The sequence below is a fragment of the Schistocerca cancellata genome, chromosome 2, assembly GCF_023864275.1.
Source record: "Schistocerca cancellata isolate TAMUIC-IGC-003103 chromosome 2, iqSchCanc2.1, whole genome shotgun sequence".
Lineage (NCBI taxonomy): Eukaryota > Metazoa > Arthropoda > Insecta > Orthoptera > Acrididae > Schistocerca > Schistocerca cancellata.
The window spans coordinates 290,192,157-290,336,335 of NC_064627.1; the positions used below are offsets into that span (position 1 = coordinate 290,192,157).

General features: G+C 41.0%; 1 protein-coding gene across 6 annotated transcripts; it reads right to left on the minus strand.

Moving 5' to 3' along the window:
• Positions 1 to 14,585: 14,585 nt before the first annotated feature.
• LOC126161644 (cell division cycle protein 20 homolog) lies at positions 14,586 to 107,962 on the minus strand. Of its 6 annotated transcripts, none has more exons than XM_049917619.1 (12): positions 107,710 to 107,833; positions 107,139 to 107,267; positions 84,226 to 84,341; positions 57,930 to 58,021; positions 42,520 to 42,663; positions 42,298 to 42,427; positions 41,894 to 42,087; positions 38,208 to 38,387; positions 33,540 to 33,667; positions 20,677 to 20,824; positions 20,409 to 20,510; positions 14,586 to 15,161 (listed from the first exon to the last, which is right to left on the minus strand). In XM_049917619.1, exons 1-12 carry the CDS (start codon positions 107,712 to 107,714, stop codon positions 14,973 to 14,975), a joined length of 1,557 nt encoding a protein of 518 aa, XP_049773576.1. In that variant the 5' UTR covers positions 107,715 to 107,833; the 3' UTR covers positions 14,586 to 14,972. The 6 variants fall into 6 exon arrangements, with proteins under 6 accessions (XP_049773576.1, XP_049773577.1, XP_049773579.1 ...); XM_049917620.1 differs by lacking the exon at positions 107,710 to 107,833 and adding an exon at positions 107,861 to 107,962 and having other exon boundaries at positions 14,587 to 15,161; XM_049917622.1 differs by having other exon boundaries at positions 14,587 to 15,161; positions 107,816 to 107,834.
• Between the last annotated feature and the right edge of the window lie 36,217 nt (positions 107,963 to 144,179).

Consider the following 144,179-nt stretch of genomic DNA (forward strand, 5'->3'; position numbering starts at 1 on the left):
TGGGCTTTCAGCAGATATGAAGATTTGCTGTCACACAGAGTGCTCATCTTGATCTCTATATTTTGCTGGTTTGCTTGGGATGTACTGCATGAATGAAGAGCGGCCTCTAAATGTTACCAGCTGCTCATCAGCAGTCACATTTTCTCCTGGATTACACTTTAGGAAGGACTTCTAACCACTTCTCCGAGATACTGCGAATTGCGTCAAGTTTCTCAGCCTTTCCTCTATTGTGGATTTCTTAGTAAATCACAAGACGCGCAATATTTTACAAAATGTTTCTAGGGACATGGTTGCTTAAAATATGTTCCGCCCAGTATCCTTACACCACAAACTTTTTGTCGATTCCCCATGTGAGCCATATACACCTGCAAGGAACAGGAGTCATAAGTATGTGTGAAGAAGAGAATCATCGATGTTTGTCCATTGTTTACCATAAACTTGGGAAGTGCTGTAGAAAATAATGCTTCAAATGAACATTTTACATCACTTACTATGCTGCTTGCATACCTGGTAAGTCCCGGGGACTCATGACAACGTTCGAAGCAGGTAGGTGGCCGTGTTGTGTTGGTGGTTGCAACTGCCACGCTATGTTCCCATAGGTCTGTGCACTACTTTGAACAGGCTGTGGACTGTCGTCAATGTCATCACAGCACTCACTTTCAGATGCATTACTGACATGATCTTTGAACTCTGAAAGTGATCCTTCGTCTGTTGAGCTGTTTAATAATTCTTCCAACACGGCATCAGTCACTGATGAAATCATCATGTCACAATTCAGACTGATCATTAATGACAAGGAACACAAATCGAGCAGAAACAATGAATAATTTGAACAGTTGACATGTCATAAGTCCATTGTTGTAAATGCAGTGCCTTTTTTGCTTGTTGAGGATAAGTATGAACAGTTGAAGTCATTACTACTATAAAAGATGTGACAACCAGAAAGTATTTCACTTTAGAGTAATCATATTATTGTCAGGTCACGTTGACTCTAACATTACGTATGTAACTTAAGGTTTATGACCAGATTACTTCCAATATTTTAGTACTTTTTTAGCCACATACTGCCCTTGCATTTTGGGGAAGTCACCAAATTTCGTAAACTTATTTTGATATTTAGATAACCAGAAATGAAATTTATGATGATTTTGGGTTATAGACCCAAACAGAAAAGCAGGGTTAAACAACTCAGATGTGTCTAGCACAACACTAGTAACACTGTGTCTGAACATTACAGGTTTGATCTTCCTACTCATCTGCATTAATTTACATTTTTTCCACATTTACGCATAGTTGCCATTCATCACACCAAATGGAAATTTTGTCGAAGTCATCTTGTATCTTTCTCTAGTCACTCAACTTCGACACCTTACTGTACACCATGGCACCATCAGCAAACAACTGCCGATTGCTGTCCACACTGTCTGCCATATCATTTGTGTATATAGATAACAGAAGTGGTCCTATCCCACTTCCCTGGGGCACTCCCTGATGACACCCTTGTTTCTGATGCTCACCCACCATGGGTTCTATTATTTAAAAAGTCTTTAAGCCACTCGCATATCTGAACTTATTCCATATGCTCGTACCTTTGTTAACAGCCCGCAATGGGGCACTGTGTCAGATGCTTGCCAGAAGTGTGGAATCTGCCTGTTGCCCTTCATACATGATTCACAGCATATCATGCGAGGAAAGGGCATGTTGAGTTTTGCATGAGCGATGCTTTCTAAAACCATGCTGATACGTGGACATAAGCTTCGCAGTCTCAAGAAAGTTCATTGTATTCTGACTGGGAATATGTTCAGGGATTCTACAGCAAACAGAAGTTACTGATATGTCTGTAATTTTGCGGGTCCATTCTTTTACTCTTTTTATATACTGGAGTCACCTGTGCTTTTTTCCAGAAGCTTGGGACTTTGTGCTGGGTGAGAGATTCACAATAAATGCAAGCTAGATAAGAGACTAATGCTTTGTGAAATCAAGCTGTAATTCCATCCAGACCTGGTCATTTATTTGTTTTCAAATCTTTCAGTCGTTTCTGTATGTCAGATATGCATATTACTGTGTCACCCGTATGGGTGTGTTCAGTAACAGTATGTTCATATGATTCTCCTTTGTGAACAATTTCTTGAACTTTAAATTTAAACTAAATTTTATAATCACCAGCTGCCACACCAGATTGGTCATCAAGGGCTGAACGGAAGCCTTAGACCGGCTTAGCGATTTTACATAAGACCAGAATTTTCTCAGGTTCTCTACAGTATCTTTTGCTAAGGTGCAATGGTGGTAGTAGTTGTCTCCTCCAGCATCAGGAGGACGGCGGTTCAATCCCGCGTCCGGCCATCCTGATTTAGGTTTTCTGTGATTTCCCTAAATCGCTCCAGGCAAATGCTGGGAGGGTTCCTTTGAAAGGGCACAGCCGACTTCCTTCCCAAATCTGATGAGACCGATGACCTCACTGTTTGGTCTCTCCCCCAAACAACCCAACCCAACCCCAGCATCGTCTGAATTTCTCATTAAACTGTGGTGGGTCTTTTCCATCCTTTATCCACTTACCAGGCACATAACTCTTAAAACCAAGATTAATAACAATTAATGATGAAAGATTTACAGTGTATAGTCTTCAAAATGCAGAAAGGTTGAGATGAAACTTTAATAGAATTTTTACAAGTTAAATTCATCAGCAGAGAACTGATTTAGATCACAGACTGGATCAACAAGATAGTAAGATAAGTAGCAGATTTGATGAACAGGGTAGTCATATCCAAGATTCATAACAATTGCTAGGTGACTTAAAAAAGTGAGAGCAGATTAACAATAGATTGCTGGATATTATGGTAGATGAATCATATGAAAGAGTAACTCAGGTCAAAGATGAACTTCAGAGTGAAATAGTAGAAAATGTAGATTTTATTTAGAATGAACACAAGAACTCAAAAGACTTTAAACTCATATTGGAGGGTATCAAAGTAAAATGTAATTTGGAGGATAAGGTTAGCAATCCAGGAAATAAATCTGAAATGTAATTTATGTGAGGACCTAAATAATTTTTAACAGAATACAAGGAATCCCTACTGAATGTTTTATTTGAAGTCATTCAGAATGGTTTGAGGAAATGGAAACTCAAACACCAATATGAAAATAAGTGTAAAGTGCTGAGAGATGAACTGTAAGCAATTAAAAGTGACTGTAATGATAATGATTTTTATGATTAACATGTAGAAGATGAGACTGACTTTAAGTAATAGAACCCATCAAAAAAAAGTAATGGGTGAGGGAGCATAGTACAGGGACAGAATTCCAAGTATAATCAAGCAATTGGAGAAATACTTCGACAAGGTTGATAGACTACAGGAGATTGTAGAACAACCCTGTAGGAAATGTATAAAGTTAGAAGATCAATGAACAGGAGATATGAAAGGACTTGCTAATGTTCATTCCACATGAGAATTTTGTACATGTGTTACACATCTGAAAGAAATATTAATATTGAATAATTTTTTGTAATTTTTCAAACCATGAACTTGTTGATAGTGCAATTATTAACGCAATGCCTGAATTAATTTATAGATGAAACATAAAAATCGTGTTTTGTGGCACTTCATATGTATCTGAAACTCTCAGAAGAGTGCAACACTTGTCTGAGGCATTGGTAGCTTCACACAGAATTGGCAGCTACGTGTGCCAGTGCTCAAAAACAATCAACCTTCCAATTATTAGCACAGCATTGGTATGATGCAAATTCGCGACACTCAGCATTAAGGGGTTAATGTATTAGTCAAGATATGCTGTAGTGACAAGTGCAAATTAAGTATCCAAGCCAAGGGCGTAAAGATTCATAAAAGATGCCAGAAATATCAGAGTTACGGAAGCAGGCAGTTAAGAGTTAGACATGATTTAGTAGAGAAATGGAAACACAGACCAGCGAAGTCTAAATTATGGAGTTGGTTGCAACAGTGTCAAGTTTTAATTATTCAGGGTGGTTATTATATGTAAATAATAGCATATCGAAATACATAGAACACCTTTCAAGTAGACACTGTATTGCTACTATGATGGCATTATCGTGATTATAATTTCTATTGAAGGTTAGTGTATGCACATTCCAACACCAATGAAACACACAATACATTGTCCAGTCACAGTAGGAGGAGGAGGAAATTAGTGTTTAACATCCCGTCGACAACGAGTTTATTAGAGACGGAGCGCAAGCTCGGGCAAGGGAAGGAAATCGGCCGTGCCCTTTCACAGGAACCATCCCGGCATTTGCCTGAAGTGATTTAGGGAAATCACGGAAAACCTAAATCAGGATGGCCGGAGACGGGATTGAACTGTCGTCCTCCCGAATGCGAGTCCAGTGTGCTAACCACTGCGCCACCTCGCTCGGTCTCCAGTCACAGTAATATGACCACTTGTCAAAAGCCTGAAGAACCACCTTTTGCAGTGCGAACTGTTGCGAGACTTGCAGGAAGAGTGAGTGAAGTACTGGAAGGTATCAACAGGTATGTGAAGCCATGCTGACTCCAATGCTGTGGCCAGCTGTGTTAGGTTGCGGATTCCATGGCACAAAAAGTCCGATCAAGGTGGTTCCACAGATAGTGTTTAAACCTGGGGAGTTTGGTGGCCAGGGGAGTGCAGAAAATGTATCCTGGTAGTCTCTGATCCAGATGTATTGTACTACTGGCAGATAACATTGTGCTGAGGAAAAGCAAACAGTGTATGGGGTAGACATGGTCCCCTAAGATACACACATGCTTGGATTGATCCACTGTGCCTTACAGAATGACAAGATTACCTACGGAATGCTGTGGAAACAACTACCAGAACATAATGCTCCATTCTTCAGCCTGGATCCTCCAGACTATCGTTGCAGGGTATTCGCTTTCAGACATTTCGAGTCATATTTGCCAATGCACATCTGCCCAATGATGCATAACACGTGAGTCATCTGAAAAGGGCATTGTCACCACTCAGTAGGCTCCCAGTTGCATTTGTTGCCAATGAATAGCAGTCAGCAGGGGTGCATGAACCAGGCACCTGCTGCGGGGACCCATACACAGCAACTTTCACTGAATGGTCATTGAGGAGACACTATTGCTAGCTCCTTGGTTCATTTGGGTGATCAGTTGCTCAGCAGTTGCATGTCTATTCACCCGTATATCTCTCCACAGCCATCTTTCACCCCTTCCTCCTAGGGCCCATGGTTCACGAAAGTTGCCTCAGGACAGGTTTTGGATAGCACCCTTTTGTCATGGATGCAAACAGTTTACATACTTCACCATTTTGGAAATGCTCCCACACTTGGCCCAAAAGCCAGAGATCATCTCATTTTAGACATCACATAAATTGCTCTGTTTCTACATTAAGAAAATAAATGCACCACTTTCTGTGTTCCCCACAATATGCTTTATACCTTTTTCACTGCTAGTGCTGACATCTGTTAATGGTTATTGCAAGTTGACAGCAAACAGAGGTGGTGGCCACATTAATGTGACTGGGACATGTATACAAAGAGAGAATTTTGGGAGCAAACCATAGTGCTATTCTTAAGCAAAAGGGATAACATTATTTAAGGAAGGATATGGTAAGGTTATGGAACTGGGGTCCAGAGGGACATGCTGGCTAATATGAGGTATTTGGTAAGCTCATAGTTACGGAGCTGGGAGCCACTGAGACTTTCTGGCTAAGATGCCGTATTTTGCGAAGAAAAGGGATCCTATCATGTTATTTTTGTGAGAGCAATGTGGAGCAAAAGAGCATGGGGGCACAGTTGCAAAGCATATTGTCCATATTATAGTGGGAAGGCTTCACCTTGTCGAATGCTATTAGACAGTGATAAAACTGATACAGTCTCTGAAAGCACCCGTAGGAATAAAATATAAAACTGCTAATGGTCTTGTTAGAATGTTAATGAAAGATAAATTTGATTATAAATGAATGAACACTGTTAAAAGCAATACTGGAAAGTAACACAAGAGTTTGGGTTTTCTGAAAAAAAAGTGTACAAAATCTAACCAAGTAAGCCACTGGATATGGAAACTAACTCTCACTTTAATCATACTGGTTTCTAATGGAAAACATTTCATTATAGGACTGAATAATTAAAGATATGACAAAGTAGATGTAACAAGAAAAACAGTACATCTACATCCATACTCCACAAGCCACCTGACGGTGTGTGGTGGAGGGTACCTTCAGTACCTCTATCGGTTCTCCCTTCTATTCCAGTCTCGTATTGTTCGTGGAAAGAAGGATTGTCGGTATGGTTCTGTGTGGGCTCTAATCTCTCTGATTTTATCCTCATGGTCTCTTCGCGAGATATACGTAGGAGGGAGCAATATACTGCTTACTCCTCGGTGAAGGTATGTTCTCGAAACTTCAACGAAAGCCCACACCGAGCTACTGAGCGTCTCTCCTGCAGAGTCTTCCACTGGAGTTTATCTATCATCTCCGTAACGCTTTCGCAATTACTAAATGATCCTGTAACTTAGCAAGCAATAAAGATTTAAGCAGAGAGAAAGGACAATTTAAGAAAAATATAGATACCAGAAACTATTATTGCAAAGGATTTTGAAACAATAAGCTTTGGAAAATTAGTTTCATTTGAAATAACTGAACAAGAATATGTTAAAGTAAAAATGTTTCAGTTAAAGTAAATACCTAAATCACTTAAGTTATTATAGTTACATAAGTAAAGAAAGATTAGTTTGAAGTACAGACTTCAGTTAGTTAATGGTTGAAAAATGTCCCGAAACTGGTGGTGACACTTGCTTCGTGTAATTGCTGACTCAATGTGCATTTTCACACAAGCCATTTTATGAGTTGTGTTATATTTTAAGTTGTGTGTCTGTGACTACAGAAATTTTATTTTTCTCCCATCATGTAATGGCTGATCACAGTGAGATTGTATATCATCTTTGAAGATGGACCACACTGTCAAATAACTAATGGATCTAAGGCCACACTATCGCATATCAAAGGTCACATATTATCCCTGTTTCTTCCATGACACAAAGGTAACGTTATGTGAGTTGAGTGCAGTTTTTATTGAATCAATTTGTTTATTCACGATGTACAAAGCTTACAACACCAAATAAATGTTTTGAAGTTGGAAATTAGTTTTACCTGAAAAAATGTATGATAAATTTTTATTATACGCTGGAGACTGGAGGGGTGTTTGAGTCTTACAACAAAAGATTAATGAAGTATTTGGTCATTTGATGGCAATTTTAAGAGACAATTTGATTTATTGTTGAACTGTGCACAGAAATTCTGTTCACTCAGCAGAGATTAAAGGGCTGCTACAGACGACATATCAGTTTACCAGTTATCTGTGCTGTACTTATCCTATTGTCTTCGCACGTTGTAGAAAGCTAAATATAAATTGCCATTTGTCTGTGGATTCAAAGTCAAGGACAACGACACAGTACCACACTAGTTAGGATAAAAAATAACCTATTTATTAATGATGTATTTTGAAACTATCCCAGCAGTGTTAACAGGATATGCTATTACTTGGGAATGCCAGACTCCCACTCATATCACCAGTACAGGCTGCGAAAAGAATGCCACATGAAATAATTCTGTAGCTGGTGGTAGCTTTTGCCGTTGAGAAACTGCACATAATACTCGGAAGAAACTGAAGACTGGACAAACATTGGAAATATTACATTCCATATTTCAACATGTAATTACACACAATACATTCATACCAAAATTTGACAATAGCACCGAGTCAGAAATAAGACATATTTGTATTAACATCCCCTTCTCCCCACGCTGAAAAACAATTAGGACTTCTTAAAGTGAACTATGCATTTCCACCAACTTAATGTCAGTTAATATTTACATTGTATATGTTGTGAAATTTTCCTAAGTCATATTTAACAAGAATCTCTTAGGCTGTGAATAGTCCCATATGACTTAAAATGTTTAAAAAACAGAGTATAAGGTCCGGTGCACAGAATCACAGAACATCATTGTTGATGACCATCTGTTGCAGTATCCTGGAACATATTTTAAGCTCAAACTCGACATTTTTGGATGAAAACCTTCTTTCAAAGAATCAGCACTGATTCCAGAAAACCACTCATGTCAAAAACAACCTGCTTCATTCAATCAATTGGTATAACAGGTAGACTATTTCCAGAAGGCATTCAGTATTGCACCATATTGTTACCTATAAAACAAGATACAATCACACGCAGTATCTTCACAAATATGAGATTGGCTCCATGAATATTTAACCAACAAAATCAGGTATGTCATACTGGAGGAATATTAAACAGAAACTAAAGTCTAAATATACAGAAACAATTTATCAGACAGTGTCAGCAACACTAAGATTGTTCACCAATGGAGCTCTTATCTAAAGGGCAGGAAGAAAGACAACATAAGTCTACCAAAACAGTGCTGGATAAATTTAGAAAACTTATTTGAAAGAGACTGTACAACCATTATAACCCATATCTTATTTAGGAATTGTGAGTAAGAGACCACACACATACCAAATGCAAATTCGCAATATTAGTACAAAGTACTCGCCTCCATGTACTGTGCAGTGGCTTGCAGAGTATGTATGTAGTAAGCTGTACTGAAAGGTGATGCCTCCCAATTTATTATAGTCATATTAGTTGAGTTATTACATGTCACATGTATTACTTGACCAACTTTCCCCACTTTGCTGACAAGTTGGAACCCTCTGCTGCAGGAGAGCTCTGAATTGTAGCAGTAACATGGCGGTGTGTAACTTAACTCTGTCGGTGCATGTGAAACACAGTGCTGTAATTGAGTTTGTAACTGTGGAAAACATGCCTCCAATTGAAATCCATAGAATGAAAGCTGCGTACAGTGATAATTGTATTGACATAACATGCAATGTTGGGTTGTTCGTGCTCATAATGAAGGAAAAGGTGATGCTACACTCAACGTGTGACAGAGCTTCAAGTGGACAATATACAGCAATCGACAAGACTTGTTGGAATCAGGTTGATGGAACTCGCCAGAGAAAATTGCTGGATAACAGGGAGAGTTCTCAGGTAAGTGTGACATGTCAAGAGTTTGTGTGTACGGGCCACCATTGCAGAACTGTGGTACATAAAATTGTTTCAAGATATCCTCAATGTGCAGGTGCTTTGAAACAGCTTACATTCATACCATGTACACTACGACAAAAACCATCAAATATGGAGTTCAACTCCATATGACTCAACACAATATGGCATCTCCTAAGTTCTGCTTGTGACATAAAATCAATGCTGCATCTTGTTGGTCACGTTCCTCTTTGCAAAGAAAATCTATCATGGCAGATTCTTCCTTTCACACTTCGTAATGTAGTGGAACATTGACTTCCACAAATGAAACAAAAAATGTAGAATTAAAAACACATCTCAGTTGTCTGTATGTTGAATGCAATTTATTTATGCTACCAGTTTCAGCATTTCAGAATGCCTTCTTCAGTCCCTTGTGTAAAGAAAATAATGACAACATAAGTTACATAAAGCGGTGGTGTAAAATTTAAAAGATCTACTATATATGTGATACTATGTAACAAAACCAAACTGTACAAGGTGTGACATCAACGTCAATGATGAACTAAGCAATAAAACAAAAGAGCAGTTGCACACTGTACGGCCAAACTCAGGTTGAAAACATACATATGCCATGTAATAGTAAAGTTACCTACAAATTAATTGCCGTTACAGATTGACAAACTATGCTAACATAATGCTACTGTCAATGTCCATGAATCACTTGAAGCACAACAGTTTTATATTGATGAGTGTAATCTGAAGGTAAATTATTTGTAAATTGTTATATATTAGTAAAAAAACAATGTAAAAAAATAAATCAATTTTTGACATTTAATTGGATAGACAAAAAATATACTCACCAGGATTAACAACACTTTCTCTCTACATCTTTTCTAGTACCAATTTCTGTGCTCGTAGATGGGTCAATTTTTATTTATTACACTGCATGGCCTTCTCCCGGTCTTCTTTCGCGGATTCGTTCGCAAACTTAACAGCTATTTTCTTTCCCACCATCCATTTATCTTGTTTATACGTAATTCTTTCATATTTTTTCGCGTTTGTTTTTCAGCAGACCACTCTGATCAACTTTTGTTGCCATATCTTACATCGCTTTAATTGCCAAACTAAGTAGTTCACATTTTCTCCTGCGACTTTTGCTTTCTGTTTACCCAGTTTTTTTTTTCTTTAAATTACGTCTGTTTTCACAACTTTCCCACTCGATTTTTTCCTTTTCCAATCATTTTTTTCATACCATATGGATGATCCACTCATTACCCCTTATTAACAATTTTAGTAGGATTTTTTCTGATTTTTCTGAATTTACTTTTTTTTCAATCTATCCCACCCTCATCTTATTTATTACTTTTTGTGCCACTCCCACGATTTCTAACTCTCCAAACTGTCCTCTCTTGCCATGATGAACCCCATCTCACATTACGTCCGTACATTTCGAAAACATGCTTTTGCACTATCAAAACTAAGGTCCCACATTCTGTTTCTTGAAACCTGCTTGTCCCTTGAAGTTACTCCAAAATGCCTAACACTGAAAGTCTCTGTTTCTGGCTATAATCCTAACCTACACCAGGCTCTTTTACAGTTTCAAATACAGCAATCTCTTGCTCTTACCTGGCTAATCTGTGACCTATATGCCTCCATCAGCAAATTTCCACTCTACCAGACTTCTCTCCTCCTACAAAATCCTGCAGCTATCTGCCTCATGTTTCCTTGATGGTATCATCCACCAAGCCAACTTCAAACTGCAACAATATGCCAGACTCCATGTCAAAAAGCTATCCCACCTTCATCTACACCAGGGGTCTCCAAACTTTTTAGGCCACATTGACTCTTCCACGAAGTCGTAAGGGCCAAGATCTACCAAGTGGGATTAAAGCACCCTAGCACTCCATGATCACCGTAATGTAAGGCTAAAGGAAAGATGAAATCGCAAAAATCTAAGGTTGTGGGAATAGCTAGCACTGAAACGAACCACGATTTTTATTTAATTACATAATTTTGATTGGTGGACATACCTGACCGAAATTCTGGCGTATTATATTTTGGCGAATTTCACCGACAAAAAAGTGTGTCACTGCACCTTCTTCACAGAAGCGCTCTGCAAAGTTAATGAAATCTCAAAATCACTGTTAGCAAGACTTAACAGAGGTAGAGTATGTCAACGCATTGTTATTTCAAGCTGTGCAACAATAAGTTTAGTTATGTAGTCTTGTAGGGAGTAGCAGAGCCAGCTAACGCGGGCCGGTTTTGGCCCGCGGGCCGTAGTTTGGAGTCCCCTGATCTACATTACCTGAACAGTGGTGTTTCCCTTCCTGCCCCTATGCAGCTCCCGAAACAGCCACACCATCAACCACCACGCCTCTCCTACAAACTGAGCTTGGCCAATCTCAACATCCCACAACCTTCATCATAGCCTCTAGACCAAGAATAACTCATAATCCCAATAATCAGTCACAACAGTACAATGTCAACCTCTCATCTAAAGCACTCTCCCCTCCTGAATTATCTAAGGGTCTCACTTTCAGCCCTAAACCTGCATTTGATCATGCCACTTTGGTGAAGGACGTACTTTCCTTCACATGTAATAGCCAGTGTTGCAACCCAATCCCAAAACCTTTCCAACAGCAAACCTGAACTGAACCTTGCCTTGAACAGTTCAGACCCTGATCCCAACTTGATCCACCATCAGTACCTCAGAATCATCCTTTACAAGCCTTCCAAGAAGTCCTCACATCCAGCATTGCCTCACAATCCTTCCTCAGGTCCCTACAACATGACCCTAACCTGCCCTTAGCTGAACTCTAGGCTCTACATTCCCTGAAAGCTGACGACTCCATCATTATCCTCCCAGCAGACAAAGGATCTACCACTATTAATTGAAACCGACATGCAGTCCCTCCTTAAAACCTCAGGTCCCTCACAAGGACTAACACCTCAATCCATAGAACTCACCCCACACAAACCATGCACCCCCCACCTTTTACCTTCTTACGACCCACAAAGCCAGTCACCCTGGCCGTACTATAGTTGCTGGCTTCAAAGCACCCACCGAACTTATGTCTCCCTTAGATTAAAAACATATATTAGTAAAGTATTTTACAAAAATTGGACACGGGACAGTAGTGAGAATGAAACCAAAGCCAACAGATGAGCAGTCTCATATGCCATCTGGTGGGCTACTTTAATTTGCATGTGCAATGAGCTGATTGGCTAACTTAAATGACAATTAAATCAGAAAACTGTCCAACATCTGTTTTTGCTCGGCAATTATTTCTCGCACAACTTACCCTGCAACATCCTTAGAAGCTTTTCAGACTGTCTCTGATGACCCTGTAGAAGCATTTAATAATCGAACTGTGCTCAGTTCCATATTGTATTATAGCCCTTTCATATTTTTTAAAATTAGAACACATTTACATATAGCCATTTAATATAACTGAATTGTAATGTCAAGTAACTGAAAACCAAGCTCCACCACCTGTCTATTACCTTTGTATCCTGTGTAAAAGCAACATTACAACATCTTTGAAGTTACAGTGTAAATATATTGTACAGTGGAGAGGACATAAAACAACAGTATGCCAACTTTATGCCTCTACTGCCCCTGTAATAAATTGTTTTTAACTTTAAGAATGCCTTTTCCATAAAAAAAAGTTATCACAAGAGATGCAACATCTCCTACAGTGCCTTTGGTCTACTGGGGTAGAAAGGTGTCTGTTCTCCTCTAACACCAGCTATGTAACTTAACATTTCTCCACCTGAAGATAACTGTGTGAACCATCAAAATGCATAGTGGCAAAACAAGTAACCGACACAAAGCTGTTTTATTTGTACTTATTAACAATCACAGCCCTCGCGTTGCTACCCTTTATGAACAAATATTCAGTGGAATTCCACACTGTGAAGTTGCCAGCTCCTCGTCCATTAATGTTTTCATCAGAGAACATCTTTATAATTAAACTAATGGTACTCCATGCCAAGATATTTGGGCAATCACCAAAAACGAATGGGATTGAGACAACCACAGCTTAGTGGCACTGTGTGAACTCAGTATTAATACTTACCCATTTTTAACTATTTCAATCCTGGTTGCTGAAGTGGCCCTTTTAAATTTACTACACTGGAGCATCATAAATGGACTGATACCTAAATGGCTGTATGTGCATGTGTGAACCAAATTAAGCTGAAGCATATGTATCTGCTGTGGTGAGTCTGTGTGTGTGTGTGTGTGTGTGTGTGTGTGTGTGTGTGTGTGTGTGTGTGTGTGTGTATACACACACATTTATCACATTGTAATGGAGCACCTCATTAACAAAGTTGTGTGGCAAATTCTGAAAAATAGCAATAGAAACAAACACAATATTGGTACAAGTGTATGGAAAAGATGATAATCGGAGAGTATTTTAAAATAGTTTTAAATGCATATGGAGTAGGAAGGGAACTGACAATGCATTGGGTTGGTATGGTACTGTTTGATCAGTGATCAAAGAGCAAAATTATGGCATCAAAGTTGCAGATTCAATGTCCATTCAGTCATGATTTTTATGTCAGCTTCTTTCACATTAACAAACATCACCGGATGTGGAGGAAGTGATGAGTTGCCCCATGGTTCAGAATCTTTCTTAAACTATAGGCCCTATAACTGGCTGGACAAGTAGAAGAAATCAGTAGCATACCAGCTCCAATAGAACCATGCCTGGCAAACCACTGGTCCCCAAACTAAGCTTTGAGCTGATAATGTGTACCTTCAGTATTTGGTGACAGGGAAATTCTCACACACAATTCAGTTTAAAGTGCTACAGGCTATTATAATAACAGAAAAAGAAAAAAATGTGTGCGCAACTTGATATGTTAACATTACCAATTACCACACTCGTGGGGGGGGGGGCCAACAACAATGATACTATGAACATTGTGACACATTACAACTGCTGCAGCCTTCCTGCCAGATGTACTAGTCACGCGGCAAAGCATGAGGTTCCGCAGAGTGTGGAAGGTAAGGGGACAAAATAAATGACTAGTGGTCAGTGGTCAGAATCTGTTATTGGCAATTACGGCAATATTTTATCTATAGCTCCTTGGCAGAGGATAACAGTAAAATTTGCAGCACCACCAAACACAGCCATAAAAACAATTTACTTACCTGGTGGCAACAAAGCAAAACTATTCCAGCTTTTGTATGTATGTGAATCGTTATAGCGGTGTGCATGTAAGAAAGCAACAGGGCGATACATCCTGCACAGAGACAGAATACCCTGTGGTGACACCAGTGTGTTCACCTCTGCGCCAAGCCTCACATTCTGGCATCGGTGAGCAACCGTTTCTGAAGCAGACTGTCTAGCACTCTGAAAGCTATAGCTGTTGCTTCTTAACGTAATACTTGTCATGTCTGTTTTATGTCACCCATAATGATCATAAAGTAGCCACACTGCAGCTAAAGTACCACATATGAGAGAGAGAGAGAGAGAGAGAGAGAGAGAGAGAGGCAGGCCTTTGTTTTTATAAAAAAAGTACTTTTATATGGAAAATATTTACTTTTACAATAAAAAGTCTAATAATATTCACAGCATAAACATGCAGAAATTTTTACATGTGATAAACGAGTATACAACCCTTAGTGGGATAAATATTGTTATAAAGACATCTGATCACTAATTATATACATTTGTTTTATATTATTGTAAAATCAATATAGTCAGTCATGTTTTTCTGTGGCAGTAAACACAGACAGTTCCAGAGAAAGATCAGCAAAGGGAAGAAATACTTTCCTAGAACGCATTGTTTCATTTCTCACTGTGTACTTAGTATGTAAGAACATTTGCTCCTATTAGGTTTATAGATACAGATCGTACAGAATACCTTCACATTACACAAATCACTACGACATCAGTCTTTTGATTTAGTAATATGCCAATGACACAACAATTAACGAATTCCACGCATCATATTAGGAACACTTTTTGTTTCCACTGGTTCAGTCTTCTTTGCAGGGTCTGGAGTGAAGCACTTCCACAACCTTAATGTTTCATCTGCTCCAGCTGACAGAACAGTACTGCCATCAGGAGACAAAGCAAGATGCAAAACTCTTGCAGTATGTCCAGTGAGCTCTGCAATCTGGAAATAGCAAAAAACAATAAATCAAAAGTTATTTAAATATATCACTGCAGTGGTTTTTAACATTGTAGTCTTAAGTGTTGTACAAATTCCAGAAATTATGATTTGTTTTCTAATGTTTAAAATAACAAACAGTGATGCAGAGATAAAAGCTCTGTAAAGCAGTGATATCCGAGATACTAAATTATCCCAACAAACCATGGTACCACTGCAATACCATGATCAATTCAATCACCACATGTGTCTATTGAAGACATTTATTATGAGGTTCTTACTTTTGTCTTTTAATATCAAAGTTTCTAACCCATTAATATCACAATTTCTAAGCCATAAATAGATCTTTGATGGTAGGACATTGCACCACCCAATAACCAGTCAGATGTCATATTTTCAACTATGCATCAATTTGTTAGTGCATACAGGTCATATCTCTTGTGAGTATTTACAGCTACTTTATCCAAATAAAGAAATTAAGCTCAATCTGCCGAAAAATTATGAAAGGGAAACATACAGTTAATGTTTGGGAATTTATTGTGGTCTTTTTACTCACTGGGTGTGAGAGCAAACTTAAATATGAACACACTGCAATAACAAAGGAACAACTTCTTATAAACGTGAAGGACCACTTCTTTGAAATTTTGAAAATAAAATTTTTGTAAAATAACTGCAAATTTCTACATAATAGTCTCATTTACTAAGCAGAAATCAATTGTTATCACATGGCTCATGTGACTTAACCTAAGGGTAATAGGAATTCTGTAATGCGCAACATGCATATTTATCTACTAATTGCATGATAATGTGTGTCGCATCGAGCAAAACCCAGTGGACCATGCGCGTACCCATCAATATAATGAAACAGAACACAAGTTCTTTAATGCAACCAAAATGTTTTACTTTATATGTAAATTCAAAGGTCCATTTTTTCTGTTCTTTCAGAATTCAATTAATGATTACTGCCTCACAGAATTAAAAAAGTGCCAAAACTGTGGTGGGATGAGACACAGATCATGTGTTTCATTAGAATGAAGATGATACAGGAAAAGAAGATAAATACAATTCTTCGTATGTCTTACTGTCACTAAGTGAGGTATCAATTGTCAAAAACTTCACTCTCACCACTTCAAATTAGTTTAACCTTTCAAATGAGCATTACAGCAGCTAAAACAGTAGTTATGCACTTAAACTATTACTGATTTTTCCAGCATTGTACTTTCGGACATCAACTAAAACTTACCTATTTACAATTTTCAGAGGTATCCTCAAGCATGTTTTAGGCAATTCCTTGCTACAGTAACATTTGAAACTATTCATACATCACTCCATCAGGTTTGGGGTGGTGGCAAGCTGTGTGTGGTGGGAGAGTTAATGGAAATTAAGGACAGGTGGTTTGATGTTCAGAGATTGTGTTATATGCACAGTTCCTATTTACATAGTTCAGTAGTTCAGAAACCCTTGGTTTTTTTGGGGGGAGCTGGGCTCCAAATTAGAGATTGTGAAGCAGCCATTTAATTTTAACACATGTGAATCAATGTTCCACCACTGGGTGGTTGATCTGCTCTTTGCCACTTTGCCTGTGTGCAAAAGGCAGGTCCCACACCCACATTTTATAATGGTACGATAAAGATGCCACAGACGGACAGAAGTCATCAGCTCTGAAGGACGCCAAGACCTTAGAAAAGTTTTCTACTGACCACTCAACACCTCACTATTTGGTGAGATTTTAGTTTTATCCTTTTGATTATTTACATTCAACCATGGAATTACCATGTGTACTACTTTCATTTTTCCTTATCTCGTCATATGTAGTCAACGGCGTCCCTTTTGATGTACCCATGTCTCACTTCATTTCCGAAGAACTGTACTAATCTTATTTCATGAAATTTTAGCAACAATTCTTTAACTACGTTTAGAAGTTTTAATTTTACCACAAATTGTGTGGAATTTTTTAATCTTACATTTATGTCTATTTCATCTTGGTAAGATATTTTACAGCGCAAATAATAGAAATTATTAATGCGCTCTATAATCTTAATCTATATCAATTTTTTTTTATTGAATAGGGACCCTGTCTAGAAAACTTATATTACTTTTGATATTGATTACAAATTTCTTAGCTATACACGGGGGCGGGGGGAGTGTCAACACCAAGGAGGAGTTGTACAACAACCGAAAACTGGTAGACTTGTTTCTACATCTGAAGGATGATGTCTATTCAAATTTTGGGCCAGTCTTATAGGATTGGTGCTAATAGAGCCACTATGAAGTTGCAAATCAGGTTTGCTTTAAATACACTCTGTAACGGTTATGAGCATTGTGACCTTTGGACATTGTGAGTTGATGTTAGTTAAAAATCCCTTTGAGGTGCCAAAGACAATATTATCAACACACTGATTTTGAACAAGGTTGTGAAATAGTGCTACAAGAATCTTGAGGTTCCTTCTGCGACACTGCAAACAGCCTTGGCAGGAATGCAGCCACTGTACATGTACATGGTGCTCACGAGAATGTACAATCACAAGAAGAACAGGGTTCCAGATGGCCCAATGACACTACCAAGAGAGAAGACCATCATGTTGAGCGTATGGCTCTGGTGCAACATTCTACATCTGCAGCAGCAACTTTAAAAGCTGTTGGGTCCACAGTGACCATGAACTCTTACAAATATGTTACTTCAAGGACAGCTTTGAGTCTGACATCCTGCAGCACGCATGACCCCAAACCATTGCCTTTTGCAACTTCAGTGCTTCAGTGGTGTCAAACGAGAGCCCATATGGACAGCACGATGGACCTCTGTTGTGTTTTCTGATGAAAGCTGTTTCTGCCTTGGTGCCAGCATACTAGACACACTGGATGTACACAGAGTTAAGATGTGAGGTGCAATTTTGTTTGAGAGCAGGACAGCACTCATGGTTGCCCAGTGCACCCTGACTGTAAATTTGTACAGCTATTTATTGATTTGACCTAATGTGCTGTAATTAACAATATTCCCGCAGGTGTTTTCTAAAGGATAACACGACACTTGCCTTGGCATGATAGATCACTAGCTCTGCTTCAGAGTGAGCACAGATGGGACACCTGACTGCAACTCCAGCATCATCCACAACCAGCATTATCCGTCCCTGTGTTGACAACCAAGTGCAACAGGTATGGATTTCCATCCCACAAACTGACTCCTGAGACCTGTACAACACAATACATGCACGTCTGCATGCTTGCATTCAACATACAGGCAGTTACACCAGTTATTAATGTACCAGCATTTAGCATTTGCATTGGTTTTGTCTCACTCTTACACTGATCAGTGATCTTGCAATGTTAATCACTTACATACTTAACCTATACAAAGGTATTCCCCAAAATTTCATTACTCTACATTATTTTTTGGTGCTGCAATTTCTTTCTGTAGTGTATTCTGCCGAACTATCAGTTTAATAATTCACAGCTGCAAAATACTCATGCAAATTCTTTACAGACGAATGGAAAAACTGGTAGAAGCTGACCTCGAGGAAGATCAGTTGGGATACCGTAGAAATGTTGGAACACATGAGGCAATACTGACCCTACGACTTATCTTAGAAGAAAGATTAAGGAAAGGCAAACCTACGTTTCTAGCATTTGTAGACTTAGAGAAAGCTGTTGACAATGTTGACTAGAATACTCTCTTTCAAATTCTAAAGGTGGCAGGGGTAAAATACAGGGAGCGAAAGCCAATTTACAATTTGTACAGAAAGCAGATGGCAGTTATAAGAATCGAAGGACATGAAAGGGAAGCAGTGGTTGGGAAGGAAGTGAGACGGGGTTGTAGCCTCTCCCTGATGTTATTCAATCTGTATATTGAGCAAGCAGTAAAGGAAACAAAAGAAAAATTCAGAGTAGGTATTAAAACCCATGGAGAAGAAATAAAAACTTTGAGGTTCACCGATGAGATTGTAATTCTGTCAGAGACTGCAAAGGACTTGGAAGAGCAGTTGAACGGAATGGACAGCGTCTTGAAAGGATGATATAAGATGAACATCAACAAAAGCAAAACGAGGATAATGGAATGTAGTCGAATTAAGTCGGGTGATGCTGAGGGAATTAGATTAGGAAATGAGACACTTAAAGTAGTAAAGGAGTTTTGCTATTTGGGGAGCAAAATAACTGATGATGGTCGAAGTAGAGAGGATATAAAATGTAGACTGGCAATGGCAAGGAAAGCGTTTCCGAAGAAGAGAAATTTGTTAACATTGAGTATAGATTTAAGTGTCAGGAAGTCGTTTCTGAAAGTATTTGTATGGAGTGTAGCCATGTATGGAAGTGAAACATGGACGATAAATAATTTGGACAAGAAGAGAATAGAAGCTTTTGAAATGTGGTGCTACAGAAGTATGCTGAAGATTAGATGGGTAGATCACAAAACTAATGAGGAGGTATTGAATAGAATTGGGGAGAAGAGGAGTTTGTGGCACAACTTGACAAAAAGAAGGGACCGGTTGGTAGGACATGTTCTGAGGCATCAGGGGATCACAAATTTAGCATTTGAGGGCAGCGTAGAGGGAGACCAAGAGATGAATACACTACGCAGATTCAGAAGGATGTAGGTTGCAGTAAGTACTGGGAGATGAAGAGGTTTGCACAGGATAGAATAGCACGGAGAGCTGCATCAAACCAGTCTCAGGATTGAAGAACACAACAACGACAACAACAACAACAACAACGTATTCTGCTGACATATCCATGAGTTTAAATGCAGCGCACTGCAGTACTAACAGCTATTGATACCCAGGCACTATGGCATGATGCAGTTCAACTAAATGTGGAAATGATCTGTTTTCAAATATGCTGAAAAGCTTTTCTCCCTTCAATGCTTTTACATAATTTATGAATAAACATGAGTTCCTCTGTTACATTAAGTGTTGCTCTTATTTGAGTTCTGATAACCTGTGCGTGTAGCTCCTTCCCTTCCTGAAACAACAAAGTTTTTTTTTTTTTTTTTTTTTTTTTTTTTTTTTTTTTTTTTTATGATAGCCTCTGTTTTCTTATTATGCCTTGTGATCATAAAATCATTATCCCATGTTTCCATTTTGATAGAACATATTGTCTTCTCCAGAGCTTATTTGTGAATCATCTGAATCTCTCAGTCACTAAACAGCCTCTTTTGTACACCGGTTCTCCATTTGGGTCTTCCCTGTGTAACTTTTGTTCTTATCTCAAATTATTCGTACACTGAAAATAAAACTAGCATTTTTCTAGTTAGCTACTAACCTTGTTCATCGATGGGTATTTCCATATGACTAATTGGTTGTTAGCATATCCATGACCAGATATAAATTCCCTGTAATTTGTTGACCATAACAATGCACAGACCTGGAAACAGAGCCGAGAAACACATTTTTACTTTGACAAACATGTTATCAACTAGCAACACTAATTTAGTTTGTAATGATTATCACCAAATTGCATATGAAAAACATTTTTATGGTTGCATGCAAACATATAAAATGATAGAATAGCCAATTTGTACTGAACTTACTTGAGATTTTGTGTCTACTGTTTTTAAGCAGTTCCCATTGCTACAGTTCCAGAATCTTATGCACCGATCTGCAGTGCCACCACCACTCGCAAGGATACTTGGCTGCCATGGGCACCATGCAAGTGCCTTGACTGCAGCTTGATGTTGACTAGAAACCATTATGAAAATTTACCATGTAATTTCATAGATACACCTCAACATGATTGTTGGACAAAACCTCATGGAGCATAGTACTATTTTGTTACATATGAATCATTTCAGGAACAGCAATGTTAATAACCAAAGGCATTTTAATAACATTTAGGTTTTTTTAAATTCTACTTTCATGCAGATCAAAAACTGTATGTAAATATTCACATTATTCAGCAATGTTTCATTCTAGAGCTCTAGTCCACCACTAATAATGGAGGGTGGACCTTTGACAATGCTAGCCACTCATGCTGGTGAAATGTACTACTGTCAGCTGAATTTTCTGAGCCGAGTGCCAACAGTTAACATGTCAGAAGTGGCCACAAAAAAAATTCTCAACAATTTTATATTGAAGCGAAAATTAATTATTATTCTATAATCAAAAAATTACCTTTAAAATGTTGATAGTTCTGCAGTAATGTGAACCTTATCATCTCCTTACTTTAGTAGTAATACTCTCAAAATATGTTGAATTACCACAAATGATTCTGTTTAATATAAATTCTAATAAGTGATTAATTTCTGAAAGTTATAATGAGATTCCTATCTCAGAGTTTAGGAATCCATCATATTTATTTACGTACGCAGAAATGCATAATTCATGACCTGTGCTGTCTAACAAACTAAAGCTGAATAGCTGAATGCGAGTCGATTCACCTAAGAAGAGTTGCTAACCTCTTGGGCAGGCTACTCCAACAGTGCCCCAGGGCGGAGTAGCTCTCACTGTGGTGAGTGATCCATGTGGTGGGGGGAAGGCAAACTCACTGTGTCCTGGCTGCATTGAGCTGCAGTAATCCATGTTCAAAGGCAGCCATCGTCAGTCAGGGAAGTCCTGTGCCTCAATTGGAGGCTACATTTCTACTCATTGAGAGGAATGGATGTCCGCAGTTCCTTGTATGTAGTAAAATATTTAATTTTGCTAAGAAGTGTAACACACAGTGTCATTATACACTTTTTCATGGAGCACATTATGAGCAGATAGAAGGCGAAGCACGCAAAGAGCTAGTAGTCAGTTTTAAGAATGACATGCCAGGAGACGTAAGTTTTAAAAAGAATTCTTAGAATTGAAGTTACAGAAATATGCAGCATAGTTCATGTACTGTAACACATTTGTACTTTTCACGGTGAATGACCGTGAAGGAAACTGAACTGAAGCAGCAATTCAAGCAAGCTATAAAGCCACTCACATTATAGCGATAAGTGGCAAGTTGTTTTCTGGGACCTCTCGTAAAATCATGCATGGCGGCAATTGCAGAATGATTCTATGGGAGCTGCAAGCAATTGAAGCAAACAGTGTCTTGTCAAATCCTGGACATTGCAGCGAATTAAGAGAGAAAGCTCAGGGTAAAAGCTGAGAGAGCTTTGTTATATTTTCGCTAGCACTTCATGAAAGCACAGATATGTGTGACTGTGGTCAACTTTCAATATTTGTGCATGGTGTCTACATGTAACTGAGGAACTCTTTGATGTGGTACTACTCGATTACACAGCAAAGGGAATTCATAGTTTTGAAGTGATTTGTGAAACAGTGGACATTTTGAACTGGCATTGGGAAAAGCTCCATTCTGTAGCAAACACGGTGCGCTTCGAACGATTGGGCATCATGAAGGATTCATTTTTTGTTTGACTTTTAAACTCGAGAACAGATCTGGCAAAGACATTTTCACTATTCATTGTTTCATTCACTAAGTGGCACTGTGTGCTAAGAGTGGAACTAGGTGATGTAATTGAAGTTGTGAGCAAGTGGCTGAATTTTGTGCTTCATCATAGTGCAAGTAATTGTCAATTCAAAGGATTACTGGAAGACATGTTAGCAGAGTATGGAGACATACCATACCACAGTACAGTTTGTTGGCTGAGTCAGAGAAATATTCTTGATGTTTTCTTTGCCATTTGTGAGGAAATATCTCCCTCTGGAAATGAAAGGGGAAGAAATAAGTTGTCTGAAAGATTTAAAATAGCCATCAGACCTAGCATTCTTAGTTGACTTAACTATCCATCTGTATAATTTCATTCAATCTGTCATTGCAGGACAAAGAATAGCTGTCATGCTGACCAAATCAGGTATTTCATGGAAAAGTTACATTTGTTTGAAAGGCAAGTGGCTGATGGAATTTTAACTTAGCAATCTGTCTTCTTTAAAACTACCTGAAGGTGCCGGTTTCAGCCATTATCAAGTCAATATAAGGCAACTCATCACTACTTCTGAAATAAGATACCTTCGCCATTTTTGAAATGAAACAGTTCAGCACCCCTTTCTCAGTTTCACCCGACTAACTGCCATCATCACCCCAGTCGGAAGTTACCAACGTGCAAAATTCTACTTTGCTGAAAGACACGACACTGCAACATGCTAGTTTGTCATGGTGGTATCTTGCATTAGAGCAAAAATATATTTCACAAACTCCTCAAAAATGCCACACAGATCATTTGCATGTATGGATCAACTTACTGCTGTCCACAGCTTTTCTTAGCAATGGAAAAAATAAAAACAAGAAGTGGTCTGATCTTCAGGACGTGACACTAAAGGACATCCTCAGTATTAACACTGAACACTTTGAAGTCAGATATTTCCACTCTTCTAAATAAAGTCTAATTTCAGATGCTCAATAAATATATTTCTTTTAAAATAGTTTCTTATTTTACTTATTGTGGATAGTCTTCTTGCAAGAAAAATACACAGAATGCAGGATAGCACATGGCAAAAAGTGATACTGACCAATTACATAAGAAGGTGACCCTAATGATTGAATTACTGTACATTCTACAAATGTATGTACATATGCAGTGGCATAAGAGATGAAACAAAGCAGAATGTGCTGTTAAATTTTAGATTACTGTCAGGTCCCAACCAACACCTCAGAAATCAAGATGCTTTTTCCAAGGAGTGCCAAAAGCGTGTGACAATTATGACCGTATTTAAATTTTTTAGGCTTCGCTATTAGTTCCTGGCCAAACCAGACCCTTCAGAAATCTCTAAGTATTCTGAAAAAAAAAACCATACAACATACATCATTTGATAACCTTGCAAACCAAAGTCAAAGCACATTTTTATGAAATAATATGTAACAATCCCTGTGTCGTTCACATGTTTTTCATAAGAGGCACCACATCTGCAAGGCTCACTGTTAGTTCATATATTATCCAGAAGAGGCAATAGCAAAGCTCTTGTTTTATCATTACCATCTTAACTTCTGTTCGAACTAATACTAAATTTTCAGCCGAACCCAATGCTTCATTGAATAACACAACTATGAACAACGCTACATTCAGTACAGTAACTGTTAGGTTTGCAGTTTTAGGAGACAAAGCAGTATGCATGAATTGTTTCAACTTTTAATGCCCACCAAATCAGGACTAGACCAGAGCTTGAGAAAGTTTATTGCATAATGCTTGTAAACACTACTTGAAAGCCATCATCATCATCATCATCATCATCATGTGTTGTTTCATTAACACTAGAAGGACCTTATGAGCATTGTTCAACATAAAAAAAAAAAGCTTGCATTTTACTTTATAGGCCTTATTTTTCATGACTTAATTTACCTCAGTGGTTTATAATTTCAGTAAAAGACCGAAAACTGAATGAATTATGAACATTTTTATCTTCAAGGACCACAGCCAGTCATTCTGACTGGTGAGATGGATTTACGTATCATGCCTGTAAAGGCACAATGGATCTTTTCATCCACTTAGCTTATTTTATTCTATTGTTGTGATCTGTCCTCCTCCCCCTCTTCCCCCCCCCCCCCACCACCACACCCCATTTTACTTTCTTTAGTGGAAGAGCGGACATACTTCAGTTGCCGTTCTCTGCAATACACCGTTGTGCTTTGCGCTGTGCAGAAGTTTCAGTGCTGCTCCTCATTATTATGGTGTACCAGTGGAAGATATATTTTTGAATGTGATGAGCTGGGTAAGATTATAGAGATGACACAGAAATCAGCCCCATGAAATACAACAAAGCGAATCATCTGAGTTGAAAGATGAATATTCAGAACCTGTACAACAACATACAAGTAACCCAGTGCTCACAAGTTCGATTCCAGTGGCACCACAAATTCCTACTTGCAGGCAAGGAAAAATCCATCTCACCATCTATAAGTTGGAAGTGAAGCAACTGCAGCCGATGAAACAGTGTGGTCTAATTGCACCAGGGCAGGCACCTGGAAGATTAGAGCGCCACAGTGTGTGGGTGGTAACTCCTGTGCCATCGTGTAATACTAAGAAACTTATAGTTGCAGGCAATTACTTGAATGCATGGCGAGTATTGATAGACAACAATATTCTACAGAACATGAACATTACAGAAATTAGAGCCCGAGAACTTCCGCAAGATGACACATGGGTACTTGATATTGCCCAATTAGATGCTGCCATAGCTATAATGTATGGTAAAGTGCATGGAGGAAAGAATTTCCCCCTGAAACATCTGTGGTCTCAAATGTGGGGTCCGGCATTTTCTTCTCGCACTATGGGAAGAAATAAGTTCATAGAAGCATTTGATTTGTAAGATCTAATGACAATCACCCTCTTGCCAAAAGACTCAAGACTGATGGCTTTGCAGCAGCTACCCCAGTCTGGAATTCATTTGTAGTGAACTGTATCAAGAACTATAAACCAGATGCATTCAAAATCGTAAATGAGAGTCTTTTTATGCAAAGCTTGGTGCCACTTTATACAATACATGAGTAATAAACCAGACGATTTTGTTCTCAAGTTCTGGCTTGCAGCAGAACCAGTGGTAAATATCTGGTGAATGGATTTCCTTACTTGGGTCAGCAAAGCTGACACTAACATACCTGTGGCACAGCATGTTGTTACATGTCTCATGCAACCTTCACTTCAAAAGGAAAAAATTTAACATGTAACAATTTCTTCACAGCCAAACCTCTTGCAGAGCAGCCGAAGCAGGAGAACACAGACATTGTGCGTACACTGAAGAAAACCCAAAGATAACTTCCTCCATCAGTGAAGTCTACTGCCGGATCTTTGTAGGATACTATTTTATACAAATCTGGTGACAACAGTAACTTCATATCAGGGAAGAGCAAGAAAAATGTTCTATTGAGCACAATCCACCGGTCAGTTCCAGTGGATGAACAAATGCAGAAGAAACTTCCTGAAATTGAGTTTCTACAATACCACTAAATTTGAAGTTGATATTCTGGACCAGATGTCTCGTCTGTACACTCAAGTTTGGCTGCCGCAGATGGCCTATGTACATATTTTTCAACATCCTAAACTTTGCTAAAATCAATACCTAGATCCTTCACAGAGAGACAACACAAAAAAGTTACTTGTTGAATGTTTCTTTTCAAATTAGCAGAACTCTCCTCTGTGTATGTACAATCAAGCAGAGGACCTGTTCATACATTCACTGCAACCACTGCAATAAGTAAGATACGGATACAAAAGTTCGAACAAAACCAAAAATCTGTGTGTCCAGTGCAAGAAATTCTAATGTGGTACATGTGCTGGAACTGTTCAGTATGTTAAGTGCAAAGTATTTTGACAATGATGGCCTTAGAGAGAAAAAATGTTATTTTCTCATTACTGCTACAGCGATTGTGTCCATTGTTCTTTATTTTTTGTACTAAATATATGTTTATGACCTGATTGGGGCTCTGACAACATGACAACACAATTCATACGGATAAAAAATGTTTTACATTATATGTTTATTTGCATTTGCAGGTTTAGTTGAAATTGATTTTTTATTTACAATGTCTTGTTTCAACCTTTATTTAATTAAATATACTTTAAATTTAATTAAATAAAGGTTGAAACAAAAGACATCGTAAATAAAAAAGTCAATTTCAATATACTTTAAATCCTCCCCCCATGAACCATGGACCTTGCCGTTTGTGAGGAGGCTTGCGTGCCTCAACGATACAGATAGCCGTACCGTAGGTGCAACCACAACGGAGGGGTCTCTGTTGAGAGGCCAGACAAATGTGTGGTTCCTGAAGAGGGGCGGCAGCCTTTTCAGTAGTTGCAAGGGCAACAGTCTGGATTATTGGCTGATCTGGCCCTGTAACACTAACCAAAAGGGCCTTGCTGTTTTGGTACGGCGAACAACTGAAATCAAGGGGAAACTATAGCCGTAATTTTTCCCCGAGGGCACACAGCTCTACTGTATGATTAAATGATGATGGCGTCTTCTTGGTTAAAATATTCCGGAGGTAAAATAGTCCCCCATTCGGATCTCCGGGTGGGGACTGCTCAAGAGGACATCATCATCAGGAGAAAGAAAACTGGCGTTCTATGGATCGGAGCGTGGAATATCAGATCCCTTAATCGGGCACATAGGTTAGAAAATTTAAGAAGGGAAATGGATTGGTTAAAGTTAGATATAGTAGGAATTAGTGAAGTTTGGTGGCAGGAGGAACAAGACTTTTGGTCAGGCGAATACAGGGTTATAAATACAAAATCAAATAGGGGTAAAGCAGGAGTAGGTTTAATAATGAATAAAACAATAGGAGTGCGGGTAAGCTACTACAAACAGCATAGTGAATGCATTATTGTGGCCAAGATAGACACGAAGCCCACGCCTACTACAGTAGTACAAGTTTATATGCCAAATAGCTCTGCAGATGATGATGATGAAGTTGATGAAACGTATGATGACATAAAAGAAATTATTCAGGTAGTGAAGGGAGACGAAAATTTAATAGTCATGAGTGATGAATTCGACAGTAGGAAAAGGAAGAGAAGGTAACGTAGTAGGTGAATATGGATTGGGGCTAAGAAATGAAAGAGTAAGCCACCTGGTAGAATTTTGCACAGAGCATAACTTAATCATAGCTAACACTTGGTTCAATAATCATGAAAGAAGGTTGTATACATGGAAGAACCCTGGAGATACTAAAAGGTTTCAGATAGATTATATAATGGTAAGACAGAGATTTAGGAACCAGATTTTAAATTGAAAGACATTTCCAGGGGCAGATGTGGACTCTGACCACAATCTATTGGTTATGAACTCTAGGTTAAAACTGAAGAAACTGCAAAAAGGTGGCAATTTAAGGAGATGGGTCCTGGATAAACTGAAAGAACCAGAGGTTGTACAGAGTTTCAGGGAGAGCATAACGGAACAATTGACAGGAATGGGGGAAAGAAATACAGTAGAAGAAGAATGGGTAGCTTTGGGGAATGAAATAGTGAAGGCAGCAGAGGACCACGTAGGTAAAAAGAAGAGGGCTAGTAGAAATCCTTGGGTAACAGAAGAGATACTGAATTTAATTAATGAAAGGAGAAAATACAAAAATGCAGCAAGTGAAGCAGGCAAAAAGGAACACAAACGTCTCAAAAATGAGATCGACAGGAAGAGCAAAATGGCTAAGCAGGCATGGCTAGAGGACAAGGATGTAGAAGCTTATCTCGTGAGGGGCAAGATAGATACTGCCTACAGGAAAATTAAAGAGACCTTTGGAGAAAAGCCAACCACTTGCATGAATATCAAGAGCTCAGATGGAAACCCAGCTCTAAGCAAAGAAGGGAAAGCAGAAAGGTGGAAGGAGTATATAGAGGGTCTATACAGAGGCAATGTTCTTGAGGACAATATTATGGAAATGGAAGAGGAGGTAGATGAAGATGAAATGGGAGATATGATACTGCGTGAAGAGTTCGCTAGAGCACTGAAAGACCTGAGTCGAAACAAAGCCCCGGGAGTAGACAACATTCCAGTAGGACTATTGACAGCCTTGGGAGAGCCAGTCCTGACAAAACTCTACCATCTGGTGAGCAAGATGTACGAGACAGGCGAAATTCCCTCAGACTTCAAGAAGAATATAATAATTCCAATCCCAAAGAAAGCAAGTGTTGACATATGTGAAAATTACTATCAGTTTAATAAGGCACGGCTGCAAAATACTAACGTGAATTCTTTACAGATGAATGGCAAAACTGGTAGAATCTGACCATGGGGAAGATCAGTTTGGATTCCGTAGAAATGTTGGAACACGTGAGGCAATACTGACCCTACGACGTATCTTAGAAGAAAGATTAAGGAAAGGCAAACCCACGTTTCTAGCATTTGTAGACTTAGAGAAAGCTGTTGACAATGTTGACTGGAATACTCTCTTTCAAATTCTAAAACGTGGCAGGGGTAAAATACAGGGAGTGAAGGGCTATTTACAATTTGTACAGAAACCAGATGGCAGTTATGAGAGTCGAGGGACATGAGTGGGAAGCAGTGGTTGGTAAGGGAGTGAGAAAGTGTTGTAGCCTCTCCCTGATGTTATTCAATCTGTATATTGAGCAAGCAGTAAAGGAAATGAAAGAAAAGTTCGGGGTAGGTATTAAAATCCATGGAGAAGAAATAAAAACTTTGAGGTTCGCTGAAGACATTGTAATTCTGCCAGAGACAGCAAAGGACTTGGAAGAGCAGTTGAACGGAATGGACAATGTCTTGAAAGGAGGGTATGAGATGAACATCAACAAAAGCAAAATGAAGATAATGGAATGTAGTCGAATTAAGTCGGGTGATGCTGCGGGAATTAGATTAGGAAATGAGACACTTAAAGTAGTAAAGGAGTTTTGCTATTTGGGGAGCAAAATAACTGATGATGGTCGAAGTAGAGAGGATATAAAATGTAGACTGGCAATGGCAAGGAAAGCGTTTCTGAAGAAGAGAAATTTGTTAACATCGAGCATAGATTTAATTGTCAGGAAGTCGTTTCTGAAAGTATTTGTATGCAGTGTAGCTATGTATGGAAGTGAAACATGAACGATAAATAATTTGGACGAGAAGAGAATAGCAGCTTTTGAAATGTGGTGCTACAGAACAATGCTGAAGATTAGATGGGTAGATCACATAACTAATGAGGAGATATTGAATAGAATTGGGGAGAAGAGGAGTTTGTGGCACAACTTGACAAGAAGAAGGGATCGGTTGGTAGGAAATGTTCTGAGGCATCAAGGGATAACCAATTTAGTACTGGAGGGCAGCGTGGAGGGTAAAAATCGTAGAGGGTGACCAAGAGATGAATACACTAAGCAGATTCAGAAGGATGTAGGCTGCAGTATGTACTGGGAGATGATGAGGCTTGCACAGGATAGAGTAGCATGGAGAGCTGCATCAAACCAGTCTCAGGACTGTAGACCACACCAATAACAATACTTTAAACAGAAATTTTTCAGCATAAAGAATTTGTGTGATAAGCATAATGTGCCTCTAACGACACCGCACAGAAGCAACTTAAGTAAAACTGAAAACAAAGAAGAAAAACTTCACCAGTCAAAATGCCTGTTAGCAGTCCTTCTAGGTAGTTCCCTAATGTTGGTCCTCCAAGTGTTAAAATAAAACTTATTTATCTTAAACTGTAGAATTTCATTATAGCCTATCAGACAGGAACCAAGTTTAAATGGCTTCAATCTTCAGTAATTATGCAGAGAAGCGTTTTCCACATTACGCAAGCACAGGAAGCAACTTAAAACCAGGCTTTCAACTGAGGAACATAAAACCAAAAAGCAATTTTGGTAACATTCAAAATCACAAAAAGACAAAATGAAAAACTAGAGGGTATCAGTGGGTATACCTTTTAGCTGTATTTTAGTATGTAATAATGTAAAAGCCAATATATACTTTACACTGTTCCACTGAAAGCTGCAATTACATCATGAGTATGAAAGAATTCAAGTTCATTCTGATAACAGACAGGTGTGTTCAAGTCAGACGATATTCTCGTTGATGTTGAGACTCTTGCGGGGTCACTCAACTGCCATACAAAAACTTGTGAGGAAAGAAAAATGTGTCATATCTACAAATACAAGCCCAGCTATTATCAAGTGACGTAAAGATATGTGAACAGCAGTGTTACAGGTGACAAAATCTATTTTTGTCACTTTAATGTTCTAACAATGTCACAAATTACACTGTGGTTGTTGGAAGATGAGAGCATACTTATCACAGCTGGCAATATCTAACGTCATGAAGTGAATTATTGTACGAGGGCATTTCGAAAAGTAAAGATACAACGGTTTGCAGTCCGGAAATAGAACATTTATTTAGAAAATGTCAGTTACATCTTATTAACTGGATTATTTGTTATTTTTTGACATGATCACCCTCGTTATCCAAACATTTGTTAAGTCGGTGCACAAGCTTTTGTACCCCACAGTCATAGAAGGTTGCCGCCTGTTGTCGGAACCACATTTCAACTTCATCTTTGATCTATTCATCATCGTGGAATGATTTTCCAACAAGATGTGACTTCAGGTAACAGAGGACATAGAAGTCTGTGGGCGCAAGGTTCGGGCTGTATGGCAGATGGTTCAATACGTCCCATTTGAATTGTTTGAGTAGTGCTTTGGTTACAAGCACTGTGTGAGGCCGAGCATTGTCATGAAGCAAGCGGACTCCACTTGTCAGCATTCCCCTGCATTTGTTTTGAATTGCCCTTCGAAGACGTTTCGAAGTCCGGCAATATGCAGCAGCATTAATTGTCGTTCCAGGAGGCATTAATTCCAACAGAAGAACGCCTTTTCTGTCCCAAAAAACGGAAGCCATGATTTTCTTTGCTGAAATCGACATTTTGCATTTCTTGGCTTTTGGTGAATTCAAATGGTGCCATTGCATTGATTGTTGCTTGGATTCAGGTGGCTGGTGATAAACCCACATCTCGTCACCTGTCACAATGTAATCAAGGAACTCATCACCTGCTTCAGCATAGCTTGTGAGGAAGTCGAGTGCAAAGCCCATCCTTTTCTTTGTGTGTTCTTCAATTAACAATTTTCGACCCAGTGCGCACACAATTTCCTGTATCCTAACTTGACAGTCACAACAACAAAGAGTTGTCATTGACACGTCCAGTATGATCTGATGCAATTCTTTCAGTGTGAGATGTCTGTTCGCACGAATTGCTTCCTCTGTTCTCCAAAGAAGGGCATCAAAGATCACAGATGACCGACCTTTTCTTTGTTTGTCATGAACATCGGTCCTACCTTCAGAGAAATGACGACACCATTTCATTACATTTTGTCGATTCATAATGTTCCCATAATCAGAAACAATTTCTTTGTAAATATCCGCAGGTCGCTGACCTTTTGCATGAAGAAAACTTATGACAGAGCGCACTTTGCATTTGGCGGGATTCTGAATCGGCGCAGCCATTTTAAACAAGACCTACTCCAACTAGAAGCAACATTCAACTGCCAAATGACCGCAAGGAGAAAGCCAACGGTTCAAGGTTAACACCAGTGTTGCCAACTTGCTCGCCAAAACTCTTCTGTTCATCTGGCGTACGGTGTAGTTTTACTTTCCGAAATACCCTCGTATTCTCAGTTCACAGCTGCTGTTATGTAGAACGTAATGCTTGTCCTTAAGTCTAAACCTTTTTTAGTTATAAGTACATTTAGACAAACGGTTGAATCTTGCAATACTGCACTCTTACACTTTCTGGTCATAATAATTATAGTTTTTAACAACCAAATGCACCTTAGTGATGGAGGGAGAATAATGTGATTGGAAGGAAACGTTTCTAAGAATGAAGAGTGCCTAGAAGTAGGTGGAAAGTATTTTGAAAATCAAGTAAATAACTTAAATTCAAAATTTTTATGAAACTCCATCTTATTTGATTTCAGAATGACTTCAGATAAATCACAACAGTGGTTGCAGCATTATTTTTACCCACAGTTTTAAATATCAGATGCTTCAAATGGATACATAAAAAAGCTACTTACCACAAGTGGTGGCAAAACACACACATAAAAGACAGTTGTAATTGGCAAGCTTTTGGAGCCAGTGGCTACTCCTTCAGGCAGATGCATTGAAGGGGAAAGAAGAGGGGTGAAGGAAAAGGACTGCAGAGGTCTAGGCAAAACGGGTAGATTTTGGGGAAAGTCACCCAGAGTCTTGGATCAGGGGGGACTTTCCCAAAATCTACCTGTTTTCCTAGACCTCTCCAGTCCTTTTCCCTCACCCACCTTTCTTCCCCTTTAACCCATGCTTGCTAATTACATCAGTTTATTACATCAGTCTTTTGTCTTTTTGTGTGTGTGCTGCCACCACTTGGTGAATAGCTTTTTATCTATCCGATTAAATAATTTGAATATAATAGAGGGAAACATTCCACGTGGGAAAAATATATCTAAAAAGAAAGATGATGAGACTTACCAAACAAAAGCGCTGGCAGGTCGATAGACACACAAACAAACACAAACATACACACAAAATCCTAGCTTTCGCAACCAACGGTTGCCTCGTCAGGAAAGAGGGAAGGAGAGGGAAAGACAAAAGGATATGGGTTTTAAGGGAGAGGGTAAGGAGTCATTCCAATCCCGGGAGCGGAAAGGCTTACCTTAGGGGGAAAAAAGGACAGGTATACACTCGCACTGTGTGTGTGTGTGTGTGCACGCGCGCGAGTGTATACCTGTCCTTTTTTCCCCCTAAGGTAAGTCTTTCCGCTCCCGGGATTGGAATGACTCCTTACCCTCTCCCTTAAAACCCATATCCTTTTGTCTTTCCCTCTCCTTCCCTCTTTCCTGACGAGGCAACCTTTGGTTGCGAAAGCTAGAATTTTGTGTGTATGTTTGTGTTTGTTTGTGTGTCTATCGATTAAATAATTTTGTCAATAATAGATTGTTTTTGTTATTGCAGATACTTTAAATGGTTTTTCAATAATACAAGCATAATGTGTTTTCAAAACACAATAACTACTACAGGATTTTACCTCAACGTGTAAAGTGGTGTAGTCTGAGTATGTGCTCCACCTGGTGTAGCAGGCCATATATTCAGTAGATTATCATTACCACCACTAGCAAGATACCTTCCATCTGGCGACCATTTCAAACCACAAACCTAAACATAGAAATTATGCTTAGAACAGTAGGTTTTATGAGCTGATTAAATCAACAAATACATAACACACAAAACTTTGAACTGGTAGCACACTACCTGCAGTCAACAGGGATCTACATTCAAATCCCAGTCCAGCACATGTTTATTTACATATAATCAAAAATTAAATTTAAGAGACAATAGTACTGCTTTTATATAAATCGATATGGCAACAAATGTTACTCTGATGAGAATTATGTTGTTACCAACGGCACTATTAAGTGCGTTACTTGTACATTTAACACAAACTTTCAATGTAGACAGCTGTTATTTAACTGTAATGACGCAGCTATCAGAAATATGTATTCAGTCCCAGTCTGAAGAACGACCAAATGCACATATGCAGGCAGGCGCGCGCCCGCGCCCGCACACACACACACACACACACACACACACACACACACACACACACACACACACACACACACACGGGGGGGGGGGGGGGGGGTAGAGGAAGATAATGAGAGAATTCCATGTGTGGGAAGGAAGAAAAGGGATGTCTTAAGTGATGGTGGCAGTTTCGGCATCTCACAATAACGACTTTTCTTTCCTCGGCTGTAGTTTAAGCACAGTGTTTAAATATCGATAATTTAAAGGGACTAACCTCAAAATAATTAACACACTCTGAAATATTAAGAATTTTACAATTTGTGGTTTATACAACACAATAAAATTAAATTCCAATGTTAGGTTAATAAAAAAAATAAAAAAATAAACAACAGAATTCCCAGAGACTCTACAAAATTCTTTAAATACCACAGGAAATTTTAGATTTTTTTATAGGTGAAATGTAGTTCCCTGAGAATTCCAGGTTTTCCCAGAAGAACTGCCATCCTGCCGATCTTGCAATGGCAGTTGACTGGTAGCAAGTGCACCCACAGCCCATTGTCTGGATCACTAAACTCTTTCGCCATTCAGCGGTATTCTCATTCCAAATTAATATTAGATGACTAGGTTCTAAAAGCTATTGGTGTTGGGTTTTCAATTTGCGATACTTTTTCCTTGAGTTACCAACAAATGGCAAACTACTAAAACTGAATATGGAAAGTACTGTGATGTTAAACTTTTTGCTGCTATAAAGGTGTTCTCTGTATTCCATGCTGAGAGTAGCTTTTGTTATGGCTGTACTGCTCGCCAAATGCCAGTGTCGGTACCGAGAGACAGAATTCCAGTCAAAATGAAATACTTATCTTCCAATTTTTCAAAAGCTGTTAGGTGATAAAATTTGGTTTTTTCACATTTTACAGTCCAATATCTTCACTCAATAAAGACAATTTATTTTCATTACCCGTCAGACTTCTGTGCTGCATTAAATAAAGTAAAACAATGCGCAAAATATTAAAGAGTTTGCAGTTTATTGAAGAGTCTAAGTTACCAATTTTACTTTTGTAGAGCTATGGCATGCAAACAGACAGATTACAGTTCAGCAAAAGCTGACTATCATTCGCAACATCTACTACAATCTTAACACAAAACTGACATCCAAAAAATATAATTCAGCAGCCCTGTCTACATTGTTGGCATACTCAAAAGTAATGACAAAGCTGCATCCAAAATAAGAACATATATCTACATTCACTGCTGTGGAAAACATTATTTTAAATGTAGTTTCATGGAATGAAGTGGCAGTATTGAAGTAAGTAGGAACATACTGCAAGAGAGAGCTCGTGACATCTGCATTTAAAATTTCAGTGCACTGAATGGCTGGTTGGAGCTTTTTTTTTTTGGTGGGGGTGGGGGTAGGGGGGGGGGGGCGTGTCCATAATCTATCATTACAAAGTGTAAATGGAGGAAGTAAGGCAGCGGACGTAAAACATTTGAACTGTTGGAAGAACATTACATTGCAATGATTGAGCCCGGAGACATATTTAACACTGATGAAACCAGGTATTTTAAAGTACTTCCTCAAAAATGTATTCTTTCAATGGAGAAAAATGTTCTGGGGGTAAAGAAACTCAAGAAAGAAAGGACGATTATGCAATTGTGTGTAAATAATGATTGCCTCTAATAATAGGAAATTCCCAGGAGTTTAATACCTTAAAAAAAAATCCCTTCATTGGGTAAACATCATTTTTAAGAAATGGAAATGTTGTGCTCCTCCCTCCAAGTCCGCAAGTCTCTGGACCTTGGCATAACACACACTGTTAAAGGGAAATACAGATTAGCAATTGTGCAGAAGTCTACTTCATTCCTTGAGAAGAACAACATGTTGAGACTTAGCATTCTACAGGCTATCATATGTTTGTTACTAGTTGAAATTCTGTAACACAAGAGAATGTGTTAAATTGTTTCACAAAGGCTGGCTTTAGTACACCAGTTGCTGTTGATGACAACATTGTTCCAGAAGAAGAATGAAGTAGGCTCACCGATTTTGACAATGTGATGTCACAGGATTGTTTGTTGTGATTATGTCTTAACTTCCACATCTGAGATGGATTCAAGTGAGATGTGCGACATGCTTGTGAAGGAACTCTACGAGGTAGGAGCTGATGGTGGTGAAGAAGAAGAAGAAGAAGAAGAAGAAGAAGACACCATTAGAAATTATTTTTCATTGTACAAAAGGATATTGATAATTAAGACACCAAAATATGCTTTAATTATGATTCTCGTCACTTCTGAGTTCTCTGTCAAATCACCACTTAAGGAAAAAATATTTAGATCCCCAGAGTTTCATTAAAAAGTGGTTTTACTTTATTTACTTCTCCAAAGCAGCCTTCTTCAATTGATAAGTGATCCACATTAACTTGGCAGTTAACACTCAATACACTTCATAAGAATTTTACTTCACACAGAAACTCAGTCTGTATGATACTATAGCAGAGGAAGCTGAATTATTTTTTATACTAAATATTCAATGAATATTGGGTAACAGAAACTCCTCACTACTGTACTGAGCGACATCTGGACACACTGTTTCTACTATCTTCCTATACAGATGTTTGTTATTTGGTAACTTTATGATTTTTACAACAAATGACTGATTTAATTGTTATGTAATTTGCATTGCTAGAGATGTGGATGGAGAGTAAAAAGTAAAATAAGTGAAAACAATTATTTACACACAGCCTTCTGCTATTAAAATAAGAATGATACAAAGAATGTCATCATGAGACCCATTTCTTCACAAGACAAAGGAGCTAAAATTAATTTGTCACTCTAAAGAAGAGTTTGCACATTTTTAATGCTTCCTGACATTATACACATGCCAGATCAGGATTCCAACCCAAACCCTTGTCTTACAATGTGATCGTATAGACGTACAAGGTGTAGCAATAAAGAAACCAGACTCCTGTTCTAACTCTCAATTGGAAAAAAAAATTCCACGACTGAAATGTAGCCCCTCTCAGATCCCTGCACCGCTCCATGTGAATTTTTCACTGTTGGAAACAGTGCTGCAAGTATTGTTCTGTTATGCTGTTGAGGAGGCTCATTATTTTTTCCTTCACTGCATCCACGGACTCAAATCTGGTTCCTTTGACTGCAGACTTCAGCAGTTGTGAGGATTCTTGGCACCACTTTAGCACAAACTTTTGTCAGGCCCAGATCATCATGCAATACCTGTCTAACGGTTTCCTTATTGAAGCATGCAAATTCTGAAGTTGCTCAAATGCGCAGGCAGTGGTCTTCTCAAACAATTCTACCGACCTTCTCCACATTCCCTTCAGGTTTTGAAGTGGAAGGACCACCCAATATCAGAGTGTCTTCGACATCTTCCCTACTGTCCTTTAACCTCTTAACCCACTCGAAAACTTGTGCAAAGGTAAGACACTGATCACCGTAAACTTGTTTCTATAAATCAAACTTCTGTGGCAGATTTTCTGTTTTGTGAGGCATTTGAGGTTAACACGTTCCACTTTAGAGTGTAGCATAATTCTGACAGTTCAGACACTGCCCATTTCGAAGGCAGCTCACAGCCAGACTAACCACCACAACGGCGTGAAATTTTGTATGCATGTCAGTCCCAAGATTATTCCTCCACTCTTCTCTTTGCCATTGGCAAAGCCGGAAATGCGATCAACAACCAGTCTGATTACCTTATTGCCACACTTCGTATACTCAAATATGTCACAAAAGAACTGCATGTGAAAGACTAGGATCCAGATCAGGGTGCTGATCTAGTACACATCTTTTCCCTGGCTGGAAAGAATATTTGTAATATAACACAGGATATGCTACAAAGTCTGTTTGCCAGGAACTGCACAATATCACCTTTCCTTCCCTTTGGAGTCCAATTCCATGATTCACACCAGGTATTAGGTCAAATGTACAACTACATCATGCACAGTAATTAAGCATAGCTAAACAATATAATAATATTTAGTTCCCTCTGAGTAAGTCAACATACCATTCACTTGTTAATAACTCTTATTTCTTATTTTGATGAATAGTAGTTGTGAGACTTAGAATTTGTGACAATAACCTGAAGAATTGTTACTAACTTTAAAGTAAAATGAATGATAATGCCACAGTAACTATGCTGTGCATGCATTAATATACAAACCTCTTGGGTATGTCCTGCCAATGTGGCCACAATATGTTCTTTCACACGGACATCATGATGAATTATGTGGCCACTGCGGGATCCTGAAGAAAGGATGTATGAGTTCCACGATAAAGCTCCAACTCTAGCAGAATGGCCATCAAGTAGACGAAGACGTCTCATAGCTGAACAGTCCCAAAGCTGTAAAACATTTTTTTTTTGTTTTTTGTTTTTAAGATTAACCAAGCATAAGTTCATTTTATCACAGCATCCTGACAATAGCATTAACCTTCACTCATTTTATCTTTCCACAGTGTGTTCAAAAGACATTAAAAAAAACTAAATACAATTCTAATTCAAACACTAATAACTTCTCACTAAAAATGTATTTGAAATGCAGAGACAGACAAAAATATAAGCAAGTAATTGCCATGAGAGTAAAGAAAAGAATAATATTTGAGAGAATCCAGACAATTCTTGAATAAAGAGCTTGTGTTTCCAGCCACATCAGGTGATTAAAATTTCACAATCTTTCAGCCAAGCACTACTTGGCAATTGTCAAGTGGTATGACTGCCAATGGGCTGCTGGTATGCCCCTTATATAGACTAACTGCTGGCTGGGACGTCACTGGTGCTTGCGGCATCCCCATGTATGGACATACGTTTACTGAGTATTCAATGTGCCCACTTCAACCATTTGACTGCTGGATCCCATGCCATGCTGAGCTGTAAGCCACCATGTATATTTAAGGTATTATCAGTGATTTTTATTACGATGACTTCTTTAAACACAGTCCTAGCCGTTAGTGCGAGCCACTACAGATGTTTCATCAAATTTCATCCAGTGACTTTTCTTAAGCATGCTTAGCTAAAGCAGATCTCTCAGCATAATGGAGGCCTCTCATGCTCCTTCCTGCATTTTTTCACACCGCATACTGTTTGTTTGATGTAAGATTTACCACACTCACAAGGTACCTTGTAGATCCCAGGTGTTGAGACATGCTGCTGCTTCGACTGGTCTCAGTAATTGACGAATTTTTGTCGGAGCCCTGAAAATACATTTTATCTCTCTTCCGCACGTGAGTTATCTTGCCTGACACAAGGCTACAGAAATCAACTTCCTTTTCCTGCTCCTCATCGGGTTTTATTGTGATTATTGCTTGAAATCACTTCATTTATTTGATGAACATTGTAGCCTTTTAAATTTAAGGCCTTGTGTAGATGGCTCAGCTCAAGGGGGCAGGTTATCCATATGATATTCTTGCACAACACACCAGTGTTCGAACACAATGCCAGATGATGACTGATGGCATGCAAATACAGATCAGTATGGGTGGGTTGTCTATGCTGTGGCCCAGGCATCCATTTCATTGAGGCAGATGGTTTAGCTCCATGGTAAACTGGATGTTACTGTTATTGCCACTCAGGTGTTCCATAAACTCTTCAAGTTTCTCATGTCTGTGAGCCAAAAGACGAACATGTCGTCACCATTTCGAAAGAAACAACTAGCCTTTTTAATTTCTGTTCCTTTGTCAGATCGTTTTAATCAATGTGTTCACTGTTTCAATTATTCTTATTTCTTCTTTCCTATCATTGTTTTTCCACTTGTAATCCTTGTGCATGTGACAGTGGCATACCGAACATACTCTTAACTGGCGCCTGGGGCACAACACTTCATTCATGAACCCCCCTCCCCTCAACGTGTGCCTTCTGTCATAATTGCTGAGACCTGAATCATCAGTTCAGGTCAGTAGAACTGTTAAATTGCACTTGTAAGAGCCCGTGTTAAAAACCTCAGGTAAAAATAAAGAGTGTGCCTGGTGAGGGAAAGAAACAAGTGCAAATATCATTTATTACAAACAAAAAGGGGAAGTTTTGACTAGCTATGAGAAAGGCAAATGTGACATTCAGCATGCTTTGGGATTTTTAGAATCCACTGTGAGAATTGTTCGTGACGATGCAGTATCACCACAAAAAACTGCTCAAGGTTCAACAAGAGCCAAATCTCGCTCTCAGTTGGTGGAAAGAATATAAAAAATGAGAAGCTATTGAATTGAACTGCACAATCAATAGCACATGCCTCTCTCTGGAGCTGCTATTCAAGCAAAAGCCGAGAGCTTGTATGCAGATTTACTGAAAGAAGATTATTCAGCACCTTTCTTGGACAGCTCAGGTTAATTTGATTACTTCAAGCACTGTTTTCGCTTTCACTACACTAAAAATGACAGGAAAGACAGTAGTGGGACGTAAAGTTGGAGTGCAGAAAATTAGAAAGAGGTTTAAATAAATAGTGAGAGAAAAAGGTTGTACTGTGAAACAATTATCAACCTTGATGAAACAAAGTTATTTTGGAAATTAACATCTAGATGCATATCCACTTCTACTGTAGAAAAACAAGGCCACCAAGTCCTGCTGCACCCGCCTTGTAGAGGTTTCGTAATTAAAATGCCTTATGATCTACTTTCAAGATCTTAGGGTGCTAAGGGGTTGTTATAATCGCTGGCTGGGAGTTCATTCAAGAAGGAATAATGATTTTAGTTGCTAAAAACATTCAACAGTCTATATCACACTGAAATTTCTTTATTTAAGACAATTAGTTTGTCAAACCCAAAATATTTAAAAAACACAGCAAGTTGTGCAAATGGCCATATATCTCTCTCAGCTGCTTGTTACATCATGAAAAGGTACATTACACACCATCTGAAGTGTATTTTCACTGGTTAGAATATGTTCAGCTTATGTAAACAGATGTGCTATTATGTACTCTGTTTCTAATTGAACAAGCATCTATGAGCAATATATAAAAATTTAACACTAAAACCCACAACAATACACTAAAATAATTGAATTTTCTCATTTTGAGAAAGCCGAAGAAATGATCCATTTTAGAAATGCTGCACAATGTAGGTGTTCACGTACTTCACTGTAACCTGCGTGAAATGACTGATTACACATTGTTTATTATAATTTAATGTTTTAACACTGACTTTGTTGGAGATTTAATGTGTGTAAAAACAGATGGAACCTGTTACAGACAGGAAAGTAAACACCCCACAATCATTCTGGTTAATAGGAAAGGTCTTAAGAGAAACCAGACTGGAGCATCATATTGGAATGTTGGCAACAACCTGTTGTTTTACTAACCTACTGGATTATAATGAGACTTCATTGTCTGTTATTCTCCATATGTTATTCTCTTAACCTACCTGTTTAACATGCTTTCGTTCAGTAGACTGCAATTAAACACAACATACCCTTGGTACGTGTGCTCAAAGGATGTAAAAATGTTGTTACAGAATAACAAAGGCAGTTCTCCTTTAACTTAATTGTACCCAGTGTATCACAAACACTGCAGTGTAACATTGATCTGGTAATATCTGGTGGCTAATTTTAACAAGCCTGTCAAATAAGATGTGGTATCTTATGAGGCTAATTATTGTTTAACACATATTCAACTGCCCAACTATAATATTATATTAATTTTTTGTCTGTAATGGCCTGCACCAATGCCTTATTTTTCTGTCAAGAGTATGACTGGCATTTCAGCAACTGGGTAACAGCAATAATACTGTCTGTGCTCTACCTGTTCTAAGGAAGGGACCAACTATATGTTTTTTTAGGGAAATATATTGAAAATCTAATACATCACAATGTCAACTAATTGTATCATTAATGCCTATCAGAAAGAACTATTCAATATGTCTTACTCCTGTTATTCCTTTGCTTGTTGCTACTGCCAAAACCTCCCCTTCCTGAATCCATGAAAGTGAACATACATAATCACTTCCTTCCAGAACAAGAAGCTGCTCTATTTCTCCAGTGTGAGCATTCCACAGGTACACACCACTGCCCAAGGCAACAGCCAAAATGTTATGTGCACCCCAGTCAATCAGATTAAGATCTGTAAAACAAATTATGTATGAACAACACTGTAAAATGACTATCTTAAGTTTTTGAACAATGGAAACTCCAGCTAGGAATATCAACATTTGTCACACCTATTAAACACGTCACTAGTTTTGGACAAAAATATTGTTACATATAAACACAATTTAAGCCCCAAGGTGGATAAGTATCTTACTTTGTTCCACTAATAATCCTTGTTACTCACAGTAATCATCCATAATGTCAGGTGCATCAAGTATACGATCTGGTGTCATCGGAATGTAGCGTGTTGTGCTCTTTACAGAGCCTGGAGTTTTTGAATGACTGTAGACAACCTTTAAGGAGTTTTGATGACCCTAAAATGAAATATAAGAGCTTCATAACTTCTAGAATACCATCACTGGGTAACAATTTTGATCTACAAATAATATTTTAAAATTTTTGTTACCTCTGGAGCATTTGGTGCTTTATTCTGATAGCAAAGCACTCTTGTCTTGTTAATATCTGCTCCATGAAGGTTTTCTGACATGATGCGTTGTTTATCTCTTTTGGACGGACTCAGCAGTTCTTCATTTTCTTGCTCCTGATTTATCTAAGAAGAAATTACAAAATAAATTATTTTCATATTTAAAAGCACAATAATTATGAAATTCCTACTGTAGTAAAAGCAAATTTTTATCATTTTATGCACTCTGCATAAAAAAAACCAGACAATTGTAATTATAAACAGAAACGAGAGTTAAGTGCAGCCAGTAATGGTTGGTTGATCACTTAGCACGATATGCTACAACGTTGTGGAATGAGTAAGTTTATGGAATGTTAACTTAACTGGGATGTCAATACGGTTGTATTGCAACCATTTATGGATGAGTCCACAAAAAATAAAATTTAATTTAATGACAACATAAGCTTCAAGTCTCTAAATAAAATCCCTGTGGAATAGAAGATGTTCCCCAGAATTAACTTTTTCAGCTCACTTTCTAATTTAACTATGTCACTTGATTTGTTATTCAATATCACTAGACCGAAGAATTTGGTTCCAGCATTAATCATCATTTTCGGAAATAAAGTAAATTTAAAAGAAAAGTAATTTAAGTTTTTCTTTTTTTTTTCGTAGTACTGAAACTGTGGATGTCATTAATCCTTCTGATATGTAATGGGTTATCTATAACAAATTTCATGAGAGAAAATATGTACTCTGAAGTTATGATAAACAACTCTGTGTAGATTTGTCTACGATATGGTGAGAGAGCACCATATATTATTCTTATGGTAATGCTACACTCTAGTGCTGTGAAGACTATTATTTGTTGTGACCATGTTGGCAAAGTTTAGGAACCATGGTTATGTGGAATAATAACTTGCATTTTCTGCTCCCAGTGACATTTATTTACTTCATGTTTAACTTAACACATTGCAACATGTTTCAAGCACAGTTTGCTCATCATGCATTTACACATACAGATGTTATTTAATGATAAAATGTCTTAGTCTAAATTAACCTATAACAGGTTTTGTTCACCATTCTGCTTTTGAAGTGGTTACTGGGGCATTTGTGGCTGGGGATGAGAGGGAGGGGAGGGGGGGGGGGGGTAGTGGATAGCCAGAAATCCAAACCCAGTGTTGTCTTCTGCTGGCATAGATCTGTGCCTCTTAGAAGCAATTGATACTACAGCCTGTGTGGGATGCAGATAGTTTTTCGTCAGTTGTTATGGTGTGATAATCTTGTGATACACTTTTTTGTGTGTCAGTCATTCACACACTATTCTGATGTCCCAGAGCTTCATCTGCTTCACTGTTACACTGGCAGTCAGCTGCTGTTCAACATTACACTACTGCACTGCTTAATCCAACACTGTTTTTACATACTTTCACTGCATAAACATTTCTCAATATAAGTAAACAATACATCTTAAATATAATACAGCAGTCTTGCAGCCTGTGGATAAATACTGACTATCATTTCTTTCCAGCAATATTAACTATACTGTCAGTCTAATAGTCATTTGTTTGACACTAGCAGATATTAACTCCACTGTATTAGTACTGGTTTAAGACTAAGAAATTTGTGGCCTTTGAGTTATCATGAATAATATCAATTTTTTGTATTACGAATGAAAATGTCCATATCTTCCGCAATATCCATCATCTAGCTTTTTTCAGTTTTGTGCAAAATTTCAATGTTACCTTCGATTTTCAAAGGATTGCATGTGTCAATGCGTGTTGCTACTGTTCATTTGTTACAGCAGTATAGTCTGTAGCAGTCTATACGTTTCTTAAATCAAGTTCTGAAATTTCTGGCTGTTTTGACTGTATGTTATTTGTTACATTCATTGCAGTTAATTTTGTTAATGCCAGATGCTATGTCAGTGGCTTTATATATGAGTAAGCCTCCTAAAGCTAATTTTTTTACATGTGTGTTTTTTAATAACATAGCTAATTTGTTGGACATTATATGAAGATATGGCATTTTAACATATTTAATAACCGAGGTTCTGCGACTAGTTTGTTGGTGGTGTTCAGCTTCTTTTTTCTTAATTCGCTGTGACATTGTATAATGGCTGAAGAATCATATCCTTTGTTTAATGCATTGGCATAATCCGTGTATCACTTCAGGCAGGGGGGTTACCTTCATAGTCTCTGCAGTTATTGAATTTAGCACATGTTAAAACTAAAGAGTAAGTAAGAAATACGTATTTTTTGTTTTCTCCAAAAAAATTCCTGCACTGAGATTCAGGCCTCCAAAGATGGCACTGCGAACACCATTCTGAAGATGCTAATTTTGGAATTTTTTTAAAAATGTATCTCTGTAATAGTTCTAGATATTTTGTTAGAGTTTTTTTATTTGAAAGATAATTACTTTATGATTACAGTGGTATCTTCTGTTTGGACATATCTGTCAAAGTTATTTTGCTGTCACCTTTTGAATTTTTTATAATTCACAAATTTTTTCTCTTCAAAGATGCCAATCTAGAAAAGTTGATTTTTTTCTGTAAATAGTACCATGTAGTACTACATTCTCTGTAAAGGAGAGCTTCCACTTTTAAGTTGGACAGGTTTTATTTAAAAAAATAATTTTTGTTAACTTTCAAGGGTAATGTATGCCTTCACTGAAATTGTTTCTTACTATGTTCTTTGTTACAATGTTTATTTCTATTGCCTTTGTTGCAATTATTTCTTATCACTTTCTTTGTTGCAGCTATTTCTCACATTTTGTTGTAGTTTGTCAGTTCCTTTGTCGTGGTTGTTCACTGCAGGTTTATGTATTTTCATTGTTCAGTGCTAATTTGTTTACTGAAGAGGCTTCTGAGAAATCCGAGACCATCCAGTGAGTTCCGTGTTTTTGTGAGGAATTTGCCAGTTGGCACAGTTGCAGTGTGTTTTGTGAAAACGACTGTTTGAAACATCTTCTGACAGGGGCCACAGGAGAGTGAAGAGTGGTGTATAAGACATTTAAAAAAACTTTGTTCAGGTCAGGAATAAGTGTTCATTTGAAGCCTCTGTTTCAAAGATAATATGTTTCCAGTGACGACTTTGTGTGTTCTAAATGTTTTGACCTAACAACAACAACAACAACAACGTGAAGCCTTCCATGCTGCAGATGATTCAGATTTTGCATCAATAGAGGAAGAATTAAATACCCTGAATCAGTCAACTACAGAGCTGTGTTATAGTCCCATTAAGAAACCGTGGTCAGTGAAGCCGAGTCAAACTCTACGCATCAAGAAAGTGCAGAGAAATTACTGAAGCTGTGGATGAATACACTACAGCAAAACTGACCACACTCTTCGAAGTAAGAATTCCATCTTCAGAGGAAAATGAACCAAAGCACTCTTGCACCCCTTGCCACGAATTTTTCACAAATATCAATTCAGCTGTTGAATATTGTGCATCCTACAGTGAAAAGGTGCAAGTTGTAACTATTATTCCACAGACATTTTCAAAGAAAACAACTTTGAACCACGTTCCATCAGTATCAAAGTACATGGTAGACAAATCAAGAAATGTGAGATCTGTAAAATGAGTCTTTGGAAGACCAGATCCCTATTATCGTCATCCTGTAGAAGCAGCTCAAGTTCAAATAGTGCAGTCATTTTACCTGCAATATAAATGGGACTGTTCTCAACAGAGTGCCAACGAAAAAGACACTATAACTGCAACAGTTGAAGGTCAAAAAGTTGTGAAAGTAAAGAGGTACATAACTCTCAGTATTAAAGAAACTTTTGCAATTTATAAGAGCAACTATACAACTTCACATATTGGAAGATCAAAATATTATGCGTTACAACCTAAGTGGGTAGTTCCACACCCACCTAGAAATGTCTGTTTATGTGTGTACTACGCGAATTTTGAACTTTGTGTGGTAACTTTGAAGAATTTATTGGAGCACGTGACATATGACACCTTGGTTGGGTGTGTGAAGTCATTAGTAGTCTGTGACAAAGTGAGAGACTTGTTTGTTTCAAGAAGGTGGTGATTGCCCTGGAAATGGAGGACTGTCTTTACAGATGCTTGGCCTGAAAGATGTAGCAGATAAGTCTGCAGAAATTACATATGCAATATGGGAGGAAAATAAACTAATTAAGAAAATTGTTGTCTTTGACAATTTCATTGATGAACTTGGTAAATGGTCAGTGAAAGCAGTAACACAGCAGCATCTGAAGAATTGCAACAACAACACATTGCAGAAATGAAAGGGTGTGTACAGGCTGAAGAACTGTGTTTAGTGCTTTACTATGATTTTGATGAGAACTGGTCTGTAATTCTCCCACAAGAAGTACAAGGGTATCATTGGAGTAATGAACAGGTTTCAATTTTTACAGGAGTGACATATTTTCAAAACAAGACCATAAGTGTTGCAGTTAAAAGTTATGACACAGGGCATGACTCGGCACAAGCTTTGCTAGCGATGTGCAAAATTCTTCAACTGCAAACAGGGGCCGAGAAGACCATTATTTCTGATGGTGCTCCTAGTCATTTTAAAAATCATTACCAGCTGTTTGAATTAAGTTGCTTGTGCCAGCTGACTGGGTATACAGCGCTATTTGTCATGGGAAGGGGTCTTGTGATGGTATAGGCGGCCTGCTGAAGCACTATGCTATAAAACAATCTTTCCAGTCCAAATACAGCTGCAATTCAGAATGCTAAGGATTTTACAAAAGTTGTGAAACCTTACACATCCACACCCCTCATTCTTTTGTCCAAAGAGGAAATCGAAGAATTCAAAGAACAGAATACAGAAGAATGGGCCATACAAACTACTCCTGTGAAAGGAATTTAGAAGACAAATTTTTGGACCCAAAGTGATGGGCAAACTCGCACTGCACACACTTTAAAGAGCAAGAAAGAAGAAATTTTGTTTGTTCGGCCAACACCTCAGAAACAGTAAGATAATATTCAGATTCACAACCTGAGACGGGGGATGTTTGTGGTTGCGTGTGTATGGCTGTGACTGGTGGATTGCAGAGATTATGGACACTAGTTACGAGTTAAACGAAATTGTAGTGGACTTTATGCTACCACATGGACCAGCTGCTGGATATAGATTTCCAGTTGAAGGACAGCAGCAATGCCATCATCAGTGCTCACTCCCTGTTCACAATATTTTGAGGATTGTACGTGCTCCAGTTCCTATTGGTTCAACAGGAAGGCATCACTCTATATCAAAGGAAGATACTGAAGCAGTGGAACACATTTTTAGTTCATTGACTGGCTAATTTCAGAGCACATCGAAGTTGTATAAATTGAAACCTTGAAGTTTTTGGACCTTTCACATAAATTTTGGAACCATTTAAAATGCTTGAAAGCCAAGTTTCTTCCTTATCATTCAAAACTAAAATTATGTTAAATAAGGCTAGGTTTTGATTTTTATGAGCCTGTTATGTGACAATGTGGTAATAAATCAGGTTTTACGTATGGCAAAAATTTCAGTTGTTTGTAAAACCTGTTCAACCTAAAAGTGGAAGCTCCCCTTTTCAGGTAATGTAGACGTATATGGTACTGATCAACAGGGAAAGAAAAAAAATATGGGTTGGCATATTAGAAAATTTTTTTCCCATAAATTACAAAAATGTTCAGAACACTATAGTAAAAGAACTTTGACAGGTAAGTCCAAATGGAGGATTTTTTGTAATCATAAAACAATTATAATTATAAAAAAACCACCAATATATCTAGAACTGTTCCAGAGATATAACTTTTTTTTTTCCAAAATTCACATCTTCAAAATTTTCATATCCAGAAAAGGTATGGTGGTGGTCTCTTCATATTCAGGAGTGAATTGGATATCTCTATGCAGACTACTGAATTTTTTAAAACGGGTTGTTACTTCATAATCTGTTCCATGGAATAGAATGAGGTTCTCATCCAAAACTTCTTATAGAATTGAACTTTGCTTGTGGTACTAATTTTCAGTTTCAATATTTTGTCCTCTATATGGATGATGAATATTTCAGATAGTAGGCCACTACAAGAGCTTCCCATAGCATGCCCTAAGGTGTTGCTTATAAATTTTATTGTTGAAATAAATAATTCTATTAGAGTACTAAATTAAATATATCTATAAACTTTATTATTTCCAGTTTGCTCACAGACTTCTCTCATTGGGTTCTTTCTTATTACCACAACTGTTTCACTTACAAGTATATTGCTATGTAAGTTTACATTTGGTATGATAGTCACTCACTAATACAATGATACAGATAAAAAAAAAAACTGAACAAACAGCAACAAACTACTTTCAACTCACAGCAACCCCACAGTGAAACATTTAAAAATGCTGTATCTTCATATAATATCTAACAAATTAACTCTGTTATTCGAAAACACGGATGAAAAAAAAAAAAAAAGCTTTAGCACCATCAACAACCTAAGGAGGCGGCTTATTCACAAGATGAAACCACCAGATACAGAATTTTGTGTATCCAGCATTTACAAAATCAGTTTCAGCCAATACAACAAATAATATATGGGTCAGAACTATTTACAAATACACAGACTGCTACAGACTAGAGAAATATAATTAGCAAGTAACAACACAAAATTACACAGACCATGATTTGAAAATCTAAGACTACCTTGAAATTTTGCAAAACCAAAAAAAGTAAAATAATGGACATAATGGAGAACATGGAAATTTTCCATTCAAAAGTGATATTCTTAATAAGATAACTGAATTCCAACAAAATTCTTAAACAGCCTTAAACCAATAGTGGTTAATAGATTTTAGATGTGTTCTGTGTAACAAACGACCACCATATTGTATCACAAACATATCGGTAAAGAAACAATTTTATGACAAGGATAGTTGCTACTCACCATGTAACAGAGATTTTCTCAGTGGGGGCGCAGGAGAGGTCTTTAACAAGTCCTGCGTGATTGAATTTGGAAGTGGGGGCAAAAGGCTAGTATTTCTGCAGGGCTAAGGCTTTTTGAGGAAAGGTTCACGACTGTTTCGGGCTTGTCTAGGCTCTGGATTCTGTGTGGTGGTAGGAGGAAGTTTTGGAGGATAGGCTAAATGTAGTATGTCTGCAAGACAGGGTTTGTCAGATATGAGGGGACATGGGGGAGGTTTAGAGGTTGTTTTAGAGCTGGTGGATAATGATCGTCCAAGGTGGGAGTAGGATGTGAGTAGAGTGGAGAGCTTTTTTGAGGTGGCGTGCATGTTGCTCTAGTTCCTGTAGGGTAAGAGTTTCAATGTGTGTTATAGGATTACATAGCGGGATAATTTTATGAATGGAGAGAAAGTATTGAAAGGAGGTTTGGGCTTGATTGATACGGTTATGCAGGACTGTGTTGGTGAGGGCTAAGGATTGGCAGAAGCTGAACAGATGGAGGTCAGTGTGGAAGGAAGGATGGCAGCCAGAAGATGGGTAATTTGATGGTAAGGCCATCTGGGCGGATTCCAGGAGCCAAGCAACAACACAGGAACAGTATGTAGGATTGGGTTCTGATTATGGATAAGAAACTTTTCTGTACTGATGCAAATAGAAGGAGCAAGGATCCATGGTGGTGGCAAAAACCAGAAAAAATATGCAAACAACAGAATTAGGACTGAAAAATTTGCAAAAAACACCCAAATATATAAGAAAAATCACAAAGTTGAAACAGATGAAAAAGGGGAAGCAATATGAAATCTGAGGGAGTACATAAATACTGAAAGACAAAAATCAAATTAAATTGGCATGAAGCCACAAAGAGATCTTTTTACTATGGGTAGCAGGTCTGTGGGTGAATAAGTGTGAAGAAAGGGGATGGCAGATGTGACCTGATTAAGTGAAATTAATAGGTGTAAACTGGAACAGAGAGAAGGATTGGGGGTTAGAGAGGGGTTGGTAGGATGAGATACAAGATCGTGTGGCACTGGAAAGGCGCGCGAAAATACAGGAGAGTGACGTGGGTAGAGTAATCAATTTGAAGGTGTTGGATTAATGATACCGGTGTGAATAATGTGGGACATAAGATGCAGCATCAACAATCAGTGTGGTCATGTAGCCATGTTTTGTGCGCAGCCGAGACAGCTGATACAGTGTGGCTCATAAGTAGAGTGTACAGTGTGGTTGGTAAGATGACAAGAGAAATACAGGAAAGAAGGATGGTCATCAAGCATAGTAAGACATTAAAAAATACTAACAAAGGGAAACAGCGCTGGGTGAGGACGGAAGAAAAGCATCAGGCAAAATGAAACAATGGAAGATCGAGGATGGACTGACAATATTATGAAAAGAATAGTTGCTACTCACCATGTGCCTGTCTGTGACTCAGCATCTACACTACAACAGAAAGACTGTTACACAAGGCCTTCTCACACACACACACACACACACACACACACACACACACACACACACACACACACACAGAGTCTCTGGTAGCTGAAGCCAGACTACGAACAGCAGCCATGATGAAAGAGGCAACCAGGTAGGGGTAAGGAAGAGGCAGGGGCAGGTTGGGGGAGGGATAGCAGGGTAAGGGTGGAGGACAGTAAAGTGGTGCTGTGGGAGCGTGCAGGGACGAGGTGGAGAGAGGGCAGGGCAGGGCGGCTAGGTGCAGTCGGGAGGTTAAACGGAGGGCAGGGGATAGCGGAAAAGGAAAGAAGTAAAAAGACTGGGTGTGTTAGTGGCATAGAGGGCTGTGTAGTGCTGGAATGGGAATAGGGAAGGGGCTGAACGGATAGGACAACGACTAACAAAGGTTGAGGTCAGGAGGGTGATAGGAAGCAGGGATAGTTCCCATCTGCACAATTCAAGAAAGCTGTTGTTGGTGGTAAGGATCCAGATGGCACAGGCAGTGAAGCAGTCATTTGAAACTTAACAACCCCTTAAGACCCACTTAACACTTACAGTGCGGTGCCTGTACACCATACGGGCGAGACCACCCTGACGTTGGCGACGGCGCCCAAATACCGTACGGGCGAGCCTTTTTATAGCGCGTTTGGCGGGTCTCCGAAGCAGTTTCGTCAACTAATGTGGAGGTAGTTCATTCTTCTACCGCAAGAGGCCAGCATTTATCGGCTATCTCATCGTGGGAGCGGTTGTGAGCACTGCTAAGACGAAGTTATCTGCAGTTCATTCATTCACAGTTGTTTACAATCGTGAAAATGGCGCGCATCGAGCTGACAGAGGCCGAGATCTTAGATATTCTTTATGGAGATGCAGGACCTGAAATTGACAATTCTGACAAAGAGGATTCGTACGCTCCAGGTGAAAGTACAAGTGATGATTCAGGTATGAATGTGTCTCAATTGTTTATAAAGTGAAGAGTTCATTACCGCATTTTGTATTGTGAGTAGTGTGTTACTTCACTTGAATTTAGTACCTCTTAGTACCAATCTTAGCATTATTTTTTTTCTATGCAGACAGTGGTACAGACCATTAGTCACAATCTGTGGTACCTGGTAGTGTGTGCCTCACTGAGCTCAAAGAGCAATATTGGTCGAAACTAGACGAACAGCCAGCACTGCCGGATTTCCAGGAAGTAGTCAGCGTAGCATCGCATTTTTCAGATGCCACTGAGGAGCTTCAATATTTTAGTTATTTCTTTGATGACGACATTATTTGGCTCATCAAAAGTGAAACGAATCGGTACGCTGGTAATGTTATTACGGCAATGAAACGCAAAGGTAGCCTGAAAATAAACTATTTGGCATAAGTGGTCTGCAGTAAAATTGCAAGAGATTTACTGGTTTTTCAGTGTTATTTTGCATGTGTGTGTCGTCAAATTGCCGAAAATCAGTGATTATTGGTCAACAGACCCGTTTTTGCAGACAGGATTTGCGAGTAAATTGTTGAGCCGCGATCGATTTTGCGCTATATTGTCGATGTTACACTTGAATGACAATGCTACATTCATTAGCAGAGGCAAAGAAATTCATGACCCACTTCACAAAGTGAGGCCCGTTTTCGATTTCTTTGTGAATAAAAGCAAAAGTTTTCATATATTCATCACTCTGACAATAAATAAGGCAATGTGTCCCTTTCGTGGTAGAACAGGCTTCAGAGTATACATGAAAAACAAACCCAATAAATATGGGATAAAATTGTATGTTCTCTGCGATTCATCAACTGGTTATATGCTAAACTATGATGTATATACAGGTTCTGCAGTGAATGTTGACAATAGTATCCAGGGCCTTGTAAAAAGGTTGTGTTCACAGTACTTTGGCAAAGGACATTGCATTTGTATGGATAGGTACTACCACCAGTCCATCTCTTTTGAACATGTGGGAAAATAAAACTCTTGGAGTGGAAACTGTAATGAAAAACAGGAAAGGATGTCGGGTAGTTTTTCAAAGGAAACGCCATCTCTTGGCAGTGAAGTGGAAGTCAAAACGAGATGTTTTTTGTCTTTCCACAAAGAATAAGTCTACCAACACTAGTATTCAAGTGAGGGCCAAAGGTGGAATAGCAGAAATTGTAAAGCCAGACATTATTGATTACAATAAGAATAAAGCTGGGGTTGATAGAGCAGCAGTTCTCCAGCTATTATCCGTTTGCCCGAAAAACTTTGAAGTGGTGGAAAAAGCTGTTTTTCCATTTGTTTATCATGTCAACTGTCAACAGTTTTATTTTATATAAAGAGAAGACTACAAAGAATGTATCCCTAGTAGACTTTATTCACAAAGTGGGGAAAAATTGGCTGAGAAGGGCGGAAATATTTTTCAGCAACAAGCCGCTTCATCCTCACAAACTGAGAGGACATTTGCAAGGCAATTTCGAGAGAAGGTCCCACCCACTGCAAACAAGGTGAATACTACTAGGTATTGCAAAGTATGTTCAGACAGGGGGAAGAAAGAGACTGGTAAGCACATCCGGAAGTAAAGTAGATGGTGGTGCAAGGACTGCGGCATTGGCCTTTGCCTCCCACAGTGTTTCCAGGATTTTCACACAAACACTAACTACATCTGAACTATTAAAATACTCTAGTTTACAGGTACCTGCAGTTATACATTCCGGTGATATTTTTTTTAAAATTTAGATGCGGTATAATGGCATTACTCAAGAGAGAGATCATGTAAAACTTAATTGTCCACGACATTTGTGTGTTTTCTTTTTTTAATTATAACAATCATTTGTATTTTATATTGTAAAATAAACTCTCATTCATGTGAAGCTCTTACTTTTTCCTTTTAAATAATGCAAGAACCATATTCCTATCATTTTTCTGTTCTTTGCAATCCAATTTCAAACATCCATTAAATAAGAAACTTCCTGGCAGATTAAAACTGTGTGCCCGACCGAGACTCGAACTCGGGACCTTTGCCTTTCGCGGGCAAGTGCTCTACCAACTGAGCTACCGAAGCACGACTCACGCCCGGTACTCACAGCTTTACTTCTGCCAGCACCTCGTCTCCTACCTTCCAAACTTTACAGAGCTTCTGTAAAGTTTGGAAGGTAGGAGACGAGGTGCTGGCAGAAGTAAAGCTGTGAGTACCGGGCGTGAGTCGTGCTTCGGTAGCTCAGTTGGTAGAGCACTTGCCCGCGAAAGGCAAAGGTCCCGAGTTCGAGTCTCGGTCGGGCACACAGTTTTAATCTGCCAGGAAGTTTCATATCAGCGCACACTCCGCTGCAGAGTGAAAATCTCATTCTGGATCCATTAAATAAGCCAGTTCACAGCCAAGTGTCTGGTGTAAAGAGAGCAGTGTTGAAAGTGTTAACACATACATTCTCCAAATTAATTCGGGATCACTCATGTAAATAAAAAAGGTCGTAATATGTAAAATATGCCTGAATAAATTTATACCAACAAAAATAATTACTACATTATATTTACCTTAAAGTGTAGAAGCTCTGTAAATGAAAGGAACATTTTCCTCAAAAGGAGCCTCTAGTAATTAATAAAAAAAGAAGCATTATTGTAATTACGTATTCGAGAAGTTATTCTCAAACAAAATAACAGACATGTACTACTATCGTAGTGTACTTCCTGTTCGGGAGCAGACATACGTTTATATATGCAATTTTAGTTTTTATATGTCAATTTTAATAGTTAAATTAGCAAAAAAATTATTCTAAACAATGCCAAGGATTGTTTGGGATTGTTTAGATTATATATATAGGGGTAGCCATATTGGCATAAGGAAGTCAGTCTGGTTTTGGTTTTTGAGCAGTCAGCATGTAGCTGCTGCTTTTGTATTGTAAGTATTGTTTGCCTTTGTAATGAAGCTTTGATTTTGTTTTGAAAGTATAATAAATATTGTAAAACATAATACAAGATTAATTTTAAAATTAATCTTTCCAAAGTTAAATGTTACAGTTACTGAAAACAGGACTTCAGCAGCGACAGATCGTCAGAAAGGATGAGTACACAAACCCCAATATAAATGTTTAACCTAAGAATAGTTATGTTTTACATTGAAACGAAGAACAACATGTTGTACAGCATGCTCAGCAACAGTGTGATCCAGTTGTTTTTTGGCAGCAGTTTGTTGGTCACAATTCATGTGGACAGACAGCTTGTTGGTTGTAATGCCCATGTAGAATGCAGCACGGTGGTTGCAGTTTAATTTGCCTATGTCTATATGAAACCTACCAATGACCAGCAATACCTCCACTTCAACAGCTGCAACCCATTCTATACAGCCTAGCCACCCATGGGTGTTGCATCTACAGTGACGAGCAGTCCCTCTCAAAATACACTGAGGGTCTCACCAAGGCCTTTACAGACTGTAATTACCTCCCTAACGTTGTTCAAAACAGATCTCCCATGCCTTATCTATCCAGTCACCCACCAACTCACAAAGTCTGACCATCCAGCCCCAGAGGAGCATTCCCCTAGTAAACCAGTAACACCCAGAACTGGAGCAATTGAATTACATTCTCTGCCAGGATTTCAACTACCTCTCGTTGTGCCCTGAAATGAGAAATGCCCCCCCCCCTTCTTTTCACAGTGATACTCCGCCACCCACTGAACCTACAGAATACCCACGTCCATCCCTACACAATTCTTGTTCCCAACCCCTTGCCTCATGGCTCGTATCCCTGTAATAGATCTAGATGCAAGACCTAACCCATACCTCCTCCCACTATCACCTACTCCAGTCTGGTCACAAACATGACCTATCGCACCAAAGGCAGGACTACCTGTGAAACCATTCATCTGATCTATATGTTAAGCTGCTACCAGTATGCTGCATTCTACATGGGCATGACAACCAACAAGCTGTCTGTCCACATGAATGGCCACAAACAAACTGGATCCCCTCTCCGTCTAACCTGCACTTAACTGCCCTACCCTCTCTCCACCTCATCCCTGCACGCTCCCACAGCAGCACTTCACTCTCCCCCCACCCTTATCCGGATGTCTCTCACATCATGTGCTGCTGCTCATAGTCTGGCTCCAGCTGCCAGACTGGTCTCTCACACTCACGTGCCTGTGCGCACCCACGCCCACACACACACACACACACACACACACACACACACACACACACACACCCGTGTGTGTGTGTGTGTGTGTGTGTGTGTGTGTGTGTGTGTGTGTGTGTGTGTGTGTGTGTGTTGTCAAAGGCTTTATAGGCCAAAAGCTTATTGTGTGACAGTGTTTTCGTAGTACCTACCTGCAACTCAGCATCTCCGCTATATGATGAGTAGCAACTAACCTTTTCATAATACAGGGTGATTCAAAAAGAATACCACAATTTTAGGAATTTAAAACTCTGCAACGACAAAAGGCAGAGCTAAGCACTATCTGTCGGCGAATTAAGGGAGCTATAAAGTTTCATTTAGTTGTACATTTGTTCGCTTGAGGCGCTGTTGACTAGGCGTCAGCGTCAGTTGATGCTAAGATGGGGACCGCTCAACAGAAAGCTTTTTGTGTTATTGAGTACGGCAGAAGTGAATCGACGACAGTTGTTCAGCGTGCATTTCGAACGAAGTATGGTGTTAAACCTCCTGATAGGTGGTGTATTAAATGTTGGTATACACAGTTTACAGAGAATGGGTGTTTGTGCAAAGGGAAAAGTTCTGGACGGCCGAGAACAAGTGATGAAAATGTAGTACGCATCCAGCAAGCATTTGTTTGCAGCCCAGGAAAATCGACTCGCAGAGCTAGCAGAGAGCTGCAAATTCCACAATCAACTGTATGGAGAGTCCTACGAAAAAGGTTAGTTATGAAACCTGAACGTCAACTACCCGAGGCGATGGATCGGCCGCCAGGCAGCCCGTGACAGAGCACTTCATCACTGGCCTCCGAGAAGCCCTGATCTTACCCCCTGCGATTTTTTCTTATGGGGGTATGTTAAGGATATGGTGTTTCGGCCACCTCGCCCAGCCACCATTGATGATTTGAAACGAGAAATAACAGCAGCTATCCAAACTGTTACGCCTGATATGCTACAGAGAGTGTGGAACGAGTTGGAGTATCGGGTTGATATTGCTCGAGTGTCTGGAGGGGGCCATATTGAACATCTCTGAACTTGTTTTTGAGTGAAAAAAAACCTTTTTAAATACTCTTTGTAATGATGTATAACAGAAGGTTATATTATGTTTCTTTCATTAAACACACATTTTTAAAGTTGTGGTATTCTTTTTGAATCACCCTGTATTGTTAAGTCCATCTTGGATTTTCCATTGTTTGATTTTTGTTTGCAAAGGAACAATAGTTTATAATCATCCACAGGATGCAATGCTTACATATTATACTTAAGTTGTATAATATACTTAAGTTGTGTGGACAGTATGTCTGCACAGAAGTAACCAGTATTGGTTAGTTCTGTGCATACATACTGTTCACACTAGATTAGTTTGTTACAATTTCAAGCCTCCAATTTTCCAGTAATTACATAGACATATCACATTTACATCAGATACATTTCTGATTTACAAACGCACAGATGTATAATGCTGCATCGACGATGTGTATATTTCCTATACAGACAGCTCAAGCATTTTGTTTTTAATGAATGAAGTGAGCACATACAAAGACTTCGAATATGAAATAGTTCCCACAGTGGCTATTACTGCATTCAGTACACATTCTGTTTTAAATTTGACAACCATATGTACTCGCTTTCAGAACTGCAATGTCTACTGTTAAACAATCTAATGATTACAAGGTCATGGCACTTAAGTACAAATTTAAGGCTGTTCTCTGCAAAAATAATTTTTATTGGTCGGTGAGCCAAACAAACTTGTTACTTTTTATTCGCAGCACTTTAAAATTGACTGTAATGCTGAAATTGGCCAATTGCGCGAATTTCAATTAAGTAGATATGTGTAAGTGACAGCTGAGATGGAAACTTCTCAATGGCCTCCACTAAATGTAACTACTTAGACAAAAATACATGTGCACCTCTATCTTATGGTAATTAGCATCTCACGCAGTAAATACTGTAGATAGTGTTTTGTATCTACTTCATACCTTAAAATGACCCATTTCAAATGAGGACTGGCTTCGAACTGGTATAAACCTGTCACCCCCACTCGGAGTTTTTGCGCCTGGTGTTTTGGACCCTATAAAGACCAAATTAAAAATGAAGATAACAATTGACCTATTATCAAACCAGACATTATTCATTCAACAGTATTATGAAAAGGATATAATGTTGCTCACTGTAAAGATGGCAGGAGTTGCAGACCACGTGAAACAGATGGGAGAGAAGGTGATACCTCCATGACCTGAACTCAGGGCCAAGACACCCTATCCTCATTTCTTCACATCGCCACCTTATCTCTCCCATTCACCTCACCTGGTCCTCTTCAGCCCAGCATGCCACCTTCCTGGATGTTTATCGCCTCACCTCTGGTGGCTGAATCCACATTAAACATACCAACCATCAACACTACCTGTATTTTGGTAGCTGCCATCCCTTTTCCACCCAAAAAATTCCCTCCCATACTGCCTGGCCATCTGGGAATTGCATACCACCAGTGACAACTCCCTTGCCCAGTAGATGAAGGTCTTGAAAAAGCCTTCAAAGATAGGCACTGTCCTGCAGACTTACTTCATGAACAGGTTTCCTATGTCATATTCCCACACCCCCAATCCTTCAACCCCCCCCACCCCCACCCCCCCACCCCAAGAATCGCTACAAAGGAGGTCCCCTTCCCATCAAGCAATTATCACTCTGGACTGGACAAATTGAATCACATCCTTCATCACAGCTCCGATTATCTATCATCGTGCTCTGAAGTGAGAGATATCTTACATTAGATCCTTCCCACCCCTCCTAACATGGTGTTCTGTCACCAACCCAACCTCTACATCTTTATAGCTTCCTATGCCACTCCCAGCCCCCAACCAGATACAAGACCCAACCAGCCCTTCCACAGTCCTTTCACAAGTTTGTCCTACCTCATCAAACACAGCACCACCACTGCACACAGTCATGTCAATCATTGGGCAGTTCTTTTATAATGGTGTGACTACCAACCAGTTATCGAGCAGGATGAAAGGTCATCACCAAACTGTGGCCCAGACCACAGTGGACCACCCTGTGGCACATCATGCAGCTGAAAGTAGCATGCTTTATTTTAATGGCTGCTTCACAACTCAGCTCATGTGGATTCTTCCCCCAACCATCAGCTTTTCTGAACTGTGCAGATAGAATTTATTTTTCAACCACATTTTCCAGCCTCAACCTACAGTAATCTACTGTGCTCACACCCTCCATCCAACAGTTTCCGTCCCTTCTGTCCCATCAACTACTCCCAATTCGCATCCCCTCACCCTCATTGTGCACCACTCTCTAGCAACACACCCACCAGTCTTTTCCTCTTCTCTGCACCTCTCCTTTTCCACTAACCATTCCCTCCCCTCCATCCTCCCACAGCCTCCCGAAGCTGCACCTGGTAACCTTGTCCTCCCACCATATAGACTCAGCAGTGCTGACTTCTCTCCCCACACTCTTGCAGTGCTATTCCCCCCCCCCTCCCCCTTTCCCCACTGCATTCCGGACTGTTGCTCGCATTTGACATGACACGGATCCATTCTGGCCAAAGTGGCCAGAGATGGCAGTCATGTGCACGAAGTGTGCTTGCTTTTCTGAATCTGTGCATTGTTTGAAAGTTCAACATGTAGGCCTAAATCTTTTTTTCGTGCCTGCCTGCAACTCAACACATCATCTTGACAGTAAGTAGCAATTTACCTGTTTCATAATACTGTTCATATACCAACCTGGACTTTATACCATTCATTCACAATTGCATTAACAATTTGGACTGTAACATCTACATGGAAAATGTCAATCACAGTTTAATGTTTTAGGAAAATTCTGGTGCAATGTTAATACTTTTAGGTTAATGAATACCACTCAGCAGAAAGCACTGAGCTGTCTATAATTAGATACAGACAGCTGGAGTAATCCTCTCTCTCTCTCACACACACACACACACACACACACACACACACACACCGCCCCTACATGGTGACGGCTGGATGAACAGTGCCAGTGCTGTATTTCAGCAGGTCACCTCATTGTAGTGGGATTGGTAGTGGTAGGTGGCGTGGATAGAAGGAGAGGGAGACAGATTAGAGGGACTGGGAGTGGGTTGCTAGCAGATAGGAGAGAAGCAGAGGATTTGTCACCTAGGAATGCAGGGGAAGAAGGGTGACAGGTATATGGGTTAGGCATGTGAAGGATTGTTGTAGGAGCAGCGTATACGGAAGGTGAGTTGGGAGGGGCTGACAGGACAGGAGAAGGGAAACTGTTCGGTGGAGAGTGCGGGGATGTGTTTTATGAGATTGAGGCCCTCAGCTGTTGCCTGTTCACATCTCCACAATGGCAAGTTACATATTCAGCTTTTCCTGGGTTTTCCTACCAGCATATTTCTTAAATTTCATATACGTTTTCCAATTTAAGAAGTTTCATGTCGCATTTTTAACTGTAAGAGTTAATTCAGGCAGTCTGTAGAACAATGTTCATTTCTCCCGAACAGCGTGCTATGCTGCTCATCAAGGCATCAGTATCCACAGGTGACCTCAGGAGGGTAGCAAGTTTCATATCTATGTTTCTATCTACTTTATATCTAAAAACAAAGATGATGAGACTTACCAAACAAAAGCGCTGGCAGGTCGATAGACACACAAACAAACACAAACATACACACAAAATTCAAGCTTTCGCAACAAACGGTTGCTTCGTCAGGAACATCCTTACGTCTTTCCCTCTCCTTCCCTCTTTCCTGACGAAGCAACCGTTTGTTGCGAAAGCTTGAATTTTGTGTGTATGTTTGTGTGTCTATCGACCTGCCAGTGCTTTTGTTTGGTAAGTCTCATCTTTGTTTTTAGATATATTTTTCCCACGTGGAATGTTTCCCTCTATTATATTTCTATCTACTTTTCTATTTTGCTTCTTCAGCTGCTATTACGGGCAGGATGTGTGCATGCTGCACGCAGACAAAGGAACTAACCGTAGTCACCAAACATATGAATGCATTTTTGGCTATGATCAAGAACATTCAGGCTACTGCCTCGTGGTGCAGAACTGGTGAAGAATCTGTCATGTGCATGGGACACATCAGGTGCCACTTTTTTGGCCAATGGGCTCTGCTACCAAGGCACTTTTTACTGTATCCTAACTGTAGGATGAATATCAGGTAGTACAGCGTTTGCATGGCTCGAGGCGAAGGGGCAAAGTGGAAGCTGATCAGCTGACCTCACCTATTCACCCTATGGGTGAGCAGATATGGCTGTTCCTTCAGAAGAGTCTGAGCAGGTTAATGTGGTCACAATTTGCTACTTATCAGGAGCTCCAATGTTACGCACATTATGGAGCCCCTTGGGAAGACAACATTCAAGATATGGAGAAAAAGCCAATGTGCACTCTGTATATCTGCCACAGTGCTTCTTCCGAGATGTTGTGGCAGCCTTGCCTGTGGCTATCGAACATGCAAGTGCAGTTGTCTGCAAGTTGTGGCTCACACTGGCACCGACACCTGTCGCATCGTTTCTGAGAGCATCCTTAGTTCATACAGCCATCAGACAGAGGTGGCGATAGTGGTGGTGGTTTCATGCACATGGTGCAACCAGAGTTCACAATTTGTAGCTTTGTTCAAACAACTGATGGGGGTCCTTTGGTTTGGCCAAGGGGAACGTCTCAAATGGAGGCTTCATCAGTAGTCACGGTCTTGGCTGCAGATTCCTGGATCTGCATTATTGAGTGGAGATTTGAAGGACGTCCCCTGATAGACCAGAGGTGCACTACACAAAGGAAGCAACTACCCAGGTAGCAGAGTACTGGCGGTTTCTTAGGCTAGGCAGTAATTTGAAGTATTCTGATGAACAGTTCCCAGTCTATACACATGAAGGGAAGTCAGGTTACGTCCAGAGTAAAGACATTTTAACTGTCAAAATTTTACCAGTAAACACAACAAACATCCCGAATTTACTGCCCTCCAGGAAAGTTCTCACTCTCATTATACTTGGGACAGAGCTGTCTGGAAGACAAGGTAGATAGCTCTGAAATGTGGCAACCCTGACAAGTTTCCCCAAGTGAAATTCCCTGATATTTCCCCAATTTCCAGACAAGCTTTAGCATTTTTCCCCTGACAAATTTTGAGATCTCATGGGTAAGTAAAGACGTAAGTTTACAAAAGAATGTAATGACTTCTATTTCTTCCCCCTGTGTATAGTGTGTGTGTGTGTTTCATTAATACTATTTATTTCAATAAAATAAAACACATCTGGTGACAAAAATACAAAGCCCTTGGAGTTGCAAGACAGATTTAAAATACAAAATTGTTAAGGCTTTCGTGGCCACTTGTTGACAAACTGCCTATTGGCTTCTGTCTCGGGTTCTTCGGCCGACATTCATCTAATGATTTTTCTGACGTTTCGCCAGCACGAGTGGCTGGCATTGTCAAAGCTTCACCCTCCATTGCCGGTGGTGAACTGGCAATGGAGGGTGAAGCTTTGACAATGCCAGCCACTCGTGCTGGCGAAACGTCAGAAAAATCATTAGATGAACGTCGGCCGAAGAACCCGAGACAGAAGCCAATAGGCAGTTTGTCAGATTTAAAATACCTTCACTGATTTCAGAAATAACCTCAGGAAAAAGTAGGCCTCTTGAAAGAAGTGTATAAAACACGGAAAAGTTGTGTAAACCAACACTAAGTGACCACCAGTAAAATGTTGGTTCTACTATGGTCATTATTGTCTGTTATTACCCACTTTGTTATGTCTATTATTTTAGAAGTATTGTGTGATTTTTCTTTCAAGAAATATATGAGTACACAGCGTACAAACTGCCAGTTACTGCCACAGTTTTCTTTTCCTTATCATTCATACTTTCTAATATACAAACTAGTTTCAAAGTGCCAAAATGTACTAGAATAAATAAAATGTCAATAAAATGCCACACTGTACAATGTACTTGCAGTGAGACAGTCACAATTCCTGAACTCCATTGCCCATGGCCTGTCGCCTGCCAAGGGGCAGGTCTGTCCTGAGTCTGTGGATAAACCACTCAAATCCACTACATTATGCCACACACAAAGAGATCCAGCCCGCAGACACAATGGTGACTAGATTTGACGGGTATGATCTGCAAAAAATGGTTCAAATGGCTCTGAGCACTATGGGACTTACCATCAGAGGTTATCAGTCCCCTATACTGAGAACTACTTAAACCTAACTAACCTAAGGACATCACACACACCCATGCCTGAGGCAGGATTCGAACCTGCGACTGTAGCAGCAGGGCCTGCACATTAGTGGGAAACAATGAGCTTCAGATTGGCAGACCCAATCCCTTGGAGATACCCGCACAAATGGCCTTTGGTTTTGACCCATTGTGGAAATCTGCTAGTGTGGCCAGCTATTCAAGTGTCAGACACCATGCTGATGAAATGAAACCATGGTGATCAGTCCATGCAACAGAACTTGCGCAAATACTCGGAATCAATACTAAGAAGAATAGGTAGCATCCCATTGTAAAGATGATCGCTGAGCTACAGACAGACATGTAGAAAAGACAATCACCCAAACATAAATAAATTTTCAGCCACAGCCTTTGTCAGAAAACAAGAACACACACATGTTCACACAATCACTCAGACAACTCATGCACACATTACCGCTGTCTCCGGCCAGTGCCTCAACAATATCTGAGAATCAGATCCAAACCAAACCACTGCTCACACCTCCCTGCCTCTCATTGGTAGCTGACAGGCTAGTGGCAAGAAGTGGTGACAGCACTGACAGCAAGGTGAGGGGAGTGGCAGGAAGGGGAAAAGCAGTACAAATGAGGGATTAGGGAAGCAGAGCATGTTCTCAGCTGTGACCAGCCAGCAACGATGCACGACATATCAGTAAACAAACCATTTCATCTACTGAGACAAAACGAGATTTTTCCTGCAGTTTTTTGTTTCCTCAAATTTCCCCGATTTCCTCGACATGTCTGAAATTCCCTGATTTCCACAACTTGAGGCAACCCTGAATATATAGCAGAATGACATATTAGATACCATAGGATGGGGGTGTTGTCCCTACTGATGTCTAAATTGAGCACGATAGTGAAGCTAGGTGGCCGTGTATAACAGGTCTAAGTAAAACCAAGTTAACTGTTGAGACATTTACCAGCCGTTCGATTCTGCTGTGACAGTTCTATCATCATTCAAAGAAAGTCTATGGTCAATAATGCAAGAATATCCAGAGCATGCAAAACTAGTTGGAAGTGCAAAGGTCCCGAGTTCGAGTTTCGGTCCGGCACACAGTTTTAATGTGTCAGGAAGTTTCATAACAGTGCACACTCTGCTTCAGAGTGGAAATCTCATTCTGGCAGTCATTTATTGACTATTCTGGCATGGCAATAGAAGACAGCAAAGTGAAAGCCAAAGTTTATAAAGCCATTCACACAGGAGAATCATACAAACACATTGTTGTCTAACCATCACAGAGCCTGGATAGGTAACATAGTGACGAGCATTCCTGGCACAGAGAAATAACTGAAAGTGTTGAAATCAAATAAGTCACCAGGTCCGTATGGAATCCCAATTCAGTTTTAGAAGGAGTACTCTAAAGACACTGGCCCCTCACTTAGCTTGCATTTATCACGGAGGTCTCACTCAACAGAAAGCCCCAAACAGCTCTAAAAATGCACAGGTGACTCCTTTATATAAGAAGGGTAAAAGAATGAATCCACAAAGTTACATACTAATATCCTTAACATCAGTTTGCTGCTGGATTCTTGAACATATTGTCAGTCTGAATACAATAAATTTCCAAAAGACCAAAAAACATGTTCACAAATTAGCACAGTTTTAGAAAGCACTGCTCATGCAAAACTCTGCTTTTCCCCTTTCCTCAGCTTTCTATTCTAAACAAGGGATGAAGAGCAACAGGCTGATTCCATATTTCTATAGGGTGTATCACAATGTTTTGACAATTTCAAACTCTAACAACACACACAAACTAACAGGAAACACAGCCAAATATTTTACACACGGTAAAACATTTGTTCAATTTTACTTATGAAATACTATCAGACAAATGACAATACTCTATGCATTTCACCCAGTTTTTGAACACGTTTCCTAACTGCCAGAGGAATTCTGGAAATTTCATCATGAATTTGATCTTTTTATCTTTGCAAAGTTCTCAGCCAATCAGAGTACACTCTTGTCTTAAAATAACCATGTAGGTAAAAATCTGACTTGGTTAAATCAGGTGAGTGAGGCAGCCATTCAACACAAATGCACTTTGAAATTGTGCCGTTACCAAACTGCTTCATGGAGAACTTGTCAGGGCTTTGAAGTGTGCCATGTCGTGCTGTCTTTTTGGAACTAAGACAGTGAAGCATAGGGATTAGGAACACCTGCAACATCTCCGTACACCATGCAGTGCTTATAGTTCTTTTGAAGGTGATACCCCACAATGCCACACCTGCCCTTACTTTTTCTCACTCATCGTGTAACAGCTTCTCTTCAGTGGCCTCCTGATACTCAGAAGTTCAGTAGCAATAATTTTTTTTATTCACTCCACTGGTTAAATGGAAGTGTGCCTCATCTGTCATCAAAATTTGATAAGGATCAATTTCTTTCTCCTTCATTTTCTCAAGTCTCTGCTCGGTGAATCTTTCTTTTTTGGATAATCTCTAGGGTCTAACTCTTGTGTCACAACTAATTTGTACAAATGATAATGCAATCACACCAGATTATGTGATGAGGACGCAGGCGAAATGTTCATCAGTTGGGCATTTTTTTTAAACAAACGAGGGATTGCCTGTAAACTGCTATGCTCACTTTCATTGTTCTCGGGAGATTGGACGGTTTTCCTTAGGGCCGGCTGAGTTTCCATTCAACGTAATGGCAGTTGCACGGAAGTTTCTTATTCAATTCCATACTGTTCCATAAGCAGGAATTTATTTTTACAACTGAACCTTGAAACGCATACAGAATACATGTTACACATGCACGAAAGATTCACCGTACCAAAAATAGCACTCCACCATAAACACACAATGAGATTTTAACTCGGCAGCGGAATGTGCGCTGATATTAAACTTCCTGGCAGATTAAAACTGTGTGCCGGACCGAGACTCGAACTCAGGACCTTTGCCTTTCGAGGGCCAGTGCTCTACCAATGAGTTCGAGTCTCTGTCCGGTACACAGTTTTAATCTGCCAGGAAGTTTCATGAACACACTATTTTTATTCAACCTGTATGACCTGATTACTGACCAGTATAGCGAATAAAACTTTACATTCCGCACTACTAACAGATGGTGCCGTCACTATCTTGTATTTAGCATGTGTTATTCAAATCTAAAAGAGTCAAAACATTGTACAACATCCTGCAGATTTCCAAAAAGCATTTGACATGGGGGACACTACACTTAACAGAGATACAAGCATTTGGAATAGGTTCCCAGATCTAGAATGGGGTGTATGAGGATAAATCATCACAGCACCCCCAAGAATAAGCTACAAAAATGTGTCCCCTAAGTCACCCAGTAGCATCCTGGACTGGAACCACTGAACATCTCACCACACCCCGAAATGAGACATATTCGACTCAAGATCTTTCCCATGCCTCCTAAAGTGGTGTTCTGTCACCCACTCACAAAACATTCTAGTGAATCCCTATGCTACTCCCATTTCCAACCACTTGCCACAGGGTTCATACCCTGCCCAATCCACCCACCCAGTACCTCCTACCCCAGTCCTGTCGCAGGACTACCCTCCTGTCAGAGGCCAGGCCACCTGTGAAAGCATCCAAGTGAAAGCATGCAGCTCTGCTGCAAACTGCATAGCTTTTTTATGCCACTATGTAAACCATCCAGCTGTCCATCAGGATGAATGACCATCGCCAAACTGAGCAGAGTTGACCACCCTCTGTCACCACATGTAGCTGAGCATAATGTGTTCAATTTCAAGGGCTGCTTCACAACCGAAGCCATTTGGATCCTTCTCTCCACCACCAGTTTCTCTGAACTAGACAGAGGGATTATCCTTACAACACATCCTCCATTCCCATAATTGTCCTGACCTCACTCTCACATAATCCACTGCCCCTGTAACCTCACCCAAAAGCTTCCCCTTCCTCTGTCCTGTCACCTCCACCCACTTCACTTCTTCGCATTACCTACAGTGTGTGCCACTTCCCACAGACTCTTACAATAGTGCATCACATGAGGCCTGTATACCTGCCACCCTTCTGTCCTGCATTCCTAGCCACCAAAATCTGCTGCCTCCCTCCAAGCTGCCACCCACCCACCCACCCAGCTACCCCCACAATCCCTCTCCCTGCCTCCCTCTCCTTCCAGCCACCCGACAACTCCCCACAAAAGCCAGCCCACCTGCCAAAATGCAGCAGTGGCACTGCTAGTCCAGCTGGCACCATTTAGGGGCAAAGGGGTACACTCACTCACACTCTTGAGAGTTAGTGAGTGCTCATCAAAGAATTACTCCAAAAACCAACGAATTCTCTCTCTTTGTAAGTGTCTATTGACAAGTCAATGCTTCTGCTTTTCGGTGAGTGGCCTCCATTAAGACAAAAGTATTTACAATACAGTTTAATTTTAGCTCAAAAACGTGAAGTAAAATGTCATTAATAAGGAAGTAGTAATAATTAACATAACCAATGACTAATCACAAAAAGTTAATACATTTATTGTTTAAAGCCAATGAAATATATTTATCCAGTGATTCTGGAGTGGATAAAGTACGATCTTATGCTACAGGAAAAACAGTTCTGTGTCATGAAGGCATGAAGCATAAGCACTGTGAGAGTGGCAGATTCACATATTTCCTTAACATTCGTGTGTTAATAACAATATGTTTACTAGTTACTTCATTTTAATTCAAATTTGCACAATGCAACTGGCTTTAACCCGGCAACTGTAGTTTAACTCAGTTCGATCTGCAAAATAATTCTGACAATCAAAATGCTCTTATTTTGTGGCAATTTAATCAGATTTTCCAAGTTCAGCTTGATCTGCTTTTCAGTGAGTGGCCTCCATTAATACAAAAGTATTTACAATCACAGTCATTTCCCATATATATATATATATATATATATATATATATATATATATATATATATATATATATATATATATATACCTAAAAACAAAGATGATGTGACTTACCAAATGAAAGTGCTGGCAGGTCGACAGACACACAAACGAACACAAACAAACACACAAAATTCAAGCTTTCGCAACAAACTGTTGCCTCATCAGGAAAGAGGGAAGGAGAGGGAAAGACGAAAGGATGTGGGTTTTAAGGGAGAGGGTAAGGAGTCATTCCAGTCCCGGGAGCGGAAAGACTTACCTTAGGGGGGAAAAAAGGACGGGTATACACTCGCACACACACACATATCCATCCACACATATACAGACACAAGCAGACATATTTAAAGACAAAGAGTTTGGGCAGAGATGTCAGTCGAGGCAGAAGTGCAGAGGCAAAGATGTTGATGAATGACAGGTGAGGTATGAGTGGCGGAAATTTGAAATTAGCGGAGATTGAGGCCTGGTGGATAACAATATGTCCACATCATCTTTGTTTTTAGGTATATTTTTCCTTCGTGGAACGTTTCCTTCTATTATAACTATATATATATATATATATATAAAAAGAAAGATGATGAGACTTACCAAACAAAAGCGCTGGCAGGTCGATAGACACACAAACAAACATACACACAAAATCCTAGCTTTCGCAACCAACGGTTGCCTCGTCAGGAAAGAGGGAAGGAGAAGGAAAGACAAAAGGATATGGGTTTTAAGGGAGAGGGTAAGGAGTCATTCCAATCCCGGGAGCGGAAAGACTTACCTTAGGGGGAAAAAAGGACAGGTATACACTCGCACACACACACATATCCATCCACACATACACAGACACAAGCAGACATTTGTAAAGGCATATATATATATATATATATATATATATATATATATATATATACAAAGATTATGTGACCTACCAAATGAAAGTGCTGGCAGGTCGATAGACACACAAACAAACACAAACATACACCTGGTCCTACTCCAAATCCCATGCCACTTTCCTTGATGTTGACCTTCACCTGTCCAATGGCCAGCTTCACACGTCCGTCCACAACAAAACCCACCAACAAGCAACAGTACCTCCATTACAACAGCTGCCACCCATTCCACATCAAACGGTCCCTTCCCTACAGCCTAGGTCTTCGTGGCAAACAAATCTGCTCCAGTCCGGAATCCCTGAAGCATTACACCAACAACCTGACAACAGCTTTCGCATCCCGCAACTACCCTCCCGACCTGGTACAGAAGCAAATAACCAGAGCCACTTCCTCATCCTCTCAAACCCAGAACCTCCCACAGAAGAACCACAAAAGTGCCCCACTTTTGACAGGATACTTTCCGGGACTGGATCAGATTCTGAATGTGACTCTCCAGCAGGGATACGACTTCCTCAAATCCTGCCCTGAAATGAGATCCATCCTTCATGAAATCCTCCCCACTCCACCAAGAGTGTCTTTCCGCCGTCCACCTAACCTCCGTAACCTCTTAGTACATCCCTATGAAATCCCCAAACCACCTTCCCTACCCCTGGCTCCTACCCTTTTAACCACCCCTGGTGTAAAACCTGTCCCATGCACCCTCCCACCACCACCTACTCCAGTCCTGTAACCCGGAAGGTGTACACAATCAAAGGCAGACCCACATGTGAAAGCACCCACGTGATCTACCAACTGACCTGCCTACACTGTGATGCGTTCTATGTGGGAATGACCAGCAACAAACTGTCCATTCGCATGAATGGACACAGGCAGACAGTGTTTGTTGGTAATGAGGATCACCCTGTGGCTAAACATGCCTTGGTGCACGACCAGCACATCTTGGCGCAGTGTTACACCGTCCGGGTTATCTGGATACTTCCTACTAACACCAACCTATCCGAACTCCGGAGATGGGAACTTGCTCTTCAATATATCCTCTCTTCCCGTTATCCACCAGGCCTCAATCTCCGCTAATTTCAAGTTGCCGCCACTCATACCTCACCTGTCATTCAACAACATCTTTGCCTCTGCACTTCTGCCTCGACTGACATCTCTGCCCATACTCTTTGTCTTTAAATATGTCTGCTTGTGTCTGTATATGTGTGGATGGATATGTGTGTGTGTGCGCGCGCGCGCGCGCGCGAGCGCGAGCGCGAGTGTATACCCGTCCTTTTTTCCCCCTAAGGTAAGTCTTTCCGCTCCCGGGACTGGAATGACTCCTTACCCTCTCCCTTAAAACCCACATCCTTTCGTCTTTCCCTCTCCTTCCCTCTTTCCTGATGAGGCAACAGTTTGTTGCGAAAGCCTGAATTTTGTGTGTATGTTTGTGTGTCTGTCGACCTGCCAGCACTTTCATTTGGTAAGTCACATCATCTTTGTTTATATATATATATATATATATATATATATATATATATATATATATATATATATATATATAATATCCATCCGCATATACACAGACACAAGCAGACATTTGTAAAGGCAAAGAGTTTGGGCAGCGATGTCAGTCGGGACGGAAGTACAGAGGCAAAGATGATGTTGAAAGACAGGTGAGGTATGAGCGGCTGCAGATTGAAATTAGAAATTAGTGGAGATTGAGGCCTGGCGGATAGCGAGAAGAGAGGATATGCTGAAGGGCAAGTTCCCATCTCCGGAGTTCAGACAGGTTGGTGTTAGTGGGAAGTATCCAGATAACCCGGACGGTGTAACACTGTGCCAAGATGTGCTGGCCGTGCACCAAGGCATGTTTAGCCACAGGGTGATCCTCATTGCCAACAAACACTGTCTGCCTGTGTCCATTCATGCGAATGGACAGTTTGTTGCTGGTCATTCCCACATAGAACGCTTCACAGTGTAGGCAGGTCAGTTGGTAAATCACATGGGTGCTTTCACACGTGGCTCTGCCTTTGATCGTGTACACCTTCCGGGTTACAGGACTGGAATAGGTGGTGGTGGGAGGGTGCATGGGACAGGTTTTACACCGGGGGCGGTTACAGGGGTAGGAGCCAGAGGGTAGGGAAGGTGGTTTGGGGATTTCATAGGGATGAACTAAGAGGTTACGAAGGTTAGGTGGACGGCGGAAAGACACTCTTGGTGGAGTGGGGAGGATTTCATGAAGGATGGATCTCATTTCAGGGCAGGATTTGAGGAAGTCGTATCCCTGCTGGAGAGTCACATTCAGAATCTGATCCAGTCCCGGAAAGTATCCTGTCACAAGTGGGGCACTTTTGGGGTTCTTCTGTGGAAGGTTCCGGGTTTGAGGAGATGAGGAAGTGGCTCTGGTTATTTGCTTCTGTGCCAGGTCGGGAGGGTAGTTACGGGATGCAAAAGCTGTTTTCAGGTTGTTGGTGTAATGATTCAAGGATTCCGGACTGGAGCAGATTCGTTTGCCACGAAGACCTAGGCTGTAGGGAAGGGACCGTTTGATGTGGAATGGGTGGCAGCTGTCATAATGGAGGTACTGTTGCTTGTTGGTGGGTTTGATGTGGACGGACGTGTGAAGCTGGCCATTGGACAGGTGGAGGTCAACGTCAAGGAAAGTGGCATGGGATTTAGAGTAGGACCAGGTGAATCTGATGGAACCAAAGGAGTTGAGGTTGGAGAGGAAATTCTGGAGTTCTTCTTCACTGTGAGTCCAGATCATGAAAATGTCATCAATAAATCTGTACCAAACTTTGGGTTGGCAGGCCTGGGTAACCAAGAAGGCTTCCTCTAAGCGACCCATGAATAGGTTGGCGTACGAGGGGGCCATCCTGGTACCCATGGCTGTTCCCTTTAATTGTTGGTATGTCTGGCCTTCAAAAGTGAAGAAGTTGTGGGTCAGGATGAAGCTGGCTAAGGTAATGAGGAAAGAGGTTTTAGGTAGGGCGGCAGGTGATCGGCGTGAAAGGAAGTGCTCCATCGCAGCGAGGCCCTGAACATGCGGAATATTTGTGTATAAGGAAGTGGCATCAATGGTTACAAGGGTGGTTTCCGGGGGTAACAGACTGGGTAGGGATTCCAGGCGTTCGAGAAAGTGGTTGGTGTCTTTGATGAAGGATGGGAGACTGCATGTAATGGGTTGAAGGTGTTGATCTACGTAGGCAGAGATGCGTTCCGTGGGGGCTTGGTAACCAGCTACAATGGGACGGCCGGGATGATTGGGTTTGTGAATTTTGGGAAGAAGGTAGAAGGTAGAAGGTAGGGGTGCGGGGTGTTGGTGGGGTCAGGAGGTTGATGGAGTCAGGTGAAAGGTTTTGTAGGGGGCCTAAGGTTCTGAGGATTCCTTGAAGCTCCGCCTGGACATCAGGAATGGGATTACCATGGCAAACTTTGTAAGTAGTGTTGTCTGAAAGCTGACGCAGTCCCTCAGCCACGTACTCCCGACGATCAAGTACCACAGTCGTGGAACCCTTGTCCGCCGGAAGAATGACGATGGATTGGTCAGCCTTCAGATCACGGATAGCCTGGGCTTCAGCAGTGGTGATGTTGGGAGTAGGATTAAGGTTTTTTAAGAAGGATTGAGAGGCAAGGCTGGAAGTCAGAAATTCCTGGAAGGTTAGGAGAGGGTGATTTTGAGGAAGAGGAGGTGGGTCCCACTGTGACGGAGGACGGAACTGTTCCAGGCATGGTTCAATTTGGATAGTATCTTGGGGAGTTGGATCATTAGGAGTAGGATTAGGATCCTTTTTCTTCGTGGCAAAGTGATATTTCCAGCAGAGAGTACGGGTGTAGGACAGTAAATCTTTGACAAGGGCTGTTTGGTTAAATCTGGGAGTGGGGCTGAAGGTGAGGCCTTTGGATAGGACAGAGGTTTCGGATTGGGAGAGAGGTTTGGAGGAGAGGTTAACTACTGAATTGGGGTGTTGTGGTTCCAGATTGTGTTGATTGGAATTTTGAGGTTTTGGAGGGAGTGGAGCTGGAAGTGGGAGATTGAGTAGATGGGAGAGACTGGGTTTGTGTGCAATGAGAGGAGGTTGAGGTTTGCTGGAATGGTTGTGAAGGGTGAGTGAGTTGCCTTTCCGGAGGTGGGAAACCAGGAGATTGGATAGTTTTTTAAGGTGGAGGGTGGCATGCTGTTCTAATTTGCGGTTGGCCTGTAGGAGGATGCTCTGAACAACCGGTGTGGATGTGGGAGAGGAAAGATTGAGGACTTTTATTAGGGACAGGAGTTGATGAGTGTGTTGATTGGCTGAGTGGATGTGTAGGTGAAGGATTAGGTGGGTGAGGGCAATGGATTGTTCGGTTTGGAACTGGTATAGGGACTGATGGAAAGAAGGGTTGCAGCCAGAGATGGGAACTTTAAGTGTGAGGCCTTTGGGGGTGATGCCAAATGTCAGACAAGCCTGAGAAAATAAAATATGGGAGTGTAATCTGGCTAGGGCGAAGGCATGTTTGCGGAGGGAATGTAAATAAAACTTAATGGGGTCGTTGTGGAGGTGTTGTGAGGGTGACATGGTACTAGAAGGTGGAAAGTGGAACACGAGGCTGAAATGAAAATGAAAATAAATATAAAAATATATGGGGAGAGATAAAGGTAAAACTAGAAATCAAATGGAGATCTGGTGTGAAAAAAGGCGAAAAAGGGTTGGTTAGAGCTGGGCTATGTTGATCCTATGGTGAACTTGTGTAGGTAGATAATGATGTGCATAAAGGTTAGGTGGTTGTGTTGCCGCCAAAACACGTTAAAGGGTGGAGAAATGCGGGAAAATTTCGAAAAAACTACGTGAGGATGTATTAAAAGGGTGGTTTGGTGGTGGCAGATTATGGAAATGAAGCTAACAATTGTCTGATGAAGAAATAATGACGTTAAAACCTGTGGGAAGCGGCTAAAAATGATCGATGATGTGAGAAAAACAGAAATGGAAATAAAGCAAAAGATATTAAAACTGGCCGAAAAGGTTGTTTAATAGCTGAAAGGAACTGTTTGTGAACTGGAAACGGCGGATTTTATAGCAGCGGTAGTGTTGAAAGCGGAAAAAAAAAAATTATGGTTATGGTTTGGAAGTGGGTTACGTATTATTACGTATAATTGAGTATATACCGGCGGGATAAAATTGTATACTGGATTACGGTAAAAAAGGAGAAGGTGAATAGAAAGTAAAACTGCTGGCAAAAACAGAAGGAGGAAATAAGATGACAGAAAAGACTACGAAATGTAACAGTGACAATAACAATAACAAACATGATTGTTGGGTTCAAATTAATGATATTAATATAATAGAGGGAAACATTCCACGGGGGAAAAATATATTTAAAAAGAAAGATGATGAGACTTACCAAACAAAAGCGCTGGCAGGTCGATAGACACACAAACAAACACAAACATACACACAAAAATCTAGCTTTCGCAACCAACGGTTGCCTCGTCAGGAAAGAGGGAAGGAGAAGGGAAGACAAAAGGATATGGGTTTTAAGGGAGAGGGTAAGGAGTCATTCCAATCCCGGGAGCGGAAAGACTTACCTTAGGGGGAAAAAAGGACAGGTATACACTCGCGCGCACACACACACACATATCCATCCGCATATACACAGACACAAGCAGACATTTGTAAAGGCAAAGAGTTTGGGCAGCGATGTCAGTCGGGACGGAAGTACAGAGGCAAAGATGATGTTGAAAGACAGGTGAGGTATGAGCGGCGGCAGATTGAAATTAGAAATTAGCGGAGATTGAGGCCTGGCGGATAGCGAGAAGAGAGGATATGCTGAAGGGCAAGTTCCCACATCCGGAGTTCAGACAGGTTGGTGTTAGTGGGAAGTATCCAGATAACCCGGACGGTGTAACACTGTGCCAAGATGTGCTGGCCGTGCACCAAGGCATGTTTAGCCACAGGGTGATCCTCATTGCCAACAAACACTGTCTGCCTGTGTCCATTCATGCGAATGGACAGTTTGTTGCTGGTCATTCCCACATAGAACGCTTCACAGTGTAGGCAGGTCAGTTGGTAAATCACGTGGGTGCTTTCACACACACACACACACATATATATATATATATATATATATATATATATATATATATATATATATATATATATATATATATATATATATATAATAGAGGAAAACATTCCACGTGGGAAAAATATAATTAAAAAGAAAGATGATGAGACTTACCAAACAAAAGCGCTGGCAGGTCGATAGACACACAAACAAACACAAACATACACACAAAAATCTAGCTTTCGCAACCAACGGTTGCCTCGTCAGGAAAGAGGGAAGGAGAAGGGAAGACAAAAGGATATGGGTTTTAAGGGAGGGTAAGGAGTCATTCCAATCCCGGGAGCGGAAAGACTTACCTTAGGGGGAAAAAAGGACAGGTATACACTCGCGCACACACACACAACAACATCCTTTTGTCTTCCCTTCTCCTTCCCTCTTTCCTGACGAGGCAACCGTTGGTTGCGAAAGCTAGATTTTTGTGTGTATGTTTGTGTGTCTATCGACCTGCCAGCGCTTTTGTTTGGTAAGTCTCATCATCTTTCTTTTTAATTATATATATATATATATATATATATATATATATATATATATATATATATATATATATATAATAGAGGGAAACATTCCACGTGGGAAAAATATATTTAAAAAGAAAGATGATGAGACTTACCAAACAAAAGCGCTGGCAGGTCGATAGACACACAAACAAACACAAACATACATACAAAATCTAGCTTTCGCAACCAACGGTTGCCTCGTCAGGAAAGAGGGAAGGAGAAGGAAAGACAAAAGGATATGGGTTTTAAGGGAGAGGGTAAGGAGTCATTCCAATCCCGGGAGCGGAAAGACTTACCTTAAGGGGAAAAAAGGACAGGTATACACTCGCACACACACACATATCCATCCATACATACAAGACACAAGCAGACATTTGTAAAGGCAAAGAGTTTGAGCAGAGATGTCAGTCGGGACGGAAGTACAGAGGCAAAGATGATGTTGAAAGACAGGTGAGGTATGAGCGGCGGCAGATTGAAATTAGGAATTAGCGGAGATTGAGGCCTGGCGGATAGCGAGAAGAGAGGATATGCTGAAGGGCAAGTTCCCATCTCCGGAGTTCTGACAGGTTGGTGTTAGTGGGAAGTATCCAGATAACCCGGACGGTGTAACACTGTGCCAAGATGTGCTGGCCGTGCACCAAGGCATGTTTAGCCACAGGGTGATCCTCATTACCAACAAACACTGTCTGCCTGTGACCATTCATGCGAATGGACAGTTTGTTGCTGGTCATTCCCACATAGAACGCTTCACAGTGTAGGCAGGTCAGTTGGTAAATCACGTGGGTGCTTTCACACGTGGCTCTGCCTTTGATCGTGTACACCTTCCGGGTTACAGGACTGGAATAGGTGGTGGTGGGAGGGTGCATGGGACAGGTTTTACACCGGGGACGGTTACAGGGGTAGGAGCCAGAGGGTAGGGAAGGTGGTTTGGGGATTTCATAGGGATGAACTAAGAGGTTACGAAGGTTGGGTGGACGGCGGAAAGACACTCTTGGTGGAGTGGGGAGGATTTCATGAAGGATGGATCTCATTTCAGGGCAGGATTTGAGGAAGTCGTATCCCTGCTGAAGAGCCACATTCAGAATCTGATCCAGTCCCGGAAAGTATCCTGTCACAAGTGGGGCACTTTTGGGGTTCTTCTGTGGAGGGTTCCGGGTTTGAGGAGATGAGGAAGTGGCTCTGGTTATTTGCTTCTGTACAAGGTCGGGAGGGTAGTTACGGGATGCAAAAGCTGTTTTCAGGTTGTTGGTGTAATGGTTCAAGGATTCCGGACTGGAGCAGATTCGTTTGCCACGAAGACCTAGGCTGTAGGGAAGGGACCGTTTGATGTGGAATGGGTGGCAGCTGTCATAATGGAGGTACTGTTGCTTGTTGGTGGGTTTGATGTGGACGGACGTGTGAAGCTGGCCATTGGACAGGTGGAGGTCAACGTCAAGGAAAGTGGCATGGGATTTAGAGTAGGACCAGGTGAATCCGATGGAACCAAAGGAGTTGAGGTTGGAGAGGAAATTCTGGAGTTCTTCTTCACTGTGAGACCAGATCATGAAAATGTCATCAATAAATCTGTACCAAACTTTGGGTTGGCAGGCCTGGGTAACCAAGAAGGCTTCCTCTAAGCGACCCATGAATAGGTTGGCGTACGAGGGGGCCATCCTGGTACCCATGGCTGTTCCCTTTAATTGTTGGTATGTCTGGCCTTCAAAAGTGAAGAAGTTGTGGGTTAGGATGAAGCTGGCTAAGGTAATGAGGAAAGAGGTTTTAGGTAGGGCGGCAGGTGATCGGCGTGAAAGGAAGTGCTCCATCGCAGCGAGGCCCTGGACATGCGGAATATTTGTGTATAAGGAAGTGGCATCAATGGTTACAAGGATGGTTTCCGGGGGTAACAGACTGGGTAGGGATTCCAGGCGTTCGAGAAAGTGGTTGGTGTCTTTGATGAAGGATGGGAGACTGCATGTAATGGGTTGAAGGTGTTGATCTACGTAGGCAGAGATGCGTTCTGTGGGGGCTTGGTAACCAGCTACAATGGGACGGCCGGGATGATTGGGTTTGTGAATTTTGGGAAGAAGGTAGAAGGTAGGGGTGCGGGGTGTTGGTGGGGTCATTATTTCTTCATCAGACAATTGTTAGCTTCATTTCCATTATCTGCCACCACCAAACCACCCTTTTAATACATCCTCACGTAGTTTTTTCGAAATTTTCCCGTATTTCTCCACCCTTTAACGTGTTTTGGCGGCACTAACCTTTATGCACATCATTATCTACCTACACAAGTTCACCACAGGATCAACATAGCCCAGCTCTAACCAACCCTTTTTCGCCTTTTTTCACACCAGATCTCCATTTGCTTTCTAGTTTTACCTTTATCTCTCCCCATTTATTTTTATTTTCATTTTCATTTCAGCCTCGTGTTCCACTTTCCACCTTCTAGTACCATGTCACCCTCACAACACCTCCACAACGACCCCATTAAGTTTTATTTACATTCCCTCCGCAAACATGCCTTCGCCCTAGCCAGATTACACTCCCATATTTTATTTTCTCAGGCTTGTCTGACATTTGGCATCACCCCCAAAGGCCTCACACTTAAAGTTCCCATCTCTGGCTGCAACCCTTCTTTCCATCAGTCCCTATACCAGTTCCAAACCGAACAATCCATTGCCCTCACCCACCTAATCCTTCACCTACACATCCACTCAGCCAATCAACACACCCATCAACTCCTGTCCCTAATAAAAGTCCTCAATCTTTCCTCTCCCACATCCACACCGGTTGTTCAGAGCATCCTCCTACAGGCCAACCGCAAATTAGAAAAGCATGCCACCCTCCACCTTAAAAAACTATCCAATCTCCTGGTTTCCCACCTCCGGAAAGGCAACTCACTCACCCTTCACAACCTTTCCAGCAAACCTCAACCTCCTCTCATTGCACACAAACCCAGTCTCTCCCATCTACTCAATCTCCCACTTCCAGCTCCACTCCCTCCAAAACCTCAAAATTCCAATCAACACAATCTGGAACCACAACACCCCAATTCAGTAGTTAACCTCTCCTCCAAACCTCTCTCCCAATCCGAAACCTCTGTCCTATCCAAAGGCCTCACCTTCAGCCCCACACCCAGATTTAACCAAACAGCCCTTGTCAAAGATTTACTGTCCTACACCCGTACTCTCTGCTGGAAATATCACTTTGCCACGAAGAAAAATGATCCAAATCCTACTCCTAATGATCCAACTCCCCAAGATACTATCCAAATTGAACCATGCCTGGAACAGTTCCGTCCTCCGTCACAGCGGGACCCACCTCCTCTTCCTCAAAATCACCCTCTCCTAACCTTCCAGGAATTTCTGACTTCCAGCCTTGCCTCTCAATCCTTCTTAAAAAACCTTAATCCTACTCCCAACATCACCACTGCTGAAGCCCAAGCTATGCGTGATCTGAAGGCTGACCAATCCATCGTCATTCTTCCGGCGGACAAGGGTTCCACGACTGTGGTACTTGATCGTCGGGAGTATGTGGCTGAGGGACTGCGTCAGCTTTCAGACAACACCACTTACAAAGTTTGCCATGGTAATCCCATTCCTGATGTCCAGGCGGAGCTTCAAGGAATCCTCAGAACCTTAGGCCCCCTACAAAACCTTTCACCTGACTCCATCAACCTCCTGACCCCACCAACACCCCGCACCCCTACCTTCTACCTTCTTCCCAAAATTCACAAACCCAATCATCCCGGCCGTCCCATTGTAGCTGGTTACCAAGCCCCCACAGAACGCATCTCTGCCTACGTAGATCAACACCTTCAACCCATTACATGCAGTCTCCCATCCTTCATCAAAGACACCAACCACTTTCTCGAACGCCTGGAATCCCTACCCAGTCTGTTACCCCCGGAAACCATCCTTGTAACCATTGATGCCACTTCCTTATACACAAATATTCCGCATGTCCAGGGCCTCGCTGCGATGGAGCACTTCCTTTCACGCCGATCACCTGCCGCCCTACCTAAAACCTCTTTCCTCATTACCTTAGCCAGCTTCATCCTAACCCACAACTTCTTCACTTTTGAAGGCCAGACATACCAACAATTAAAGGGAACAGCCATGGGTACCAGGATGGCCCCCTCGTACGCCAACCTATTCATGGGTCGCTTAGAGGAAGCCTTCTTGGTTACCCAGGCCTGCCAACCCAAAGTTTGGTACAGATTTATTGATGACATTTTCATGATCTGGTCTCACAGTGAAGAAGAACTCCAGAATTTCCTCTCCAACCTCAACTCCTTTGGTTCCATCGGATTCACCTGGTCCTACTCTAAATCCCATGCCACTTTCCTTGACGTTGACCTCCACCTGTCCAATGGCCAGCTTCACACGTCCGTCCACATCAAACCCACCAACAAGCAACAGTACCTCCATTATGACAGCTGCCACCCATTCCACATCAAACGGTCCCTTCCCTACAGCCTAGGTCTTCGTGGCAAACGAATCTGCTCCAGTCCGGAATCCTTGAACCATTACACCAACAACCTGAAAACAGCTTTTGCATCCCGTAACTACCCTCCCGACCTTGTACAGAAGCAAATAACCAGAGCCACTTCCTCATCTCCTCAAACCCGGAACCCTCCACAGAAGAACCCCAAAAGTGCCCCACTTGTGACAGGATACTTTCCGGGACTGGATCAGATTCTGAATGTGGCTCTTCAGCAGGGATACGACTTCCTCAAATCCTGCCCTGAAATGAGATCCATCCTTCATGAAATCCTCCCCACTCCACCAAGAGTGTCTTTCCGCCGTCCACCCAACCTTCGTAACCTCTTAGTTCATCCCTATGAAATCCCCAAACCACCTTCCCTACCCTCTGGCTCCTACCCCTGTAACCGTCCCCGGTGTAAAACCTGTCCCATGCACCCTCCCACCACCACCTATTCCAGTCCTGTAACCCGGAAGGTGTACACGATCAAAGGCAGAGCCACGTGTGAAAGCACCCACGTGATTTACCAACTGACCTGCCTACACTGTGAAGCGTTCTATGTGGGAATGACCAGCAACAAACTGTCCATTCGCATGAATGGTCACAGGCAGACAGTGTTTGTTGGTAATGAGGATCACCCTGTGGCTAAACATGCCTTGGTGCACGGCCAGCACATCTTGGCACAGTGTTACACCGTCCGGGTTATCTGGATACTTCCCACTAACACCAACCTGTCAGAACTCCGGAGATGGGAACTTGCCCTTCAGCATATCCTCTCTTCTCGCTATCCGCCAGGCCTCAATCTCCGCTAATTCCTAATTTCAATCTGCCGCCGCTCATACCTCACCTGTCTTTCAACATCATCTTTGCCTCTGTACTTCCGTCCCGACTGACATCTCTGCTCAAACTCTTTGCCTTTACAAATGTCTGCTTGTGTCTTGTATGTATGGATGGATATGTGTGTGTGTGCGAGTGTATACCTGTCCTTTTTTCCCCTTAAGGTAAGTCTTTCCGCTCCCGGGATTGGAATGACTCCTTACCCTCTCCCTTAAAACCCATATCCTTTTGTCTTTCCTTCTCCTTCCCTCTTTCCTGACGAGGCAACCGTTGGTTGCGAAAGCTAGATTTTGTATGTATGTTTGTGTTTGTTTGTGTGTCTATCGACCTGCCAGCGCTTTTGTTTGGTAAGTCTCATCATCTTTCTTTTTAAATATATATATATATATATATATATATATATATATATATATATATATATATATATATTTTTTTCAGAATATACAAAGGAAAACCATCGAGGCAACTGAAAAACCTAAGGCTTTTTGGCACAGGATTTGCAGTACACAGGTCCATCACGGACAGCATAATCGACTTTTCGTCACCAAACGAAAGAATCAGCACCATCACAGTGAAATCAGCCAATAAATCCTACACAATAATCAACGCACATGCACCAACTAATGACTACAACAGGAAAAACCCGGACGAAATTGATGACTTCTGGACGACAATGGAAGAAACTATCAGAAAAATTCCTGCACATAGAGTCAAAATAATACTGGGAGACTTCAACGCCAAACTCGGAAAAGAAAAGATATACAGACATATCACAGGAAAACATACTCCACACAAGGACACCAACAAAAACGGAAAACATCTGATAGACTTTTGCAAAAGCCACGACCTCGCCATTATGTCAACAAAATTCAAGAAACCAACACGAAAACTTACCACATGGAAATTCCCCAGCGGAAAGCAAGAACTACAAATCGACCACGTAATAGTGCAGAAAGACTCACAAAAAGAAATTTTGAACATAGACACCCGTAAAGGCTACTTCGACTCAGACCACCACCTACTACAGATCAGGATTCGTCTTTTGCCCAAGAAAAAGCTCCAGAAGAACAAAATTGTTAGACCAGATCCAGAATACGTTACTTTAAACCAGACACAAATATTACACAAAATTAAAATGGAGAAAACGACAGACTGGACACAACTTTCACGAAGAATCCGAGAGGCCATGAAACTAGCACAAGCACCACGAACACGGAAACACCGTTGGTGGAACCACACATGTGACCAAGCTATTGACCAACGAATCAGTGCATGGAAAAAATTTAGTTGCCATAAATCCCAAGAGAATTGGATGAACTTCTTGAAAACACAGAAGCAATCAAGCAAAATCATTCGCAGTGAAAAACGACAGTATGACAAACGGCGACTGACAGAGATCGAATCGGACTTCATGAAGAACAATACAAGAAACTTCTACAGAACGTTCAGAGAAAATATGACTGGATATCAACCACCCAACTTGTGCTTCAGAAGACCAGATGGAACCCTAGAAACCAATACCAAAAACAATTGTGACATTATGGCAAAGTATTTTGAAAAACTGCTCAACACTGACCCCCCCATGGAAGAAATGATGACAGAAACGAGCACATACAATCCAGATAGTGAACCTCCAACTCTAGAAGAAGTTAAAGAAATAATAAAGTCACTCAAGAATCGTAGAGCACCAGGAGAAGATGGCATCATCGCGGAAATCTGGAAGTTACAAGACCCAGAACTCGCCAAAGACATCCACAGGATCTTGGAAGACATCTGGAAAACCATGAAAATTCCTGACGACTGGAAAACTGCCCTGATACACCCACTACACAAAAAAGGTGACAAGACTAACCCGAACAACTACAGAGGAATATCCCTACTACCGGTCACATACAAGATCCTCTCTAAAGCTTTACTGAACAGACTAGAATGCCAAACCGACCACTTGATTGGGGAATACCAAGCAGGCTTCCGTAAAGGGCGGTCTTGTGCGGAACAAATTTGGAACCTGAAAATGATTTTACAACACAAACAGAACCTGATCATTACCTTTGTTGACTTCAAAAAGGCGTACGACTCTATCGACCGGAAAACTCTCTTCAAAATTCTAGCAGAATACAAAGTAGACAACAAAACACGAGCTATCTTAGAGCAAACTTTAACCAACACGACCTCCAAAGTAAAGTTCTGTGGGGAACTATCAGAGCCCTTCGAAATTCGCACAGGTGTCCGACAAGGCGATGGCCTCTCACCTCTCCTTTTCAATCTGGTGTTAGATAAGGTCATAAAAGAATGGGAAACATCACAACAGGGGATAACCTTAGGAAACCTACAGATTAAATGCCTGGCTTTTGCAGATGATTTGGCGATTGTCACGAAAGGTATAAAGGAAACAAAAGACGCTATTGAAAAACTGCACGAAATCGCTTCCAAAACTGGACTACAGATCTCTTACGAAAAGACACAGTTTATGAGCACAAAGAAACTCTCATCTCTGAACACAAAGTATGGCACGATTTACAAAACAGCAAACTTCAAATACCTCGGTGAAACACTACAAATGAGTGGACATAACAGAGACTCAAATGAAGAAAGAAAGACTAAACTAGACAAGGCATACAAAGTAGTGTGGAATCATTACAACAAGAAGTCTATCTCACAAAAAGCCAAATTACGCCATTACGACACGGTGGTGCTCCCCGAGGCACTATATGCAGCAGAGACCACACTAATCCGAGGGCATACACGTATCAGACAATTAGAAAAAGTAGAAAGGAAAATACTTAGGAAAATATTTGGCGCAACTAACAACAATGGAATATGGATCAAGAAACCTACAGAGGAACTATACAAACATACGGAGACAATCACAGAAAAGATTAGAAAACGCAGACTACAATTCTATGGACACCTATACAGAATGCCATCACACAGGCTGACCAAACAGATCTTTGACTGGGTAACCACTAGAAACAACAAATGGGTGGCAGAGGTAGAAAACGACCTGAACCAGCTCAACATAACAGCAGACACAATAAACGACAGAATAAAGTTCAGAAACATCATTAAGAAAAGTAAACTACATGAGATACAATGCGACAAACGAACAGGCATAAAATGGACCGAAGAACGAAAGCAAGATCACAGCCAGAAGATGAAAGAAATATGGGCAACCAAAAAGGCAATCAAGATGAAGCCGAAGACACGAAGCCGACAAGAAACATGGACAGAGGACCGTAAACAGAAACACAGCGAGCGAATGAGGGAAGTTTGGGCAGCAAGGAAGGCAGCAAAAGGAACTGGCCATGTAGTTTAGTCCAAATGCGCTCTTTAAGGGCAAAACACCAATAATAATAATAATATATATATATATATAAAAACATCAGGCTAAATATGTCTATTTGATTACAATATTTGCTACAGATAAGATCATCATAATAGTATTTACCTGGTGACTTTTTTGGTGTTTTTGAGGGAGTCTTCTTTGATTTGTTTCCATTTTCTGTTGTAAGCCTTGTTGGTGTCTTATTGGAGGTTGAACTGCTAGATGTGTTAGGCTTGCCCCTGGAAATATTTGTATTTCAACAGACCATAAGTAAAACCATGTTAGTAATTAAAGACTAAATAAAATCTCGAAAAGAGAAAGTTCATATAGTTATGTACAAAGTGGAATGCAACTGCAGCACTAACAGCAGAAGAAGAGAGGAGTATTTTGTTTAACAACTTTCAGAAGTTCTGTGTGTACATACTGATTATGAACTGGAAATTGCACATCACAGGCATTGTTGACAACATCAACAAATTTTGCACAGTGTAATTTCTGATAACGTCAGGAAAACTACACTGAATACTTCCACTCTTTTTGCGATGTTCTGAGTCAGTTCTACACTTAAAAAGTATTTATTTCACAAAAATGTGCAATAAATAATGTGCTTGTAGTAAATTTATAAATTACTTGGCTGCAATAGACTAAGCAACTAGTTTACAAACAATTGCTTCATAATACATTAACTAGATGAAATCTGTTGTTAAGAGTCATTCAGAATTTGGAAAAAAAAAATTGTCTTGGGGCATAACTGACCCAAGTCTCTGACAGGTCGTTCAGCCGACTGGCTCAACTCTTGCTATTTCACAGCACTTAGGCAACTTGCATATCAGACTATAGCACACAATCACTTTGATTAAAAGTAACTGTATTTATGACAACCCGATCATAACATGAAGGTGGCAATTTTACTTAAAAACAAATAGCAAACATATTAAACCATTCTCATGTACAGCAGGAATAACTTCCACAAAAAATAAAAAAGGCCTAATATTTACACCCTAACATTGTATCGGTTTATATGGAATTTCCATTTTTAATCACACTAAAGTTAAATATCTGTAAAATAGATTTAAGTGTTAACTAAGCTATGTTGGCATTTATACACATTGTCAGAAACAACGAGTGCAATATCCAGAAAGTGCAAAATAAATCTAGTTGTGAAAATAAAACAACATGGATTAAATAGTACTGTGATTCCTCTTCATTCAAGGTCTAAACTGAATTTATATTCTAGTTTTTGTTGCCTTCACCATACCTCTGGTATATAAGTTAATTTGCCGAACAGTCAAATTTTCATGAACTATTCATCTTATCAAGGAAGAAAAAAATCTGGTTCCCAAACAAATATTCTTGTCATCTTTTGTTTGCCTGTTGGTGCAAGTGTCTACATCTGATCAAAAGAAAAGACCAACTTATGAGAATAACTAACATTAACATATTTCTCATTTATCTACTGTCTACCATGTACTGCAGTCCAATTTGAACTTCAATTTTTTCCTCCTACAAAGCTCCCTACACATTAAAGTTAACTCAAAAAGTATCAACCATGTCATTAAATACTGGAACCATTTTCATTATAATTCCACTGTTTAGTCAAAGTTTCCCATGATCAAAACATTGAAAATATCCTTAGACCACTGAACCAGTTCCATTCAATGTCACTGTCTCCAAAATGTCCACAAGAAAATTTAACTCACCAGGTGCACAGACTGTCTAAAATGATCATCTGGGTGCCATAACTCTTCCATTTCTAACACTAAACAACCTATTTCAATTCTGGCAAGATCCAATGGTAACACTATTGACACTGCTATGCAATGGCTTCTAGACAGCAGTATAAGCAATGAAAACTCAACCTTTTCATTTCTCTACAAGTGATTTAGTAACAGAGCTGTGCCTGAGCAGCAACAGAGATCCTCTGCAACATCTATGAAACACACCTACATCAACATCTATTCTATGCAAGCTATAGTAGTGTGTGAAAGTGGGTACATCCTATTGTTGTTGTTGTTGTTGTTGTTGTTGTTAGAGTTTCTCCAAGATCCATTCACATATGGAGTGCGAGACAAATGACTGTTTAAATGCCTCTGCGCAAGTTGTAATTAATCTAACCTTTTGCTCACAATCCCTATCTGAGCAATACATAGGGGATTTTAGTATAGTCACAGTCATCATTTAAAGCTGGTTCCTGAACTAGTGGGCTTTCTCGGCATCGTTTACATTTACCTTCAAGAGCCTGCCAGTTCAATTTCTTCAGCATCTGACACTACTCCATGGGTCAAATGAACCTGTGACCATTCGTCTCCGGATCCCTCCCAGGCATCTTTCATGAGACACCCTCGACAAGCTAATAGGTAGTGTGTGCATACTCAGTATATAAACACCCTGCGGTTGCTGTCACCTGCCGCAACCACATTGTGTGCACCCTCAGCTGTCGCCACTTCAATATTTCAATAGTGGTCCAAGTTATTTTCTTCATCCATTCTAAAAAATTCGTTATTCTTAACATTCTTGGAGTCTATTGTAAAAGATGTGGTCATTGTTACTTGCTTAATGCACAAGTATTATCAGAAGTGAGAGTAGTATCCAGTGTATCTCGTCGAAGTGTTAAGACCACTACTGTTTCTTTTACACAGACATTGCCTGGGATTTAATGTCTGCAGCCCCAGGCAGCAGTTCACAAACACAGATATTACATCTCTAAGCTCTAGTTACTAAATGGAGAAATACTCACAGCTAATAAAACAAACAAAACTTGTGCATGTAAATATATAATAAGAACCTTCACTTTTTTACTGTTCACTCTGGTATGATGATTTAATGTGGCAGAATAGTATAGTATAAAACACAGAAAGATACAATATCTCTCAGATTACGATACTGTGATGCAATCTTTATGCAATCTCATATACATGTGGAAGTTTCAATCATATCATTACTTGCTTGCACTGTATATGACTTACGATGAGTTTAAGTGCGTAACAAATAGTTGGAATAAACAGAGAAAGATTGAAATAAAAACCCAAAATATGTTAAACCAAATGGAAACGCACACTGAGAACATTCTTTGTACAAATATTATACAAAAAAGTAACTCAATGAAATGACACAGAAACCATGTAAGGATCAGAAGTCACGATGTAATTGTGAAGGAATTAATAAAAACAGTGTGTTATCAATGTACAATAAAATTTCAATGCAACAGCCAAATTATTTCAACATACTAGTTGAACCAGTTTTATTAAAGCACATAAATCTCAATCGTAAGTTTAATTATGTACAGTTTAAAAAAAGAATATATTGATAGATATTAATAGTTTTATGTTATATAAGGACCAATGGTAGTAGCAATACTGCACTTGTTTTAGTGCAGTATTATGCCAGTATTGTGTTGGTCCTGGATAATATTTGGTATGTGTGTGTGAAAATGAATTAGCAAAATTGTAACTCCGAGTCAATCACAATATTTTAGTACTTACTGTACCACAAGAACTGTATTTTTGGCAATAATCGTAGGTGCAGTACTGAGTTGAAATGCTTTTCAGATTATTCCTGTAAGCAGTGAAACATTATAACGGATAGCAACCTTTGATACTTTAAATCCAACCAAAGTGGATGGCTGCATTCACTACCAACAATTGTTAATAGCCACAGATTTTAACTACATCTAGCATGGATAAAACAACATCAATGCACATAAATCCTGAATATTGGTCAGCATAAGGTGACACACAATTCCTCAGAGAAATTTTTCCAATAGAACTGAATAATTATTTGTTCCTTCATCTCCATTATCATTCAAACCAAAATGTCATGGAATGGAATATACTGTCCTTGTTTCAAACTATGTTTGACAGTTAATTAAAACTTACACCGAAAATGGTTTCCTAGACATTATTAGTTACTTGTCCTAAGGTTCAACTGTAAGAATCACATAAATCTAATGTACAGCAACACAAACTACTGCAGAACAGCAAATTTATTTCATGTTTGAAATTAAGCAACCTAGGTTGTATGCTAGCAGTTTTTTTAATCCGTAAGTTAACAGAGCATTTGGTAGGGAATAATAAAGGTTAGACCACGAAATGTGTTAACATTACGTAGCAAATTTTGTGTTCCTTGTGCCACAGACATGTAGATGTAGACAGACAGACATCTGTGGATTAACATGGTTTTCCAGACAAGTAGCAACAGAAACGCTGAAGGGTGTGTTTTGTTTAAAGTTTCACATTGGCACGGATTCTCTAGTCCAGTGAGCAATGTGAGCCATCTGTATAGTCCAAAGAGTTACACAAATTGCCCCCAAAATGTTTTGTTTGTATGTTTCAGTTGTGAGTGTATGTCTTATGTTCGGCCATGTAATTTATTTCCGTGGTCAGTGACAGTGTTGCTTTCTGGCCTCGTCTAGATCTAGTAGAGGTGCCAGTACATTGAGAGGATAGATCTTCTGTATTGTGTTGTACCGGAGATCTATTTACTTTTTATGAGGATGTGACGACAGGCTAAAAGGCTAAACTAACGTAGCCTGGTTTCTAAGTTAGGCTGGAAAGCAACAGCCGGGTTGAAAGTTGGCCCAGCCAACAAATGGGTCACACCTATCTTTTATAAACACGTCATGCATTCCACAGTTATATTTATGTCCTTTATTAAAAACCCCTATTTTATCACTGCCGTCCGATACTCCCATATTTTTAAAATGTCTGAAGGTGTTAATAAGAACAAAATGGTCTCAGGTTTCCAGCCACATTAAAATGCCACAAGCTTTCAACCTAGCATACTCTGGCTGCTCTCAATTTAATGATTGACAGCTGAAAACCTGAAAACATTTTATTCAGTGTTATCGCTGCGAGACTCTGAATTCTTATATTAATAACAAGAACATTCACAACCCAAATCACTTATCCCCATGGAGGCTCTGTAACTTTGTTGGAATTTTTTTTTTTTTTTTTTTTTTGCCTATGTTCCCATGTTGTTACTCACATGAACCATTGGTTGTTTAAGGTTGATACCTCTCCCATGTTAACATCACTGGTCAATTGAAGCAGTGTCATGCTGTTCCTTAATCCAGCACTCTGAAAACACATTAAGCTTAACAGCCACTTCTGTCTGACTTATTAGGGATGGTTCTATCGGTATATTCTTGCTGATGTTATACATGAGTACCAACTGTAAGTCATAGGGGATTCTAGAGATGGAATACAAAATTTTTCACACACGTACCAAGTCCCTCTCAGGCACATTTTCTCTGGTGTTTTGGCAGATATTTGCAACTTTGTTACTGCAATGTGTAGCTGGAGTCAGGCCAACTCAGTAGCTGCTGAAGTACTGTTTATGCTTTGTATCTTACTCTCCCTGTTAACACAGACATTTCATCTAACCAGACAGCACACTAGACTACTGAGACCGATCTATCAAATGGGCACATAAAATTTGACTTTCAAAATAATTTTGTTTGCAACAGGTAAAATAACCGTCTCTTTCCACAGAGGTCACATGGAAGACATGCTGAGCCATATTTTTTTGAGCTGAATCCAATTACATATTGCAAAAACAGAATTGCAAATACTTTTCTAAACACCAGAAAAAGTGTGCCGACAACTCTAAGACATAAAGCCTATTTATCACTATTAACTGTAAAAGACTTGTCAATTAGGACTTACAAATTCTGAAATGAACAGTTTATCTATAGTATTACATGGTTTCAAGCAATGGAAAATCTGGGTAGGTAAAACTAATTTTTGTGTGTGTGTGTGTGTGTGTGTGTGTGTGTGTGTGTGTGTGTGGTAGGCATAACACCCTAATTGCGACAGCAAACATACCTTGTTCCTCTCCCACTTTCTGCAGTGAAACACCTTACCTCTTAGCTTACCTTCTATGCTCAGCTGTGAATCTACCTGGTTGGGGCTTACATGATCATAATTATCAGAATAACTTCTTCCTTACACAGAAAGCTTAATGTCTACTCAAAGATCACTTTCTTGCATATAACAACTGGGTAAAGAGGAACATGTGAGAAAAAAAATGTGACTAATATCAAACAACATGGTGACTATAACATGATATCACTGGCAATTTTTTCGAATGCACCAAGCAACAGATGAACTTTTCAACAAGTTTTTTACTTTCACACTCACTGGCTTCGCCAAGTAACAACCAAACTGAAAATATGCATTGAAAATAGTTGTTATGGCAACCATTAACATTAGGTCACTGGTCAAGGCTGCAAACTTGTATTAAATATTCCTCTAGATCCTAACACCTTGAGGCCCTATGCCTGGATCAGAACAAAAAGTGACATATCTAACTGTTTACAAGGCTGCTACCTTACCAACAACCAGTCAGAAACATGCTTGGTTGCACCTCCTGTTCCATTTACTGTTGTCAAATTGCTGTGCTACAGCAGTTATTGGAAGTTGCAGATGACACTTGGGAACAGTATTCTAATAGTTGTGATCCGTTTCTGTTGTGTGCTTTCTTTCACTGTGCAGTGAGCTAATTTTGCACTACAAAATGCCTGAAACTTGCAGATGAAATGTGCAGGTAAGTGGGGTTGCTAAACTGAATGTTCAGCAATCTGCTCACCTCACATTTTGCGAGGTCAGACATGCGAAGTTTGTGCAGTACAGGAATATTTCAAAAAATATATAGACTATGACGCGAATCTACTGCTTCTGACAAAGAACAGCAGATGCTTTGAAAGCTCAAAGACACTGACATGAAAATTTTTGAAGAAAAAATACTTTGCTGAACAGAAAGCAGCTGGTTCATCTAAAGCTATGGACACCTCGTAAAGAACACAGAACAACTAAACTTTGACTCATCCTAGCAAGATTCTTTTCCTCACCATATATACAGATATTACAAGGCAAAAGAACATCCAACCATAAACAAATTGTGTCATTCTTAGTGGCACAATTATTCAGAAGCAGCAAGACTTCTCTGGTAACAGATGTCAGAAATCTCTGTTTCAGGTTTAAAAATATATAATAATAATCATAACAATAATAATAATAATAATAAATAAATAAAAGCAGACACAAAATTATACTGGTGAGAAGTGAAATTGTTGTGCGGTATTCTTTATTTTCAAGAGACATTGTTTGAAGACATTGTGTGGCTTGAACTTCCGTAAGAAATCCAATTTTGTTTTTATGGAATACACACCTGTCCAAGCATGGCACATTACATGCACACCACAGTTTGTATTATTTTAATGTTAGTTATTGTATTCACATGAAGGATTCAGATAAAACTGTGCACCCATTTCATATGGAATATGCTAACTGTACATAAATGGTACTGAGTTGCATTTTCAGTGGATTATTTGGCACAACATATCATAACAATGTTGAACGAGTCATTTTATATCCACATCACAAATTAAGGCATAAGTGATCCAAAATGTTTTGTTGCGGCATTATGCACACATTTTTGTGTTAAAGACAACCTTACTGTGGAGTAATGAATCTCGTTTTTTCTTCAGGTATTTTAATTATGTACATCATTGTTCCTTTTGAATTGTAGTGGATTATTTAAAACAAACTTCATGAGGGAATATGTAATGTGAAGCAGTATCAGAACACCCAATTTCTCAAACATATGTCTACAAGATTATTGTGGGTGAGCACCACATACTATACTTAAAGCACATTTTTGCACAATGAAGACTTTCTCGCTTAACCCTTGAGCAGGCGTGCCATTTTTCATGGGGCACTTTGTACATATGTGAGGATCGCTGTATTTATGGTACCAAGGTAAACATGTATGAGCAAAATCACAGTTTAATCTTACTTTAATTAAACAATGATAAAACAAAATGTGGCTGAACTTAGTTGTTTGATTAAACAATAACAAAATAACCTTTCCATTTTATCACCCCACAGTAATGACCCACTATGCATTAAAGAGTGCAGTTGCATCAGACCCCAGTCAACCACTTATTTGATTGTTAATTATCTCATAAATAATTGCCTCATTAGCGGATTGTGTTGCTAGCTCGAAGCCGAGGTCATTTTCGTGCACGGGCCGTAAATTTTTTCTCACTTAGCTCGCTGTTTATTTCATACTGCTACTGCTCACTTGTACATTATGACAACACAATTTATTACTGTACTAAATGAAGTAATAATTGAGAAATAGGTATGGGCTCACAACTGTAAAACAACTACAGAACGGTACAAGAGAATTATTCCTTATTGATCCACTTTATATGTATTCTCATCAATACAAACACCTAAGAATTTTTAAATTTCTACACTATTATTTCCTAAGCATGTGTTATACTTAACACTGGTGTAGTATCTGATCAATCCAAGTGAAATCAACCAGTGGTCTGGGTCTTTAAATCTCGGATTTTATAATATTTGTATATCAGTAGAAGTAGCTTTCTTACATGAAGAATCTCAAAATGTTTTGGACTATTCATTTTTGAATTATTAATTTTAGAAGTTTCCAAAGTTCTGCAATTTTTTATTACCTTTTGGAACCTTAAAATGGCTATATCTCAAAAGCTAGTTGACTTACTCGCTGTTAATACCACCTCCCTATACACCAACATCCCTCATACACATGGTTTGGTTGGACGATTGGTCTAAAAAAAGGGGGGAGGGGGGGGACCAACTGCTAGGTCATCAGTCCCTCATTAGGATTAAAATAATTCCACAAGGGTGGGAGTAAAATAATCGAGACATACAAAACACATCTGGAAGATAGGAGAAAACCACAAGAATGACAGAAAGGCAACAAACATTAAAATGGAGATAATTGGACAAGAAGAACCACAGAGAGATGCAAGAAACATGTAGAAGAGATCAAAACAAGAGAGCAGATTACCATGGCTGGCTGACCATGAGAATAAAAAGGAGAAGCCAGCCACTCTTCAACACTTTAAAACCTCTACCCCAGGGGCGAGCAAACGTTGCACGCGGCTCATGTGCACACAGCGCTGCACGTGTGCTGCTCGCGTGCAATCGTCGAATGGGACTGTGGTGACAGCTGGCAGGGTGCGTCAGTTTAGTACCAGGATAAGCTGTGGACTTTGAAGCGAAGCGACCACTACGTAGTGAACGTTGTATTTCAAGAACCGGAAAATGCAGAGTGAATCAAGGAAACGAAGAAGTGGAGATTTGCTATCTTTTAAAAAGGAATGGGAGAATCATTTTTTCTTTGTGCAAAAACGTGAAAATTCGAAATGACAGTATTCTCGCTGATCAGCAGTAGTTTAATATTGAACGCCTATATAATAAATTTCAATATGTTCCCGTACTTAGTGCAATAAAAGAGGAAATTCTAAGTGATTTGGGGATATATCATACTTATCCCAAGGTTTTGAATAGTTCGAGACAATTTGCTGTTTCTGTAGATGATATTCATCCCAGTTTGCAAATGGAATTAACAGATCTACACTGTAGATTCTACAGCGTAATTCTCATTTGAGAGACAAGATCCTTTTGGCAAGACGTGTAATAGATTTTTATCACAACTTTCCACAGCAAGAGTTTCCTCGTCTCCATCGTGAAGCCGCGAAGATAATATGTTTGGCTCGACATACGTTTGCGAGAGATTTTTTTCTGTTATGAAAATTAATAAGTCTCGGTTAAGAGTAAACATCAGTAATGAAAATGTCGGTAACTGTTTGCGTTTGTCTGTATGTAGAAATTTTGTTCCAGGCATTAAACGTATTGTAAACCCCACCTGTGATAATTAAATACAACGTATCGTAGGTAATAGGTACTCTTTCAAACCATGATTTCTTTCAAGCACTCGTACTAACCTTATTCCTTCATTCAATAAAGCAGGCCAGGAAACAAAATGCATTACAGAGGAAGAAGCGGAGAGACGGTATGGTGGGGAGGGGAGAGAAGCGGGTGGCCAGCTTGCCCCTGTGTGCACGCAGAACACCTGTTAACTGCAGGCTTGCAAGTGCACCGCACACGTGCAGGATTCCTGCCCGCCCCTGCTCTACCCTAAAAGCACTAGTGTGGACAACACCCAACACTTTTTGTTTTAGGGCGCAAAACTTCTATGGTCATTAGCGCCCAGCCCGTGACTTAAGACAGTAAAAAACCGAAATTGAAAACCAGCAGCAATGGGAACAAAGTCATAAAATTGGAGAAACTAAAAATAGAAGGAATGCTTAAAAATCCACTACAGAAAGGGGGTGGTTGTCCCCAAAAAAAGCTTCAAATGACTGACGTCATTTCACTGTCACTAATAAACTGGAGAACGCGGTTGGCTGAGCGCGTGTCATCTGCTAAAATCGACGATAGATCAGGCGATAGCTGTAGACGGGAGCGTAACGGATTAAAATAGGGGCATTCAATTAAAAGGTGTCGTACCGTCCACAGCTGAGAGCAGTGGGGACAGAGTGGGGGAGGATCGCCGCTTAAAAGATGTCGATGGCTAAAAAGACAGTGCCCTATCCGGAGTCTAGCTAAAATTACCTCCTCCCGACGACGCGTTCGGGAGGAAGAGGTCCAAGCGCAAGGAAGGGCTTTCACTTCCCGCAATTTATTACGGGGAAGTGCCGACCAATGCGCATGCCATAAATGAGCAGCTTTGCGACATAAACCGCTCCGTAGATCGGTGAAGGGAAGCGACTGAATAGCTGGCCGAGGAAGAGAGACTGCAGCCTTGGCCGCTATATCGGCCGCCTCATTCCCACAGATACCAGCGTGTCCCGGGAGCCAGAGGAACGCCACCGAGACGCCCCCAAGGTGGAGCAAGCGCAGACAGTCCTGAATCCGGTGGACCAGAGGGTGCACAGGGTAAAGAGCTTGGAGACTGAGGAGAGAGCTGAGAGAATCGGAGCAGATAACATACTGTATCCGCTGATGTCACCCAACACTGACGGGAGGCTGCTGCGAAAGTTAAAAGTCTGCCGCAGAGCGGTTAAAAGTGGGCAGTCCAGCAAGAGGTGAACAACCATCATTTGTGAGCCACAGCGACACTGAGGTGGGTCCTTGTGACAGAGGAAGTAACAATGCGTTAGCCACGTATGGCCAATGTGGAGACAGCAGAGGACAACTGATTCCCTGCGAGATGACCGCATGGAAGACTTCCACACATTCTTAGCCTCCTTAATGACACGCAGTTTGTTGTGCGTACTGTAATGTCATTCTGTCTCCCAAAGCTGAAAAACTCTGCAGCGTAAGGCAGAACACTGGTCAGTTTCGGAGATGCCCATCTCAAGAAGCAGTTTCTGTGTAGCCTGTTTGGCCAGCCAGTCAGCAAGTTCATTGCCTGGGATCCACACAAATACCACTGAACAACAGGACCGTTCCAGAGCATAGATGGACTCCTGGATAGACCCTACCAAAGGATGGTGAGGGTAGCACTGGTTGATAGTTTGTAGGCTGCTCAAGGAGTCAGTACACAGAAGAAATAACTCTAGGGCATGAGCGGATGTGCTCAAGAGCAAGAGATATAGCTGGCAGCTCAGCAGTGAAAACACTGTAGCTACCTGGCAAGGATTGCTGTTCAATATGTCCTCCATGAACATAAGCAAAGCCAACGTGACCATCAGCTATCGGTGTAAACCACTTCATGGCCCCGGTACGTGTCGAGAATCGAGAGGAAGTGATCGCGAAGAGCCGCAGTGTTAACGGAGTCCTTAGGGCCATGCGAAAAGTACAGGCGAAGGCGAGACCTAGCTGTACACCATGGAGGTGTACATGAATTGACATTGAGGAGTAACGGGAGGGACTCCAGTTCAGACAGAAGGGACCGGATGCAAACTGCAATCTTGAGCCCTGACCTGGGCCACCGATGCGGGAGATGAACCACCACGGTAATTAGGATGAGCAGGAGAACTAAAACTGTGTGCAACATAACTGGTGAGCAGTTGTGCACACCTAACCTTCAATAGAGGGACTCTGGCCTCCACCAGGACACTGGTCACCAGACTCGTTCTAAATTTCCCGTCGCTAGGTAAACGCCACAGTGGTGCGCTGGGTCGAGTAAATACAACACCGAGAGCAGCATCGAACCATAAACCACACTCCCACAGTCAATGCGGGATTGAACAAGGACTCTGTAGAGCTGCAGCAGCATAGAGCAATCTGCACCCCATCTGGTGTTGCTCAGGCAGTGGAGGGCATTGAGGTGCTGCCAGCATTTCCGCTTAAGCTAATGAAGGTGAGGTAGCTAAGACAATCGGGCATTGAGAACCAGTCCTAAGAATCTATAGTTCTCCTAGACAGTGAGTGGATCGTCATTAAGGGAAGTTCTGGTTCTGGATGAATGGTGCGACGCTGACAGAAATACATGACACACTGCTTCCTGGCTGAAAACTGGAAGCCATGGGCTAGAGCCCATGACTTCGCCTTGTGAATGGCTCCTTGCCACTCAGCAACACTAGTACTGGAGGATAAAATGTAGAAGCCATCCGTATACAGAGAAGGTGAGACTGACAGCCCTACAGCTGGTGCTAGACCGTTAATACCCACTAAAAATAGAGAGAGACTCAATAGGGAGTCCTGCGGATGCCATCCTCCTGAATACAGGGGGGAACTATCGGAGGCACCGACTTGGACATGGAAAGTACGGAGCGCCATGAAGTTTTGGATTAAAAAAAAAAATCTGATGCGGTCCCCAGAGACCCCACTCACACAATGTAGCAAGGATATGATGTCGCCAGGTCATGTCGTATGCTTTACCTAAGTCAAAAAAGACGGCAACCAGATGTTGGTGTCTGGAAAAGGCTGTTTAGATGGCAGACTGGAGGGACGCAAGATTATCAGTGGTAGAGCGACCCTGGCGGAAGCTGCCCTGACATGGAGCGCCAGTAGGTCACATGACTCCAGGACCCGACCCGACCCAACCCAACCGCTAACACACTATACGTTCCAGAAGCTTACAAAGAAAGATGTTGAGGCTCGATGGGCCGATAGTTATCCATATCAAGTGGGTTTTGACCAGGTTTGCGCACCCAAATGATGGTGCTCTCCCACCATTGCGATTGAAAGACGCCATCGCACCAGATCTGGTTGAAGATGACGAGAATGTCACTTGAAGTCAGATGAAAGATGTTTAATCATCTGACTGTGGATCCGATCTGGCCCAGGAGCTGTGTCTGGGCAATGTGTAAGGGCACTGAGGAGCTGCTCTGTAAATGGAGTATTACAGGGTACACTGTGGCGAGTAGTGAACGAGAGGGCTTTCCTTGCCATCTGCTATTTGAGGGTGTGATAGGCTGGAGGTGGTTAGTTCTCCGATGCAGAGGCTCGAGCATGGTGCTCAGCAAAGTACTCCGCAATCGCGTTTGCTCCGGCAGATAACATGCCATTGATGTTAATGCCAGTGACACCTGTTGGGGTCTGGTACCCAAAAAGACGTCCGATCTTCATCCACACTTGTGAAGATGACATGGCACCCAATGGTCGACACATACCTCTCCCAACACTCCTGTTTCCGTCGTTTTATAAGATGGCAAACACGGGCACGAAGATGCTTGAAGGCTATTTGGCGCTCTAGGGAAGGGTGCCGTTCATGTCGCTGTAGAGCTCGCCGACACTCTTTAACTTTCTCGATGACTTCCAGTGACCACCAAGGCACTGTCTTTCACCGGGGTCACTCCAAAGAACGAGGGATCACCTTTTCTGCCGCAGAAATGATCGTTGTAGTGACCTGATCAACGATAACATCAATTGCACCATGCGGGGGATATTCAGCGGTGACAGCAGAGGAGAAGGCTTCCCAGTCTGCCTTGTTTAAAGCCCATCTGGGTAGGCGTCCGTGGGCATGACGCCGGGGGAGTGACAGCAAGATGAGGAAGTGGTCACTACCACACAGGTCATGTGCTCTCCATTGGGTAGATGTGAGAACACCAGGGCTGCAGACCGAGAGATCAACGGTCAAATATGTGCCATGTGCCACACTGAAATGTGTGGGGGATTCTGTACTTAAGAGGCAGAGGTCAAGTTGGGTCAAAAAACTTTCCACCTACCTACCTTGGCCAGTAAGCATCGTGCACCCTACATGAGGTTACGTGCATTAAAATCTTCCAAAAGTAGGAATGGTTTAGGGAGTTTATCAATCAGTGCAGCCAATGTGTTCAGGGGCATTGCATCATCTGGAGGAAGATATACATTGCAGACATTTATTTCCTGTGTCGTCCTTATTCTGACAGCCACAGCTTCAAGAGGGGTTTGAAGGGGCACAGGTTCACTACATACTGAGTTCAAGACATAGCTGCAAACTCCACAAGACACTATTATAGTCACTATGGTTCCTGTAATATCCCTTATAGCTGCGGAGGGCAGGGGTTCGCATTGTCGGGAACCAGGTTTCCTGGAGGGCAATGCAGAAAGCAGGTGTAAAAGCTTAACAGTTGCCGTAGCTCAGCCAGGTTGCGGAAAAAAAACACCTTAATTCCACTGGAGGATTACATGATCGTGAGACTGGGAAAGCATGAAACACTCAATGAGGCAGTCTACGCCTCAGGGTCACCTGTTGCCACCAGATGAGTACCCGTGCGACTGACGTCCACTGTGTCTGAGGGCCCAGCAACATCTAGGTCCTCAGCAGACGCCAGAATCTCAACCTCATCCTCAGACACAGAACTTGTAGGTAGCAGTGGTGTGGGAGCCACCGCAGTGCCTTGGTTCTTGGGGTGTCTCTTTTTACATTTCTCTCGCTGCTCCTTAGGTTTGTCCAGCTGGGAGAGCTTCACCGATTCAGTCTCAGGGACGGAGGAGGACCAGCTACCTGTGGTTGCTTCAGCCACTGGCGGGTGTCTGCTTGGCCACTGGGAGGAGCCTGGGAAGGGAGTGACCCAAAGGATCCCTTCCTGGTGAGAAGAGCCGAAGAGGTGAGAAGAGCCGAAGAAGACTTACACTTCTCTGGCTGAGAAGTAGGGACTAACACCCCCAATGGTTGGGAAAGTGTTGCTCCTGAAGTAGGTTGAGCAGGAGCAACAGGGAGTGAAGTGCCCACCACCATCAAGGGGGCAGGTGGAGTCTGACGGCTCTCAGCACCAACTGTACATGGCGGAACGGAAGATAGTAAAATCGTTGTCATAGCTGCGGCATAGTTTGACATCATATGCACAGGATGTAGCTTCTCATATTTTCTCTTAGCCTCATTGCAGGTCAGTCGTTCCAGGGCTTGTATTCCATTATTTTTGTTTCTTTCTTTCTTTCTTGAGAATGCTACAGTCTGGCGAGCAAGGCGAATGGTGCTCTCCGCAGTTGACATCGATGGAAGGCGGGGCACAGGGAGTATTGGGATGTGAAGGACGTCCACAATCCCAACAGGTGATGCTGGAAGTATGCAAAAAGACATATGGCCGAACTTCCAGCACTTAAAGCATCACATCGGGGGAGGGATATAAGGCTTTACCTCACAGCGGTAGACCACCACCTTGACGACCTCGGGTAATGTGTCACCCTCGATGGCCAAGATGAAGGCACCAGTGGCATGCTGATTATCCCTCGGATCCCGGTGGATGTGCCGAACAAAATGGACACCTTGCAGCTTTAAACTGGCACGCAGCTCATTGACAGACTGCAAAAGAAGGTCCCTGTGAAGTATGATACCCTGGACCACATTTAAGCTCTTATGGGGCGTGATGAAAAGAGAAACATCCCCGAGCTTTTAACAGGCGAGTAGTGCCCATGACTGGAAAGAGGATGCTGTTTTGATCAAGACTGACCCCAACTACATTTTGGACATTAACTCCACCTCCCCAAACTTGTCATCCACAAAAAACTGAGGTTTCATTGACAAGAAACATTCCTCATCAACTCTTGTATGTACGAAGTACTGGGGTGAATAAGCTTCGCTGCCATCCTTAGCCTGGCATTACTCCCATGGTGTGGCCAGGGAGGGGAACAATCTGGGGTTGTATTTCTTAGGACTGTAGTTAGACCTTGACCGCTTAGAGACTGCTGGTCTTTGACCACACGCTAGAGATGACATACCATGCTTCATGGTGTGTCATCCGTCCTGCTGCCACCCACTCTGACTAGGGAACCTCCCTACGGGTGCCACCCAGCCACAGCAAAGGACATATGGCAGAATGTCCACTGCTGGGAGTCCCGATGCCCCAGGGTGACTGGCATCTACTCCTTGGCATATGTGGGGAGTTAAAAGTACAGGCATGGCACAGTGATCCCTGTGTGGTCAGGGGGCTACAACCAAGAGGGTACATGGCGGCCCCACCACAACGGGCTGGCTACCATGCTGGATATCAGGCGCAAACGAGCTAAGAAGCCCATTATCATGGACAGCACAGAAAGCAATACTGCAAATAGAATGGAGGAAAACGTATCCAGAAGGATGACCTGGCTCAACAGCTGAAGAATGAGTGAAGTGCAGATCCATGTCGATGAAGGATGAGAGGGGGTCTCAGTGCAAGATGGACACTATGCACCATGTAAGGTGCATTCCTGCCTTTGGGAAAATTTTGAAAAATGGAGGTCAAACTCCACAGGGGATCATCACATAAAGGACAAAACATGAGACACTCCTTTTAGTCGCCTCTTATGACAAGCAGGAATACCTCTGGTCTACTCTAACCCCTGGACACACAGGGCGACACCCATGGTTTTGCTGCTATTTAACACTACCTTTCCCAATGTCCTTTAGACTCCAGGCCCACTACCTCATTCCTCAAACACCTTACTAATTTCAGCCTAATCCCACAGCAATTTCTCCTTAGAAGGCATGTTATATAGACAAATCCACAGCACAGATATGGGCACCCACATGGCACCCTCCTGTCCTAACCTTTCCATGGGCCATCCACAGCAGACCTTCCTAGAATCCCAAAACACCAAACCCCTAGTCTGATTCAGGTTCACTGATGATATGTTCATTATCTGGACACAGGGCCAAGACACCTTATCTCCGTTCCTTCCTTCACAACCTCAACACCTTCTCTCCAATCTGCTTCACCTGGCCCTCCTCAACCCAGGGTGCCACCTTCCTAGATGTTGACTTCCTCCTTACTGTCGGCTACGTCCACACCTCTATCCACATTAAAACCATCAACAGTACCTGCATTTTGACAGCTGTCATCCTTGTCACCCCAAAAAATCCCTCCACTACAGCCTGGCCACCTGGGGTCGGAGTACCTGCAGTGACAAAAACACCCTTGCTCTCTATGCTGAGGTCTCACCAAGGCATTCACATGACAATAACTATCCCTAGACCTAGCCCACAATCAGATCTCCATAGCCATCCCCCCCCCCCCCCCCACTCACAATCCTTCCATCACCCCCTAGGACCAGCCACAAAGGAGTGTCCTCTTCATCATCCAGCATCATCCCAGACAAACAACTGAACCACATCCTTCGCCAGGGCTTTGATTACCTATTACCGTGTCCTGAAATGAAATACATGCTACCTGAGATACTCCCCATCCCTCCTAAAGTGGTGTTCTGTCACCCACCCAACCTTAACAACACCATAGTCCATCACTATGGCACTTCCAATCCCAACCTCTTGCCACATCCCTCTTGCCATCACATCCCTGTGGAAGACCCTGGTGCAAAACCTGCCCAATCCACCCACCCAGCACTTCCTATCCCAGTCACGTCACAGGTTCGTTCTAACCAATCAGGGGCCAGGCCACCTGTTTAGCAGCCATGTCATTCAGCAGCTCTTCTGCAATCACTGCACAGCTTTTTATATTGGTATGACTACCAACCAGCTGTCCACTAGGATGAACAGCCACTGCCAAACTGTGGCCCAGAGCAAAGTACACCACCCTGTGTCAATATGCAGCTGACTAACTCCTTATTTTAGTGGCTGCTTCACTATCCAAGCCATCTGGATCCTTCTCTCTACCACCAGCTTTTTTGAAATGCTCAAATGGGAGTTGTAATTATGACACTCCTGTAATTATCCCAGCCTCAACCTATGGTAACATACTGTCCCCAAACACTAACAGTTTCCGCCCCCTCTGACCAATCATCTCCTACACATTCTCATCTCTCAACCCATTTATTTGTGCCCTCTGACAGTGCAGCCACCTGTCTTTCTCTGCACCTGACAGTATTCATCTCTCTCCCCACCTGTACCCTACTATCCCTTCCCCTTTCCCACCCTCTCCACATTGGTGCTTGCATGCCAGTCGATAGTTGCATTCCAGCCCGAGGGGCTGAAATTGGCGGCCATGTGTGCATGAGGTGTGCTTGCCTGAATGTATGTGTCTCTCTTGCTGTGGCCAAAAGCTTTATGTAAGTGTGTTAATTGTGCCTGTGAAATTTAACACACCATCTTCACATTAAGTAGCAATCTGTCTTTTCCCACATTGTTTTTATTCCTACCTAGAGTTTCCATTGTTTGACTTACAGACCTGAAATTTGTACCAATTTATTCAACTTCTTATAAGGTTTAAAAATATATGCTACTTTACTATATTTATAAGAGATCAATTTTCCAAAACCAGATTTTTTTTTTAAATTCTCATAACCTCAAATTTGGATTTCTTCTTTCTTTTGAAAAATACATATGTTACTTATATACTGTTTGTAGGTACATGCGGCGAATTTCAAGATTCGTGTTCCCATGGGAATATATTAAAATTTTATTTTACAACATCCAGCACATAGTTGGTATGACTGCACACTTGTTAAGAAATTGTAATGACAACCTTAAATGGCAAAAATCATATAATGCTGGCAAATCAATGTTATTTTTCATTAGGTAACAATATATTGCATTATTAGAATTTAAAGTCTGTATATGCCTGTCAGGTTGATAACGAAAATATACGAACATACAATTAGACACTACACGCTCGAGAAAGATGACAATTTACTGAACTGTACCTGCATTTTACAAATACATTCATATTAATTAAACACTGGTGTAGCTGTTACTATTTAATAGTGAGATTTTTAAATGCATTTCATCTCCAACAGGAAAAACATTATAATGATCCAGTTACAATCTTGGTAGACTACAATTACATACTGCAGTCTTCCTTTATAAGACACTACCTAGTCCTCCAAAACAACAGCAACTGATTATTGGTATAAGAACACGTTCTTTTGCAACAATCTGAGGCTTTTCGCATCTCTTCATCTGATAGTCTGTATGTTCTTCCGGTGGCAGTTGTACAATGTAATTTACAAAGTATGAATGTCCTTGGAAAGATCAATTCATCTGGTCTTCTTGAGTATGAAAAAGTAGTTGGCCCACACAGACACATAAATACTTCTTTTTCATTTCTTGACATCACAAAACCCATCCATCATACGGTATGTTGCCATTAGTCCAAGCAACAAATCCTGTAATCTGTTCACAAGGCATGTCATTTACATAAGGAGCCACCTGAATTTTATGAACATCAAAGTCTTTAAAATCAGAAACAACTTTTGCATTAACCTTGTCTTTGTTCAAAGGAACAATTGAATGATATTTGAGTCCCTTGACTGCTACGGTGTCACAAAACCTTTTTGCCAATATCCTTTCTGCTGCTGCATGCTCGTCATTCAACACAGAATGAAGGGGGGGGGGGGGGGGGGGGAGGTAGTGATGGGATGCTTGCATCATCCCATTCAAACAACTGGAAGACAGTCAATATATCATTACTGACAGGATTTTGCAGACTAGATTTGGCTGCAAGCTTTTTCATTGTGCCGCCAATACCATCGCACATCCCCTTTCCATATGAAGCAGTGTAAATATGTTATTTGCCTCAATTCCTTCAAAATCTTCTGCACGATGTCATGTTAGTAAAGTTTTTTTATTCTTATATGCTGCTGAACCACCAATGAAGTTTTTTTTCCAATTTAAGAAGGAAAATCAAGTTTTATAAACACAAAGGTTTTTTTTAATATGTGGAAGAACTTTGTGCCTTAAACCGTGGTATAAAAACAAAGCATTTGAGTATTTTTTTCATGATTTTCATTTTATTTTATAATAAATACATTTATGTACTATGGCCATGGAACTGTTCCATTGGAATCCTTAAGCTTCGTCTTCACACACAAAAGAATAATTTTCAACAAAATCACATACAGTAATAGTTCATCCTGCATTAGTGAAGTTTTCTGTCCAGAACGGGGAGAGGGGGGGGGGGGGGGGAGAAGGATTCCTGTTTTGCAACAGAGTTGTCATTTTACTTGTATTAGCTGTGTACGAAAACCTTTGTGAATTTCTCTGTTGATTTGTTTACACTCTAAAACAAGCAGTGATCAACAGTGACCTCCTCCTTGTAAGATATGTTTTCTATCATTTCCTCCTGATGTGCACAAATTGAGGCATCTTCAAGTGCTTGCATCAGGGCAGTACTCGCAACTCATTTGTGAAGCATAGAGTATTTGAAGGGTTGCAATAATTTTGAACATCCAGTGTTTGTATGTGGGAACTGAGCTTTCATATTCTGATGTAGTGACTTTGCTCAAGTTTGTGCCTACTATCATTAGTTTCGCATTTTGATGAGCTGTACAAATACAGTGTGTTCCACTTGCTCCAGCTATAAAACAAGTTTTTGGCCTTAATTCAGCAAATTCTGAGATTCCAATTTGGACCTGTGGGTAATTTGATTTGAAAAGTTCATACACTTCTCTTACATTTCATAAAACTAATCATTTTTTGAGCATGCATCGGCTTGCCATCACTGTCTTTTCCCATAAAAATGTAATCCTTTTTGCCAGGATTCTGCCTGCTAATATCATTACAATAAAATTCCTTCACTAACAGAAGTTTTGGCAGACAAATATTATCCAGCTTTAGGAACAGGAGTAGAGAATATGCCCTTCACTTCCATCAATTTTATCTTCCCATGTAGTTGCTTACCCCACACTTTTTCTGTACAAGTTGGGTAGTGAATTTTTATCCATAGTTTGCGTTCTTCTTAAGTAGTAAACACAAGCATCAAAAGGATGAAAGGATAAAAAGAGATGTTAATGTAAAAGTGATTAGTTTAAATTATAATAAAACCTTAATTATGAGAAGTAAAAAAGTACAACCCTTCTTTCAAAAAATAACATTTTACAAACTAGTAATGCAGTAGGCCTGCAATGATAAGTGTTGGAGTCCTAAGACTGTAGCAAAACTTATTGCATTCTGTGTAGAATAGTATTACCACTATTTGAGAATGGGTCCTATATGTGTGCCTCAGTCCTGCATCATATGTACTGCACTCCAGCAGCCTCATCCCCTTTTCCCCTACAGTACATTTTTGCTAAATTTGTTTCCACAACTGAACATTACTGAAGTGCATTATCCAGTGCAAAAGTTGTGATGTAGCTTGCAAAGCAAATTCCAGTAAAATAATATTTTAATGTGTCACATATTAACAACTGGTGTAAAGTTAACATTTTTTCAAAAGGGGGAAAAAAAAAATCCGAACCTAAAATTTTAAGGATTTAAAAAATATGGTTTTGGAAAATTAATTTTTTATGAATATAACAAAGTGGCATACATTTTTAAACCTTATAAGAAACTAAATATATTGGTACAAATTTCAGGTCTAAGTCAAATACTTCCCGAGCTACAGCCATTTTAACATTTCAAAATGTGGCAAAAATTAACACAATTTCGGGAACTTTAAAAATTAATAACTCAAAAACAAAATGCCAGAAAAATCTTTGATTTTGGATTTAATAAAAAAAAATTTCAAAATTCTAAACCATTAAGTTTGTGTTTTTTCTTTTTGTTGATTTCACATAGAATGGCCCTGTCCCTAAGTGTGCAGAACTGCATATTTTGCATCTTTTTTCAAATCAAGGACAAGATTGTTCCCAGAGAACCAGTCAATGAAACTTAAGAACCTTGTTTAGCATTTCTTCTGGTTCTGTATGTACGATTGGTTTGATTAGAATGCTATTGTCATCTGCAAAAAGGACTACTTGTTGTACATTGGATGGAAGAGCGTTTACATATGTGAGAAACAATAGTGGACCTAAGACAGCCTTAGGGTAACCCATGCCTGACTCCTGTCAGAATTATGCCTTTGACTACATTGGTCGGATTACTAAGTCCGACTTTCTGCGTTCTTTTGGCTTTATATGACATCATCCATTGGTTGGCTATACCATCAAACCCATAAAAAACTAATTTATCTAGGAGAATAAGTACTGTGATTCACACAGTCAAAAGCCTTATTTCATGCTTGTAAAATATGGTGAATGAACATGTAAATGGCATTCTTGGTAGAGCAACCCTTCTGAAACCCTAACCCAAAGTGTAAAAGAGTTGTTTTTGTTGAGATTTACAAATAATAGGAAAAAGACAGGAATCCAGTCATTAAGCAATAATGATATAATGATTGCGTGAAGCAAACTCAGAACTGCATGTTAACAAGATCATGTGAAGACAGTCAACACAGATCCACACAGATGTTTCTGCTAGAGCCATACTGCACCCAGATGCATCGGTGAACATTGGAGAACCGCCAACTTCAGCCCTTTCCCACATCTGCTTTGTTATTCTGATCCATGTACCTGTTGCAAATTAGACTCTTCTGAGTCTATTTTCACTTCTGGATTCTGAAAGCATGTCCAAATGCAAGAATTTGTGGTGGGATAGACGAGATTGACGGTGGAATGCTATTATGTTCATTTTATGTCCTACCAACAACCAAAATAAATGCAATACTTTGCATTTACTTCTATATTCACGCAACACATAAGCAATTCCATTCTATTTGGGGGGGGGGGGGGGTGTCTAATACTTGTTTGATTCCCTGCCCTCCCCCCCTCCCTCTGATTTTTCAATATGGCATGGGTGTAAACATTATGCTTCGCTACCAGTCAATGTTACCACAACCAGATTTCCTGCTTCCATACTCACTGGCTGAACCATCTCACAACCAAACTGTCTCCTTGCAACCTAACCTAGATATGCACTACAGATCAGTCACCACAACCAAGAGTTCAGGGCGAGATTCAATATCTTACTTTAGTTCACTATGTGTAATCACATGTCTGATGTAAATTATTATTTTTTTTTTTTTTTTTTTTTTTTTTTTTTTTTGTAATACCATTACACACTCAACAGTGTCGACATATCAAAACGTCAACTCGTCATTCTATACTTGTGTTATCAAATATCAAACATTTTTGGAATCAGCGTACCTGTTGCTAGTGTCCAAGTTTTTCTTTTGCCACCTAGGTACAGGACCCTTTGTGATAGGGTCATCCATTCTCACACAACTGTTAATTTCATTGAAGAAAGAGAACTGCGACATGACGCCGATTTCCAAGCTGTAAAATGTCAAAACGTACAACAATAAAACTGGATTCCGGTTGAACCACGGAAAGGTTTAATTTTTTGATTAAAAAGCAGATGTAGTAAAACTATGTGGAAACATGTTTGTAAAGTGGTAAATTAAATGAATATTTGCTGGTAACGAAACAGCGTTTCCCTTTTAAGCACGACTGTTTACAATTAAATCATGATTGCTTTCCGATCTCCTTATCCTGAAACCCGCGCGCGCTGTTTCCCAGATTTCACAGGAGCCTTTCTTTTAATATAAGGGGTTGCAAAACAGGTGCTCGCCTCAGAGCATTATTTCAGTTAATGCGTTGTCTACAAAAAAACATTTGTCATGACTCTTCTACTTTTACATTTTATCTTAATTGACGAACGTTAACTTTAACTATGAAAAAATAATTCAAAATTACACTTTTTTTAAAAATTTATTACTTCATTCGACGTAACGCGACTAAGGTAGGGTTTACGACAATATTAAAAATGTCACGAAACACATAAACACAATTTGTTTCGCACACAGAAGAGCCAAATATGGTACCATATACTCCTCACACATTCAACTCTCTACTATTTTTTCACTTACGATATGCGTTCAACGAGTACTTGACAGGGAATTAAATACCCACTGCGTCTTCACCATTCAAATTTGAGCGACGACACAACGGCGTCGCGTAGCCAACATAACAAAATCACAGAACTTTCTCGTTTCAGATCGCATAGAATTTTCCCGCATCAAATGTACCTTTACCAAATCACAAAAGGAGGAAATCTTCATCTTTAAAACTAATCTGCTTCATTTTTTCAGCTGATTTTGCATTACGTCAATCTATTGGCTATAAACAGCTTTTGGTTTGAAGGAAATGTACCATACGGCAATTAATCCATTATATTTGATAGTGTATAAAAATAAATTATTTTCTATGATAACAACTGAGTTTATGCATGTACTGTGACAAGCGGCTGCTACGTACTGTACGTGATCTTCAGTTTATAATGAATACTTATTCCTACGTCATTTCCTTCAGTTAAGGGCATTAATCACTAAACTATTTTAATAAGTCACTTTCGGTTATGTGGTTTGAGGTGACTGCAATTTAATTATAAAGAATTACTTCAGGCGCGTTTCATTTTTACTTATAAAGCCTCTTCCGTGGTTATTCTGCTAATTGGATACTTACATGTTTGTAAATTTTTGGTTACTTTAGGTTAAAAACACCGTTTTGTTTATAAAGTTGACGTGCAAGTTACTTACAGTGTTTCTTTACAAATTCTGCTCCTTCTCTTCTTGTTAGCAGCGACTGACGTCGAAAGACTTAGATTCACCTTCACACTTAGCAGTTTTTGCCAGGAGCAGAATATGTAAAGAAACACCGTAAGTAACTTGCACAGCAACTTTATAAACAAACCGTTGTTTTTAACCCAAAACAACCGAAAACGTACAAACGTATGATCCAGTTTGCTTAATAGCCACGAAAGATGCTTTATAAATAAAAGCAAATGCATCTAGTGTATTTTTTTATTAAATTGCAATCACCTCAAGATGGATAGTCAATAGTAATAGATTTTAACAGCTGCTGTGAAAGATGGACACGCAAACAAACGCATTTTAATAAGGTACATTCCCCAACAAGACGCCTTTTTGTGTCGCTATTGAAATGGCATTTGACTTGGTCAGCTGTGGGCTGTATTATACTGTCAAAATTCTTTGACAATGTTGCTTTATCCAATATATTTGACTGGTAATAGGGAGCTTTTTAGATGCTGTTTTTCTTCCAATTTATTTGGTCAAATCTAGCGCTTCGCATTGATCAAAGAAAGCGTTAGTCTTCTGTATAGCACAATGACAAATATAGCCGCCTGGAGCGCTAGCACCGCTGCAGATGTTTGACGTCCGTAATGTTTGTAAACATTTCTGCTAAGTTCATTTGTTATGTTCCTTCACCTGCTAAATTTGACATTAATGTACAAAATAGATAAGGCATTCTATAATTTGCAACATCCGGAGTAAAAAAAATAAGCTGAGAAGAATCGGGAGCTTTAAAGAAATTGTGGAGGCCGTTAGCCTTGAAGCACAGCCTGGACGTACCAAAGATGACATCTAAAAGAAAATCAATAGCCTACCCATACTACCACTACTACAACTACTACTACTCGGCTCTACAGCCCTTGGAGGGCCATGGCCTGCATCACAATATCCTGCCAGTCTATCCGGTCCATGGCTTTCCGTCTCCATCTTCTGACACCCAGCGTTTTCATGTCGTCTTCAATTCCCGCCACTCATCTCTTTCTGGGACGTCCCTTCCTCGTCTACCTCCAGCCTTGCCATCAAAAATCTTCTAAAGTGTTCTGTCTTCCTCCGTTCTGACCACGTGTCCTGCCCATCGTAGTATTCTTATTTTAATTATAGTGACAACGTCAGGCTCTTCAAAAAGTTGTTCTAATTATGCGTTTGTACGGATGTGCCAGCCTTCTTGATTGTATATTGGGCCATATATTTTACACAGAACCAACCGTTCTCTCCCAAATGCTAAGGATCCTTTCCTCATTTGCAGTCATGGTCCATGTCTCGGCACCATACATAACAACTGGTTTTATAACTGTTTTGTAAATAAGGATTTTAGATTTTCATGGTAGAAGTGAGCTTCTAAGCATGGGTTGTGTGGCAGAGTAGCATCTGTTGCCTGCTGCCATTCTAGCTTTCACCTCGCTGCTGATGTCATTTGTCTCTGTGATGGTCGATCCAAGGTACTTCTTGTTGGCTATCCTGAAATTTGGTAGGTTTTGCTGGTTGATCATTGCTATATATTTGGTCTTTTCGACATTGACTACCAGGCCAAGTTCCCTTGCACCTCTCTCCAGTTGTTGATAGGCATCAGCCAGCACAGTGGTGTTTCTTGTGAGTAATTCCACGTCATCTGCATAAGCCAGTTACTGCAGTGACTGATTAAAAGTGGTTCCTCCTCTATTTATCTCTATCTGACTTTTTCTAGCCAGAGGTTGAATAGCAGTGAGGAGATATTGTCACCCTGTCTCAGTCCCTGTTTCACTTCCACTTCTCTGGAGATACTTTACAGTTGGTTTCACTGAGAGTCATCATGGTAAGTTTAATGAACTTCTTAAATTTTCCTGCCTCTTCCATCACATTCTGCAATGTCACTCTAGATATGCTATCTTAGGCTTGTTTAAAATTGATATAAAGCTGATGTGTGTTTAGCTATCTGATGTTCATAACATTTTTCAAGTAGTATGCATAATGTGAATATGTGGTCAGTTGTTGACCTATTTCTTCTAAAGCCACTCTGATAGTCTCCAATTCTCTCTTCCACATAAGAAGTAAGCCTCCTAGTTAGGATCTCGGAGAACACTTTATATGTAGTATTTAGCAGGGATGTTCCTCGGTATTTCTGGCAGTTTAAATTATCTCCTTTTTTATGTATGGGGCACATAATAGCCATTTTCCACGCCATTGGTATGCTCTCCTCCTTGCAGATGTTCAGTATTACTTTATGTATTACTTTCCACAAAGCTTCCCCACCATATTTGAGTAGTTCAGCCTGAATCTGATCTTTTGCAGGTGCCCTATTATTTTTTATGGTCTTAATGGCTTGAAACTTCCTGGCAGATTAAAACGGTGTGCCCGACCGAGACTCGAACTCGGGAAAGGCAAAGGTCCCGAGTTCGAGTCTCGGTCGGGTACACAGTTTTAATCTGCCAGGAAGTTTCATATCAGTGAACACTCCGCTGCAGAATGAAAATCTCATTCTTAATGGCTTGCGTCACTTCCCCCAGTGTGAATTCTCTGTTAAGACCTCTGGTCCATAATAAGTTATTTCCACCAGTTCTTCTTGTTCTAATCCTTCTACTTCTGGGTTCAGTAACTCTTGGAAGTATTCTGCCCATCTGTCGAGTATTTTATTACTCTCCCCTATCAAATCCCCTTCTTTATTTCTACATATATTTGTTCTGGCTTGAAACCCAGCCTTTTCTTATTTAATCTTTTGGTACATTTCATGTACTTGCTTCTCTTCTCGTAGCTGTTCAATTTATTACATTTTTTTCTTTTCTGGTGCCTTTTTCTCCTTTCTGCAAACCCTCTTAGCTACACGGTGCTTCTCATTTTATTCATTCAGATTTGCTGTAGTTCTTCTGTGAAATAATTTCATTCGTGCTATGTTATGCTCTTCAATTCTTCTCATACATTCTTCATCAAACCAATCTGCCTTCCTTTGAGCCCATACATGTCCCAAAACCTCCCCATTTGCCTTGAGGATTGCAGTCTTACATTGTTTCCTCATTATTGCTATATGTTCATTTGATGTGTCGGTATCGTTCTTAATCCCCTCTTCTATTTTTGCCTGATATGCTCTCTTTATTTCTTCTGTCTTTAGTTTCTTAATGTCATAACTTTTCTGTTTGTGGCCTTTTTGTTTACTCAATAGTGAGATCCTTTGCCTGTACTTCATTCTCACTAGATGATGATCTGAATTGCAGTCAGCTCCACGTTGACTCCTAACATCCATTATGTCTGATCCATGCCTCCTGTCAATCAATGTATGGTCTATCTGATTTCTAGTTTGTCCATCTGGTGACACCCATGTTTCTTTGAATATATTTTTGTTAGGAAACCATGTACTGCTGACAATAATGTTTTTACTTATAGCAAAATCTACAACCCTAATTCCATTGTCATTTGATATTTCATGGAGGCTGTGTCTTCCTATAGTTGGCTGACAAGTCTCTTCTTTCCCTATTTTCGCATTTAAGTCTCCTATTAAGATCTTAACATCATGTTTAGGAGCCTGATCATACAACTGCTCTACTTTGTTATAAAACTCATCCTTCTGTTGTTCATCTGCGACTTCTGTGGCTGCATATACATTTATAATAGTTATGTTGAAAAACTTTTCCCTTAATCTTAATATGGACATCGGTTCATTGACTGGTTCGAAGCACATTACAGCATGTTTCACTTCTTTAGCGACCACAAAACCTGTACCAAAGGTATTCCTCCTCCCACCACTATAGTGAAATTTAATTTCCTGGAGAGCCAATAGTTTTGTACCATAGTTGTTCACTTGCATTAGCAGCTGCCATAGGGCTCCAGCTTGATATAGGCTCTGCACATTCCATGTTCCTATGTACATATCTCTTATCCTTTTCTTGTTTACTGGGGTCGTCATCAAAATATCTGTCTGGCTTATTCCTTTGTTTGGATTCGCAACAAGTGATTTTTATAGGGAAAGATAGTTAATCTTCCGCACAACCATTTGAGGGGTTGCCTCTTACAGCTCATCAGGTAGCTGGTTCCATTTTCAGGGGAATATCCTTAGCCTTTATAGATCCCTCTACTAACTTCAAGGCAGCTGTTGATGGTTGGGGGCTCTTCTGCCTTTCTTCCAAGCCATTGGACCTCATACCTGCTGGTTTTGGTCTGCCCCAGGTATTTTATTTCCTGGTACCCTCCATATCTGGAGGTTGTTCCTCTGTACACCACTTTTTGAGGTGCCTGATGGGGGACCAGCAACCCCACACAGGAATAGCCTCTGCATAAGTCATGCTAATGAGAAGGCAAAATTGTCTAAAAGTCAAATGTGGAGCCAGAATAAAAGTTGTGGGATTACAGAAGTGTCTGATTACACCTGTCTGCTTTGACCCATGACATCATCAATATGGCAGAAATGACTATTCTAAGCGTCTCCAATATGGCAGGTTTCTACGACTGTGGACACACTTCACTGGCAAGTGAACCGATGTTTTTCTCCTGATGGTTAGCATGTTATGCAATGTGCAAGCAGCTAGTGTTTCTACAGCAAACTTTTTTTTTGGAGGTAGATTTATGGATGTAAGGAAACCCCTGAAGTGACTGACAAGAATACCAAAGCTGCTTTCCGCTACTATTCTTCCTCATGACAATGTGTAATTAAAGCCTTTTCTTTCTTACCAATTCCCTTCAAGGAAAACAGCTTCATAATGTTATGCTCAGGGGAAAATCATCGTCTGCCACCCCCCCCCCCCCCCCAGCACTGGAGTCGCTATATTTCTGTTCTCAAGTTTTTCCTAGTTTTCTGCCTTTAGGATCATTCAGAATATATCTGCTGATAAGGCATTCCTGGAGCTTGAAATAGAGGCACAAGAGGAGGGTGTCATTACCCACAGAGAGCCACAGCCCCAGCTTGACAGCTTAAAGAGTAGCCGCAAAGAAAGCAGAGGGTAAAATCATCTGATGTGCCAATGGAAGCTACTGGAATGCTGGGGCTGTTGGGTAAACTAAGTAGGCCCATGCTCAGCCTGCCTGAGATGACAGATTTAAGTGCCTTCACAAACCATGTTACAGCAGACCTGGTAGAGATGAGTGCATATATGTGTGGGGGGGGGGGGGGGCGGAAGAAAGGACGGTGAGGCATTTACAAGAATCAGAATGCATGAAATAAATTGTGCGCTAATGGGTAGGTGGGGATATGCTGCACGTCTCATCACAGACACAGCCGTCCACCTCTGCCCCTGGATTCATCCAAGCTGTCCTTCAACAGGTGGATGTAGAGGTGGAGATCACAACATAGAATAAAGCTTTTTATAGCTCTCAATTTTTATTAGTCTATTTTTGTACTCAGGATGGTGCAGGTTATAAAGTGCTTCATCCATGTCATACATTTCTATCAGTTTTGAACTTGATGGAATGCAATGTATAACTTTTCAATTAATAAAAAATTAGAATAGTTCTTAATAACAATATAGTGTACCAAACATTTATTTACTTTCAGATTTTCCTCCTTCAGTACTTTATAAATAACTTCACATATCTCTGGTATTATTTTCATAAATGTACACTCTGGTACTTTAGTGATTTCCTGTAAACTAGAGTATCTTGTTACTGTTGCAAGAATTCATAGCATTATGGTAAGCCTGTCATTTGAGGATACAGCACTTCTGAGATGAGTGTTCTGCTTTATAATACAAAGTTCCATTTCCCTGTGCACATATTGAAGTGTGCACTCATCCAGTTGCAAGTAATTTGTCTTTATGTCCTCTATTTACAACTTGTGTAACAAATTTTGTTGGATGCTTTTATTATCTCACTTTGTAACCCATGGCTTCACCCAAGCATGTTTCCTTCCTTTCCACTCCTCTTCCAAATGCACACACAATGTAATTGTATACACAACTGCAGATTATAGTAACAAGTCATCGTCCATCATTCCGAAGAAACTTTGATGAAATATTGGGTGATTATCTAATACCACTTTTTGTGTCACATTCAAACATTTTTGTCAAAGGAACATGACCAATATTTGATCAAATTTCTTTGTAAAAGAAATTTGATAGTGTAATACTGGTCATGCAGCAGTCATACAAGTCACTTGTACGATTGCAAGGTAAATGCAGGAATAGCTATTCGGAGAATATGCTAACTGCAGTGTAATTGGATAGATGTCTAGCTGACCACAGGTAGACCATAAATCCGAGTGCTGCACATTTAATCTACAGCTTTTACAAATATCAGAGAATGTGCCAAAGGTTTTCCCATATAAAGTTTTAAAGCATGTGATGTCATCTCACTTAACATGTTCTCAGTTAATCTAGGGAAAAACAGCTATGAAAACAAACAGGAAGATAGGAGATTAAAATTAAATTATCTTTTTTTCAAATGTCAGCTGCTGCATAATCTTTTCCAATCTAAAATTAGATCCAATAAATGGAGCAGATATTTCAGTTGTTAACAGTTGGTTCACTCCTTATCAGACGCTGTTTGTGTATTTTCCAGTAATTCCCAATTCCCCAATCCACATCACAAGAGATGTGTGATGGGGCTGCCACTTGTTGGTATTGTTACCTGACTGATTGTCTGTTGGGACTGTGACCCTTTTAGGGAAGCCTGACTTCACTAGCCTAGAGCCCTCCCTGTCCTACATTGTAGGACACACCTCTGTAGGAACCACTCTGGTATTAGCAGGTCCATAAAGTACCTGCATGAAATTCTGTGAGGTGATACTAACTCCTGTAAAAAAAAAAATCAGACAGCAGAGATGAAGTTCACGAACAGAACAAAAGGTTGCACAGGAAGAGAAACGATTAGAAATGAAGGTATTAGAACAGAAATTAAATTTTTTAATAAATATGAAGAATTTCAAAAGTATCATGAAAATAACTGATGATAGAATTCCCAAGAAGATGCTGAACTACAAGCTGAATGGGGAAAGCAGTATAGGAATACTCTGGGAAGGGGGGAAAGGTGGGAATGGTTATGTTTGTGAGTTCAAAATTGGCAATAACCTAATCCTAGAAAGAAAGATGACAGCAACAATATATAGCCCAGAGGAAAAAAGTTTGCATTTTGGCCAGATTATGCATATGAAGAGTGATGAAGGCCTGATATCTTCCATTGTATCAAAGTAGGATGGCAAGTGTTTTGGAAATAATCAGTACTTTTGAGAGCATAGATCTAAGTGTGTCTAAATCAAGTATTTTACAACCAGTGCATTCCACCAAAGCTTACCTAGGGTTCTGAAACCCAGGCATGATCAATCATCTTACCAACAAAGCTAGAATGCTCAGGTCAAGATCTGAATAGGGACATTCCCTTTATATGTATTCGGAAATGACAGGTAACAGGTCAAATACCCTATAAATATCTGTTCAGTTTATCAGGTTATTCATCCATCCATCCATCCATCCATCTATCCACACACCCACCCACCCACCCACCCACCCATCCATCCACAGACTATTCATTACAACAGCATCAAACATATCAGGTACATTACAGAAATAATATATACATCTATAAAAAAAACTAACAAATTAGGACAGAATCAGGACCATGGCCTAATCAAAGGAACCATCCCATCAATCACTTCAGCAAATTGGGCAAATCGTGGAAAATCCAAGTTAGTATGGCTGAACAGGGAATAAACCCCACTCCTCCTGAATGCAAGCCCAGTGCTTTAAGACTGGCATAGCAACCTCACTTGGTACTTGAATTGAAGGGGAATCACAGATACATAGACTACATTTTGAATGCAGCTTACACACAAAGTAAATCAATGATATCAGTACACTAAACTCTCACTAATCTGAGCCTCAGTAGTTCAGTCTTTCAGTAATCTGGCCCACATCCAGCGTCTAGTCACTCAAGCATAAATGACGCATACCAATAATGCATTCTCATATGATAGTTAATTACAGTGTTAAACAATGCCACACATGTTTGAAATTGTGGCATTCTTTATGGATCAGTGTCATGGCTCCTAAAAGGAAACACATTATGCTAGACCTCAAATGGAAACTCAAAATTAGAGATAAGTACAACTGCTGTTCTTTGCAGAAAGCCATTGCTGCTGAGTATGAAAGATGGCAGTGCCTTCTGGGCAGGCTGCTGCCATAATACCCATCAGGCACTTCACCTTTAATTTTGTTTCAGTGATTATCATACAGTTTCATTTGTCTTTAGCGTATCTAAATTTTCCCTGATTGATATTAATCTGATGGACTATTAGGGTTAGGGTAAACCACTGATTGATCTCACAGTACTGGCATGAATTGAGTGGCAGTAGTAGAATTAAGCTCTGCTATAGAGACAGATTTTGGATGCTGAAGGTGACCATTGCATTAGTGGCAGCTTTATAACTTTCCCCGAGCAGCAAAAGAGTTCGCGGATTCCATTCTAGTCACTGAAACTGGCTGTGGGGCCTGCAGGGCAGTGGTTTATGGGCTGCATTTCTGGTGGATGGCGTTGTTCTGTTAGCAGCCAAGAAAGAGGATGGGAACACCATGGCTGAATGCGAAATGACACTTCTTTAGAAATTTTCAGTGTTGGGCATCCTGGCGCCAGCCTAACCACTCTATTAGTGAAAGGACATGGTGTGGTATCCTAGTCTCCTTATCCCGTGTGTGGATCCAGGTTAAGCAGCATTGGGCTGGCACCCACCTAATGTGTTTAGCACAAGAACAACATACCCTGTGAGATGGGATGATGAATTTCTCCAGATGTCATGTTTCTTAGATGCTGCTGCACCTCACCAAAATGACACCCACTAAATTGTTTTATGGATGAGACAGAGCTTGTTTTCACTAGGAAGCTTCCGTCATCTTGTGAAATGCACTGGGGGTTTGGTTGCAGGACCTTCAGGTATTGTGTGCTGTTTTTTCAGAGAACATAATGTGTATTGAGCTGCAGTGATTGGTTGAGGAAAATCGGGTCTCCCTGCTAGAAAACATGATTGGCACAGTAACCACTGCTCGGCCATGATAGGTTTATTCAAGAACATCGGGTGGGGGGGGGGGGCAGCTGGTTTTTTGGAAGATTTTGAGCAACAGGAGAGAAAGGACTTGCTTCTCGACCATTGGGGAGTACAGTCACTAGAGCTCTTCCATTTCTACGTAGAGAGGAGTTAGTTGTAAAGACGTCCGAACACCCAGGCGAAACTTTATATCTTCCCAGACGTGAGACAATCACTGGCGGACATGGGGTCTTCTCCCACTGTACAACGCTTCGGCAGTGCCTGCACACCGACAGCGGCATCTCATCTTTCACTGGCTATATTGGTAACTTTGTGCAACTTTGGCAAATGCAGAAGCCTATCAATCGTTTTCATGATCGTCTTTTTTCATAGCAGACTTGTACTTGCATCAGTCACTCCCGGTGTCCACTGCATGCTTAATTTTATTTTGATGCCCGGGACCAATCAGTGGAACGGTACAACAGAGTGTGCTTGTCTAGATTGGTATCCTTCCACTCACAGTAGCCAGTCTCATTTACACGTATCCAGTTAGGTTCCCCAAGTCTATTGCCAAACAACATGAGTTCACGTTAATGAACTGTTATACAGTTCAAGTTTCTGTTTATATGTTTGTTTTCTCTTATCTTGATATCAGTTAATAAATTTCTTTTCATACCTTGTTATTAATTTTTCAGTACATCTTTCCAGACTGAATATAATTTATTTTCTTCACATTAAGGGTCAGCCTGTTGACTGAACCATGAATCCAATGACTTGATCAGCAGCTGTAGACATAATATCCTTTATATTACTCACTATTGCAGTAATGTCATCCGCAAACAGCATGCTATAGGCTGCAGTTTCTGAGGTGTGTATGTCATTTATACAAATAAGGAACAGGAGGAGGCCTAACACACTACCCTCGGATACACCTATTTTGACTTTCCTTGCATCGGATACTTTGATTTACAATTAGAATGAGCTGATATGAGCTCCACAACCTATGATCTATTTTCACTGAAACCACTTGTTTTCTATTCCTTTTATACCCGTTGCTTCCACTTTACACAAAAATCTTCATTACTAATAGTATCAAAATCTTTACAGAGATCTAAATAAACTCCTACAACACTGTTGTTTTATCTGCTTTTCTAACTGTTTCATCTGTGTAATTTTCATCTGTGTAATCCATTATTGCTGTATCTGTATTTCCTTACCTGTTTGAAAGCCATGCTGATTATTACCCAGTAAACTGGGGTCGTTAAAGTACTTGGTGATTTGTTGCCCCATTAATCTCTCAATTACTTGAGATCTTTTGTTTTGCTTGTGTGTTCCATCTGTAGTGCCTGCAAATCCTACACCCTCATGCCTCAGGGTAACATAGTTGCCTAACAACCTCTACGACATAGGAGTCAACAACCTGACGTGCCATTGGATTTGTCAGTGTGTATTTGTGCCTGATATTGGATGGAACAGCATAAATGTTTATTTACAAGGTATTGAAAGCAAGAAGGGACATTTCTGACATCTTCTGCTGTTTTACCATCATAAGGGGAAAACTGCCTCACAATACCGGCAGAAGATTTGTAATGTATATGGGGATGATGTTGTAATGGCTCAAGCATATGGAAGTGCTGTAGTCAATTTCAAGGTGGGGATTTCACACTAAAAGACAAACCTTGATCAGCCCAGCCAGTGGCTATGGATGTGGAATGGCTTAATGACAAGCTAGTAAACAACCGATAAATGACAATGTGGGTGTTGGCATTGGAGCTCAGTGTCCCTCGCGCTACTGTAATCAGGAACATGAAGAGGCTGGGTTACAGAAATATTCATGATGTATGGGTTCCTTATTGACTGAGTGAAGGAAATTTGATTCACCATGTGTCCATCTGTGATTCATTATTGAGATGTAAAATGCTCCTTTTCTGGAACAGCTGATAACTGGATATGAGAAGTGTATCATGTACAACAATGCCTGCAAGAATAAATCATGGCGCAAACAGGGCAGCCACCACCATTGGTTCCTAAACCAGAACTGCATCCGAGAAAGGTTCTGCTATTTATCTAGAGGGACTGCAAAGCTGTTCTGTGTTATTAACTTCTTCTGGGTGAGACTATCACTTCTGAGATGTACTGTTCGCATTGGATCATCTCAAGTCAGCCATTGACGAGAATTGATAGGATTTGGGACACAATGTCATCTTTCACCATGCCACTACCAGACCATATACCTCTATGGTGACCCATCAAAAGCTGCATTTATTTGAGTGGGATGTATTATCCCAACCACTGTATTTGCCAGACATTTCCCTTCTGGATTTCATCTGTTCCATTCCCAGCAGAATTTCCTGACTGGCAAATTCCTCATCTCCTTGGAGGACTGCGAACTGAACCTCAAAGAGTTCATCAATCTGAAAAACCCCACATTTTTAATGAATGGCATTTATAAGCTTCCAGAAAAATTGTAATATATTGTTGACAATAATGGTGTACACTGCAGGAAATAAATAGTTTGTTTACAAAAGCAATCCACCTTATTTAGTTATATTGTGCATGATTTTGTTCGAATTGTGTAAGCAGACAGGTAGCAACCACTCTCTTGTAGCTGTGCTGCAGGAAGGTATGTTCCCAGGCATTTCACTGTAATGAAAAGTGAGTGAACTTGTGAGACAACACAGTACTATCAAACACTCATATTCTGTGTAGTAGAAGGAGTTATCAAGCAGATGTGGTTTGCTGTGTGTTTGAAGTTAATTTTGTTACCCATTACATTATTTGTATCACTGGGAAAGAGGTCAGAGATTTTTATGGCTGAATATCTCACTCCTTCCGATGCCTCACTGTGTCTGAATGATGGATAATGTAGATCATTTCTGTTTCTAGTACCACATTTGGGAATGTTGTGGTTGTTTTCAAACTATGATTGGTTGTTGGCAGTAAACTTCATGAGGCAGTAAATGTACAGTAAGATTGCTGTCAGTATGTGCAACTATTTAAAGATCTGCCTTCAAGAGGTTCTAGAGTGGACACCACATATGTCACACTTCTGTCCAAAACACACCTTTTCCTCCATATCAGGTTACCCTAGAATATCATGCCACATGCCAATGAGTCAAAAGTGAATGGAAATAGGAAAAGTAAGTAATCTTTTTCACATTTTCATTTCCAAAATCTGATATTATCCCTAGCACAAAAGTGGCATTGCTTAGGCATTTAGGAAGATCTGTTACATTTGACTTCCGGTTCAGGTTCTTATCAGTATTAACATCTAAGAATTTAGAGTATTCCATTTATTTATTAAGTTACTGTCAGGCCTTGTGGTCTAATAGTAAAGTGCATGCCTGGAAACCAAAACACTAGGGGACCAAATCCCAGCTGGACCATGTTTTTTTCAGTCTGCATTTTAACCTAGCATTCACCTCTCAGTGATGTGGAAATTCACCAGAAGTGACGCATCTCATGTCCTGTGTTAAACTGTAAGTCCCCTTTCAGTTGGATAACTGGGATAGGTCAGGGACAAACAAGTCACTGAAGTAGTGTCAAATTGAAAGACTTGCACCTGGTCATTGGCCAGGTGTAGAACTAGAGGGAATGCAATCCCCCCCCCCTACCCCCCCCCCCCCGCCACCCACCCACCCACCCACCCACCCACCCACCCACACACACACACACACACACACACACACACACACACACACACACACACAGTTCACAACATTTTTTAGTTTCAAAATTTTCAAAAGCTAATAGACACATCTCCACCTGTGATAAGGATAGAAGCAAAATTAGTGAATTAAATTTTGTGCCACAGCTAGAACTTGAATCCAGGTCTCCTGCTTACTGGGCAGGTGTGCTAACCATTACACATTGGTTAACAAATCTGCCTAGTAAGTGGGAGACCTGGACTCAAGTCCTGGCTGTGGCACAAATTTTAATTAATTACTTCAGCTTCTATCCTTATCAAAGATAAAGTTGAGACACATATGTCACCGGGAAAATTTTATTCCATTGGATCAACACCTCTGCCTGTCTACAAGAATCATTATTAACCCATCACTGTCTAAGTAAATTAACTATATTGTTTAATTAAATGTGTTTCACTTAAAATTATTGATATAAACAATGCCAGACAGTATGGTAGAATGATTGAAAAATAAATCTTGAAGCCTTGCCTTTCTCGTAACAAAGTAACAATGGAAAAGATATACATGCAAGAAAAACTGTTCTAACTACTCTGTTACAGGGAAATTGTGGCCCACTGGGAATTGCACAATGTGTGAAGTCATTTTGTTACTGTCTCAATCAATAATAAGAGCTTTCTTACTGACTAGCAGCAGGTATGTGACTGTTCCATTTCATACATCTATGTCTGCCACATGTCGAAATAATGATTCTCTCATAGCTGAGAGATGCTGACACACCTAAATCAACAGATGTTGAGAAATAAAATAAAGCAACATCCAAAATCTCAGGAAATTTCTAACAATGTTGACTGTGAAGAAGAAATTGTGTAACTCAAAGGCATGTTAAACAAGTTATTCCATGTAGTCAGCCTAAAAAAATACATCAGGTAACACAGCATCAAACACAATTTCGTTCAAGCCTCTAAGAGAGCTGTTAACTGTCTCCAGCAGTTTCAAGACCACCAAACAATGAACAAGTCACAGTAGTACTGAAACTCATTTGCTTATTATGTTCATGAACAGAACTGAGTAAACGCAAAAATACACTCCTGGAAATTGAAATAAGAACACCATGAATTCATTGTCCCAGGAAGGGGAAACTTTATTGACACATTCCTGGGGTCAGATACATCACATGATCACACTGACAGAACCACAGGCACATAGACACAGGCAACAGAGCATGCACAATGTCGGCACTAGTACAGTGTATATCCACCTTTCGCAGCAATGCAGGCTGCTATTCTCCCATGGAGACGATCGTAGAGATGCTGGATGTAGTCCTGTGGAACGGCTTGCCATACCATTTCCACCTGGCACCTCAGTTGGACCAGCGTTTGTGCTGGACGTGCAGACCGCGTGAGACGACGCTTCATCCAGTCCCAAACATGCTCAATGGGGGACAGATCCGGAGATCTTGCTGGCCAGGGTAGTTGACTTACACCTTCTAGAGCACATTGGGTGGCACGGGATACATGCGGACGTGCATTGTCCTGTTGGAACAGCAAGTTCCCTTGCCGGTCTCTGGAATGGTAGAACGATGGGTTCGATGACGGTTTGGATGTACCGTGCACTATTCAGTGTCCCCTCGACGATCACCAGTGGTGTACGGCCAGTGTAGGAGATCGCTCCCCACACCATGATGCCGGGTGTTGGCCCTGTGTGCCTCGGCGTATGCAGTCCTGATTGTGGCGCTCACCTGCACGGCGCCAAACACGCATACGACCATCATTGGCACCAAGGCAGAAGCGACTCTCATCGCTGAAGACGACACGTCTCCATTTGTCCCTCCATTCATGCCTGTCGCGACACCACTGGAGGCGGGCTGCACGATGTTGGGGCGTGAGTGGAAGACGGCCTAACGGTGTGCGGGACCGTAGCCCAGCTTCATGGAGACGGTTGCAAATGGTCCTCGCCGATACCCCAGGAGCAACAGTGTTCCTAATTTGCTGGGAAGTGGCGGTGCGGTCCCCTACGGCACTGCGTAGGATCCTACGGTCTTAGCATTCATCCGTGCGTCGCTGCGGTCTGGTCCCAGGTCGACGGGCACGTGCACCTTCCGCCGACCACTGGCGACAACATCGATGTACTGTGGAGACCTCACGCCTCACGTGTTGAGCAATTCGGCGGTACGTCCACCCGGCTTCCCGCATGCCCACTATACGCCCTCGCTCAAAGTCCGTCAACTGCACATACGGTTCACGTCCACGCTGTCGCGGCATGCTACCAGTGTTAAAGACTGCAATGGAGCTCCGTATGCCATGGCAAACTGGCTGACACTGACGGCGGCGGTGCACAAATGCTGCGCAGCTAGCGCCATTCGACGGCCAACACCGCGGTTCCTGGTGTGTCCACTGTGCCGTGCGTGTGATCATTGCTTGTACAGCCCTCTCGCAGTGTCCGGAGCAAGTATGGTGGGTCTGACACACCGGTGTCAATGTGTTCTTTTTTCCATTTCCAGGAGTGTAGAATATGTACAGGGCTATTACAAATGATTGAAGCTATTTCATAAATTCACTGTAGCTCCATTCATTGACATATGGTCACGACACACTACAGATACGTAGAAAAACTCATAAAGTTTTGATCGGCTGAAGCCGCACTTCAGGTTTCTGCCGCCAGAGTGCTCGAGAGTGCAGTGAGACAAAATGGCGACAGGAGCCGAGAAAGCGTATGTCGTTATTGAAATGCACTCACATCAGTCAGTCATAACAGTGCAACGACACTTCAGGACAAAGTTCAAGAAAGATCCACCAACTGCTAATTCCATTTGGCGATGGTATGCGCGGTTTAAAGCTTCTGGATGCCTCTGTAAGGGAAAGTCAACGGGTCGGCTTGCAGTGAGCAAAGAAACGGTTGAACGCGTGCAGGCAAGTTTCACGCATAGCCCGCAGAAGTCAACAAATAAAACAAGCAGGGAGCTAAACGTACCACAGCCGATGGTTTGGAAAATCTTACGGAAAAGGCTAAAGCAGAAGCCTTACCATTTACAATTGCTACAAGCCCTGACACCCGATGACAAAGACAAACAATTTGAATTTTCAGCGCGGTTGCAACAGCTCATGGAAAAGGATGCATTCAGTGCGAAACTTGTTTTCAGTGATGAAGCAACATTTTTTCTTAATGGTGAAGTGAACAGACACAATGTGCGAATCTTGGCGGTAGAGAATCCTCACGCATTCGTGCACCAAATTCGCAATTCACCAAAAGTTAACGTGTTTTGTGCAATCTCACGGTTTAAAGTTTACGGCCCCTTGTTCTTCTGCGAAAAAAACGTTACAGGACACATGTATCTGGACATGCTGGAAAATTGGCTCATGCCACAACTGGAGACCGACAGCGCCGACTACATCTTTCACTAGGATGGTGCTCCACCGCACTTCCATCATGATGTTCGGCATTTCTTAAACAGGAGATTGGAAAACCGATGGATCGGTCGTGGTGGAGATCATGATCAGCAATTCATGTCATGGCCTCCATGCTCTCCCAACTTAACCCCATGCGATTTCTTTCTGTGGGGTTATGTGAAAGATTCAGTGTTTAAACCTCCTCTACCAAGAAACGTGCCAGAATTGCGAGCTCGCATCAACGATGCTTTCGAACTCATTGATGGGGAAATGCTGCGCCGAGTGTGGGAGGAACTTGATTATCGGCTTGATGTCTGCCGAATCACTAAAGGGGCACATATCGAACATTTGTGAATGCCTAAAAAAACTTTTTGAGTTTTTGTATGTGTGTGCAAAGCATTGTGAAAATATCTCAAATAATAAAGTTATTGTAGAGCTGTGAAATCGCTTCAGTCATTTGTAATAAACCTGTATAAATCCTGAGTTCAGTGCTCACTACTGATTCCACCAATAGTCTGTTTATATTCTCAGATCCATCAACAGAAATTAAACTATTCATATGTGCTTTGCAGTTAAACCCAACATAGCGCTCTTATACTATGAATGAGAAGCTCATCCCCATGGTCCTGTGAATCAGATACAGAGGCTCTTAGTGTGGAAACTATATTGATTAATACATTGTCCATTTTGCAACATACTCGTATAATGTACTGTAGAGTTTTAATGAGAGAAAGGGGAAGTCAATATTGCAGGAATGATTTTTAATGACAGAAAAGTAGAAACAATAGCTCACAGCGATATACCTTGCCAGGGCACAGCAGCAGGCAACCAGAAACGCTGGAGTGTGGTCTTTAATTTGACAAAGGCACTGCCTCTCAAAGGAACCTAGTTTGTGTAGACCCCTGGAAAGTCCTGGTTGTTTGGGCTACCCTTTATGTTACAGTTGCTCACACTCAGGCTGGCTGCAGTGAGAAGACATTCATTGACAGAGAAGCAGCTAAGAACAACAAATGACATCATGTACAGTAAAATAATCTGCTTTTTACATTTATGTTTTTTATATTTGTACTCTGCAGGGCACCATATGGTTAATGGTGTTGCATCTGTGAATGGAGGTGCAAAAAATAACAGAAGGTGTAACTAATAAACACAGTTTATTCCTCTACAAGTGGAGACAGAAAACAGAATTATACAAAACTTCAATTACTAGGCTTGTGCTTGGATGAAACTGGTGTTCAGACTGCTGAGCAGAAGGAATCCCAGAATAGTCCACTTCAAAGCAGATTTGAAGTCCAGATGAGGATGTTCCAAGTAGTGAGTTGTCTAGGTAACAACAGTATCGTAGTCCAGGATGAGGCTGCCTGAATGTGATGCCACATGTACTTATGAACACCCAGCAGTGTAGGAATATGCCCACTGTCATTGAGTCTGCAGTGGCATGGCGCAGTGTGATTGGAGCATCACCAGCATACAGCTATTTCATGATGGAATGATACTGCAGAGGCAGCTATGTCCAGGGGCTGTGCCTGCACTGTCCAGCTGGGTGGCGGAGTGCGTGAGTCTGTATCTGCTGGCCATGGTCTGTGTGACACGTGACCTGCACCCATATGGTGATAGGCACCATGGTGCAAGCACTGACAATACTACACTCTTCCCTCTTCGCACACTCCTCCCCAAAGTGTCTCACTGTAGTGGCGTACTGTGAAGGGCCATGGCAACAACAGAGAGGTCCAGGCTAGAGGTCAGATCAGGAGTGGGGTCCAGATTTGGCCGACCCGCGTTCCAGCATTTGCTACACGGGCCCCTGGAAAAACTTGAAGAAAAGCTGGAGGCAGAATGTGGCTCCTGCCTGTCCTTGTGTGAGTAGTCCCCCGATAAGATATGTGAGTCCAAGTCCATGGGCATCTCAATAGCCAATAGTGAAGTGGACAGTGATCATGGTTGTGATGGCAAGAGGCATGGTGACCGCAGCTGTAGCAGTGCCACTGATTGTGATGAGGGAGGCTGCAACACCAGGATCTTCAATGGTGGGGCTGCAGCAGCAGAGGGTGTGGCATCTGGGGTTGAAGTGATCTAGGCTCCGATGGCTGCAGCTATGGTGAAGGCGGTCACTATGTGGGAATCCTGCAGGTAGTGCCGGATAGCTGGTACGAAACTCAATGTGGTTAACTGCCAGGTGACAAACCACTTGCTTTCATGTGCTCTGGAATGGATAGGTCTGCAGCAGTGTCAGAAATAGTGTGCGTGCAGCTGATTTTGGTGTCTGTGATAATGGTGTCCTGACTGGTCCCAAACATCATAGGTTACTCTGCCCAGAAGTTTGACTATAATCGCATGTTCTCATAAAGGACCATGGTTGAAGACCCAGAAATACACTTTGGCATTGGCTGTGAATTTTGAGGGATGTGGAGGAGCACCCTGGTGATCCTGAAGGATGGAGGAGATGCAGCATACTCCTGTGAGGTTTTCCATGCAGAAGTCCAGCCAGCAACTTATCTCCATGAGACACCATATGGTACATTGATAAGAACGGGAGCGGAGCATTTCCCTGGAGTGAGAATGCCATAATTTCAGACATATACCTTAAAGATATGCATGAATCATTCTGCTTCATTGTTAGATTGTTGTGAGAAGGGTTCTCATCTGACGTGGGTGATGCCATTGGCCTTACAGAAATAAGAAAATTATGTTTAAGTCGTGACTCTTGAGTTTCTCCAGGCGTATTTGATAATCAAAATATCCACGGGTGTACTGCCAGTCTACAGTGTCCAACGGGCACAATATTTCGGCGATCATACATGTCACCATCATCAGGTGAACTGACGGACTGAGCTCCTGTGAACGTGCCGGTACGGAGATAAGTACGCTATGGCTGCTATGGGGGAACTGGCTTCGGTTGCGGCGGCGGCCGATTTAAATACCCTCCGCCCGCGGCGCATTCCCTCCGCCGTCCGCGCCCCTCACCCCGGTCACGCATGTCTTGACCTCATCATATTTTCTTTTTAATGGGAAATACTACGAACAAACGGAGGGAGTCGCCATGGGTAGCCCACTATCACCGGCGGTAGCGAATTTGTACATGGAGAACTTCTAGGAGGAAGCCCTGTCGTCAACCGAATGGAAACCTACTTGCTTTTTCCGTTACGTGGACGACACGTTCGTCATCTGGCCACATGGTACGGATAAACTACTTGACTTCCTTACACATCTACACTCCATACACACCAACACCAAATTCACTATGGAGACTGAAATGGGTGGTAAATTACCTTTCCTTGACGTCTTGGTCAAGAGAAGGGCGGACGGCACCCTAAGTCATGGGGTGTATCGGAAAACAACGCACACTGATCTGTATTTGCACACAGACAGCTGCCACCACCCATCACAGAGAAATGGGGTACTTAAAACTCTGGTACATATGGCGCGCACTATCTCTGACACAAAGAGTCTACCCCAGGAATTGGTAAATCTGAGAACTGTATTTCGAAAAAATGGGTACTCAGAGTGGCAGATTCAATGTGCTCTCCTCCCAACCACTACAGCATAACCTGTGGAGATGGATGAAACCACGAGGGAGGAGGTAGGCACTGCGTTTATTCCATATACAGGCGCACTCTCGGGGAAAATCGTCCGCATTTTGAAGATACACCAGGTCGGAACTGTGTTTTTTCCTCCGAATAAAACTCGTGCACTGGTGGGGAGCGCCAAAGATGACCTCGGTCTGAGGAAGGCCGGCGTGTACCAGATTCCGTGTCAATGTGGCAAGTCGTATATTGGTCAGACGATGCGTATTGTCGAGGATCGATGCCGTGAACTCCAGAGGCACACTCGACTGATGTATCCGAGCAAGTTGGCGGTCGCTGAACATTGTTTGTCGGAAAATCACGCTGTGGAGTATGAACACACGAGGATTCTGGTACAGACGTCGAGATACTGGGACAGCGTTGTTAGAGAGGCCATCGAAATTCGCACCAATGACGACCTCATAAACCGTGACTGTGGATATAATCTTAGCAAGGCTTGGGAACCAGCGATTGGGTTAATCAAGAGTAAATCGAGCAAACGTATAGTTGTGACGACCGCGGCGGACAGAGCCATCACACCGACGTCATCTCAGACGCCGTCGCAATCTGTTCCACTGCGTGACCGTGGCGCGGGGCTCGGACGGCGGAGGGAATGCGCCGCGGGCGGAGGGTATTTAAATCGGCCGCCGCCGCAACCGAAGCCAGTTCCCCCTGAGCAGCCATAGCGTACATATCCCCGTACCGGCACGTTCACAGGAGCTCAGTCCGTCAGTTCACCTGATAATGGCGACATGTATGATCGCCGAAATACTGTGCCCGTTGGACACTGTAGACCGGCAGTACACCCGTGGATATTTTGATTATCAAATACGCCGGGAGAAACTCAAGAATCATATCATACACCTTTACGGGGAGGAGATGTACCGCAGCATGAAGAAATTTGAAAAGTTGCGCCACTGTAGATGTCGTTTGCTAAGTACTCTTGCCTTTGTAAAGAGATGTCATTCTGAGAACGTTGTTCCAAATTTTGCTAAGGTTATGCATCACATCGATTCTGCAGCAGCTAAGAGAATCAAGAAACGAGCCAGCCTCGCATTGGTAGGCAAGTGAGTGCAATTCACCCGTCGGAGCCTTGAGTTTATCTCACAGGAATTACTACAAACATTTGCAATTGGCTAGTAATTTAACTTCTTTTTCATGGGATTGGATTGATGGTGTCACCTGGGTTGCAGCTGATTCCGCCCATAAGAAGGCAACGGGACGTCAAACAGCTAAGTTCTCACGTCTCCTTGACAAACCATCTCTGCAGGTCTGTGCAAGACTGTCATCAATTAGAGTGGCATGGTGTTGAGTGATGATGCGGTCTCGGTTTTGCAGAAAGGTCTCAAATTTGGTCCACCCCCAAGTTCACTCCGGTCAAGGAATTGTTAGTGCCGTTGAACAGGTTGCAGCTCGACTTCCACTTGAATCAGCTGAGGAAATAAGTCGTGAAACTTGTCGTGCGTTGACGAAATCCAAGCGGATGAAGTCAAATATCACCAGTAAAGAGAGGGCGGCCATTCGCGATCTGAGGGAGCCCTCTGAAATTGTTGTCTTACCGGCTGACAAAGGCAATGCTACAGTTGTTGTCTACCATAAGGACTACACTGGTAAGATGCAGAGCCTGCTAAATGACGATTCCTACCGGAAGATCAGCGTTGACCCTACAAAGAAGGTGGAGAACAAGACGCGGTCGCTTCTCAAGGACGCAGATTTACCGGAGGGTGACGCTAAGAAATTGTTACCGCAAGGTCCGGTACCGTCTAGATTATATGTGCTCCCGAAGGTTCACAAAGAGGGGGTACCATTATGCCCCATTGTCAGCAACATCACGGCACCTACATATTTGTTGGCCAAATACCTGACAGGAATATTAAGTCCTTATGTGGGTAAATGCCCTCATCACATCCGTAATTCCGTGGATTTTGTTAAACGCCTTGATAGCTTCAGGTGGGATGAGTCAGATATCATGGTGAGTTTCGACGTCGTTTCCTTGTTTACGAGGGTTCCCCTGCGAGAGTCACTAGAATTGATTAGCCAGAAGTTTGACGAGAAGACCACTGAACTTTTTAGGCATGTCTTGACCTCATCATATTTTCTTTTTAATGGGGAATACTACGAACAAACGGAGGGAGTCGCCATGGGTAGCCCACTCTCACCGGAGGTAGCGAATTTGTACATGGAGAACTCTGAGGAGGAAGCCCTGTCGTCATCCGAATGGAAACCTACTTGCTTTTACCGTTACGTGGACGACACGTTCGTCATCTGGCCACATGGTATGGATAAACTCCTTGACTTCCTTACACATCTAAACTCCATACACCCCAACATCAAATTCACTATGGATACTGGACCGGATGGTAAATTACCTTTCCTTGACGTCTTGGTCAAGAGAAGGGCTGACGGCACCCTAGGTCATGGGGTGTACCGGGAGACAATGCACACTGATCTGTATTTGCACGCAGACAGCTGCCACCACCCTTCACAGAGGAATGCGGTACTTAAAACTCTAGTACATAGGGTGCGCACTATCTCTGACGCAGAGAGTCTACCCCGGGATTTGGAATATCTGAGAACTGTATTTCGAAAAAATGGGTACTCAGAGTGGCAGATTCAACGTGCTCTCCTCCCAACCACTACAGCACAACCTGTGGAGATGGATGAAACCACGAGGGAGGAGGCAGGCACTGCGTTTATTCCATATACAGGCGCACTCTCGGGGAAAATCGTCCACATTTTGAAGATACACCGGGTCGGAACTGTGTTTTTTCCTCCGAATAAAACTCGTGCACTGGTGGGGAGCGCCAAAGATGACCTCGGTCTGAGGAAGGCCGGCGTGTACCAGATTCCGTGTCAATGTGGCAAGTCGTATATTGGTCAGACGATGTGTATTGTCGAGGATCGATGGCGTGAACACCAGAGGCACACTCGACTGATGTATCCGAGCAAGTTGGCGGTCGCTGAACATTGTTTGTCGGAAAATCACGCTGTGGAGTATGAACACACGAGGATTCTGGTACAGACGTCGAGATACTGGGACAGCGTTGTTAGAGAGGCCATCGAAATTCGCACCAATGATGACCTCATAAACCGTGACTGTGGCTATAATCTTAGCAAGGCTTGGGAACCAGCGATTGGGTTAATCAAGAGTAAATCGAGCAAATGTATAGTTGTGACGACCACGGCAGACAGAGCCATCACACTGACGTCATCTCAGACGCCGTCGCAATTTGTTCCATCGCGTGACCGTGGCGCAGGGCGCGGACGTCGGAGGGAATGCGCCGCGGGCGGAGGGTATTTAAATAGGCCGCCGCCGCCGCGACCGAAGCCAGTTCCCCCTGAGCAGCCATAGCGTACATATCTCCTTACCGGCACGTTCACAGGAGCTCAGTCTGTCAGTTCACCTGATGATGGCGACATGTATGAATGCCGAAATATATTGCCCGTTGGACGCTGTAGACTGGCAGTACACCCGTGAATATTTTGATTATGTTTAAGTCAGTTGTGGGCCATTGGTAATCCTTCTTCATGGAATATAGTTGCTAGAGCTTGAATAATGCTGGCCGATGTTGTCAAATATGTAGCGACCTCAAAAGGAAATTTGAAAAAGGTGTCCACTGTGACGAGCCCTTGTGAACCCCAAAATGGCACTGCGAAATCAATATGAATTCATTGCCAGGCAGCGTCCACTTGGGGACAGTCAGAGAACTATTGGTGAGGAACATGCAGTTTTTCAGCACATTCCTTGTCATTTGTGATCATGCCTTCAATGTCTTTGTCCATACCTAGCCATGTCTAGTGATGTCTGGCCAATTGCTTTGTACAGACGCTGCCGCAGTGTCCTTTATGGAGAAGTTCTAACATTTGCTTCTGCAGGATCACCCCCTGGATCTGTTCATTTGGTATGTGTAAGAGCCATTTTGGACTGAATACGCATCTTGCGGGGAAAACCAACATTGAAGAGACATATGGGGAAGCAGCTTCCTATCTGCAGGCCAGTTTGACTGAATAAACTGATGAAGGAGCCAGAGGGCTGAATAAACTGGTGAAGGAGCCAGAGGTACCATCTTGCCCTGTGGGCATGGCTATTGGATGGTGGTCAGTTGGAAAGGTAATCACCGTGGCTTCATTGATGTGGTCGATGAGAAACCAAGTATCCTCAGAAGAGATGAGGTCCCATACTTTGAGGAGCATAGGGGATGATGCAGGAGACTCACACCGCTGACTAGGCAAGGTCCTAGCGGAGGATCCACTAGTAAGATGAGATAAAGCATCCATGTCAGTAATTGTCCAATGTTGGAGTGTTTGTACTGTCTGGAGGGAGACAGACCTGGGTGGGTGGAATAAACTGGTGAGAGACTTGTGGTCCATTAGAAAAAAAAAATTCTGTCCATAAGGAAACTGATTAAACTTGGAAATACTTCCTCCCTCCTCTCCGCCCCCCCCCCCCCCCCCTGCCCTTCTTGGAGCCATCAATCTTCTGACGGGTTTGATGCAGCCCACCAAGAATTCCTCTCTTGTGCCAACTTTTTCAACCCAGAGTAGCAGTTGTACCCTGTTTCCTCAATTATTTGCTGAATGTATTACAATCTCTGTCTTCCTCTACAGTTTTTACCCTCTGCAGCTCCCTCTAGTACCATGGAAATTACTTCATGATGCCTCAATGGATATCATATTATCCTGTCCTTTCCTCTTTTTAGTGTTTTCCATACATTCCTTTCCACTCCTATTCTGCAAAGGACCTCGTCATTCCTTACCTTATAAGTCCACCTGATTTTCAACATTCTTCCTGTAGCACCAAGTCTCAAATACTTCAATCATCTTTGGTTCTGGTTTTTCCATGTTTCAGTACCCTACAATGCTGTTATCCAAATATATACTCTCAGAAATTTCTTCCTCAAATTAAGGTCTATGTTTGACACTGGCAGTCCTCTCTTGGACAGGAATGCCCTTTTTGCCAGAGCTAGTCTGTTTTTTACACCCTCCTTGCTCCATCCATCATGGGTTATTTTGCAGCCTAGGTAGCAGAATTCCTTAACTTTATCTACTTCGTGATCCTAAATTCTGATAAGTTTCTCACTGCTCTAAGTACTGCCACTCCTTGTTAGTCTCATCTTTCTTTGATTTGCTTTCAATCCATATTCTGTACTTGTTAGACTGTTCATTCCATTCAACACATCCTGTAATTCTTCTTCACTTCCACTGAGGATAGCAGTGTCATCAACAAATGTTATCAGTTTTATCGTTTAACCTTGAATTTTAATTGCACTCTTGAACCTTTTTCATATTTCTGCCATTACTTCTTCAATGTATAGATTGAACTGTAGGGATAAAAGATTACATCCTTATCTTACACCTTTTTTAACCTGAGCAATTCACCCATGTTCTTACAGACTAATTGCTCCCTCTTGGTTCTTGTACAAATTATGTATTACCCATCTTTCCTAATAGGTTACCCCTATTTTTCTCAGAATTTAGAACATTGTGCATTATTTTCTCTAGTTGACTATAATTCATCAGAGCTTACAGTGAATGCTGCATAATAATAAGTGTAAAACAAAGTGTAGGTCTTTAGATAGATAGTAAATGGAACACGTTTGTCTGTCAAGAGAGCAATGCATGATGCCTTCAATGACTGCCTTAGCAGAATATTGTCAAATGATCTTTCACACAAGTCAAAGAAATTCTGGTCATATGTACAGGATGTTAGTGGCACCAAAGTTAGTGTCCAGTCCCTACCAAATGAGGCAGGAACTGAAATTGAGGGTAGCAAAGCAAGAGCAAAACTGAAATGCTTAAGTCCATTTTCAAATGTTCCTTTACAAAGGAAAACCCAGGATAACTGACCCAATTTAATCCTCATACCACTGAAAAGATGAGTGAAATCATTACAGTATTAGTGTTGTTGAGATACAGCTGAAATCATTAAAACTGAACAAAGCTCCAGGCCCCACTGGAATCCTGATCAGATTCTAGTTGAATTTTCGGCTGAGTTTCCTGACCATAATCTGTTATAGATCCCTTGAACAAAAAAACTGTTCTTGGAAAAAGTCACTGCTCACATCTGTCTACAAGAAGAGTAATAGAAGGATCCACTAAACTACCATCCAGTATCCTTGATATCAATTTATTGTAGAATCTTATAACATATTCTGAGATCAAATGTATGAGGTATCTTGAACAGAATGGCCACCACATTGCCATCCACCATGGATTCCAAAAACATTGCTCATGTGACCCAACCTGCACTTTTCTCACATGACATACTGAAAGTTTTGGATCAAGGCACCCAGGTAGATGCAGTATTTCTTGGTTTCCGAAAAGCATTTGATTCTGTGTATAACATGCTTAGGGGTTGATTAAAACTGTGTGCCGGACCGAGACTCGAACTCGGGACCTTTGCCTTTCCCGGGCAAGTGCCCTACCAACTGAGCTGCTCAAGCACGACTCACACCCCGTCCTCACAGCTTTACTTCTGCCAGTACCTCATCTCCTACCTTCCAAACTTAACAGAAGCTCTCCTGCGAACCAAGTTGTAAGCCATCCTGAAATATCCAATAAATAATAGAAACGTGACAACAACTGCCATCTAAAATGTAAACAAAATTCATTGTGACATTTACAATGCCAATGTACTTCTCCTTAGATAACTTGTGAACAAGCCTATATTTATTTTTACCCTGCTCAGGAGACCTCACTATCCGTGAGGCCATTTTCTAGGATGGCCTTCGGCTGTGTGTCTGAGGTATGACTTGTGAGGTTTACTTACTGAGGGTCTAATAATTATACCATAAAGGTCTATACCGACCTTGTCTAAAATCGTAATATCTATGCGTTGCCTAAAATCGTAATATCTATGCACACATCTTATTCCATTAGGCATAAAAACAAATTCTCTATATGCGTCCCTAAACTGAAGTATTAAATCCTCCAGATTTGGCTTATAATACCAAAGCTCTTCTAGTACAATAACAGCTGCAGAATAATTTATTTTGTTTCCATAAAACGTAATAGCAAGTTCATCAATCCTCTGTTGGTTGTTAGGAACAAGGAAGGCGAGGCGCAGGTCGTCCGGATAATTTCTGATATGATCCCAGATGGAATAAAAAAACTCCAATGCAGACATTAGCTGTAAACAATAACCTTTATTCAAAATGTTACAGTACCCTTCCTCTTACAAAAAGTCATATAAATTCTATTTCTTACAACATATGTTACATATTTAACCTCACTCTGGACATTATCATTTTTTGCAGTTTCATTACCGGCAATTTCCAAACCAATATAAAATGGATTAGAACCTCGAAACAAACGATTCTTCGCTCTACATTGCGTTTCCAAATCAGTCCATGATTTTACTTTAGATATATCAGCACTTGTTTCAGGTTTAGAATATCTTACAAACTTAAATCTATTCTTCCTACTATATTTACGCCATGGAACACCAGCAGAACGCTCCGGATTAAGGTCAAAAGCACCAATCTTATTAGTACATGCTATACAAACTTTTTCCAAAGCACCTTGATCCTCAAATATTTTTTTGTTTGCTCTTTCATCCAGCGTAAGACGTTCGATCCTAACATTAATCCTATAAACGTATGTAACTACTTTATTTATTATTACTGAAGCATATTTATTAGAAAAAAACTTAAATTCGCCCGTAATATCATAATGCTCTAGTTTTGCAAAGTTCTTCCCAGATTCATCATGTTTCTCGGCAGCCCCCATTTTACCATGCGGAGTATAGATGTAGATGCAGACCTAGCTTTTTAAAGCAGTTTCAATGCAAAAACAGTTGGGCAGTTTATGGTGCCAATGCCATAGGAGCAAGCATCCAGCACGAGAACTGCAGGTTTTGCGGGATCAAAGTGGACTAGGCATCTGTCACTAAACAAGATTTACTTTAATGACTGGAAAGCTTTTTCATGCTTAGGTGACCAGATGAAGGGATCATTTCTACATCTTAAATCGTGTAAGGTTGACGCAATCTGAACAATGTTAGAGGTGAAGCAAACATGATATGAGATCTTGCCAAGGACAGCCTGGAATTCGGTCAGATTCTTCAGGAAAGGGAGCTTTCAAATAGCCTCCAAATGTTTGGCAGAGGGGTGAACACAGTGGGAGTTGATGACATGATTGAGGTGTTCAATATGGGTACTGATAAATTTGCATTTTTCTCAGTTGGATGTGAATCCCACACTGATGAGGTTTTGGAAGAGCCATTCCAGGTTCGAGAGGTGCTCCTCTGGAGTACTACCAGAGATGATGATGTCATCCAGATAACTGGAGCTTGGCGGGCACCTTCGGTATCAGTTGCCCTAAAAACCATTGGAGGATAGCTGGAGCAGAAGCACTGCCAAAAGAGCAGATGCTGATATTGGAACAACCCAAAGTGAGTGTTGATAATGAGAAAGGATTTCATCAGATCATCTGATGGGAGTTGCAGACAGGCATTCTTGAGATTGGAATTTGAGAAGGACATGCCCTCTTGCAATCTCTCCGTTAACTGTTTGGAATGAGGGACATCGTTTGAATCCACGACAGACTGTGCGTTGATGGTGAACTTAAAACTTGTACAGAGGTGGAGTTTTCCATTGGGTTTTCTGACTATGACAAGGGGTGACACCCACTGACTGGCGGAGATGAAGACGATAATCCCCCTGACAGTATTTGTCCATAGCTTCATGATGCTGATGTGGTGCAATGAAACAAGCCCTTAGAACACCTTCTTTTACCATTAACGAAGAGATCAATACAACACCATTTTCTTTACACTGCGATTGGGTTTACAAATTTAGACCAAATGAGTTATACACACTAATACAAATGATTTTGTCAGTGCAAGGAGATATGAGCCACAGCATAATTAAAACAATTTTATCACCCAAAAGATACATGCTATATGTATCTGTAAAATAATTTCTCTACAATTTTTGTATTTCTGTCCAGAAGAGAAGAATGGGTTATAACTTTATTTAAATGTTTATTAGAACATACAAACTAAAGGCATTTTTGCACAACTGCATTTATATTTCTAAATCACATCTATTTACACTTCTATTCAAAGATCGATTAATGACCAAATTTGACTAGCTTCATTAAAGACATAAAAACACCAATTCTTCTTATTTTTCAGTTATCTACTTTATTATAAAAACTAAATGCAATTAACCAAACAATCATATTATTCCAAGAATCAAAGTTATTAAACCAAAATTGTTGAATTGACTAGTAAATGAGGTGTTACCTGCAGATCAGAAAGTGTCTGATGTTGTGTACAAATATAAGGAAAGCGCTTTGTCAGTTGGTCAGAGAGAGAGATCATTAGTGGAAGCTAGTAGTTTGTTATGCTTTGATGCTTGGCAGTGCTGCACAACAAACTGTGATTTTAGAAATTGTGATTGATATGCAGCACTAAGGAGGAGGTGACATGGCTTTTGAGAATAAACAATTGGAAAACATCTTGTGTCCAGTTTAATAATTAAATAACCCAATGATCAACTTCTGAAAACAACTGGAGAAAGCAGCAGTACATCAGTGCACCAACCAGGTAGGTACCAGAATTCACATTCTTAAATTGAATGTATTCTTCTCATCATATAACTAAAAGCACTGACACATAAATGTATGTAGTGTTATCATTGCCAAAACAGATAGCCAACAATCTAATACTTTTTATATATGAGAGGAGTTTGCAGTGGGAGTTGATCATTGCCACATTCTCTGAGACTTAGAGGCCAAAGATATCAAAGGCACTGCTGTCAAAAATGTTAGGACTGTCATAAGAGAGAAGCACCATGACAGGAATTGCTGTAATTGTAGACCTGTGCTGCATCTGTAGAAGACATGTGCCAATAATGGTGGTGAGACACTCACTGTGCATGGTAAGGGCATGTGGTGGAGCTCTGAACAGTGGGAACCAAGTTTGTCAAACATGCACCTATCGATTAGTGTAATCAAAGCCCCAATATCCAACTGGAATTGGACACCCTCATTCTGAATATGCAGCTGAATGAAAAGTTTCTTTTGCTCACTTACAAGTGCAGACGGACACAGAGGGTGATTGACGGACCAGGATGATTCATGCATAGTGGGAAAAACTGTAGCATGTTTGAACCTGGAATGACACCTCAGAAACCATACCATCAAGAGCACAGCATCATCATCATTTACCTGATGGGCATACATTGCTTCAGAACCATGACCATAGAAGTTTTGCGCCCTAAAACCACAAAAAAAAAAAAAAAAAAAAAAAAAAAAAAAAAAAAAAAAAAAAAAAAAAAAGAACCATGGGTAGCCATGTTAACAGATGGGCCCATAATTTCTTTGAACAAATGTCATGGATGTGCCCAATCTTTTTGCAAAATGCATTTGGTTTAGCAGAAACGACAAGCATTCCTATCATGAGAGATGTATCACTGAGGAAAGGACTATAATTTTCTGCTGTTATACAGCTGCCGTGGGTGTGCCTTGGGTTGTTTATGGTTCCCCATCTGGAGAAGACCAAAGGTGCCACGGGTAGCCACCGCAGGTGAGGAGATTGCCAACTTTGCTTTGTCAAACAGTTGCTGTGCCTCAAACATATGAGTGACATCTTCAACCAAGGGGTCTGATTGTTTGACAACTTCTGCCCGATGCTGGGAATCAGTGAAATTTTGAACAATAGCATCCCATAACATGGTCTCTGCATATGACTTACCACAGGACATAAAAATTTGCAGGTGCTTGTCAGGCTCTGTAACTCCATGAGCCACTGCCAATAGCAGTGGGCAAGTTGGCACTTCGAAGGAACTTATACCGCACAGTAGCGACCAACATCCGCAAGTGGAAATACTTATTGAGAGCAACAATGACCTCTGCGTACGGAAATGATTTAGGCTGAGAAGGGGGGAAAATGTAATGCAAATTTCTAAGATACCTATGCCACCCCCAAAAAAGAAATATGATCACTGAATGTCACCCAAAATGCTGTAGGCTACAAAGTGTTTGTATTTGACGCATTCTTCTGTAGCAGTGTCAGACTTGTGGAATAGTGGAGTCAGTCAGTGTTTGCTGCTGTTGTCTTCAGCCTGGGTGACATGTTGAAGCAGGTTTTGCTGCACAAGCTTGTGGTCTTTCAACAGCAATGTTGCTTTTTCTATCTCTTGCATCAACAGAAACTTAAGAAGATTGTCTATTGACACAGGTTGCAGCTGCCATAGCAAAAAAGGAATAAGCAATAAGTTAAGACAAGGTACATGAAGAAAAGTAACCAAAGAGGAGATCCCCCAAAACTTAAAACTAAGTGCTGTCCATTCCTTAAGCAAAAAGAAAGCCAACACAAAAACTAGCCTCTGTCACCACTAATTTCTTCTATCTGTGAATGGAGGTACTACAGACAGTGGAATCCACACGTTTTATTCCTCTGCGAGCGAAGACAGAAAACAGAACTATACAAAACTTCAGTGACTAGACTGGCGCTGCTTCTGGGATTTGGCAAAGTCTGTGGATGAAACTGGTGGCTGGAGTGCCAAATAGAAGAAATCTCAGACTATTCCAGTTCCAAGAAAGGTGATCCAAGAGCTGAGGTATTGAGATAACAACAATGGCATAGTCCAGGATGAGACTGCCTAAGTGTGATGCTGCGTGCACTTATGAGGCTCTACCATTGGTGAACTCATGATAGCATGGCATAGTATGACTGGAACAGTGCTGGCATGCAACTGATATGTGAGGGCATTCTGGCTGAGTGTTGCTACGATACCACAGAGGCAGTTATGTGCATGGGCCGGGCTTGCATTATCCAGCTGGGCAGTGCTACTCATGAGCCAGAAATTGTTGACCATGTGCTATATGGTGTATGCCCTGCGAGCGTGTGGTGGCAGTTGCCATGGTGTAGGGATTGATGATATCACACATGGCACAGGGCACTTTAATATCATTATCATCTGCTCACCACCAGCTCAACTCATGGATGCTACATGGAAACAGATACTGCTTATATTCCTCAGTATATACCCTGATTACCCTAATCTTATTATAATTACCCTCCCGTCATATATATGTCAGTACAGCAGTACATCCTTCCATTATTTGCATTAAGGATTCCTTTGTTTGAATGCAGTGCTCCTACTGTATGTTTGACAGTTGATTTTCGATATTAAAAATTCTGTTTGTTACTCAAAATTCAGTACTCCAATTTTTTTTCTTAATTCTGTTAGTCCAACAGCCTTAAATTCAGTTACAGGAAAATGAAATGTACCATTAATAGTTAAGCAGTACTGTGTTACAATCACAAGAGGAATCATGCAACCCCCCCCCCCTCCCCTTCTGCTACCAAAATCCAACAGAGTCCATCTAGACTTGGCCCTGGCTGTGCAATTAATGAATCTTCTGGTAACACACTTCTTATTCTCATTCTAATTTCTTTATGTTTTAAATAAATTTGAAAGAAGAAGTATTGAAGCCACTTCCCTTTTTCACCCTCAGGTTACTTGTTAACTGGTCCAATCTGTGGTCTTTGCATTTTTGCCATCTAATAAAAGTGATAGAATTTAATATGCATTCAAGGATCAAGTACTAGAGGAAGCTGTGCTGTGCGTACAGCTCTAATTTTGGAATCACAGAATGCTGTAAGTGGATTCACAGGACACAGATTTTATTTTTATTTTTTTTTTATCTTTTTATTTATTTGCTTAAAAAGCAGTATTATGTCAGAGATTTGTTAAGCAGCCAGATATGGGTTACATGTAATGTTGTCCTGTGACTCAAATAGATATTTGTTTTTTAAGATGTTGGGAAAAGGATAGGCAGGGGGTGGGGGATGGGGGTACAATGTGGGGGAGAAGACATTGAGGATTTTATATATAATACATTATCTATCAATAAAATCTATCTGTTGAAAATAAACTTGAAATTGTGATTGTTAACTTGGAAGGTAGTCTTCAGAGTACTGTACTCAGCTAACTACAGGCACAGAACTGAATTGTCTAATAGCTTAAACGTAACTGTGTGTGTGCCCACAGCACTTCATGTTTTGTTGCCTGTTGACAGAAGGACTTGCCTGTCTGCCAGTACGAGGTGGAAACAAAGTAGTCTGAGGTTTACAGCACTCCTGTGGCAGCTGTCTACATTATTGATGGATGTATATGACACACCAGAGAAAGTGGCGTGGAAGCTGGAAGAGGTCCAGGTTTGTTGAGCACCATCTGGAGGCTGCTACATGGAGCTGAGAGAAATCAGATGAATGTTCATGCCTGGGTGATGGTAGCCTCTTGCTGTATTTGTTGTATACCTCTTGGGTGGTACACAACAACCCTCTCCTGGGAGCAGGAAGTTGTCAAGGCTGGCTGGCTTTATTACTGTTCTGCTTCCTTGTTTGCAGCATGCATATTTCATGGATGCACATATGTTGCTCCCCCTGGCATTCACCTGTGGCACTGTGGGAAACCCCTGCAAAACTACAATGAGGTGGTGGCCTGTCAAACATTCACCATTTCTTTGTCCATAGACTGGCCTGAGGTGGGAGGAATGATGTTCACTTCCACTGGTTCACAACAGGCTGGATGTAGATAGGGCCCACTACTTGATGTGGTGGCAGGGCAGCTGCTGGCAGCATTGGAAGGTCTCTCAGATGGCTGGCTGCATACAAGTCTTCTGATTCTCTACAAGAAAACAGCCTAGGAGACCTGCCAATAATCATGTGAGTGTGGTCCTGCCTGATTTGATTTTTATGGCACATTGCAATTCCATGTAAACATTGAACCTTAAGCATAACATTACCAAGTTGCCCTAAGATTAGATTACACCTGGTACCCACATTGTTTTTCCATACTTGTACATTTAAATGAGTACTGAATCATTCAGTTCAAATTTTTTTTGTTTCTATGTTATCAAAACATGTGGATTTGAGAGGACTAGAAAATAGACTTTAATGTTCAGTGTGGTCTTCCATAAAGTTTCTCCACTGGAGATTGTGCATTGTGTGGAGTGGCTCTGTGCTGTGGTAAGAAGACAATAAAGCATCATCTGTATTGTACTGCTGAACTAATTCCGTCATGTGTGATTTGAAAGTGCATATGAATCTTTCAGGGAAGTTGTTGGCCTCAGGATGAAACAGTGCAGTTCTGAAGAGTGTAATAACGTTGGCTTCACAAAATAGTTTAAATTCCTAAGAAGAAAACTGAGTGTCACTGTCTGTGGCAATAGATTTTTGTAATGTTTCAATAGAGAAAACCTTTGACAAAGCCTGGAGATTTTTTTTTGAAGTGAACATCATTCTGTATCACAAATGGAAATTTGCAGAAAGCATCAATGAAAATGAACCAATAGCTTCAGAGAAACATTCCTGCAAAATGAATATGCAGATATAACCCAGGGTTCTGCTGCATATGGCCATGGAAAATAATTTCGAGGCTGAGCTGACTGGTATTTTTGACACAAGTGGCATTTAGTCAACATCATTTCAATGCCTTTTTCAATATTCTTCCAGTAGCAATGATCTCTGACAATGTGTTTGGTACAAACTGTGTCCCAATGGCATTGATATATCATCTGCAGTACCTTAGTGTAGGAATAACCAGTCATGTGTTGCCCGATTCTGAATGTGTCAGAATGACATCTTTGTGAACTCTAAGTGCATGACTCATATTCCAATAAGATTTAATCTCTGCTAATTATGTAATGTCTTATTATAAGCCAATTCTGCTTGAACATCTTAGACAAAACAAGCTCTTTCGGGACAAGTTTGGCAGTTACATTTGAGTTTACTGGAAAATTTTCTATTGTGTTTTGAGCCTTGGCCAATGGCCTTGCCACAGAAGTAACACTGTTTCCCATAAGACCACCAAAGTTAAGTGCTGTCAGGCTTGGCTAGCACTTGGATCGGTGACCGTGCAGACTGCCAAGCGCTGTTGGCAAGCGTGGTGCACTCAGCCCTTGTGAAGCCAACTGAGGGAGCTACTTGACTGAGAAGTAGTGGCTCCGATCACAAAAACTGATGACAGTTGGGAGAGCGGTATGCTGACCACATGCCCCTCCATATCCACATCCTGTGACACCCATCGGCTGAGGATGACACAGTAGTTGGTCGATACCATTGGCCGTCTAAGGCCTATTTAGATGGAGTCTTGACTCATGAAGACCATTGAAAAATAAACATTAGCTGACGAGTCAAACTTTTTATCTTGTCCTATTGGCAGACAAGATAGCAAATTGGCATTCACATGTTGTGATATATAATTTTGTAGTACTAATTTGACAGAAGTAGTGCCCAATGCTGCAAACATTGAGCTGCCTGTATAGAAACGGTATTTTTTGGTCTGAGGATGGCTGTTAAAGGTCTCCGGTTGGTAAGGAGGTTGAATTTACGTCCGTAAATGTAATTGTGAACTTTCTTGATTACAAATATAATTGTGACATCCTCCATCCCAATCTGACAGTAATTTCTTTGTGTCACTGTCAGAATCTCTGAATCAGATGCAATTGGTCATTCAAAACTGTGTCATCAATGCAACATAATGGTGCATACCCCATAGTCTGAAGCACCGGCAGCAATTGTAAGTATTTCGCTCAAATCACATGTCATAAAGATATCTGGCATCAAGCAAACATGATTTTATTTTGCTAAATGCACTTAAGCATTCACTGTTACATCCATTTGATGTCATTTTGTAACAACTGGTGCAGTGGTTCTTGATGGAAGCTACATGATGGAGAAACTTCCAATAATAATTTATTTGTCCGAAAATGGAATGTAACTCCTTGATGTCCATGAAAGCTGGAAGGTTTTTCATAGCGTCAGTATGTTGCAGTGTTGGCTTGATGCCATGTGTAGACTGTATGTGTTCTATGTATTGCACTTCACAGTGAAAGAAGATGCATTTGTCTTTGTTGCATTTTAAATTTACCACTTGTAGAATTTGAAAATGGATTCCAAATTCTGTTAGAAGTCATGCAGCATTGTGCCTAAGGCAGTTATGTCACAGCATTCAGAGCATTCTGAAATAATAGTTCATAATATTGCTGGAATAAACTCAGAGCACTGGCTATTCCAAAGGGTAACATTTTGTAACTTTAGGGACCAAATGGAGTATTTATCATCATAAATGT

Bases quoted from the DNA above. Each gene is read 5' to 3' on its own strand.
- LOC126161644 (XM_049917619.1), bottom strand. The intron at 38,388-41,893 runs GTAAGACATATT...AATGTTTTACAG, and splicing joins CAAGCAAAGGAATAACAGGA to CTTTGGGACTGTTCAGCTAT. The intron at 20,825-33,539 runs GTAAAATCCTGT...AATGGTTTCTAG, and splicing joins ACACCACTTTACACGTTGAG to TCAACATCAAGCTGCAGTCA.